The 144179-nt window shown below is 41.8% G+C and overlaps 2 protein-coding genes across 3 annotated transcripts in view; one reads left to right on the plus strand and one right to left on the minus strand.

Annotated features, from left to right (window-relative positions):
* The window catches only part of SLC22A1 (solute carrier family 22 member 1), a 58253-nt gene extending 56166 nt beyond the window's left edge, over window positions 1-2087 (plus strand). For both annotated transcript variants that reach the window (XM_032166010.1, XM_032166021.2), the window contains one exon: window positions 1885-2087. In XM_032166010.1, coding sequence (XP_032021901.1) covers window positions 1885-1951 — 67 coding nt within the window. In that variant the 3' untranslated portion in view covers window positions 1952-2087. The remainder of the gene's footprint in view (window positions 1-1884) is intronic.
* A 50720-nt stretch (window positions 2088-52807) lies between these two features.
* SLC22A2 (solute carrier family 22 member 2) lies at window positions 52808-98813 on the minus strand. The gene is made up of 11 exons (XM_032161926.2): window positions 98400-98813; window positions 96684-96787; window positions 90628-90782; window positions 89298-89466; window positions 87269-87383; window positions 85513-85619; window positions 83341-83555; window positions 82060-82168; window positions 81247-81359; window positions 64131-64230; window positions 52808-53350 (listed from the first exon to the last, which is right to left on the minus strand). The coding sequence occupies exons 1-11, from the start codon at window positions 98811-98813 to the stop codon at window positions 53284-53286; spliced, it is 1668 nt and encodes a 555-aa protein (XP_032017817.1). The 3' UTR covers window positions 52808-53283.
* Window positions 98814-144179: the final 45366 nt, after the last annotated feature.

Genomic DNA, 144179 nt, shown 5'->3' on the forward strand with positions numbered 1-144179 from the left:
TGAATAGAGAGAGAAAAGTCTATGCGGTCCTACGACTTACGTTTGAACCTAGGTCACCTGACTCAGTAGGCCATGTGACTTTGGGAGTGTCATTGAACCCTATGGAGCTTTATTTTTCATTTAATTTCCATGCCTGAAAAATAGTCACAATAACACTTAATTTACAGAGTTTCTATAAAGATCCAATCAGATTAAGTGGGTGACGGTGACTAATCTATTGCCTGGCACATAGTAGGTGTTTAATAGAGCTCAGATTTTCTCCATTCTTCTTGCAAATTGTGCTATTTCCCCAGTGATCCTCAAAACTAAGTGTGCAGAAGAAGCACAAAAGGAACATGCTAAAATGCTAAATTCCTTGGCCTTCTTGGTTTTTGGTTTAGAATGTGAATGATGCAACTCAGGAATCTGTTTGAATAATCTCTGCCAACAATGCACATGCAGATAGGCACTCTGTACACTTCACTTGGGGAAATTCTAGATTTCTCAGTACTGATAAGGGCAAAACACTATTTTAACAGTAAATACATTTTCTAGTTGCTGATGATTTCCTTCTTTTTGATCCCAAATGGTGTGTTATCTGGTTTAAAGATGTTTCATTCTAGTTTGTTAACAGCCACTTGGTTGTCTTTTTTTTCTCTTTTTTGACTTGGAGTTTCCCTCTTGTTGCCCCGGCTGGAATGCAATGGCACTACCTTGGCTCACCACAAACTCCGTCTCCCAGGTTCAAGTGATTCTCCTGCCTCAGCCTCCTGAGTAGCTGGGATTACAGGCGCATGCCACCATGCCCGGCTAATTTATTATTTTTAGGAGAGACAGGTTTTCTCCATGTTGGTCAGGCTGGTCTCGAACTCCTGACCTCAGGAGATCTGCCCATCTCAGCCTCCCAAAGTGTTGGGATTACAGGCGTGAGCCACCACGCCTGGCCCGGTAGTCTTTTAAGATGTTCTGCTTAATCCCTTCACTCCCTCATCCTAATCATTCCCGCCCTGCCAGGGGAGGCGGGTGCTGCTGCCAAGAGCCCTGAACCCGCTGTGCATCCTTGGTTCTTGACGATACTCTTCACACGTTATAATAATTGTTTATTTCATTGTCTGTCTTCTCTACTATACCAATTCCATAAATAGTAGCCACAGTCTATGGCCAGAGTGATCATGTTGATTACTCCTTCTTCCCCACTTGCAAGAGGAGAATGTCAGGAACGGAAGTGACTGTAACTCTAGCTAAGCTTCACTGCGTGTGTGTCAGCCTCCCTGAAAGCTCATGTGCATTTCACCGAATCCTCCCAAAACATTGGGAGGCAGCTTCTATGGTTACCAGACCCATTCCACAGATGAAGGAGATAGTGACATGTATCCCCAAAGTCACCGGATTCAAAATGAGTTAGCCAGGAACGTGATCAACCTTCCACTTCAGGGCTTGTCTGACTCTTTCTGGAAAGGGCCAGATAGTAAATATTTCAGGCTTTGGGGCCCTGTGGTCTCTCTTGCCACTACCCAGTTCTGCCCCTGCATTGGAAAAGTAGCTACAGGCAATGCGTGAAGGAATGATTGTGTCTGGATTCCAGTAAAATGCTATTTATGGATGTTGAAATTTGAATTTCATGTAATTTTTTAAGTGTCTTGAAATATTTTCATTTTTTCCAACTATTTAAAATGTAAAAACCATTTGTAGCTCACAAGTTGTACAAAAGCAGGCTATAAGCTCGATTGGGGCCACAGGCTGTAGTTTGCTGTGCCCTTTTCTTCTTTGTTGTTTGCCATCCTTACTTTCTCTTTGTCTTGACACTTATTCATTTCTGTGTACAACTTTGCAACAGTTTTATCATCAACAAACTGATTGCTTATTTATTTATTTTAACTCCAACTTTTAATTTTGTTGTTACAGAAAAGCAAAGTCCAAAGAAAACACAATTTACCTTGAGGTCCAAACCTCAGAACCTTCGGGCACCTGAGAGAGATGCTTTGCGGCGATTTAGTGTTGGAGGGATGAAGATGGAGTTATCCTCTGCAGAAATTCGTAGACGCCTTCACTTCTCTGTATTCTTCCTCATACTTGCCTACCCTCAAATTAATATCAGTCCTAAAGAATGGTTTGCGTGGGCTTTGTCTTGTTTTGTTTTCTTTCTTTTAAGTTCTCCAAAGCCTTGGCTATCTTCCACCTGTGCATTTGATCTAGGGAAAGCTGTTGGTGCTATTGGTATTGGGTACTTAATTATCTAAAGGATTTGAAGATCAGTGGAATTTAAATATTGCTATAAAAGAGGGCTGTGTAATTGGATTCCTAGAATAAGTATTCTAGAAAGAATTTTCTAGAAAGAAAATTGGTTTGATTCACTCTCTGAAAGAAAATGCCTTTGCATTTGTATGTATCTATATTGGTGAAAACCTTTCAACATGTAGATTGCTTGGAGAGTACAATCTGCCTTCCATATCTGTGGGTTCCACATCTGTGGATTCAACCCACTGCAAACTGAAAATATTTGGGTAGCTGGGGTTGGTGGCTCATGCCTGTGATCCCAACACTTTGGGAGGCTGAGGGAGGAGGATTGCTTGAGCCCAGGAGTTTTCGACCAGCGTGGGCAACAGCGAGAGCCTGTGTCTACAAAAAAGGGAAAAAAGTTAGCTGGATGTGGTGGCACACACCTGTAGTCCCAGCTATTAGGTTAGGCAGAGGTGGGAGGCTCACTTGAGCCCAGAAATTCAAGGCTGCAGTGAGCCATGATTATGCCATTGCACACCAGCCTGGGCGACAGAACAGGAGCCTTTCTCAAAAAAAAAAAAAAAAAAAAAAAAAAAAAAAAAAAAAAAAAAAAAAAAATTGTGCAGAAAAGATGGTTGCATCTGCATTGAATGTATACATACTTATTTTTTGTCATTATTCCCTAAGCAATACAGTATAACAACTACTTACATAGGATTTACATTATATTAGGTATTATAGTTAATCTAGAGATGATTTAAAGCATAAGGGAGGATGCATGTAGGTTATATGCAAAAATGACATCATTTTATGTGAGGGACTTGAACATTCTCAGATTTTGGTGTCCATGGGGGTCCTGGAACCAATCCTCACAGATACCGAGGGGCAACTGTACTGGTTTTTAGTATGGAAACTGCCTGCAGACCACGTCCTTGTGACATTTACGTACACGTGATAGACTAAAACATGCTCCTCATTCAAACACCAAAAGCCCCATGGCCATTTTAGGGAAGATGTCTCTGCCCCCTTGTTCCAGGAATATTTTATTCTATCTGACTCTTGGCTTTGGCACTCAAAACATTGCATTGTAATTGTGTGACTTTGTTCTTACCTCAGGCTCGTACTCCAGCAGGCAGTGGAAAACGTAATCTTCTTAATTCAAAGTAAGCTCAGTGACTTCAGGGTTTTTCTCCCCTTCATACATTCATGTAAATTTCATGAATTGCAGGTTGTTCCCCTCCTCTGGTGTCCCTAGAGCAGGGCACATAGGTCCCACATGCAGGAGATGGGGTACCACGAGGAACACAGATCCTCCCTTTAAGGGCACTTCTGGACACTGCCCGCAGCCCGTCAGCTGGACCTCATGGCCAGAATATCTGGAGAAGTGGGTGGCTTCAGGCCCTTCCTAGAGTTGGGTTGCTTTACTGTGGAAGTAGGTGAAAGGAGATGGGAGGTGGCCAAGTGTGTCTGCTCTGGTTGGAGGGGTGGATGACCTTGAGGGTCTGAAGTAGGGACCTGCTTGGTTGCCATAGGTGGCCATGACGCCGCCCACCTGGGGCCCCTGAGCAGGTGGACCTGAGACAGCTCAGAGATTCCTTGTGCCATGGGGGTAGGGGGAGCAGCATGATGTGATTTAGGGCTTGTCATGGCTGGTGATATGGTTTGGCTGCGTCCCCACCCAAATCTCATCTTGAATTGTAGCTCCCATAATTTCCACGTGTCATGGGAGGAACCCAATTGGAGGTAACTGAATCATGGGGGTGGGTCTTTCCTGTGCTGTTCTCTTGATAGTGAATAAGTCTCACGAGATCTGATGGTTTTATAAAGAGGAATTTCCCTGCACAAGTTTTCTCTTCCCTGCCACCACGTAAGACGTGCCTTGCTCCTCCTTGCTCTTTTGCCATAATCATGAGGACTCTGCAGCCATGTGGAACTGTGAGTCCATTCAACCTCTTTCCTTTGTAATTACCCAGTCTCGGGTGTGTCTTTATTAGCAGTGTGAGAATGAGTGAATACAGCTGGGATGAAGGTTCCACCCACAGCTGGGGCATGGACCGTATAGCTTATAGCTGGGACCATGTGGGGAGAAAGACACCCTGGAAAGGCTGGTGTGGGCACAGGCTGCCCAAGGAGGGACACTGCCTGCAGATCCATGGCATGAAGGAAGCCTCCTGGGACCTATGTGCCCTGCTCTGGGGACACCAGAGGAGGGGAACAACCTGCAATTCATGAAATTTACATGAATGTATGAAGGGGAGAAAAACCCTGAAGTCACTGAGCTTACTTTGAATTAAGAAGATTACGTTTTCCACTGCCTACTGGAGTACGAGCCTGAGGTAAGAACAAAGTCACACAATTACAAGGTCATGTTCCTTGTACAATTAACTTTTGTAGCCTTAGAATTTATGGGGTTGTGCCATCTGCATTGGTCTGCAGCTTGCTTTTTCAAGTTAACTTCTTTCCACTTCAGCATACAGAGGTCTGACTGGTTTGAGCAGCTGCACAGCAATGTTTTGAGTGCCATCATTGATTGAACCATTTCTGCTTTCTGTTCCTAGAGTGTGGTCCCCTTCATGTGAATGTCAATGATGGGGTTGTTAGTTGGTTCTCCCGCCTCATTCTGTTTGTCATACCCCCCCCTTAGTGGTCCACCTCTCCTTGGGGGCAGCCAGTGGGAGCAGTTAGGGCAGCAGGCTGTCCCCTGTCTAATCACCCAGGCCCTCTGCACCGCCTGGCCCAGACCCTCCTGCCTGCAGCCCAGCAGGATGGGCAGATCAGTTTGGATTCCTGTGTGTCTTGGGTGCTTATGGCGCTTGGCCCACCACACAGAGCAGGTAAGGCGCTGTTCTGTGGGTTCCCGGACTCCCCCGTGCTTCGTCATCCTCTTGCACATCCTCTTGCGCCTTCCTCTTTTTTGTTTTTGTAAATGTCAAAGCTGTAGACTCTGTGTGCAAAACATATTTTTCTTGCTGAACCAAATCCTGTTTGCCTCATCTTACATATTCATTTTGTTCTATTTCTGTATATATAGAACAAAATGTGTATTACATTTTATTTTTATAAATATGTTTTAATGTATTTATAAATATATTTTATAAATGTATTTATTTATGTATTTGTTACATAAAATACATAAATACATTTATACATAAAATACATAAATACATTTAATGCATAAAATACATAAATAAATATGTATTTATTACATAAAACACATAAATACATTTATGTATTTATTAATGTAATACATTTATTATGTATAAATGTATTTATAAATGTATAATAATGTATTTAATAATGTACATAATATATTTATAAATACATTTATTTACATATATTACATTTTATATTGCTTACGACACGGCTTACAAAATGATCTCAAACTTGCAGGGCTATATTTGAAATTTTTCAATAGGTACATTTCCTAAACATATCACTTAAGCATTTTGCCCTGACTCAATTAAATAACTCTCATCTCTAATAGGCACTATCCTTAGTCCTCAAATGCAAGAGCAACGTTTTTACCTTCCAGCGCTTGAGAAGTGTACAGAGGAGGGGACCCTTACTGTCTCCAGTGCTGCAGTCCCCTTGGGGCGGGGGTGGCTGACAAAATAGATCTCAGGGGCACTAGATGGCCTTGGTGCACAAAAGAGATCACGACAGCCAAATGGACTCCCAAAAATGTACTGCCTGTTTCTGTGGCTCTCACACAGACCCTGGCTGGTGACACCAGATGGATTCTTTGCTAGTCCCAGGAGGGTAAAATGGGGACCCTATGAGCTAAAGAGCAGCCGAGAGGAGACGTGAGTAATCCATGACCCCATGTTCCATCCTCTTCAAAGCAGATTCTAACATTGTTTAAGGCTAGCCCTGGACAAAAAGGCTGAACTATTCAGAACATCATGTGTGGGCATTCAGTTACCCTAGTTTAGGAGACACACTTTCAGTTTTCATCTATCCCTCAAGGGACCCTCTGACTGTGACTAGAATTTCCACCCAGTCTCGGGTGGCCTGCAATATATCAGCACACCCTTCGTTTCCCAACTGCTCTCTTTCTTTTCCAAGCACAGCGTGCATTTCCTTTCTAGCCCTAAACACTGGCTGCTCATAAAACCAACCCCTGCCACTTATTGTCTAGCTCAGAGGTCCAGACCTCTCTCAACTGTTCCAAGAATGCTCAGCTTTTATCAGCTCACAGTCCCAGACATGGGCATTATTAATAACATTCACAATTGCTCTTTGTGACAAAGAGCTCTTTAAACATTGGATAGTTTACCCGTGGGAGGCAAGGCTTTTGTGGCCTCATTTTCATCACTCTTAATTTAAACTTTTAGCTAAATGTCTTGAAAATATTTGTAATTTCACCCCGATTCAGTAATCATAGACACTGGTTTGTTTAACCGTCTATTTGTTGGACATGTACCACAGCAATTGAGATGATTGTCCAGTTTATGGGCGCCCAGATAGACCCCGTTCCAGTTCAGGACATAGAGAGGAGGCCGCCTTTTGCTTCTGGCTGTGGCCCCCCAGGGTCCCTGGGGTTCATCTAAGCCTCACTAAAGGAGCTGTCAAACTTTACCTCTCTCCTCAAACCCAAGTATTAAACTCCTCCCACTCATGTATTCATTTAGGCCTTTATTTAGAAAACACTCATTGAGTATCTGTTATGTGCCAGGCACTGTCTTAGATAATGAGGATTCAACAGTAAATTAAAAACAAAAGCAAAACCAAAAAACCTCCACCCTCAGAGAAGTTACTTTCTAGTGGGGGAAAACAGACCAAAGCAAAATAAGAAAATGATATATTATTAAATCTTTAGAAAGGATCAGGCCTTGTGGATAAGAATAAAAGAGCAGAGTTCAGCAGTTCCAGTTGGCAAAAGCTGGGAAGGAAGAAATGATGAAGTTTGAGCAAAGATGTCCAATGGGTGGTGGGAGATGGCTTTGGGGCTTGAGCTCATGTCTGGAGAGGGAGAAACATCAGCATTTGATGGATACGGAAGACAGGAGAATGGATGAGCAGTCTGGAATGAGGAAAGATGGCGTTCAGAACAAAACCCAAGACGGAGGACAGAATAGAGACTTCATAATAAAGGCTTGGGAAACTGCTGAAAACAAATGGTAGCATGGGATATAAGTCAGCCAATGATCTTCATTTCGCTGCTATTTGGGCAAAACCCTGTGCTCTCTGGCTCATTCTGACTTAAAATCTAGCAGAAAATGTGATGGGCACTTAGAAGGAAATCCCAATCTATTCAGCAATTTAGTGACTACAACGTACCAGGCAGCTGGAGGCTTCGTTCTGCCCTATGTAATTTGCAAAATGGTCTTGGGTCCTGTCTGTGTTCTGGAGGGGATGAGGAGCAGGGTGCCTATGTTTTGGTTCTCATATTTATAAAATGGGGAGGGATTTTCCACCTTACATCCAAGGAGGAAAATCTACTGGAAGAATTATACTAGCTTCCATTTATTTACCATCTCATTTTCTTATGTGTGTTCTAAACATATACACAGTTTAAGCAATATTCTGATAGAAACTTATTTTTGTCTTTAAAATTGCTGTCCCATTCCCATACATGTCAGCAGCTGGCCACAGTGGCATCCCTGCACCCTCGAATAGTTAAGTTGCTCACGGTCATTGTCTTGCTTAAATATTTTTAAATTGCTGGATGATATCCTTTTTCTAAAATTTTTATTTTTAGAGACAAAGTCTCACTATGTCTTTCACCCAGGCTGGAGTACAGTGGTGCAGTCATAACTCACCACAGCCTCAAATACCTGGGCTCAAACGATCCCCTCATCTCAGCATCCTAGGAGCTAGGACTACAGGCATGCACCACCATGCCTGAGTAGTTTTAGAAAACATTGTTTTTTGTTTTTTTTTTTTTTGTAGAAACAGAATCTCCCTATGTTGTGCAGGCTGGTCTCAAACTCCTGGCCTCAAGCAGTCCTCCCACCTTGGCTTCCCAAAGTGCTGGGATTACAGAGATGAGCCAGTATGCCTTGCCTACTCTCCTTTTTTTATTAAGAAGGAAAAATTAAGATTTATAAAGCTTTGGATAATATTATAATGTAGAGATGTGGTTTGGTGGGAGGAAATAAAGCATGGTACAACAAAGTTAACCAAAAGGATCTTTTATGTAAGGGAATTAAATAGTAGAGAAGAAAAGTTGATAGTTCACTAGGGAAATTTATTTTTACATGAGAACATGATACCCAAGGACTTAGTAAAATCAGTCTAATGGGAAACTCTACACGTGCTATGACTTTGAAGGCTTCCCTGGTCCCCTCAGTGGCTGGGGCTGCCTCTGATATGGGGCCGCTGTGGCTGGTCCTAAAGACAAGAAAAATGCAAAGTTCAAGAAGGTCAGGGAAATGTTTTTGCCAAAGAGCAAGGACTCTTGGAGATGTCTAGGGTAGTGGCAAAACACAAAGATGCCTAAATATGGATGGTGCCCAATGCCAAGCAGAGACAATTTCAACATCCTGATGACAGTGGTTAAAGTCAAGCAGAACAAGTTGAGCCTATAAACAAGTCCATGATAATACTCAGATGGAACAAATAGCAAGCACACCAAGGAAAAAGCACATGAGTTTCCAATAAAGTTTACAAGCTATTCAATTAGTTCAACAAAACTGATGTAAGCCCTCCACTTAAGGCTAAACACCAAAGTTAATAATCATAAATAAGAAGCAGATGTAGCAAGGAAATAATTAAAGCATGCTTAAAATATATGATGTCTATGGTTTGATCAGTTTAAATTATAATATTTTGGCCATCCAGTATCGTAGTGACTTAGAAACCAAGGTCAAATCTTTCAGAGGCTCAATCCAAATTGAAGATGATACATTTGGAATTGAGAATGTAGACCTGCTTTGCCCCAATGGGAATAAATGACCTGCAGGGTCGGAGGCTGGCAGCTAGAGGCCGTGAGGCATTCCCCTCGCTGTGGCTCTCAAGGCTCAGATTCAGCTACTGGCCAACAAGCCATGGAGTTATGCCTTGGGCAGAAACAGCCACAGAACTGTTCATCACTTTCAAAGATAAAAAGAATTAAAATGGTATCTTAAAACATTTTAGTTTAGACTGGGCACAGTGGCTTACACCTGTAATCCCAGCCCTTTGGGAGGCTGAGGCGGGTGGATCACCTGAGGTCAGGAGTTCGAGAGCAGCCTGACCAACGTGGTGAAACCCTGTCTCTACCAAAAATACAAAAATTAGCTGGGTGTGGTGGTGGGTGCCTGTAATCCCAACTACTTGGGAGGCCGAGGCAGAAGAATTGCTTGAACCCGGGAGGCAAAGGTTACAGTGAGCCAAGATCAGGCCATTGCACTCCAGCCTGGGTGAGAGAGTGAGACTCCATCTAAAAAAAACAAAAAACAAAAAACAAAAAATAACAAAACAAATCTCTTTAATTTATACTGAAAAGTCTGAATTACAAGACAGTTCCTCCTACCTTAGCTGTCATACTCCTAACGGTAATTACAGTCAGTCAACTCTTCAAATGGTACTTTAAATTCCAGGCCAGAACTGTAAGATTCAGAAATTCCCACAGCCCCAGGATCCCTCCCAATCTGTCCCCTGCTCAGGGAGGGTGAGGTCAGGTGATGACCCAACCTGTGCAGACCTGATAAAGCCACCAGGAAGGGACCTGGGGGCCGACCACTGAGGAGGTCAAAATGGTCACCATCAAATTGGAAAACAGTAATCAGATGTATGCACTTAAAACAATAAGTATTTGGGGTTTTTTAAAACAAAATTTGAGGGAATTATTTGACGCTGATTTACTGATTAGAGTTAGCCAAAAAGGCTACTGAAATGATAAAAACCCTCTGGCCATGGGAGGCTGAATGGGGGAAGAGGTGTGGGGTGGGAGGCTGATCGGGGAAGAGGTGTGGGGTGGGTGGCTGATCGGGGAAGAGGTGTGGGGTGGGTGGCTGATCGGGGAAGAGGTGTGGGGTGGGAGGCTGAGCGGGGAAGAGGTGTGGGGTGGGAGGCTGAGTGGGGAAGAGGTGTGGGGTGGGTGGCTGAGTGGGGAAGAGGTGTGGGGTGGGTGGCTGAGTGGGGAAGAGGTGTGGGGTGGGTGGCTGATCGGGGAAGAGGTGTGGGGTGGGTGGCTGATCCGGGAAGAGGTGTGGAGGAGGCAACAGTGTTCCTGGACCAAACTGAGGGTGGGGCTGCTTATTCTCGCAGCTCAGTAACGAGATGCAGACGAACCGGGAAAGAAGAGAATTTACTTCTGTAACCGGGTACAGGGAGAAGGGTGGGAAAATATCACCAGACTGACTCAAAATTACAATGTTTTCCAGAGCTTATAGACCTTCTGAGCTATATGTCTATGTATAAGTGTACACTCTTCTAAAGACGTCAGTGATTAACGTTTTCTAATCTCTAAAGTCTGAGTCCTGAAGACCTTCCTCTGGAGCCTCAGTAAATTTACTTAGTCTAGATGGGTCCAAGTGCTAGGGTGATTACCCTTATCTTGCCTCCTGCTAAATCATGGAGGTTTGGGGAATTCCTTTAGACCCCAATAAAACTTGTTTGTGGATGTCTGGGGAATTCCATCAGACCCCAGTTAAACTCATTTAATCCTAAACGGGTCCTGTTAAGAATTCCTTAAAAAAAAAAAAAAAAAAAAGAATTCCTTTGTTATCTTGTCATGCTTCAAGGCTCAGGAAAAGCCTAGGCAAAACTCTTGGTGGGCTTTTGCTACATATCAGCCTTTGTATAAGGCCACAGCCTCTATCAGCTTTTAATATTTAACTTAACCACTCAGTCAGTGCTCAAACAATTGTCATGGAGGTCTGCCTGTTCAGCTGTTATTGAGACTTAGCCTGCCACAAAAGGAAGAGGTATCTATAACTAAACCAAGGGCATGAAGAAATAGTGTCTGGGGATTTGGGAAATATAACTTGTGATCCACAGTCATTTAAAATGGGGAGGTTCTAGAGACTTCCTTTTCCAGGGTGGTCCCAGGGATCAGCTGCTCTTGACATGACTGGTGGTGTTCAAAGCTCAAGACACAGCCCACTGCATCCCTACCACATGGTCTCTGATTCTGCAGAGTCCAAACCAAAGGCTGCTCTCTTTGTATGAGAAAAACATGTTTAAGACAAATGAGCCTGGGGCTCATACCTCTACCCCAAATGCCAATATGCATGAATGGCCCTTGAAACCTTGTTCCTATGCTGGGTTTGTTCTAAAGAACAGTTGTGCAATATCTGACTACTACTATTCAAGGAAAAGGATAGGTCATTCCAACATTTGGTGCAGAAACCCTGGTTAATTTGGTTAAAGGAGCATGTCTTCTGCCAGTGAGAGCCACTGTGTAAAGGATGCAGAGACTCGAATTAATGATCAGTTAAAGAAAATGGTGCACTGGGTAATTTTCAAAATTCAACAAGGCAAATGTAGTTGGTGAATTAATGACCCATTTAAGACTAATGAACGATGATCTTCTGATAGCAATGGTAAAAAATGCTCTTACCTGGGTATTCTTGGATAATTAAAAATTAACCATCATTGTGGGGCTACACAGCCAACCATTATCTGCCCCTACCAACTTTTATTTTGTCTTGGGTAGAGTCCACATAAAGGAAAACTATGGCTCAAGAAATTCCTTACCTGTTTCCATTAATTGATGCACCCATCATCCAACCATCCACCATGAACTCAGTTGGTAGTTGTTAATTGACCATCTATTATGTGCCAGGCACAGTTCTAGGTGTTGGGCTTTCAGTTAGAGAACAACAAAGGCATGATCTCTTGCCTTCATTGAATTTATATTCTAGTTGGGGGAGATACACTAAAGACATTAAGAGATGATCAAAATACTTTCAGAAGGAGATAAAGTCAGTCAGGATGATAGGATGCAGGAAGACTTGAATAGATGCCTGGGGCTAATTTAGTTTAAGTATTTGTGGAACTATTTTTTCTTTTTTCTTGAATAGAGAGTATTAATACATGTTTACCATGGCTCCTGAATGAGTGATCCCCTTTTTCTATTGAAGAAGGATTAATACTATGTAATTTCATTGATTTGAAGTTCTTTTCTTAGGGACCTTTCTGGATCCTGGCTACCTGACTTCAAACTATACTACAAGGCTACAGTAACTAAAACAGCATGGTACTGGTACCACAACAGAGACATAGATCAATGGAACAGAACAGAGCCCTCAGAAATAATGCTGCATATCTACAACTATCTGATCTTTGACAAACCTGAAAAAACAAGAAATGGAGAAAGGATTCCCTATTTAATAAATGGTGCTGGGAAAACTGGCTAGCCATATGTAGAAAGCTGAAACTGGATCCCTTCCTTACACCTTATACAAAAATTAATTCAAGATGAATTAAAGACTTACATGTTAGACCTAAAACCATAAAAACCCTAGAAGAAAACCTAGGCAATACCATTCAGGACATAGGCATGGGCAAGGACTTCATGTCTAAAACACCAAAAGCAATGGCAACAAAAGCCAAAATTGACAAATGGGATCTAATTAAACTAAAGAGCTTCTGCACAGCAAAAGAAACTACCATCAGAGTGAACAGGCAACCTACAGAATGGGAGAAAATTTTCACAACCTACTCATCTGACAAAGGGCTAATACCCAGAATCTACAATGAACTCAAACAAATTTACAAGAAAAAAACAAACAACCCCATCAAAAAGTGGGCGAAGGACATGAACAGACACTTCTCAAAAGAAGACATTTATGCAGCCAAAAAACACATGAAAAAATGCTCATCATCACTGGCCATCAGAGAAATGCAAATCAAAACCACAATGAGATACCATCTCACACCAGTTAGAATGGCGATCATTAAAAAGTCAGGAAACAACAGGTGCTGGAGAGGATGTGGAGAAATAGGAACACTTTTACACTGTTGGTGGGACTGTAAACTAGTTCAACCATTGTGGAAGTCAGTGTGGCGATTCCTCAGGGATCTAGAACTAGAAATACCTTTGACCCAGCCATCCCATTACTGGGTATATACCCAAAGGACTATAAATCATGCTGCTATAAAGACACATGCACACGTATGTTTATTGCGGCACTATTCACAATAGCAAAGACTTGGAACCAACCCAAATGTCCAACAACGATAGACTGGATTAAGAAAATGTGGTACATACACACCATGGAATACTATGCAACCATAAAAAGTGATGAGTTCATGTCCTTTGTAGGGACATGGATGATACTGGAAATCATCATTCTCAGTAAGCTATCGCAAGGACAAAAAACCAAACACTGCATGTTCTCACTCATAGGTGGGAATTGAACAATGAGAACTCATGGACACAGGAAGGGGAACATCACACTCTGGGGACTGTTGTGGGGTGGGGGGAGGGGGGAGGGACAGCATTAGGAGATATACCTATGCTAAATGACGAGTTAATGGGTGCAGCAAACCAACATGGCACATGGATACATATGTAACAAACCTACACATTGTGCACGTGTACCCTAAAACCTAAAGTATAATAAAAAAAAAATACCCCTCCCAAACCTACTTAGGGAGAAGTTTATGTCTTAGTTTAAGTCCTGTTCTTGTTCAGTAAACTCTACTGACATTAAACCCTAGCAAGGCTGTGAATAAATTTCTTCATCAAGTTACAATTTCTGTTTCCTTAACCTTCAGTTGCTGGAATGGAATGGTCCCCAAATTCATAAATTTTAACCCTAGGCCATGGGCACAATATTTTATTTTTCTGCTTCTAATAGGAACAGCAGCTGAGGGCCCTAGCTCTGCTCAAAGGCTTGAAATTTCCCAAGCAGAAGCTGAAAGAAATGCAAGTGGTACAGAGATATTGTCTGGGCGTTGCATTTTATCAGGAAAAAAGAGTGGGTGGAATCCGCTAACCAGTATCAGACTATCAATGCCAGGAAATTTCCATTTCATTGTGAGCAAGAGAATCAGAGCAGTCTGGTCCAGAGACGAGTAGCAAATGCAATTTGCAGCAAGTGCCAAAACACGGGGCAAAGAGAAACTAGAGCAAATCTAAACTTTTCTATTATCCAGATGTCTGTGCCCCGAAGATCTGAAGTGTGACTCACACATTCTGTGTGTGTGTGACTGTGGCAGTGACCTTGTCTATGGGTCTTCTACAAAATCATACTTATGCGTCATTGAGAAAACCATCTCATCTCCTAATTCTGAAAAAGTGTAGATTTTGTCTACAAAAAAAATGAAGAATCAGAGAAAATTAACCAACCATTAAAACCATTTTAGGAGTTCAATACAAAATGACAAACCTGAGATATCACAGAGTGATATGAATTCCCCCTATGAAAAATGGGAACATTTTTGAAAATCTCTATGCATGCTCTTTCCAAGATTCTAGAAGACAATGAAGTCACAGAAAGGGAAGCATTTGTTAATACGTATATTGCTTTTAGAAAAAAAAAACATAGTCACAGAAAGGGAAGCATTTGTTAATACATATATTGCTTTTAGAAAAAACAACAACTGGAAAAGCAACAGAAGCAACCATGAGTAGATTGAATATTATGGAAATCAAATTTGGGAATTAGAAGATAAGCTTGAGAAATTCTGCTAGAATGCAGAGAAAAGAGACAAATGAATATGATGAGTAAAAAGATAAAGCACAAAGAAAGCAGACACAGTAGATGCCATGTGCATATGCAGAGGGGTGAAGTTCGAAATTAACTCCCATTTTTTTGCTCCTGTGCTCGAGGCTTCACCTGAGTTCCACAAAAGCAGAGGGGAATTTGATCAGGGAAGGAATCCCAGGGATGCCAGGAGTGTGGGAAGAGAGAGGGAGTGGAGCTGACAGGAGGATGCATTATTTTGGTGATCTCCAGGGACATCTGATCAAGTCCCAAGACCACGTATGTATGTATGTATGTATGTATGTATGTATGTATGTATTTATTTATTTATTTTTGAGACAGTCTCACTCTGTTACCCAGGCTGGAGTGTAGTGGCTTACTGCAACCTCCACCTCCTGGGTTCAAGTGATTCTCCTGTCTCGGCCTCCTGAGTAGCTGGAATTACAGGTGCCTGCCACCACACCAGGCCTGACCACGTAGTTTAATCATACCAAAGTTATTCCTCAAGCTTGGGAGAGCCTGGAGCACCACCTAAACATTGGAGTATTCCATCAATACTCTCCAATTTACATGAAAATATTCTGGTAGAATTATTTAAATGTGAAATATAAAACCATTTGAAATACTAGAATATGATAGGGGTCAACATTTATGTATTTTTATTCAAGCAAGACTTTCTAAACATAATACCAATTAAGAAACCACAAAGGAAAACAAGTATAGATTTGTTCACTTAAAATTAAAAAAAAATTTTCTCTATGAAAAATACCAAATAAAAAACTAAAGAGCGAATGACCAATTCCAAGAAACAATTTGAAAAAGGCTCTGACCTGTTAGTCAAGAAAAATAGAATATCCCAGAAGGAAAATGGGCAAAGAACAAAAATAATCACTTCATAATATAAAGAAAATTAGTAATAAACATGAAAACATGTCCAACCTTACTCCTCAAAGAAATTCAGATAAAATGGCCAGGAGATATTATTTTTTGTGTGTGTGCGTGTGTTGTGTATGTGCATGTGTGAGACAGAGAGAGAGAGAGAGAGAAAGACATGAAGGGAGAGGGAGAGGGAGGGAGGGAAGGAGAGAGAGAGAGACATGAAGGAGAGGGAGAGGGAGGGAAGGAGAGAGAGAGAGAGAGAGTGCTGTGTGTGTGTGGCAATGAAGACATGAAAAAGCCACACTCTGGCATTGTGTTGGTGAAATTAATTTGTAACACATTTTGAAGGACAAGCTGATGTTTATAGCCAAAGTCTTAAAATGTTCCAGCACATAGTAAACAGAAAAAAAAAACTCCCTGATTTTCACAATACCCATACTCTTTTTTTTTTTTGAGATGGAGTCTCACTCTGTCGCCCAGGCTGGAGTGCAGTGGCGTGATCTCGGCTAACTGCAAGCTCCGCCTCCTGGGTTCACGCCATTCTCCTCCCTCAGCCTCCCGAGTAGCTGGGACCACAGTCGCCCGCCACCTCGCCCGGCTAATTTTTTGTATTTTTTTTTTAGTAGAGACAGGGTTTCACCGTGTTAGCCATGTTGGTCTCAATCTCCTGACCTCGTGATCCGCCCACCTCAGCCTCCCAAAGTGCTGGGATTACAGGCGTGAGCCACCACGCCCGGCCAATACCCATACTCTTAACCACTTCTTCCTGCTGCCTCAGAAAATGATTGCAAGTAAAAATGTAAAGTAACTGCCCTAAAGACAGTTCAGTTTTTCCCTCCATCCTCCTCTCTCCCTGTCTTTTCCCTTTACTTTCTACTCTCCTCCTCACCACAGCACAATGACCGACTTTGTTCCGTTTAAGAATCCTGTTTAATGAATTTATGGGACTCTATTTAACTAAGGACACTGTATTTTGTACTGCTGTTACCAACTCTTGCCTCTTATGGAATACTCTAGAGAGAATCACTCCACTAGTCTTAGTTAGCAGAGCTCCTTAGAGCCAAATTTAAAAGCAGGGGATGCGGGGGGCAGGGGTCTCCTTTTTTTTTTTTTTGGAGTTTCCCTTGGTCCTCTCATCAAGTTAATTACTATTCTGAGGATACTTCACATTGAACAGTTATTCTCTTGTACCTAGAACAGAGGAAATCTTTATTTTGAAATGTGAGCTGAGATAATGCTGTGTCAGTGTCTGACCTTGGGCGGCTCATTTCCCAATTAGGAAAACTGGAGATAGCCAGGCATGGCTTTGGAGGAGTCCCCTGAAAGCACCGTAGCTGGTCTCCCTTGAATATCCAGGCACAGACATTTCCCTGGCCTCCTGACTTGGTCTGTTTGGGCTGGTACAACAAAATACCTTGGACTGGGCAATTTATAAATTATTATAAACAGAAAGTTATTGCTCAGAGTTCCAGAGGTTGGGAAGTCCAAGATCAAGGTGCCGGCAGATTTGTTTCCTGGCGAGGGCTCTCTGCTTCACAGATGGCACCTTTTTGCTGCGTCCTCACATGGTGGAAGAGCAAAGAGGAACTGACAGGCTCCCCCAGGCCTCTTTTATAAGGGCACTAATCCAATCATGAAGGGTTTGCCCTCATGACCAAATTATCCTCAAAGGCCCTACTTTTTAATACCATCACCTTAGGGGTTAGGTTTTAACCCATGAATTTTGGAAGGATACAAACATTCAGACCACAGCACCTCCTAACAAGCCATGGCTAAAAGAAAAAAGCTGCCTACCCTCTTGGCTGTGAGAACACATTTTTGTGCATTTTGTACTGACCCATGTTATTAAGGGCCCTACACAGAAAGCCTGGGGCAGTGGGTGGAGTGTTGAGACCCTGACATGCCCAGTTAAGTCCTGATGTGAGGACCCCAGCTAGGGAACATGGGGACTTGGAAAATACTTCTTGAATGGCAGCAGCCTTCAAGACAAGAGTCAGCCAACATCATAGTTAGATCTCAAGGTTGATGCCCAGAGTCTAAATGGTTTTTGTACACGGGCAGTTGTAAAACACACATTTACACAATAATCACCGTAAAACAAAATTAGAACAGGGCTGCTTGTGGCTCTTGATAGTACAAATTGGAAACTGGAGAAAAACTGTGACTTATCTAAAAACATTTTTGTAAAAGCCGTTGCCTTTTCTGGAGTGTGTCTCTTGATGATACAGAATAAGTCTATACAAGGTCTATGACTATTACATGAAAAACACTACCACAGACACACACACAAAAATCTGTCAAGTTAATTGGAACCTTTTTGTATTGGTGGTGGTGGGAATGTAAAATGTTGCAGCTACCGTGGAAAACAGTATGGTGGTTCCTCAAAAACTTAAAAATAGAATGACCATATGATCCAGTAATTCCACTTCTAAGCACATACCCTAAAGAATTGAAAGCAAGGTCTCAAAGAGATATTTGTACACGTATGTTCATAGGAGCATTATTCACAATAGCCAAGAGATGCAAGCAACCCGGCTGACCATTGCCAGATGAATACATGAACAAAATGTGATGTATACATACAATGGAGTGTTATTCAGCATTAAAAAGGAAGACAATCTGACACATACCACAGCACGGATGAACCTTACTAAGTGAAATGAAATGTGTGACTCGAGACAAATGAAATAAGCCAGTCACCAAAAGATAAATATGGTGTGATTCCACTTATATGAGGTACCCAGAGTAGTCAAAGTCATAGAGAAAGGGTAGAACGGTGGTTGCCAGGGGCTGGCGGAAGGGGAGAATGGAGAGCTATTGCTTCTGGGTATAGAGTTTCCATTTTGCAAGATAAAGAGTCCTGGAGAGAATGGTGGTGATCATTGCACAACAATATGAATGTATTTAATACTACTGAACTGTACACTTAAACATGATTAAGATGCTAAATATCTTGTGTGTACTTTATCACAATAAAAATATATCAAGCTAAATGCCCCACAGTGCTGTGGTGAGTTATTTCTGTGCATGGCAAGATAGTCTCAAGTAACAGATAAAGTTAGGTTATCCCTCACATATTTGACTTCCATCTGGTTAATTCCCATTTATCCTGCAGATCTCAGTGGAAACATTGCTTTCTTCAGGAAGTCCTCCTTGGCTCCCAGCCTAGGCCAGGTCTCCCTGTAACATTCACTTCTCCTTCTGGGCTGCCGTTTCTTAAGTGCATTCTTTGTGTCAGTCGTTGCTCTAGGTGAGTATGTTCAATTCATCATGATAACCAGAACTGTAACTTCTTGCTTAATGCTTTCTCTTCTGCTACAACATGAATTCTGTGATCCAGGAAAAGAATCTGCCTTGTTCTATGCTGTGTCTCCATGTCCAGTACAGTACTTGCACCCAGTAGACCCTTAATGAGTATTGGTCAAATAAACACTACTGTGAATGTCAATAAAATGTCTACTTTTGCTTGTCTCCCTGTAGATTTTAATACTGCTTTTCTCTTATGCATTGAGATTGGCAGAGGTTTTTTTGTAAGATCTATAGATAATATCGAGAATAGCAGTTTTAAAACCAGAAACTCTTAAAAATATTAATGGCAAATCTCATTTAGTCATTCTTGGTAGCTGCCAGAATCCCAAACATGCACTTCTAGTAGGTTCTCATGTCTTTGGGGACTGTCTCTGCTGTATTTCTTCTAGGCTTCTAAGGACTTAACTAAATAGAAGATGGCTATAAATGTCCTTCCTGATGTTTTTATACAATATCCTTTACTTTTCAAGAACAGAAAACGCTTGAACTTTGGATCATGTAGTAGCCCAAGGTAGGTCGTCTTGATTTAGATTGATTCCCAAAAGGTTCCCAGAAAGTTTGGGGTTCACCCAAAGTCTATAGGCCAAGGAGTATTTGAGTTTCTCCCTCTGCCTTTTTTTTTTTTTTTTCACTGTACTCTTAAAGCTGTTTCATATGATCCCATTTTAATGACAGCTTCCTCAATACTCTAGACTGGGCCTGCAATACATTAAGCATTTCAGGGAGTTTACATTATTGTAGCGTTAATCCCAGAATCAAGTTGATTACTACTCTGTCAGAATCAGCTGCCAGAATATTTATTACTTTAGTTAATCGAAGCTGGCCATTCAAAACTTTGTTGGTGAATGCTTGCTTTTTTTTTCTCTTTTTTTTTTTTGAGACAGAGTCTCGCTCTGTCGCCCAGGTTGGAGTGCAGTGGTGCGATCTCGGCTCACTGCAAGCTCCGCCTCCAGCATTCACACCATTCTCCTGCCTCAGCCTCCCAAGTAGCTGGGACTACAGGCGCCCACCACCACGCCCAGCTAATTTTTTGTATTTTTAGGAGAGACAGCGTTTCACTGCGTTAGCCAGGATGGTCTCAATCTCCTGACCTCGTGATCTGCCTGCCTTGGCCTCCGAAAGTGCTGGGATTACAGCTGTGAGCCACTGAGCCTGACCGAATGCTTGCTTTTTTTGTAGTTTCTGAGGTTAGCAGAAAGCTTGGTATGTTGTTTAATCTTATTGATGTAGTTAGGTTGCAACATAAGCAATGAGAGTTGCTTTCCATTCTAAATACTGGAACTTTTCTATTTTAAACATATGTCAACGGAAGTAAATGTGTTATTGTAAATCACATTTTCAAAAAATTACTACCAGATTGTTAGTGTTATCATCTACTTTGAATGAATAAAAACATAAAGTCCATTTCATCTGCTTGCTTTCCAATTTTTAAGATTACTTATTGGGTCAACAGAATTAACACTGTTTTCTAACACATCAAAAGAGGATGAATCTTCAATAACCAAAGAAAGCTCAAGTACATACTGATGTGTTTCTTCTTTTAGGTAAACATTTATTAAGTTACTATAGCTCCTTTGCTCTCTTCGAATAGGAACTTGCAGGATATTTCCTTGATTACTAACTTGCTTGATTAGTAATTAAATTGTACTTTATTCTCATTAGGGAAATACATTTTCCTTCAATGAAATGGAATGGTATATACTTGCTACTATTACTAGATCAAATATGGCCAAGAAAGACCCGGAATTATGTATAAATACAATGACACATAAGCTTCAAAGTGTATAGCCTGAAGAATGATGCTACAGGGATTTAAAATTCCAACTGGTGAATTGTAATAGAAGTATAAATTTTGTAAATGAAATAGATATTGAATTAAAAAACCTCTTTCTTTTAAATGGGTTATATTTTTCTGGCATAGATAAATGATATACAGGAAGACTTCCGCTTCTGACAGCATGGAATAGAGAATTAGAAAAAGGACCACCAAATTTACTCAAAGTAAGAAAAATGGAGAAAAAGAGCAGAAAATAATGAAATACAAAAAAAGAAAAGATAATTTCAAGGAAGCCAAACCTAGCTCTTTGAAAAGAGAAACCTCTTAATGAAATAGACAAACCTCTGGTGAAACTGATCAAGAAACAATGAGAGAAGGCATGAATAGACAATATCAAAATAGAAAAGGGGCATAAGTACAGATCTGGGAGGTATTTATTTTTTCTTTTTAAATAGCCAAGTTCAAGAGCAAATATCTGGGAGATATTAAAAAGCTAAGACAAAAGTATCCACAACTTTCTGCCTGTGCATTAGAAAACTTAATGAAATGAACTAATTCCTAGAAATGCTAAAGTACCAAAATTCATTCAAGAAATAGGAAGCCTAGATCATACTACAGCAATAAAATAAAATGATTGAGTGGTTAAATGCTTCACCACAAGAAAACATCAGCTAGATGACTTTGAAGGCAAGCCCCACTAAACTTTCAGGGAGCAGATTTTTCAATCCTTTGCTAACACTTGTCTTGATTTCTGTGTTAATCCAAGTCCTCTAAGAAGCAAATGCCAAAACAGAATTAAAAGTGCAATAATTTTATTGGGCAAAATTCCTGTGATATAAAATGGTATGGAGCTGGGAAGAACTGTCAGAAAGGAAAGGAGAGGAAGAGAGGGGGCACAGAGGCATCCTAGACTCCTGGGCAGTCAAGGAGAGGTTTGGCAGAGTTGGAAGGCAGATGAATCACTCAGGAATGGACCGTCTGAGTCTCCCTGCAAGCTCAGTCATCATCTGGGGGCAGCCCAAGGGAAGCAAGGCCTTGGGCACACACAGCAATGGCACTCAGGGCTCGCCTTGGCTCTGGGTTAGTTTTGCTTCTTCTCGGTGATCTGTGTATACTCATAGCAGCCTCAATTCTAAAACCAGGACTGGATGAGAAAGGAAACATAGAAGCCATTCCTATTTATTAATATAGATTAAAAAATCCTAAACACATACTAGGAAACTACATCCAACAATAAATAAAAATGATAATGCTATGACCAAGTCAGGTTTGTCATAGAAACTCAACAGTAGTTTAACGTTAATCTATAAACATAATTAACTACACTAGCAGGTCAAATGAAGAAAAACTCTTAGCAAATGAGAAACATAAGGTATTTTCTTAACCTGATAAAGTGGCTGGTTAACAATCTACAGCAATTATAATTTTTAACGATGAAATGTTACAATTATTCCCTTTAAAATTAGGGCTAATGCAACGATGGTACACTCAATAAGGCTTCAACACTGTGCTGAAGTTCCTAGCTAGTATAGTTGGAGAAATACTGGAAAAGAAGAAGCAGTACTATCATTATTAATATATAACATAATAGTTTGTGTAGAAAATAAAAAAGAATCTACAAAGTGTCAGGAATAATAAGACAAGCACACAAAAGTAAATTGCCTTGCTCTGTGCCAGCAGCAACGACAAGAAAAACATAGTTTCATAAATATATCAGTTAAAACAGTAACAACAAATAAAAGATAGCTAACATTAAATCTAAGATTTGCAACACTTGTAAGAAGGAAATTTTTAAACTTTACTGAAAGATATTAGAGAAGATTTAATTCAATGTGTAAACATATGATGCTCTTGAATAGGAAGATTTAACTTTACAAAGATGTTAATTCTCTCCATATTGATTTAGAGGTTTAAAACAATTCCAATAAAAATCCCAACTAGGTTTTGAGTTTCTAGGGGAATCTGAAAAATTAATATGTAAGAGCAAAGGCCTAAGAATAGCTAATACACAGAAGAAGGAGGAGGAGAAGGAAAGAGGAGGAGGAGGAAGAAAGAGGAAGAGAAAGAAAAAGTATACTTGCTCTGGCAGATATAAAGACGTGATAAGGATACAGGTATTGACAGAGTCATGTTGATGCAGGGATTGAAAGTCAAAACAGGAAAGAGCTCAAAAACAGATGACATCTATTTCTATGGAAACGGAATTTAAGACAGAGAAAGAATAACAAATTACTGGGTAAAGAAGAGACAGTTTTCTTGCCATACACAACAGTGAAATCCTGAGAAATTAACAACTTGAGTTTGAAAGGCAAATCTTTGAGACTTTTAGAGGCTTATGCATATGCAGGCTCTGTGTAGTAAAGGATTTCTTAAACAAGATATTACCCATGCAAATCTAAAAGATAAATTTAGCTGTGTTAAACTTAAGAATTTCCTTTCATCTAAGGACATTAGAAAGATAGTAAAAGACATGTTGCCAACTGAAAGAATATATTTGCAACATTTATAACTGATAAAAATATTATCCAGAATATATAAAGAAGAAACTAGAGCAATACATGATTTTATTTTTTTCTTTTTTGACGGAGTCTCGCTCTGTCGCCCAGGCTGGAGTGCGGTGGTGTGATCTTGGCTTGCTGCAACCTCCGCCTCCTGGGTTCAAGAAATTCTTCCTGCCTCACCCGCCCCCCAAGTAGCTTGGATTACATGCTCCTGCCACCATACCCAGCTAATTTTTTTATTTTTTAGTAGAGACAGGGTTACGCTATGTTGGCCAGGCTGGTCTTGAATGCCTGACCTCAGATGATCCACCCACCTCGACCTCCCAAAATGCTGGGATTACAGGCGTGAGCCACTGTGCTCAGCCAGTGAGCAATACATGGTTTGAGATGCCAGGCACTCATCCTCCACACCAGAAAGGATAAAGCCCATGAAAGAGAGCTAAGGTTTGACTGGAGGTCGAAGGGAGAGTGCTGGAGTGTAGTGTGGAGTGGACAGACACTTCTGAAGCCTTGTCTCCCCTTCCCAGATTAGGCTGGCATGGAGTCTGGAAGGACTTCCAAATGTGGGGAAAGGAAAGCAGAAGATCCCAACCAGCCCCCATTGCCATTGCAAACACTAATAGCTTTTACTACAGAAGAATCCCATAGTCCTTGCAAGCCCTGAGCCCAGTTTGGAGAGCTGCCAGGAACTCACACCATTGCATGGCTCCAGATTAGAAGTGCAAAGTGTGCACTCCCCACCTCCCACCCACTCCCTGTGAAGCTACTTTAGCCTGGCACCACCTCTTGAGTGCATTCTACTCTGGCAGCCAGCAGCCACTGGACTTTTCTAGCCCTGAGTCTTTGTCTTCATTCCACCAAGCCCATACAGGTGGCTGAACACCACAACTCCAGCTGTGCAGATCCTGGGCCTAGGATCAGCTGTGAGTCTAGTCCTGCACAGCAGGGAAACTAATCTCTGTGACCTCCACTTCCAGCAAGAGAAACAGTCTGGCAGTCCCCCCAAGGCAAACTTGCCCTGGAGCCAGTCAAACTTCTATGTGCCTTCCCCCAAGCAGGCAAGGTCCTCAAGCCACTAAGCAGCTGGCATGTCCCCAGGCTGGTAGGGTGTCTACATGCCCATACCCAGAGCCTGAGAAATAGCACAGGTATTTCGTGGCCTGCCCAAAGGCGCTGTGCCCACAAGCAGGGCCTGGGTAACAGTCTTGTAGGTTGCCCCTGGCAGACACATCCCCAGGCAGAGACACCCCCAGGCCAATTGAGCAGGCTGGTACCTGTGTTCTGGTCCTGAGAAACATCTTCATGGGCCATACCTGGTAGACACCTCCAGGCTGGCTGTGAAACCACATGCCTGTGCCCCCAGCCAGAATAACATCACTGTGGCCCCAACCCCAGCAAGCTGACCCAAGTTAGCTGACACACTGTGTACGTGCACATGCCCACAACCTGAGAAACAGCCCAATGAGCCCACACCTGGCAAAGTTAAACTGCCAACACAAATGGTCATAGCCTAGGCCACTGAGACACTCATAAACATCACTGATATGGATTATAGCTGAAGAAAATACATATAAACAACACTATTGTGTCCACCTAGAACCAAAGCCAATGCACTCCACCAAATTGACATCCCAAGACCTACCCATATGAATAAGTCTTTTTCTACAAATGCACTCCGTAAAATTGGAAGAGATGAATTTTCCACCAGATGCATAGACATCAATGTAGGCATACATCAAACATGAAAAAGCAAAGAAACATGCCACCTCCAAAAGAACAAAATAATTCTCCAGTAACAGACCCTAATCATAAGGAGATATACAAAATTCCAGAAATAAAATTCAAGATAAGAATCTTAAGGAAACACAGTGAGATACAAGTGAACACAGACAATTCTAAAAAACTAGGAAAACAATTCATTATTTAAAAGAGAAGTTTAACAAAGACACAGAAATAATAACAAAGAACCAAACAGAAATTCTAGAGCCAAAAGAACACAGTGAATGAATTAAGAAATACAATCAAGAGCTTCAACAACACATTAGGCCAAGCAGAATTAAGAATTTCTGAACTTCAAAACAGGCTTTAAAAAATATCACAGGCAGACAAAAAATAATAAAAAGTAAAAAGGAATGAAGAAAATCCATGGGATTTATGGGACACCAGTAGGTAAACAGATATTCACCTTACAGTGTTACAGAAGAAGAGATTGGAAAAGGTATATAACACATATTTAATAAAATAATAACTGAAAAATTACCAAGTCTTGAGAGAGAGATGGACATCCAGATTCAGGATGCCCAAAGAACCCTGAACAGATTCAACCCAAACAGGTCCTCTCCAAGGAACACTATATTCAAATTGGTAAAATGTAGAGACATAGAAAGAATTCTAAAAAGAGCAAAAGTGTCAAATTATATATAAGGAAATAACATTAGACTAACAGTGGATTTCTTGGCAGAAACCTTACAGGCCAGGAAAGGATGGGATGATATATTCAAAATACTGAATGGAAAGAAAAAAACCTGCCAACTTAGAATATTATACCCAGCAAAGCTATTCTTCAGAAATGAAGGATAAATAATATCTTTCAAAACAAATAAAAACTAAAGGGATTCTTCACCACTAGACTAACCTTACAAGAAATGCTCAAGGGAGTCTTACATCTGGAAGTGGAAAATTGTTAACTACCATTATAAAAACATGCAAAACTATAAAACTCACTGGTACAGCCAATAAACAAAGGAGAAAGAAAAAAAGGGATTAAAACCTTATCACTACCGAAAACTGCTCAACCACAAAAATAAGCAGAAAGAGAAGAAGGAACAAAAGGTGTACAAACAATCAGAAAAAATTTGATAAAATGACAGGAGCAAGTCCTTGTGTATCAATAGTAACCTTGACTATAAATAGATTAAATTTTCCATTTAAGAGTTATAGACTGGCTGAATGCTTTAAAAAAAACAAAAACAACAAAAAAAGACAAGACCCAAGTCTCTGCTGCCTACAAGAAACTCACCTTATCTGTAAAGACACACATAAACTAAAAGTGAAGGAATTGAAAAAGATATTTCACACAAACAGAAACCAAAATCAAGCAGTAATAGCTATATTTATGTCAGACAAAACCAACTTCAAGTCAAAAGCTGGAAAATGAAATAATTAAGTATATTAATAATAAAAGAATCAATTCAGCAAAAGAATATAACAATTATAAGTATATATGCACCCAACATGAAGCACCTAGATATATACAACAAATATTAGAGCAAAAGGGAGAGATAAAGCTCAATACAATAATAGTTGACAACTTCAGCACCTCACTCTCAGCACACATTCTTTTCATCAGCACATGGAAAATTTTGCAGGATTCACCATATGTTAGGACACAAAACAAGTCTCAAAAAGTTTTTAAAAGGCTGGGCGCGGTGGCTTACGCTTGTAATCCCAGCACTTTGGGAGGCCGAGGTGGGCGGATCATGAGGTCAGGAGATCGAGACCACGGTGAAACCCTGTCTCTACTAAAAATACAAAAAAATTAGCCGGGCGTAGTGGCAGGCGCCTGTAGTCCCAGCTACTCGGAGAGGCTGAGGCAGGAGAATGGTGTGAACCTGGGAGGCGGAGCTTGCAGTGAGCCGAGATTGCACCATTGCACTCCAGCCTGGGCGACAGAGCGAGACTCCATCTCAAAAAAAAAAAAAAAAATTTTTAAAAATCAAAATTATATCAAGTATCTTATCAGACTACAATAGAATAAAACTAGAAATCAATACAAAGAAAAACATTCAAAACTGTATAAATGCCTGGAAATTAAAAAAAAAATGCTCCTAAAAAAAAATGCTCCTGAATGACCAATAGGTGAAGAAAGAAATTAATAATGAAATTAAAAATCCCTTGAAACAAATGAAAACAGAAACACAACATAAAAAATTCTATAGCACACAGCAAAAGCAGTATTAAGAGGCAAGTTTATAGCAATAAATGCCTACATTTAAAAATTAGAAAGATTTCAAATAACTTAAAGATGCCTCTCAAGGAATAAGAAAAGGAAGAACAAATCAAACTCAAAATCGGTAGAAGGAAAGAAATAATAAAGATCAAAGTAGAAATAAACAACATTGAGACTAAAAAAATACAAAAGATCAATGAATAAAAAGTTTTTTTTTAAAGTTAAACAAGATTGATAAATCATTATCTGAACTAAGGAAAAAAGAGAGAAAACTCAACTAAATAAAATTAGAAACAAGAAAGGGGAATACAAAAGATCATTAGAGACGAGTATGAACAACTACGTGCCAACACATTTGAAAACCTAGAGGAAATGAATAAATTCCTAGAAGCAAACAACCTACCAAGACTGAACCAAGAATAAATAGAAAACCTGAACACAGCAATAACAAGTAACAAGATTAAATAAAAAGTCTCCCAATAAAACAAGTCTAGGACCAGATGGCTTCACCACTGAATTCTGCCCAACATTTAAAGAAGAATTAATACCAATTCTTCTCAAACTATTCTTAAAAATTGAAAAGAAAAGAACACTTTCTAACTTATTCTATGAGGCCAGCCTACTCCTGATACCAAAATCAGACAAAGACATTACATAAAAAGGAAAATACAGGCCAATATCCCTGATGAACATAGATGTAAAAATCATTAAAAAAAATACTAGCAAACTGAATCCAACAGTACATCAGAAAGATAATACACCATGAACAAATGGGATTTATCCCAAGAATGCAAGGATGGTTTAACATACACGAATCAATAAATGTGATAAATCACATCAACAGAATGAAGGACAAAACCCACGTGATCACCTCAATGGATGCAAAAAAGGCATTTGATAATATTTAACATCGCTTCATGATAAAAACTCTCAATAAATTTGGTATAGAAGGAAAGTTCCTGAACACAACAAAGGCCCTACATGACAAACCCATAGCAAACACCATACTGAATGGGGGAATGCTGAAAGCTTTTCCTCTAGGAACTGGAACAAGGCAAGCATGGCCACAATCACAACTCTTTGTCTTTTTCTTTTTTTTTTTTTTTTCTTGAGACAGAGTCTCACTCTGTCACCCAGGCTGGAATGCAGTGGTGTGATTTTGGCTCACTGCAATCTCCACCTCCCAGGTTCAAGTGATTCTCATGTCTCAGTGTCCCGAGTAGCTGGGATTACAGGGGTGCACCACCACACCTGGCTAATTTTTTTTATTTTTAGTAGAGACAGTGTTTTGCTATGTTGGCCAGGCTGGTCTTGAACTCCTGGCCCCAAGCCACCTTCCTGCCTTGGCCTCCCAAAGTCCTGGTATCACAGCATGAGTCACTGCATCTGGCCTGTTTTTCTTTTTACTTTTTCACCTTTATTTTCACAGGTGTTGATACAACCCTTTCAACATAGTACGGGAAGTCCTAGCCAGAGCAATTGGTCAAGAGAAAGAAATAAAGATCATCTAAATTGTAAGAGAGGAAGTCAAATTGTCTCTGCTTGCAGGTGACAGATCTTATGTATATAAAAACCTGAAAACTCTACCAAAACCTCTTAGAACTAATAAATCAATTCAGTAAAGTTGCAAGATACAAAATCAACATACAAAACTCAGTAGTGTTTCTCTACACTAATTACAAACTAGCTGAAAAAGAAATCAAGATAGCAATCCCATTTACTATAGCTATAAAAAATAAAACACCTGGAAATAAATCTAACCAAGGAGGTGAAAGATCTCTACAAGGAAACCTGTAACACTGATGAAAGAAGATGAAAAGGTTACAAATGGAAAGATATCCCATACTCATAGATAGAAATAATTAATAGCATTAACATGATCATATGACCCAAAGCCACCTAAAGATCCAATAAAATCCCCACCAAATTACCAATGAAATTCTTTACAGAAAGAAAAAAAAACTATCTTAAAATTTGTGTGGAACTCAAAAGACCCCAAATAGCCAAAGCAATTCTAAGCAAAAAGAACAAAGCTAGAGGCATCACCCTGCCAGACCTCAAAATATGCTACAAAGCTGTAGTATGTTTAATGAAAACAGCACAGTAGTGGCATAAAAACAGACACAAAGGCCAATGGAACGGAATAGAGGATCCAGAAATTAATTCATGGGTCTATAGACAATGATTTTTGACAAAGTTGCCAAGAATACACAATGGTGTAAAGACAGTTTCTTCAATAAATGGCGCTGGGAAAACTGGATATCCATATGCAGAAGAATGAAACTAGACTCCTGCCTCTCACCCTATATAAAAATCGACTCAAAATGCTTAAGGACATAAATATGACACCCAAAAGTACAAAACTACTAGAAGAAAACATAGGGGAAACATTTCAGGATACTGGTCTGGGAAACAATTTTATAAATACAACCTCAAAAACACAGCAACAAAAGCAAAATAAACAAATTGGATTATAACAAACCAAATGGCTTGTGTACAGCAAAGGAAACAATCAACAGAGTGAAAAGACAATCTACAGAATGGGACAAAGTATTTATAAACTATTCACCTGACAGGGGATTACATCCAGAATATAAAAGGAATTTAAATAACTTAACAGCAAAAAATGCCCAATCTGATTCGAAAATGGGCAAATGATCTGTGCAGATATTTCTCAAAACAAAGACATATAAATGGCCTATAAATATAAGAAAAAATGCTCAGCATCATTTAATCATTAGGGAAATGAAAATCAAAATCACAATGAGGTATACTTCATCCCAGTTAGAATAGCTATTATCAAAAAGATGAAAACAAAAACAAAACAAACAAAAAACAAATACTGGTGAGGATGTGGAGAAAAGGGAATGCTTTATTTTTATTTTATTTTTATTTTTATTTATTTATTTATTTTATTTATTTATTTTTTTTTTGAGGCAGTCTTGCTCTGTCACCCAGGCTTGAGTGCAGTGATTCAATCTTGGCTCACTGCAACCTCCGCCTCCTGGGTTCAGGAGATTCTCCTGCCTCAGCCTCCTGAGTAGCTGGGACTACAGGTGCATGCCACCATGCCTGGCTAATTTTTTGTGTTTTTAGTAGAGATGGGGTTTCACCATGTTAGCCAGAATGGTCTTGATCTCCTGACCTCGTGATCCACCCACCTTGGCATCCCAAAGTGCTGGGATTACAGGCATGAGCCACTGCACCCGGCCAAGGGAATTCTTATACACTGTTGGTGGGAATGTAAACTAGTACAGCTACTATGAAGAACAGTATGGAAATATTTCACAAAACTGCAGATAAAACTACAATATGATTCAGCAATCCCACAACTGGTCATTTATCCAAAGGATAGGAAATTGGTATATCAGCGACATCTGCCACCACCACCCTCCCCACTGCCCATGTTTATTGCAGCACTATTAGCAATAGCCAAGATATAGAATCTACCTGGATGTCTATCATCAGACGAATGGATAAACAAAATGTGATAAATATACACCATGGAATACTATTCAGTCATCAAAAATGAAATCTTGTCATTCATGGCAATATGAACAGAACTGGGGGACATTATGTTAAGTGAAATAAGCCAGGTATAGAAAGTTAAATACTATAAGTTCTCACTCATCTGTGCAAGCTAAACATTGATCTCATAGACGTAAAAAGTAGAACAGAGGCTACTAGAGGCTGGGAAGGGTGGGGGGAAGAGAGGGTTAGGGAGAGATTTGTTAGATGGCACAAACTTACAGCTAGGTAGGAGGAATAGGTTCTAGTGTTCTATACCACTATAGGATGAATATAATTAACAATAATGCATAGTTTCAAATAGCTGGAAGTAGGGTATTGAATGTTCCCAACACAAAGAAATGATGAACGTTTGAGATGATGGACATGATGATTACCCTAATCAGATCACTATACATTATGTGTTTCAAAACATCACTATGTATGCCATAAATATGTACAGTTACTATATGTCAATTAAAAAATTAAAATTAAAAAAGGAAGAAACTAAAATCCCGATGAAAAAACTGCCAAAACACTTAAGCAAGCATTTCACAGAAAAGAGAATACAAATGGCAAATATGCATGTGAAAAGATGCTTAACCTCCTTACTAATCAAGGACATGAAAATTAAGGCCACAATGAGATTAAAAATGTTATATTCACTAATTGGTAAAAAGTAAGAAATATGAAAACACAAAATTGGTATAATAATACCAAATATTAATGAAGATGTAAATTGATAGGACATTTTTGATGCTGCAGATGGGAGTGTAAATTGATACACTTTAAAAAATAATTGAGAATTCGATTGTAATTGTGAACATTCCCACATCTTATGATTAAGTAAATTCTAAATGTGTGCTGTATAGAAATTTGTATACAAGCCCTGGGACATCACAAGAATGTTTAGAATTGCATTGTTTGTTCCATATGAACTTTAAAGTAGTTTTTTCCAATTCTGTGAAGAAAGTCATTGGTAGCTTGATGGGGATGGCATTGAATCTATAAATTACCTTGGGCAGTATGGCCATTTTCACGACATTGATTCTTCCAACCCATGAGCATGGAATGTTCTTCCATTTGTTTGTATCCTCTTTTATTTCATTGAGCAGTGGTTTGTAGTTCTCCTTGAAGAGGTCCTTCACATCCCTTGTAAGTTGGATTCCTAGGTATTTTATTCTCTTTGAAGCAATTGTAAATGGGAGTTCACTCATGATTTGGCTCTCTGTTTGTCTGTGATTGGTGTACAAGAATGCTTGTGATTTTTGTACATTGATTTTGTATCCGGAGACTTTGCTGAAGTTGCTAATCAGCTTAAGGAGATTTTGGGCTGAGACAATGGGGTTTTCTAGATATACAATCATGTCATCTGCAAACAGGGACAATTTGACTTCCTCTTTTCCTAATTGAATACCCTTTATTTCCTTCTCCTGCCTCATTGCCCTGGCCAGAACTTCCAGCACTATGTTGAATAGGAGTGGTGAGAGAGGGCATCCCAGTCTTGTGCCAGTTTTCCGAGGGAATGCTTCCAGTTTTTGCCCATTCAGTATGATATTGGCTGTGGGTTTGTCATAGATAGCTCTTATTACTTTGAGATACGTCCCATCAATACCTAATTTATTGAGAGTTTTTAGCATGAAGCGTTGTTGAATCGCCAAGTCAATCCTAAGCCAAAAGAACAAAGCTGGAGGCATCATGCTACCTGACTTCAAACTATACTACAAGGCTACAGTAACCAAAACAGCATGGTACTGGTACCACAACAGAGACATAGATCAATGGAACAGAACAGAGCCCTCAGAAATAATGCCACATATCTACAACTATCTGATCTTTGACAAACCTGACAAAAACAAGAAATGGGGAAAGGATTCCCTATTTAATAAATGGTGCTGGGAAAACTGGCTAGCCATATGTAGAAAGCTGAAACTGGATCCCTTCCTTATACCTTATACAAAAATTAATTCAAGATGGATTAAAGACTTACATGTTAGACCTAAAACCATTAAAATCCTACAAGAAAACCTAGGCAATACCATTCAGGACATAGGCGTGGGCAAGGACTTCATGTCTAAAACACCAAACGCAATGGCAACAAAAGCCAAAATTGACAAATGGGATCCAATTAAACTAAAGAGCTTCTGCACAGCAAAAGAAATTACCATCAGAGTGAACAGGCAACCTACAGAATGGGAGAAAATTTTTGCAAGCTACTCATCTGACAAAGGGCTAATATTCAGAATCTACAAGGAACTCAAACAAATTTACAAGAAAAAAACAAACAATCCCTTCAAAAAGTGGGCAAAGGACATGAACAGACACTTCTCAAAAGAAGACATTTATGCAGCCAAAAAACACATGAAAAAATGCTCATCATCACTGGCCATCAGAGAAATGCAAACCAAAACCACAATGAGATACCATCTCACACCAGTTAGAATGGCCATCATTAAAAAGTCAGGAAACAACAGGTGCTGGAGAGGATATGGAGAAATAGGAACACTTTTACACTGTTGGTGGGACTGTAAACTAGTTCAACCATTGTGGAAATCAGTGTGGCAATTCCTCAGGGATCTAGAACTAGAAATACCATTTGACCCAGCCATCCTATTACTGGGTATATACCCAAAGGACTATAAATCATGCTGCTATAAAGACACATGCACACGTATGTTTATTGCGGCACTATTCACAATAGCAAAGACTTGGAACCAACCCAAATGTTCAACAACGATAGACTGGATTAAGAAAATGTGGCACATATACACCATGGAATACTATGCAGCCATAAAAAATGATGAGTTCATGTCCTTTGTAGGGACATGGATGAAACTGGAAAACATCATTCTCAGTAAACTATCGCAAGGACAAAAAACCAAACACCGCATGTTCTCACTCATAGGTGGGAATTGAACAATGAGAACTCATGGACACAGGAAGGGGAACAACACATTCTGGGGACTGTTGTGGGGTGGGGGGAGGGGGGAGGGATAGCATTAGGAGATATACCTAATGCTAAATGACGAGTTAATGGGTGCAGCAAAACAACATGGCACATGGATACATATGTAACAAACCTGCACATTGTGCACGTGTACCCTAAAACCTAAAGTATAATAATAAAAAATAAAAAAATAAAAAAAAAGAATTGCATTGTTTGTAAAGCCCGCAAGCTGAAAACAACCTGAATTTCAATCAGTAGGAGAGTGGACATATAAATTGTACTAAAAAGAATCACATGCTGGTTTCACAGTGAAACTTCCTGTGGTCGTGTAATGAGTAACTAGTGCTCTCTGCAACAATGCATATGAAACACAGACAGTGTTTGGCCTCAGGAGCAGGACTGGAGCTGGTGGATAACATTGTGGCCTCTCACTATCATTATTTAAATAGACAATTCAGGATGTGTTCTGTCTGTTTCTCGTGGTAGAATTCCCTCACTAGTGACCATGATGAATGCCCTTCAAGAGTTTCTCTCCTTTCCCTCTCACTTTCCCTGCGCTCTCACTCCTGGTTCCTGGGGTTACTTCCTAAATAAACCACGTTTGCCCCATAATAGTGAGTAAAAAGGCACTTCAGAGAAGCCTATAGAACAACATATTATTTTTATAAATTTCAAAAACGTGTTTATTTAGCAGCAGAATGGGAAGAACCATTGACATATACAACAACATACATGACAAATCTCAAAATAATTATGCTGAGTGATAAGAAAGTCTGACTGGTTTCATTTCATTTTCCAGAAAATGCAAATTAGTTTACACTGAAATAAAGCTGATCAGTGGTTTCCTGAGGGGGACAATGGAGAGGTGTGAGTGGGATTATCAAGGGGCATTCAGAAGCTTTTGGGGATGATGGATATAAATTCATTATCTCGATTATGGTGATGATTTTACAAGTATGTAAACACACCAGAACTTATCAAAGAGTATACTTTAAATAGGTATATTGAATTATGTGAATTATACCTTACTAAAGCGTTTAAAAAGCTAAGTAAAACTAAAATATATTTCACTTAGAGATACATGTGCATGTGCATGCTTGTGTGTGTGTGTGTGCAATAAAAATAAAAAGCAAGGACATAATACAGACAAAACTGGAACAGTGTTCCCTTTGGTGTGGTGAGGGGGCTGGGTAAGGGATGAGTTAAGGAAGAAAAGATTTATTGGTGGCCTATGTGTCACATATATGCTTTTGTATGCATCAAATGCCACCTAACACATATTTTGAACAAATATACACTCTAAAGAAAATTGGGAAAATGTAAAAATTATAAAGAAGAAAACTAGAAATTACCCCTACCTGAAATCTTACCTCTATTTCCATTTTAACCATTTTGGATGAAACTGTTTCCAAGATGTCTTATACTTTTTCTTGCTTTTTGAAAGAGTACTTTAAATGTACTTATTAGTCTGTTCTTGCCCTGCTATAAAGAAATATCTGAGACTCGGTAATTTATAAAGAAAATAAATTTAATTGGCTCACAGTTCTGCAGGCTATACAGGAAGCATAGCAGCATCTGCTTCTGGGGAGGCCTCAGGGAGCGTACACTCAGGGGGAAGGTGAAGGGGAAGTGGGCATGTCACATGGCAAAAGTAAGAGCAAGAGAGTGAGGTGGGGAGGTGCCACACACTTTTAAATGACAGATCTCACGAGAACTCACTCACTAAGGCAAGGACAGCACCAAGTGGATGGCGCTAAACCACTCATGAGAAATCCGCCCCCATGGCACAATCATCTCCCACCAGGCCCCACCTCTGACAGGGGAGGTTACATTTCAACATGAGATTTGCAGGGTACACACCTCCAAACTATGTCAGTACTTGAACCTATTTTTATGTTTTCTGATTATTTTCGGTACCAAAGTTACTGTATCGTGCTCTGCGATACTGATGATCTCAGGACCTGTAGACCTCCAGATGTTTGATCCTATATGAAATGTCCCAAAGCTGCCGAGCATTTACGGTTAGTTTCCAGTTTGTTTGTTTTCTGTTAGATTGTTATGGAATCATTCTCATCACTAGACTTGTCTTAAATTCCTCGTTTGACCTCTTGCCCCACATCTATTCACATCATTTTTTTTTCCTTCCTAGGTCTGTTTCTCTTTATTTGCTTCTCTCCACCCACCCCACCTCCTGTTGCCCCTCATTCCCTCCGCACCTCTCTTCCCACAGTGCCAAGGCTGTGCAGTCCTGGCGTGCCTCCCTCCTTTCTGCCTTCTGTTCCCCACCTCCAGCATGCACCCTGTCCCTCAGCCACAAGGGTGTTCCCCCAAACCTGTCTTGGCGACATTCTCCAGTGCTACTACCTCTGTAGGGAACATGCTTTCTCCTACCTTTCCTGTCTGCCTGGAAAATCTTGTTGATTTCTAGAATTGCAGCTAAATGTCAGCTCCTCAAGGAAATGTGTACCAACTCAGCAGGCAGGACTGAGCTCTGACTCTGAGATCCCAAGGCTCTTTCTTCCTGTTCCCAGGGCACATCGATGGTACTGCCCAATTCCTTGCCTCTATCCCCCCTGTGAAAACAAAACCCTGTCCGTCTTGCTTATCTTGTTGCGGTGCCTAGTGCAATGCTGGGGTTACTAGTCCACCATCAAGGATTACTGAACAGAAAAGACCAACACCAACTCTTGCCATTGTGCTGTGGTTGTAGTCTGATGTTCTAGTGACATTGCTCACACAGTGCAGTTCTGGTTACAGCAGTGTAATTTGTTGTGTCAGAATTGTGGTCTCACGAGATTGTGTGCCCCAGAAGGTCAACAGCTGTGCTTCACAGCTCCTGGTGTCTCTGAGCCTGACATAAAAATAGTTACTGGACATCTGTTTTTTGGGCAAATAGCTTATGATATTCCTGGAGACGTGAGATGGCTTAGAAAATGGGCAAGAAAATATGAATATGGAATTTTTCAGAATTCTTCTTACCAAGATCTAAAGATAATAGGCATTTTAAACATCTGCAGCAGGCCAGGTGCGGTGGCTCACGCTTGTAATCCCAGCACTTTGGGAGGCCGAGGCGGGCGGATCACCAGGTCAGGAGATCGAGACCACGGTGAAACCCCGTCTCTACTAAAAATACAAAAAAAAAATTAGCCGGGCGTAGTGGCGGGCGCCTGTAGTCCCAGCTACTCGGAGAGGCTGAGGCAGGAGAATGGCGGGAACCCGGGAGGCGGAGCTTGCAGTGAGCCGAGATCACGCCACTGCACTCCAGCTGGGTGACAGAGCGAGACTCCGTCTCAAAAAAAAAAAAAAAAAAGAAAAAACATCTGCAGCAATTTTCCAGTGAGAAATGGTGTTCACAGGAAACCCTCAGGACAGCTAAATGGCAATGTCTGGAGATGGGAAGAGAGTTCAGGGCTCAAGGCATTGGTGTGAGAATCATAGCGGGTACCTAGTGTGGAGAGTCACAGCTTTTTAGGAGCCTCTGGGCACACAAGTGCTTCAAATGATTTAAGGCCCCCGGGCTCTCTGGACCATAACTCCTGGTTTCATAACATGGCTAGGTTAGTTTCCAGGATAGCGCCTCTACTCCCACGCTGCACTCTGTGGCAGCGTCCTCAGATTCCGGTTGGTGGTGCCTGTGTCTTTTGATGAGAAGCTCAGGGGAGACTGCTTGGTGTCACAGGAAAAGGGCTATGGACTAGCCAGGAAGGTGGGCTGTGGACTAGGTGGGAAGAGGATAGAGTTGCCTGGGAACAGGGGAACCTGGGAGATGGACGCCTCAGTTTTGTCAGGACCAGTCCTTGTGGAAGGAGTGGCCTTGTATGCTCTGTGACTGAGGAAAAGCATTAATGGCACAAGATTTATTATATTCTAGACTAGCCAGGGAAGGTATAGAATGAGGCAACATTGATGTCACAGAAACCTGAAAATTCCAGCAGCTGGAGAGGGAATGGACAAGGACAGCCTCTTATTCCACATCTTCCTGCCTCAAAGAATTGTTGTCAAAGACATCAGAATGTCAACTTGAGCCCAAGACCGATTTGTCTGATGATATAAAGTGGAGTCAAACTGTTTTGGAAAAGATGTCTTTGCCAAGTCACTTTTGATTCCAGAACTTAATGGAGGGCACTCAGGCTGACGTGAGTCCTTGTTTCTGAATCCTTGCTAATCATGGATCTTGTGTTAAGATTTGCCAAACAGAGAAAGAGAAGAGAGTTTTATTCTTGGGGTTTCATGAGGGTGGTGTTTTATATATGTGGTTCTCTTCAGAGAGGCTCACGTGAGGGAAATAAAAACAATTGTATGTTTTGTTTAAAATATCAGCATTGGGCTTAGGAGAAGCTCACAAAACCAGATTCTACTTAGTCATCTGGCAGGACCACCCCTCCCTCTGCAAAATCAGCTGACCAGCCCACACCTCCTGCTAGGAGGTCACATTCTAGCATGCTCAGCCACCCACATCTACCAGTTGAGTTACAGGCTGACCAAGAGTAGGTTGGATTTCTTCCCAGATGTGTTTTATTTTCTCATGAAACTTGGTATTGAAATTGCCCAACTTTACTACTTATGTAACCTGATGAAATATGAATGTGAAAATGAGTTACTTTTTTATTGTATTTAATGTAAATTAAATGCTTTCTTAATATTCAATAAATGTTAATCACTAAAAATATCATTTAATTAAATGTGAGTGAATCAAATGTAAAAAAAAAAGTGCTATAAAATCTGGAATTTGGGATTCAGAATGTTGCAGAATGTTTTTAGTTCTAGCTCTACTTTAAAGAAACCAAAATTGCAAATCATAAACAATACATTATGAATGTGGTATATGCGAGAAAGAGCACATGGAACTCTTACCAGAGGACCCACATTTAAAGAAAAAATCCATGTCCTTCATCAAAGACAAATAAATATGCCTTTTAGAAAATTTTAGGTTAAATTCAAATAATATTGTTTTTGATAAATGGACATTGGATCCGAGGGATTCTCCTGAGCTAGTCCTGAGTAGTCTGTTGACCTTCCATTTGTATCACCTCCAAGATCTCAAGAGCAAGAGGGCTGCTGGGAATTCCACACTCTGAACACACCCCAAGCCCTGGGACCTAGGGAGATGGGCAGCACAGCCTTATCACAGGGATATAGGGAGGGACCTCCTGGGTCACATTCATAGAGTGCTGAGCACTGCCCACATTCCAGGAATGTTCACTTTTATTTTTCTTTCTAAATTGCCACCTGGCTACTTGCCTGCATAGGTGTTTAATTCCAAAAGAAATGCAGGTTTTAGAACGTCAAATGCACTGCCTTCTCTGTTCACATTTTTTTTTTTTTTTTATTATTCCAATGTTTCTTCAGGTTATAGAGTTGGAATATTACCTGGGAGTTGGCAAACTTTCTCTGTAAAGGACCAGATAGTAAATATTTTAAGGTTTGTGGGCCAGAGAGTCTCTCTGGCAATAACTCAGCTCTACAGCTGATTGATTTCAATCTACAGTAGATTGAAAGCAGCCATAGACAATACATATATGAATGGGTGTGGCTGGGTGCCATTAAAACTTTATTTAAAAAACAGGTGGTGGACTGGATTTGGCCTGTGGACTTAGTTTGCCTGCTTCTACGTCTACAGCAAGAGTTCTTAACTGGGTGAGGAATCAATAAAGTCTGTGAACATTTGTATAAGTTTTGGCTATGTATTTTTCTGGGGAGAGGAACTATATTTTTTTCAGATTTCAAAGATACCATAATGGATAACTTTAAGTCACATTGCTATAGAGAAATGGTCTCTTCTGGGATTTCATAGTTTTTTTTTTTTAGAAATACTGCATGGTTAGTCATTTATTTTTTTAAATTTTATTTTGAAATAATTATGGGTTTATAGGAAGTTGCAGAGATAGTACAGAGGGGTCCTGGTTATCCTTTGCCTAGGTTCCTGGTGGTTACAGCTTCTTTAATTATAGTACAATATGAAAACCAGGAAACTGTCATTTGTGCAATATGTATATAGTATATAGTTCTATATTATTTTAGCACGTGTAGATTTATGTAACTACTACCATAATCAGCCACCAATCTGTTTTCCATCTAAAAAAATGACCTTTCGAGATTGGCTTTTATCACTCGGCATAATGCCCTTGAGATCCAGTCTAGTTGTGTGTGTGTTGTTTTTCTTGATAAGTACTATTGCTTGGCATGGATATACAACACTTTGTTAAACCATTCACCTACAGAGGGACATTTTGGTTGTTTTTAACTATTACAAATAAAGCTGTCGTGAACAATTGTGTATAGGATTTTGTGTGGACATTTGTTTACTGGGATAAATGCTCAGGAGTGCAACTGGTGGGTCATATGATAAGTGCATATTTGGTTTTTTTAAGAAACTACCAAATTATTTTCCAGAGTTAATAATTTATGTTTTAAAGTGACTTGAACATATGACATGAACGCGCACGTGAAAGCATAATAATGCAAGAATTACAGGAAAATCTAAAATGTCTCCTTGCCCACTGCCCAGTCCCAGACGCCCTCTTCATAGGCCACCAGTGAGTGTGCATCCTCTTTCCCATACTGTTGTTCTAAAGCCTGGCTTTGCCCTTCATCTTGGAGGTCTTTCTGTGGAGCATTTATAAAGCTTTTTCATTCCTCTTTAACTGAGGAGTGGATAGGCCATTATGTAAGCATTCCTCATATTTATGAACTTTGGTTATTTCTAATCGTTGCTGTCATCCATAAATGATGCAATGAATATCTCTGAAATGCCTCTGTGTGTACTATTGTGTTTTTCTAAGATAGATACATAGGAGTAAATTGTTGGGTCACAGACATGCCCATTTGTAATATTGATGAACACTGCCAAATTGCCTTCTTAAAGGAATGTATCAATCGATACTCCTACCAGCAATTAGGAAAGTTTACTTACACACTTGTCCACACCCAATATTTTCCATTTTATTAATTTAAAAAATTAATCTGATGAATGAAAACTATTTCTTTGTTATTTTAATTTGTATTTTTCTGATTAGCAATGAGGATACAAGATCTTTTTCATAACTTAAGTGACCATTTTATGTTATCTGCTCTAAATATTTGTATTCTTGGATCTTTTTTCCCTTACTGTCTTTTTCTTATTGATTTTTAGTAGCTCCTTATTTCTATTAGACAGAAGTCCTTTGGATATTTTTTATATGCAGAAAATGTTTTTCCAAATCTGTCACTCATCTATTAACTTTGTTTCTGGTCTGTATGATGGTGCATGTGTGTTACTCACCTAGCTTCACTTAACTTAGTCTTGTTTTGTGTAGCCAAATGGATCAATCTTTTGTTTTAAGTCTCCTGGATTTTGTTCTTACCTAAGAAGCCCTTCCTCATTATAAATTATGAAAACATTCCCTTACATCTTTTTTTTTTTTTTTGAGATGGAGTCTTGCTCTGTCGCCGAGGCTGGAGTGCAATGGTGCAATCTCAGCTCACTGCAAGCTCTGCCTCCCAGGTTCACGCCATTCTCCTGCCTCAGCCTCCCGAGCAGCTGGGACTACAGGTGCCTGCCACCACGCCCGGCTAATTTTTTGTATTTTTAGTAGAGATGTATTTTCACCATATTGGATAGGCTGGTCTCGATCTCCTGACCTCGTGATCTGCCTGCCTCGGCCTCTCAAAGTGCTCAGATTACAGGCGTGAGCCACCGTGCCCAGTCCCCTTACATCTTTTCTAAAGTTGTTGATCTGCAAACTACTGGAACTAGTGGCCAATGGTTCAGCTAGCACATTAAATCTAGAATCTTGCATTAGCGAACTCATATCAATAAATTTGACTTGCTCCAACATTATGTTCACCCTCCTGGGTCTAGCATCATTGCAATTTATTTCTAAATTTCCCCCCTGACTTCTGCCAATGTAAGTTAAAAAATCTTGAAATTCTTTTCATATTTAAGCTATATCTTTCCTAGACTGCAATCTTTTGACTTCTCTTGAGATGCATGTGGGAATCTACTCTAGACATATCTAGGGGCAATAATGGGTGGAGGAGGTCTTAAGGAGTACTGGCATTCCCTCTCAAGGCAGCTACCTCAGATGAGATGATTACAAGTGTTCAAGCAAGGGAAGTTTGTTTTTCTCAAAAAGGAAAAGAGAGGTTGCATCTTTTGGCAAAAGAGGTTCAGGGGGTTTGGGGTGTATTAGTCTGTTCTCACACTGTTAAAAAGACATACCTGAGTCTGGGTAATTTATAAAGGAAAGAGGTTTAATGTACTCACAGCTCTACATGGCTGGGGAGGCCTCATAATCATGGTGGAAGGAAAGGAGAAGCAAAGGCACATCTTACATGGCAGTAGGCAAGAGAGCTTGTGCTTGGGAACTCCCATTTATAAAACCATTAGATTTCATGAGACTTATTCACTACCAGGAGAACAGTGTGGGGGAAACCGCCCCCATGATTCAATTATCTCCACCTGGCCCCACCTTGACACATGGGGATTATTACAATTCGAGGTGAGATTGGGGTGGGGACACCAAGGCCAAAACATGTCATTCCACCTTTGGTCCCTCCCAACATGTCCCCACATTTAAAAACCAATCATGCCTTCCCAATAGTCCCCCAAAGTCTTAACTCATTGCAGCATTAACTCAAAAGTCCACAGTCCAAAGTCTTACCTGAGAAAAGGCAAGTCCCTTGCTCCTATGAGCCTGTATAATCAAAAGCAAGTTAGTCACTTCCTAGATACAAGGGAGTACAGGCATTGGGTAAATACACCCATTCCAAATGAGAGAAATCGGCCAAAACAAAGAGGATACAAGCCCCATGCAAGTCCAAAATCCAATGGAGAAGTCAAGGCTTAAAGCTCTGAAATAATTTCCATTGACTCCATGTCTCACTTTCAGATCATGCTGATACAAGGGGTGGGCTCCTATGGCCTTGAGAAGCTCCACCCCTGTGGCTTTGCAGGTTACAGCGCCCCCCGCCCCCCCCACTCCCTCCTGCTTTCATGGGCTGGTGTTGAGTGTCTGCAGCTTTTCCAGGCACACAGTGCAAGCTGTTAGTGGATCTACTATTCTGGGGTCTGGAAGATGGTGGCCCTCCTCTCACAGCTCCACTAGGCAGTGCCCCAGTTGGTACTCTGTGTGGTGGCTGCAACTCCACATTCCCCTTCCGCACTGCCCTAGCAAAGATTCTCCATGAGGGCCCACCCTTGTAGCAACTTCTATCTGGACCTCCAGGCATTTCCATACACCCTCTGAAATCGAGGCGGAGGTTCCCAAACCTCAATTCTTGACTTCTGGGCACCTGCAGGCTCAACACCAAATGGAAGCTGCCAAGGATTGGGGCTTGCACCCTCTGAAGCCACACCCTGAGCTGTATCTTGGCCTCTTTTAGCCATTGCTGGAGTGGCTGGCACACAGGCCACAAAGTCCCTAAGCTGCACAGAGCAGGGGGGCCCTGGGCCTGACCCATGAAACCATTTTTTCCTCCTACTGCTCCAGGCCTTTGATGGGAGGGGCTGCCACAGAGGTTTCTGACATGCCCTAGAGACGTTGTCCCCTTTGTCTTGGGGATTGACATTTGGCTCCTAGCTACTTATGCAAATTTCCACAGTGGCTTGGATTTCTCCTCGAAAAGGAAGTTTTTCTTTTCTATTGTATCATCAGACTGCAAATTTTCCTAACTTTTATGCTCTCCTTCCCTTTTAAACATAAGTTCCAATTCCAAGCCATATATTTGTGAATAAATAAAACTGACTGCTTTTAGTAGCACCCAAGTCAACTTTTGAATGCTTTGCTGCTTAGAAATTTCTTCCACCTGATGCCCTGAATCTTCTCTCTCAAGCTCAAAGTTCCACAAATCTCTATGGCAGGGGCAAAATGCCACCAGTCTCTTTGCTAAAGCATAACAAGAGTCACCTCTGCTCCAGTTCTCAACAAGTTCCTCATTTCCATCTGAGACCACCTAAGCCTGGACTTCATTGTTCATGTCACTATCAGCCATTCAACAAGTATCTAGGAAGTTCCAAACTGTCCCACATCTTCCTGTCTTCTTCTGAGCTCTCCAAACTGTTCCAACCTCTGCCTGTTACCTAGTTACAAAGTCACTTTCACATTTTCAGGTATCTCTACAGCAGCACCCCACTACCTGGTAAGGACTGATCTCTGATTTTTTAAAAAATATTGACCAAATTCCTATCTAAGGGGCCAGGGCAGTCATGCCCTACATATCATAAATTCTCATCAGATAGGTTTTATTTAACCCTATATATCATGACTTACTTTCCAACCTGACTCTGGCATAACATTACAAGACAAGGAATAAAACAAAAATATTTTACCCCAAAACATGTTTCTTTGCATATTTTGAAATAGTCCTGCAAAGCTGTTCTTTGTGGGGGAAAATTTGCGTCTGTAAAGAATCTCTATTAACATAGCTAGATCTTTGTCTTCCAGACCATCCCAATCCTAAAGAGATTAACTAAGATCTGAATAGGAAATATTTGTCATCTATTGTCTCTAAGGGCAGCCACTATAAGACTTCAAAAGAACTTTGGTCTCCACAATCTTTATCTTTTTTTTTCCTTAAATTATACTTTAAGTTCTAGGGTACATGTGCACAATGTGCACGTTTGATACATAGGTATATATGTGCCTTGTTGGTTTGCTGCACCCATTAACTCGTCATTTACACTGGGTATTTCTCCTAAAGCTATCCCTCCCTCAGCCTCCCACCCCACGACAGGCCCTGGTGTGTGTTCTTTCCTCCCTGTGTCCAAGTGTCCTCATTGTTCAATTCCCACCTATGAGTGAGAACATGCTGTATTTGGTTTTCTGTCCTTGTGATTGTTTGCTCAGAATGATAGTTTCCAGCTTCATCCATGTCCCTGCAATGGATATGAACTCATCCTTTTTTGTGGCTGCATAGTTTCCATGGTGTATATGTGCCACATTTTCTTATTCCAGTCTATCATTGATGGACATTTGGGTTGGTTCCAAGTCTTTGCTATTGTGAATAGTGCTGCAATAAACATACGTGTGCATGTGTCTTTATAGTAGCAAGATTTACAATCCTTGGGGTATGATCGCTGGGTCAAATGGTATTTCCAGTTCTAGATCATTGAGGAATTACCACACTGTCTTCCACAATGGTTCAACTAATTTACACTCTCACCAACAGTGCAAAAGCATTCCTATTTCTCCACATCCTCTTCAGCATCTGCTGTTTCCTGTCTTTTAATGATTGCCATTCTAACTTGTGTGAGATGGTATCTCACTGCGGTTTTGATTTGCATTTCTCTGACGACCAGTGTTGATGAGCATTTTTTAATTTGTCTGTTGGCTGCATAAATGTCCTCTTTTGAGAAGTGTCTGTCCATATCCTTTCCCACTTTTTTGATGGTGTTGTTTTTTTCTTGCAAATTTGTTTGAGTTCTTTGTAGATTCTGGATATTAGCCCTTTGTCAGATGGGTAGACTGCAAAAGTTTTCTCCCATTCTGTAGGTTGCCTGTTCACTCTGATGGTCGTTTCTTTTGCTGTGCAGAAGCTCTTTAATTAGATCCCATTTGTCAATTTTGGCTTTTGTTGCTATTGCTTTTAGTGTTTTAGTCATGAAGTCCTTGCCCATGCCTATGTCCTGAACGGTATTACCTAGGTTTTCTTCGAGGGTTTTTATGGCTTCAGGTCTAACATTCAAGTCTTTAATCCATCTTGAATTAATTTTTGTATAAGGGGTAAGGAAGGGATCCAGTTTCAGCTTTCTACATATGGCTAGCCAGTTTTCCCAGCACCATTTATTAAGTAGGGAATCCTTTCCCCATTTCTTGTTTTTGTCAGGTTTGTCAAAGATCAGATGGTTGTAGATATGTGGTGTTATTTCTGAGGCCTCTGTTCTGTTCCATTGGTCTATGTATCTGTTTTGGTACCAGTACCATGCTGTTTTGGTTACTGTAGCCTTGTAGTATAGTTTGAAGTCAGGTAGCGTGATGTCTCCAGCTTTGTTCTTTTGGCTTAGGATTGTCTCAGCAATGCGGGCTTTTTTTGGTTCCATATGAACTTTAAAGTAGTTTTTGCCAATTCTGTGAAGAAAGTCATTGGTAGCTTGATGGGGATGGCGTTGAATCTATAAATTACCTTGGGCAGTATGGCCATTTTCACAATATTGATTCTTCCTATCCATAAGCATGGAATGTTCTTCCATTTGTTTGTATCCTCTTTTATTTCATTGAGCAGTGGTGTGTAGTTCTCCTTGAAGAGATCCTTCACATCCCTTGTAAGTTGTATTCCTAAGTATTTTATTCTGTTCGTAGCAATTGTGAATGGGAGTTCACTCATGATTTGGCTCTGTTTGTCTGTAGATGGTGTATAGGAATGCTTGTGATTTTTGCACATTGATTTTGTATCCTGAGACTTTGCTGAAGTTGCTTATCAGCTTAAGGAGATTTTGGGTTGAGATGATGGGGTTTTCTAAATATACAATCATGTCATCTGCAAACAGGGAAAATTTGACTTCCTCTTTTCCTAATTGAATAGCCTTTATTTCTTTCTCTTGCCTGATTGCCCCAGCCAGAACTTTCAACACTAAGTTGAATAGGAGTGGTGAGAGAGGGCATCCCTGTCTTGTGCCAATTTTCAAAGAGAATGCTTCCAGTTTTTGCCCATTCAGTATGATATTGGTTGTGGGTATGTGATAAATAGCTCTTACTATTTTGAGATACGTTGCATCAATACCTAGATTATTGAGAGTTTTTAGCATGAAGGGCTGTTGAATTTTCTCAAATGCCTTTTCCGCATCTATTGAGATAATCATGTGGTTTTTGTCTTTGGTTGTGTTTATGTGATGGATTACATTTATTGATTTGGATATGTTTAACCAGACTTGCATCCCAGGGATGAAGCCACCTTGATCATGCTGGGTAAGCTTTTTGATGTGCTGCTGGATTCGGTTTGCCAGTATTTTATTGAGGATTTTTGCATCAATGTTCATCAGGGATATTGGTCTAAAATTCTCTTTTTTTGCTGTGTCTCTGCCAGTCTTTGGTATCAGGATGATGCTGGCCTCATAAAATGAGTTAGGGAGGATTCCTTCTTTTTCTATTGATCAGAATAGTTTCAGAAGGAATGGTATCAGCTCCTCTTTGTACCTCTGGTAGAATTCAGCTGTGAATCCGTCTGGTCCTGGACTTTTTTTGATTGGTAGAGTATTAATTATTGCCTCAATTTCAGAGCCTGCTATTGGTCTATTCAGAGATTCCACTTCTTCCTGGTTTAGTCTTGTGAGGGTGTATGTGTCCAGGAATTCATCCATTTCTTCTAGATTTTCTAGTTTATTTGCATAGAGGAGTTTATAGTATTATGTGATGGTAGTTTGTATTTCTGTGGGATCAGTGGTGATATACCCTTTATCATTTCTTATTGCATCTATTTGATTCTTCTCTCTTTTCTTCTTCATTAGTCTTGCTAGCAATCTATCAATTTTGTTGATCTTTTCAAAAAACCAGCTCCTGGATTCATTGATTTTTTGAAGGGTTTTTTTTGTGTCTCTGTCTCCTTCAGTTCTGCTCTGATTTTAGTTATTTCTTGCCTTCTGCTAGCTTTTGAATTTGTTTGCTCTTGCTTCTCTAGTTCTTTTAATTGTGATGTTAGGGTCTCAATTTTAGATCTTTCCTGCTTTCTTTTGTGGCATTTAGTGCTATAAATTTCCCTCTACACACTGCTTTAAATGTGTCCCAGAGATTCTGGTATGTTGTGTTTTTGTTCTCATTGGTTTCAAAGAACATCTTTATTTCTGCCTTCATTTCGTTGATTACCCAGTAGTCATTCAGGAGCAGGTTGTTCAGTTTCCATGTAGTTGTATGGTTTTGAGCGAGTTTCTTAATCCTGAGTTCTAATTTGATTGCATTGTTGTCTGAGAGACAGTTTGTTGTGATTTCTGTTCTTCTACATTTGCTAAGGAGTGTTTTACTTCTAACTATGTGGTCAATTTTGGAATAAGTGCAATGTGGGGCTGAGAAGAATGTATATTCTGTTGATTTGGGGTGGAGAGTTCTGTAGATGTCTATTAGGTCCGCTTGGTGCAGAGCTGAGCTCACGTCCTGGATATCCTTGTTAACCTTCTGTCTCGTTTATCTGTCTAATATTGACAGTGGGGTGTTAAAGTCTCCCATTATTATTGTGTGGGAGTCTAAGTCTCTTTTTAGGTCTCTAAGGACTTGCTTTATGAATCTGGTTGCTCCTGTATTGGATGCATATATATTTAGGATAGTTAGCTCTTCTTTTTGAATTGATCCCTTTACCATTATGTAATGACCTTCTTTGTCTCTTTTGATCTTTGTTGGTTTAAGGTCTGTTTTATCACAGACTAGGATTGCAACTCCTGTTTTTTTTGTTTGTTTGTTTTCCATTTGCTTGGTAGCTCTTCCTCCATCCCTTTATTTCAAGCCTATGTGCATCTTTGCACATGAGATGGGTCTCCTGAATACAGCACACCGATGGGTCTTGACTCTATCCAATTTGCCAGTCTGTGTCTTTTAATTGGGGCATTTAGCCTATTTACATTTAAGGTTAATATTGTTATGTGTGAATTTGATCCTGTTATTATATTTGCTGATTATTTTGCCTGTTAATTGATGCAGTTTCTTCCTAGCACCAATGATCTTTACAATTTGGCATGTTTTTGCAGTGGTTGGTACTGGTTTTTTCTTTCCATGTTTAGTGCTTCCTTCAGGAGCTCTTGTAAGGCAGGCCTGGTGGTGACAGAATCTCTCAGCATTTGCTTGTCTGTAAAGGATTTTATTTCTTCACTTATGAAGCTTAGTTTGGCTGGATATGAAATTCTGGGTTGAAAATTCTTTTCTTTAAGAATGTTGAATATCAGCCCCCACTCTCTTCTGGCTTGTAGAGTTTCTGCCGAGAGATCAGCTGTTAATCTGATGGGCTTCCCTTTGTGGGTAACCTGACCTTTCTCACTGGCTGCCCTTAACATTTTTTCCTTCATTTCAACCTTGGTGAATCTGACAATTATGTGTCTTGGGGTTGCTCTTCTCGAGGAATATCTTTGTGATGTTCTCTGTATTTCCTGAATTTGAATGTTGGCCTGTCTTGCTAAGTTGGGGAAGTTCTCCTGGATAATATCCTGAAAAGTGTTTTCCAATTTGGTTTCATTCTCCCTGTCACTTTCGGGTACACCAATCAATCATAGATTTGGTCTTTTCACAAAGTCCCATATTTCTTGGAGGCTTTGTTCATTTCTTTTTACTGTTTTTTTCTCTAAACTTCTCTTCTTGCTTTATTTCATTAATTTGATCTTCAATCACTGATACCATTTCTTCCACTTGAGCGAATCAGCTACTGTAGCTTGTGCATGCATCGTGTAGTTCTCATGCCATGGTTTTCAGCTCCATTAGGTCATTTAAGGTCTTCTCTACACTGTTTATTCTAGTTAGCCATTCATCTTTTTTCAAGGTTTTTAGCTTCCCTGCGATGGGTTCAAACATCCTCCTTTAGTTCAGAGAAGTTTGTTATTACCGACCTTCTGAAGCCTACTTCTGTCAACTCATTAAAGTCAGTCTCTGTCCAGCTTTGTTCCACTGCTGGTGAGGAGTTGTGATCCTTTGCAGGAGAAGAGGTACTCTGGTTTTTAAATTTTTTGGCTTTTCTGCTCTGGTTTCTCCCCATCTTTGTGGTTTTATCTACCTTTGGTCTTTGATGTTGGTGACCTACAGATGGGGTTTCAGTGTGGATGTACTTTTTGTTGATGTTGATGCTATTACTTTATGTTTGTTAGTTCTCCTTCTAACAGTCAGGTCCCTCAGCTGCAGGTCTGCTGGAGTTTTCTGGAGGTCCACTCTAGACCTGTTTGCCTGGGTATCACCAGTGGAGGCTGCAGAACAGCAAATATTGCAGAACAGCAAATATTGCTGCCTGATCCTTCCTCTGGAAGCTTTGTCCCAGAGGGGCACCTGCCTGTATGAGGTGTCAGTCAGCTTCTACTGGGAGGTGTCTCTAAGTTAGGCTACATGGGGGTCAGGGACCCACTTAAGGAGGCTGTCTGTCCATTTCCAGAGCTCAAAAACTGTGTTGGGAGTACCACTGCTCTCTTCAGAGCTGTCAGACAGGGACATTTAAGTCTGCAGAAGTTTCTGCTGCCTTTTGTTCAGCTATGCCCTGCCCCTGGAGGTGGAGTCTATAGAGGCAGTAAGCCTTGCAGCACTGCAGTGGGCTCTGCCCCGTTTGAGCTTTCTGGCAACTTTGTTTACCTACTCAAGCCTCAGCAATGGTGGATGCCCCTCCTCCTGCTGGGCTGCCGCCTCGTAGGTCAATTTCAGACTGTGCACTGGCAGTGAGCAAGGCTCTGTGGGCATGGGACCCACCAAGCCAGGCATGGGATATAATCTCCTGTTGTGCCGTTTGCTAAGACCATTGGAAAAGTGCAGTATTTGAGCGGGAGTGTCCCGTTTTTCCAGGTACAGTCTGTCATGGCTTCCCTTGGCTAGGAAAGGGAAATCCCCCAACCTCTTGCACTTCCTGGGTGAGGCAACACCCCGCCCTGCTTCAGCTTGCCCTCCATGGGCTGCACCCACTGTCCAACCAGTCCCAATGAGGTGAACCAGGTACCTCAGTTGGAAATGCAGAAATCACCCATCTTCTGCGTTGATCACGCTGGGAGCTGCAGACTGGAGCTATTCCTATTTGGTCATCTTGGAGCGGACCTCCACAATCTTTATCTTAACCTGAACATTCCCTTTCTGTCATTTCCAGACCTTTAGGCAAACCCAACCAATTGTCCACTAGAAAATGTTTAACTTCACCTATAGGCTGGAAGCCGCCACCATGCCCTCCTCACTTTGAGTTGTCCTGCCTTTCTGGATCAAACCAATGTATTTCTTAAATGCATTTGATTGATGCCTCATGCCTCTCTAAAATGTATAAAACCAAGCTGTGCCCCGAGCACCTTGGGCACATGTTCTCAGGACCTCCTGAGGGCTGTGTCATGAGCCATGGTCACTCATATTTGGCTCAGAATAAATCTCTTTAAATATTTTATAGAGTTTGACACTTTTCTTTGACGCTGATACCAATTTATTGTATTATTCTGTTCTCATGATACTAATAAAGACATACCCCAGACTGGGTAATTTATAAAGGAAAAAGGTTTGGCTCACAGTTCCACATGGCTGGGGAGGCCTCACAATTGTGGTGGAAGGCAAAGGAGGAGCAAAGGCACGTCTTACATGACAGGAGGCAAGAGGAAGTCCTGGCATGTAAAGGGGAATTCCCTATTATGAAATCATCAGATGTCATGAGACTTATTCACTATCACAAGAACAGCACAAGAAAAACCTGCCCCCATGATTCAATTACGTTGCATTTGGTACCTCCCATGACAGATGGGAATTACTACAATTCAAGGTGAGATTTGGGTGGGGACACAGAGCCTAACTATATCATGGGGGTTCAAGATCTTCAGATTCATTTGAGTTCAGTCAGTGTCTCCATTCCAGTTCTGAGATTCCCTCCTTCCTACCCATTTTGTAATTTTTGTTTAAGAGACCTGATGATGGTATGAATTCAGCCTATGGTGCAATTCTACAGCCTATAATATCAATGTTTCTCTTCTCTCTTGCTCCTTCCTTCCCATCTCTCGCCAGTGTGACCCACTGGTAGAGCCGTATAGGAAGCCAGGTGGTGAGGGTCTGAGAAATGTCATTTTCAGGTTTCAACAGTTGATGCCACAGAAGAGAGTGTGGGAGAATATGCACGCCTGCTTTCTCAGGAAGCTATTGGAAGTTATGCTTCTTTAAAATGTGACAAAAATCAAGGAGATGGCATCTAGGAGACAGGAGACAAAAGAAACACTCAGGAAGGTGGGGAAAGAGAGCCCAGGGCAGCAGCTCTGCTGCAGACCTAGAGATCCACCAGGCCAAAGTGGAGCAGGAGGGCTGGGGGCTCCATGTGGGAGGTCTCTTAGAACAAAAAAAGAGAAGAGAAACCAATGTGTGGTGTATTTGAATACATTGAGGGGAGAGCTATTATTCTGTCAGACAGCTTGGAGGAAAATTAATATGAATATGTAGAAAACAAAGCAATAAAAACCAGTGTTCAGGAAAAGCAAGATACTGTAAAAGAAAGGAAGCATAATCATAGTACACGAAATGACTCAGTGTTAATAGCCATAATGACATGAAAGTTCAGTATTTAATAAAAATGTGACAAAGTTTAAAGGGAACAGAAAAGCTGTGTGTTGGGATGAAGTGAGAGATGGAGTTACATCTTTATCTTTTATATTAAAAAGTAAATAGATAATATTTAAACTGAAAAATCAAGAAATGTCAATATAAAGAAGTTATTTATATATAGAGAGATGAATCTCAGGGGGAAAATACACCTAAAATAGTTGAAAATTTTCTCTGAGAAATTAGTAGAGGTGAAAAGGGCAAGGAATTTTGTTTTTCATTATAAACCTTATGATATTTAGCTTTTAAAAATGTATTTATAATATTACTTTTATAAAATATTAACATGTATTTTAAAATCCACAAATTTTTTTTTTTTTTTTTTTTTTTTTGAGACAGAGTCTTGCTCTGTCGCCCAGGCTGGAGTGCAGTGGCGCAATCTCGGCTCACTGCAAGCTCTGCCTCCCGGGGTTCACGCCATTCTCCTGCCTCAGCCTCTCCGAGTAGCTGGGACTATAGGCGCCCACCACCACACCCGGCTAATTTTTTTTGTATTTTTAGTAGAGATGGGGTTTCACCATGGTCTTGATCTCCTGACCTCATGATCCGCCCACCTCGGCCTCCCAAAGTGCTGGAAAATCCACAAATTTTGAGACATTTTTACCAGACTAAAAAATGATCATCAATGGTTTTATAATGCTAATATTTTTTATTGAACCCTTCTCAAGGTCTTTTGAAGAAAATACACATTCATGCTTACCCAGTCTAAATATGGAAGGACCTCATGATTACTTAAGTTGTATTCCTGATTCTTTTATTTGAGATTCACTTTAATTCTAACCTAGATAATAATCAATGTATTTTTTAAAATGCCATAATGCTAAATGACGAGTTAATGGGTGCAGCAAAACAACATGGCACATGGATACATATGCAACAAACCTGCACATTGTACACATGTACCCTAAAACCTAAAGTATAATAAAAAAAAAAAAAAGGTCTTCACCTATGTTACTGAAAGGCCTATCTAAAGTTCTTGACATACATTCTGGACAACTTTATATTGTTTTGGGTGCTTTATTTCTTTAAGAAAATAGATGATCCTCTCCCAACTTTACTGTTTTTCATACTTTTTTCTATTTTGTTTCCCTGGTCCACAGTTCCCCTATGTATTCTCGTTAGATGGCATTGTAGAGAAAATAATCAAATTTTTAAAAATACAAAAATGGAAAAAAAAACCCTCCAGAAAACCAATGTCCAATGTCCTAGGAATGCTGAGAATAAAGTGAACTGGAAGAACTTGGCAGGATCTGGTCCCATAGGTATTTTTCTACAGTGTACAATAGACTCCACTGGCTGTAGACCTAGGTTGATAGGGCTCAGGGGTAAGTTTGGTTGAGTTGTATGGGCTTTGTGATGAGTGCAGGGATTTCTGCTTTTGGTCTTGCTGCCATCAAAGCTAGGTCCTGACAGCAGCAACGGTCTCTCTTCCTAGTTCAATGGAATGTCTAGTTTCTGAACTTGGAGGTAAATCATGTTTTCTTTATTTTTTCTTGGTCTGCAATAAGAAATAAAAATGGAGAGGGGAGAAAGAAATTATGAGGAGGCTGAAAACCAAAATAAAGTGGGTAATAAATAAGAGGAACAACAAAAGATTATAAACTTTGTTCAGGATTAGTCTTGCAATGTGTTCTGAGTGGTGGTTCTCACAAAGAAAATGGACAGAACTTGTTGATAACTCATGTCGACAGAGTTATTTCTAAAATTACCTTATTGAATTGGAACTGGCCTAAATAAGTTCCTTTTTTAGGGTGTTCACCTTTCTCTGTAATAGAGAATGTGGGTAAACTCTAAACTTAATCTTATATCAGTTAATGATGAAGATTGCAAAATCTAGACATTGTTATCACTAGTTATGCAAATAGAATTTGAAAAATTATTTTTTCAAAGTGTATTTACTTTTCAACAGCTTGATAAATGAAGAATGCAATTAAAACATTTGTTCAAATTGCAAGTTTTCTCAATGATCTTGTCTTCATGAATGCCAGGACATTGCTGATATTCATCCTAGAAATGCTGCTTTCTCCATTTTGTTGTTCCCAGCCATGCCTTTTGGACCTGTTCCTGTTTATAGCAATATTGAATCAGTTGTGGGCTGCTCCTAGCCACCCAGCATCTCACAGAATTTCCCCCACCTGGAGTTGGTTAGTCTTGTCTCATTTTCTGGACCAATCCGATCTGAGACGAGGGATGGCAGAAGCTTACCCAAGTCACCCTATGGTTTTGGAATTATCTAAAGCTCCAGATGGGGAGGTACAATCAAGTCAGTTGAGCTTCTCTGGTCTCTCTGGCAAGAACAATAACAACAACTACAGCGGCAGAAATAACAACAGTAGAAATAGCAGCAATAGAAGCAGCAGCAGGAACAACAAAAGCAACAACAGCAGCAAGAGTAGTAGCAATAGTAGCAACAGCAGCAACAACAGTAATAACAGCAGCAACTATAATAGCAACAGTAGAAGTATCAGCAACAACAGCAGCAGTAACAACAACAAAAGCAACAGCAACAACAATAGTAATAGCAGCAGCAACAGTAACAGTAGCAGCAACAGATATGGCAACAGTAATACCATCAGCAGCAACAGCAATAGCAACAATAGCAGCCTCAGTAGTAACAGCAATAGCAACAGTAGCAACATGAACAACAGCAGCAGCAACAATAGTATCAGTAATAGCAATAGTAACAGTAACAGCATCATCAGCAGCAGCAGCAACAGCAACAGCAGCAGCAGCAACAATAACAAAAGCAACAGAAACAGTAACAACAAAAGCAACAATAGCAACAACAGCAGAAACAATTTTAGCAATAGCAGCAACAATAGCAACAGAATCAACAGCATCACAATTAAGAGCAACAACAGCAGCAACAATAGCCACAGAAATAGCAAAAGCAGCAGTAGCAACAACAGAAGTCACAGCAATAACAGCAGCAGCAGCAACAGAAGTAGCAGTAGTAATAGCAGCAACAGCAGCAGCAGCAGCAGTAGCAGCAATCATTACCATAGTAGCAACAATAGTAGCAGCAACACCAGCAGCAGTAGTAGCAGCAATAGCAACAGTAATAGTAGCAGCGACAGCAATAGCAACAGTAGCAGCATCAGCAACAACAACAGCAACAATAGCAGCAGTAACAACAGCAACAGCAACAATAATAGCAGCAGCAACAGCAACAGTAGCAGCAGCAGCAACAACAGCAACAATAACAAAAGCAACAATAGCAACAGTATCAGCAACAGCAACAGCAATAGCAACAAAAGCATCAGCAACAGCAATAGCATCACAATGGACAACAGCAACAATAGCCACAGCAATAGCAACAGCAGCAGTAGCAACAGAAATAACAGTAATAGCAGTAGCAGCAGCAATCATTACCATAGTAGCAACAACAGTAGCAGCAACACCAGCAGCAGTAGTAGCAGCAATAGCAACAGTAATAGTAGCAGCAACAGCAATAGCAACAGTAGCAGCATCAGCAACAACAGCAACAATAGCAGCAGTAACAACAGCAACAGCAGCAGCAACAATAATAGCAGTAGCAGCAACAGCAACAGTAGCAGCAGCAGCAACAACAGCAACAATAACAAAAGCAACAATAGCAACAGTATCAGCAACAGCAACAGCAATAGCAACAGAAGCATCAGCAACAGCAATAGCATCAAAATTAACAACAGCAACAATAGCCACAGCAACAGCAACAGCAGCAGTAGCAACAGTAATAGCAGTAGCAGCAGCAGCAGCAATCATTACCATAGTAGCAACAACAGTAGCAGCAACACCAGCAGCAGTAGTAGCAGCAATAGCAACAGTAATAGTAGCAGCGACAGCAATAGCAACAGTAGCAGCATCAGCAACAACAACAGCAAAAATAGCAGCAGTAACAACAGCAACAGCAGCAGCAACAATAATAGCAGTAGCAGCAACAGCAACAGTAGCAGCAACAGCAACAGTAGCAGCAGCAGCAACAACAGCAACAATAATAAAAGCAACAATAGCAACAGTATCAGCAACAGCAACAGCAATAGCAACAGAAGCATCCACAACAGCAATAGCATCACAATTAACAACAGCAACAATAGCCACAGCAACGGCAACAGCAGCAGTAGCAACAGAAATCGCAGTAATAACAGCAGCAGCAGCAGCAGCAATAATTACAATAGCAGTAATAGCAGCAACAACAGAAGTAAGAGCAGCAACAACAATAAAAGCAACAATAACAACAGCAATAGCAGCAGCAATCATAACAGCAACAGCAGCAGCAGCAACAACAGCAGTAACAATAGCAGCATGACAACATCAGCAACAGTAGCAGCAACAACAGTGTCAGCAACAGTAGCAGCAGTGACAGCAATAGCAACAGCATCATAGTCAACAATGGCAATAACAACAGAAGCAGCAGCAACAACAAAAGCAACAATAGCAGCAATAGTAGCAGCAACCACAACAGTAACAGTAGCAGCAACATCAGCAGTAGCAACAACAGCAGCTGCAGTAGCAATAGTGGTAACAACAGCAGCAGCAGCAATGACAACAGCATTAACAACAGCAACAATTTCAGCAACAGCAACAGCATCATAGTCAACAACAGCAATAATAATAGAAACAGCAACAATAGCAGTAGCAGCAACAACAGCAGCAGCAACATCAATGTCAGCAACAGTGGCAGCAGCAACAATAACAAAAGCAACAACAGCAGCAATAGCAGCAACAACAACAAGAGGAGCAAAAGTAGCTACAACAATAACAAAAGCAACAGCAGCAACAACAGCAGCAGCAATAATTATAACAGTAGCAACAACAGCAACGTCAGCAAAAGCAGCAACAGCAATAGCAGAAGCAGCAACAACATCAGCAACAGCAGCAGCAGCAAGAGCAGCAACAACGGTAGCTGTAACAATAACAATAGTGAACAGCAACAGCAGCAACAAAAACAACAACCACAGCAAAAGCATCAGCAACAGCAACAAAGCAGCAACAACAGTAGCTGCAACAATAACAAAAGCAACGAGAGCAGCAACAGCAGTGACAAAAACAACAACAGCAATAGTAACAGCAGCAACAGTAACAGTAGCAGCAATAGCAGCAACCACAACACTAACAGAGGCAACAACAGTAACAGCAGCAGTAGCAGTAGTAGCAACAACAGCAGCAGCAATAACAATGGAAGTATCAGCAACAACAATAGCAACAACATCACAGTCAACAACAGCAACAGCAGCAACAATAGCCACAGCAATAGCAACAGAAGCAATAACAGCAGCAGCAACAACAGCAGTAGGAACACCAGCAGTAACAACAGCAGCAGCAACATCAGCAACCACAGCAGCAACAACAGTAGCAGCAGTACCAACAGCAGCAATAATTATAACAGCAGCAGAAACAACAGTAACAACAGTAGAAATAAGTACAATAGCAATAACAACGGTAATAGCAATAGCAAAAACAATAGCAGCAGTAACAATAACAACAGCAATAGCAGCAACAACAGCAACAATAAAAATGACAATAGCAGCAGCAACAACAGCAGCAGCAGCAACATCAGCCACCGGTGAGTGACTACTAACTAAATACCAAGCACTGTGATGGGTGCTTCATTGCATTGTCCCATGCATGAGCCCAACCCTCTGATGGTGAGACAAGTTCATGGGCCACAAAATCTAGCTGCCAGGATTGAAACTTTGGCTTTGTTGCTTATTGGCTGTGTGGTTTTGAGCAAGTCCTTTACTTTCTCTGGCCTGTTTTTTTTTTTCCAGTTGTCAGTGAGGTTAATAATAATAACACCTATTTCATAGGGTTGCTGCAAGGATTCAATGAGGGAATACGGGCATACCTCAGAGATATTGGGGATTCAGTTCCAGACCACCACAATAAAGTAAATTTTACCATAAAGTGAGTCATACATTTGTGTTGGTTTCCCAGGTCATATAAAAGTTATAGTTACACTATACTGTAGTCTATTAAATGTGCAATATTATGTCTAAGAAAACAATGTAATTTTAAAACTCTTTATTTTTTAAAAATGCTAACAATCATCTGAAGCTTCAATTAGTGGTAATCTTGCTGGTGGAGGCTCTTGCCTCTATGTTGCTGGCTGCTGACTGATCAAGACAGTGGTTGCTGAAGGTTGAAGTGGCTGTTGAAACTTCTTAAAACAAGAATCTGAAGTTTTCAATGTTGATGGACTCTTCCCTTCATGAAAGATTTCTCTGTAGCATGCAATGCTATTTCATAGCATTTTACCCGCAGTAGAGCTTCTTTAAAAATTGGAGTCAATCCTCTCAAACCCTGATGCTGCTTTGTCAACTAAGTTTATGTAATATCCTAAATCCTTTGTTGTCGTTTCAACAATGTTCACAGGATCTCCACCAGGAGTAGATTCCATCTCAAGAAACCACTTTCTAAGCTCAGCTGTAAGAAGCAACTCCTCATCTGTTCAAGTTTTATCACGAGGTTGAAGCAACTGAGTCACGTCTTCGGGCTCTACTTCTAATTCTAGTTCTCTTGCTATTTCTATCATATCTGCAGACACTTTTTATGCTGAAGTCTTGAGCTCTTCGAAATTATCCATGAGGGCTCTAATCAACATCTTCAAAACTCCCGTTAATGTTCATATTTTGACCTCCTCCAATGATTCACAAATGTTCTTAGTGGCACCTACAATGGTGAAACCTTTCCAGAAGGTTTTCAATGTACTTTGCCTAGAACAATTAGAGGAATTACCATCTATGGTAGCTATAGCCTTATAAAGTATATTTCTTAAATAATAATACTTGAATGTCAAAACTACTCCTTGATCCATGGGCTGCAGAATGGATGCTGTGTTAGCAGGCATTAAAACAACATTAATCTTTGGGTGCATCTCCATCAGAGCTCTTGGGTGACCAGGTGTATGTATTGTCCATGAGCAGTAATCTTTTGAAAACGATCTTCTTTTCTAAGCAGTAGGCCTAAACAGCAGGCTTAAAATATTCAATAAACCATGCTATAAACAGATGTACTGTTATCTGTACACAGGCTTTGTTATTCCATGAGCACAAGCAGAGTAGATTTAGTATAATTCTTGTGGACCCTAGGGTTTTAATGGTAAATGAACACTGGCTTCACCTTCTAGTCACCAGTTGCATTCACTCTTCACAAGAGAGTCCACCTGTCCTTTGAGCTTTGAAACCAGGCGTTGATTTTTTCCTCTCTCACCTTGAAAGTCCTAAATGGCATCTTCTTCCAATAAAAGGCTGTTGTGTCTAGATTGAAAATCTGTTGTTTAGTGTGACCCCCTTCATCAATGATCTTTGTTAGATCTGGATAACTTGCTGCAGCTTCTACATCAGCACTTGCTGCTTCACCTTGCACTTTTATGTTATGGAGATGGCTTCTTTCCTTAAGCCTTATGAACCAACCTTACTGACTTTGGATTTTTCTTCTGCTACTTCTTCACCTGTCTCAGCCTTCATATAATTTAAGAGAGTTAGGGCCTTGCTCTGGATTAGGCTTTGGCTTAAGGGAATGTTGTGACTGGTTTGATCTTTTTTTTTTTTTTGAGACAGAGTCTTGCTCTTTCACCCAGGCGGTACTGCAGTGGCCTATCTCGGCTCACTACAAGCTCCGCCTCCCGGGTTCACACCATTCTCCTGCCTCAGCCTCCCAAGTAGCTGGGACTACAGGCGCCTGCCACCATGCTCGGCTAATTTTTTGTATTTTTAGTAGAGACGGGGTTTCACTGTGTTAGCCAGGGTGGTCTCGATCTCCTGACCTCGTGATCCACCCACCTCGGCCTCCCAAAGTGCTGGGATCACAGGCGTGAGCCACCGTGCCCGGCCGACTGGTTTGATCTTCTATCCAGACCAGTCAAGCTTTCTCCATATCATCAGTAAGGCTGTTTCATTTTCTCATTTGTGTGTTCACTGGAGTAGCGTTTTTAAACGTCCTTCAAGAACTTTTCCTGTGCATTCTCAACTTGGCTAACCGGTGCAAGAGGCCTCGCTTTCGGCTTATGCTGGCTTTCAACATGACTTCCTCACTGAGCTTAATCATTTCTGCCTTTTGCTTTAAAGTTGAGACTTGCAACTCTTCCTTTCATTTAACACCTAGAGGGCATTGTAGAGCTATTAATTGGCCTAATTTCAATATGGTTGTGTCTTGGGCAATAGGAAGGCCCAAGGGGAGGGAGAGAGATGGGGGAACGCTCAGTGTGTGGGACAGTCAGATCACACACATTTATCAATTAAGTTTGCTGTTTTACACAGACATGGTTTGTGGTGCCCTAAAACAATTACAATAGTAGTATCAAAGATTACTGACTGCAGATCACTATCACAGATATGATAATAATGGAAAAGTTTGAAATATTGTGAGAATTACCAAAACATGCCACAGTGACATGAAGTGAGCACTTGCTGTTGGAAAAATGCTGCAAATAAACTTGCTTAATGTAGGGTTGCTGTATACCTTCAATCTGTTAAAAAACGCAATATCTGCAAAGCACAATAAAACGAAGTGCAATAAAAGAAGGTGCATGGGAAGGCCATGGAAAGCACTGAGTAGCGCTCTTAGAAAATGTTAGCTATTGTTATCCTCATTTTACAGCAAGGAAAACCAGCTTAAGAAGTGAGATAAATGGCAGGGCGTGGTGGCTCACACCTGTAATCCCAGCAATTTGGGAGGCCAAGGTGGGCGGATAACTTGAGCTCCACAGTTTGAGACCGTCCTGGGCAACATGGCAAAACCTGTCTCTACTAAAAAAATACAAAAAATTAGCTGGGCGTGGTGGCACATGCCTGTAGTCATAGCTACTTGGGAAGCTTAGGTGGGAGAATGACCTGAGCCCAGGAGGTTGAGGCTGCAATGAGCTGAGATTGAGCCACTGCACTCCAGCCAGTGTAACTGGTGGGAGACCCTGTCTCAAAAATAGAGAGACAAAAAAAGTGAGAAGTGAGATAAAGAATAGGGTATAAGTCCATACAGGCTATATTTGTAACTATGACAGGTTTAGTGCCGTTAGGAACCAAATGACTTGGTTGGTGAGGGAGGGACTCTTGCCCTGCCCTGTTTCTGCTGGCTCTCCTCAGCACATGTGACACTGTTCTTGAAGTCAGTTTTCAGTGCCAGCTGTGGTCTGCCCTCCTGCTCCCAGACATCCCTGCCTCCTGCAGGCCACACCTCCCACCCCTCCCTCTGTAGGCACACTGTTCTCTGGCTCTGTCTCAGCCCTCACCACTCCCGCTCTTCTGCAATTCTCCAAGTCTTACACATACCTCTCAGTGCGTGGTGAACTGGGTTATGTAATACAGAAATAAGAACAGTGCAAATCTTCATAGGAGTATTTGTAGATCACATAAATGGAAAGAATATAAAATAAAAACAGGAATGGTCTTTTGAAATATCGCTTTAGCCTGCTTCGACTCAGCCTGATGAAAATGAACAACTCTGACAAGCATAGGTATGTGTGTGTCACTGAGCCACACTTCTCCACCTTACAACAACAACTCGGAATGTATTTTAAAATTTGATTTCCAATAAACAGTCTAGGCTTATATCTTCCTGTTTTATAGAACAGCTACAAAAGCTTCTATGAATAATAGCAGTGGCTCATAGACGTTAATTAATTAGTGTCAGGCACTTTATTGACACTTGGTGAGTGTCAGTTGGAAAGCACTGGGTGAGAGCACTTAGTAAATGTTAGCTATTGTTATCCTCATTTTACAGAAAGGAAAACAGGCTTAAGAAGTGAGATAAGGTATTAGGTATAAGTTCACAGGTTATATTTGTAACTAGGACAGGTTTAGTGCCCTTAGGAACCATAACAATTTAATTAGGAACCAATTGACACTTAATTAGTGTCAGGCACTTTACACATATTTTCTTCTTTAATCCAGTGAGTAGGTACTGTTGTCCCCATTTACAGATGAGGAAACTGAGGCTTTGAGGCATTAAGGAGCCACACACATGGGAAATGTGACAGCAGGGCTCAGGTTCTACAGGTCTTGCTCTTCACCACATATATTACTGCCTGCCTGGCACTGGTGCTGGCTAGAGAAAGAAACTTCAATTAGGGATGCCGTAGAACGAACTTCAGCATTTATTCCACAAATAATTGGTAAGCTCCCTCCTGCTCTGTGTGTGCCAGGCACTGTGCTGAGTTCCAGCGATACAACAGTAAACAGGATTTAGACTGTCTTTGACGGGAGGTGCCCATGTGTGTGGGAAGCTGCATGGGGAGAGGGGTACGGGGTTGGAGATGGTTGGTTTAGATGAAAGGTCTCCAACTCAAATGTCTGCATGCACCAGGCAATGTACCAAAGATAGTAGGAAACAGTGGGGACTGGGGCCTCCTGCAGAGGGCGTGCCCTTGAGAAAGCCAAGCCATCATTCAGCTCCTACAAATTGCCAACAAGAGGAAATATCTTCTCAGTGTTACCAAATCTTCTGCTTTTTTAAAACAGATCCTGGAAATCCAGTTTATGTGGAATTTCCCACTTTAAAAAAATACTGTGTAGGCCAAAGAGTGCACTGGAGAACTTGGTGGCCTGCAGGCTGCGAGTGTGTGACCTCTGGCCGGATTCAAAGGCCTCTTCCAACTCCAAGACTCAAGTTCTAGGAAAAGCCTCAGACCACTGTGATTTACCAGCATTTTGCCCAAGTACTGAGAATGTTAAACATGAAGGTTTGGTAAAATGAATAAAAATCAGTTGTTTGTGGTATCAACAGGCCAAAAGTGGAGTAGGAAGAAAATAAATAAAAATATCTAAACATACTGTATAAACAAACTCGTGGGGAGAGTGTCAGATAGGTTTGTCTTTATCTAGAATTTTTTTTTATGTACTGTTTGAATGGGTTCATATGGTCCAAAATTCAAAATTACAAAAAGGTAAGCATTGAAGTCTCCCTTCTACCTGTATCTCACAGTCACTCAATTCCATAGACAACCAGTGTTATGGTTCTTGTACATTTTTCCAGAGATACAAGTATTTATGTATATGTCTTTCACTATTTTTACACAAATGATAGACTATATACCTTTCTATGTTTTGCTTTTTCCCCCATTAGCAATGTATCTTGGAGAACTTTCCTTGTCAGTGTATGTGAAGCAGCCTCATTCTTTTTAATGGCTGTATAATTTTACAGAACGGCATATCATTTATTTAACTGGTGTTCTAATTCATGGTCATTTAGGTTGTTACCAAACGCTTGTTATAAAAAATTGCCTTAATGACTACTCCTGTACATATGTCACTTTGTACATGTAAACTTCTGGAGGTGTAGAGTTACTAGGTTAAAGGATACACATGTTTATAATTTTTATTTAATTTACTTTTAGTTTTTTGAGACAGAGTCTTGCTTTGTCACCCAGACTGGAGTGCAGTGGCACGATCTCAGCTCACTGCAACCTCTGCCTCGCAGGTTCAAGCAATTCTCCTGCCTCAGCCTCCCCAGTGGCTGGGATTACAGGCACGTACCACCACATCCAGCTAATTTTTTTGTATTTTTTTAGTAGAGACGGGGTTTACCATGTTAGCCAGGATGATCTCGATCTCCTGACCTTGTGATCCGCCCGCCTCGGCATCCCAAAAGTGCTGGGACTAGAGGCATGAGCTACCGCACCCAGCCCATGTTTGTAATTTTTATGCTACTATTGCACTGTCCATCATAGAAGCATCTAACTCCTACCAGCAACACAGGAGACTGCATTTCTCCCCGTTCTTCCCCAACATAGTGTGTTACCAAGTAATTTTATTTTTGACAATCCAAGTAGTTATTAGTGCAGTGTTAATTTGAACTTCTCTTACTATGAAGGAAGTTGAGCATATTTTCATGTATCTAAGAGTTGTTTTTATTTCCCTTTCACTGAATTATTTGCTCAAATCTGTTGCTTATTTTTTTTTCTATTGAGTGGTTGCTCTTATGGATTTGTTAGGAAAATTAGCCCAATATAGAGTAGTAAATATTTTCTTCAAGTTTATAATTTTATTTTTAGCTTATGGTAGTTGTTTAATGCAGAATATTTTATTTTTATGAAAGCAAACATGTTGACCTTTCTTCTATGGATTCTGGATTTTTGGGTCATATTTAGAAAGACCTTCTCCACATCAAAGTTTAAAGAAATTCTCGTATAGTGTCTTTGTAATTTTACTAATTTTTTTTAATGCTTTCAAGTCTTTGATTTAGTTTGAATTTATCTCAGTGTATGGTGTGAAGTATGAAGTCAATTTAATTCTTTCCAAATGGCTACAGGGTTGTCTTAAAACCTTTATAGAACAATTCATTTAGAACTTTCAACTGCCTACCTTTGCATATTTTCAGCTTCCTCGATGGTCTCAGGCAAAGCCTTCCCTTTAGTTTCTGGAAGCAACAGCACCAGACCTCCAGCAACCAAGCCAAGCACGCCTGAAAGCCAAACAGACGAAAATCACATTAAGAACTGAAAAACTCAAGGACTATAATTAGAGTTTCCCTTATTTTTGTTTAAAACATTTTTTTTGGTGTTTTTCTATACTTATTTACAGATTCCTTTGCTATCTCTGACTGCTGTATTTTCCATTATAAGTATTATACCAGTTCTAAACTCCTTTGAATTACTATTCCTAATAGGGAAATGAAATACTTAACATTTTGAGTCAAGGTTATTCTAGGGTAGAGGACATTGCCACCATATTAAGATACTTTGGAGTTAGAAAATAACTCTGCAAAAAATTAACTGTAAGAAAAGGAGGACCATAACCCTGCCAGTTTAAATCACTTAGTAAAGAAAATAAGTCAGAAACTTGGATCATTTCTAGCAAATAAAAGTAATGAATTATGTATTTATTACTATGTAAGAGCACTAAAAGGTATAGCCAGGATTTTAGTTTAAATTCAGGTGTTCCTTAAATTCCTGTTATTCCTTTTTTTCTTTGTCTCTAGCTATAATCTTTAATAATAAACACTTACATGTTTTTGTTTCTTCAGATTCTGATTAAAGTTTTGATCTTTTAAAGTTGTATTTATATGTGTTTCACAATAATAGAATATAGAAAATAGGATGTAAGTTCTTCACTAGTTTTGAGGTCTCAAAACACTACATGCTGGTCTCTATTTTTACACCCTCAGAAAATGGCTGAAATAGAAGCTGCGGGGCACAGAACCCAAGCTCTGAGGGCCTGGACTCCAACTCTAGCCCCTCACATACTGGTCTCAAGGCCTTGGGAAGTTCTGTTATCTTTCTGATGCTCCAGACATTCCTATATAAATTGGGATAACATACTGTCAAATCAAGTTTAGCCTACAGCTGCCTCCTTACATATTTTAAGTTTGGCCTAAAGATTTCTCTATACATTGTGAACTATAATCTAGATGGAATGGTAAACACACTATAGCCTACTCTTGTGCCAATTAAAACCACCTTTGCAAAATTATGACTGAGACAGTGAAAGAGATCTAACTTAATCGACTTCATCTTGCTTCTAACCTCCAAGCTGTCCTTGTCATTCTTGGGTATAGGCTGAACTAACTTTGGGCGAAACTTAGTTTATAGATTAAAACAAAGATGACAACAGCCAAAGGAGACCTCTTTGTTGCCTGGGGACTAGGTTGCCTTTGTAGGACTAACATTAGCCACAACATAAGAAATTATGGTTTAGGAGTCATGCAGTTTGAGTCTACAAGATTCTGACCCTTTCTAAACTGCTGCTAAAATCAGTGCTTGGGTATTTTGCAGACCCTGCACTCGATGGATCAGCTGACACTACCCAAATTGATAAACTGGCTTATCTGATCTTGTGGCCCCCAGCAAGAACTGACTCAGCACAAGAAGACAGCTTTGACTCCCTATGATTTCATCCCTGACCAATCAGCACTGCCAGCTCACTGGCTTCCCCCACCCACAAAGTTATCCTTAAAAACTTTGCTCCCCGAATGCTCAGGAGACTGATTTGAGTAATAATAAAACTCCAGTCTCCCACACAGCCGGCCCTGTGTGAATTACTCATTCTCTATTGCAATTCCCCTGTCTTGAGAAATTGGCTCTGTCTAGGCAGCAGGCATGGTGAACCCCTTGGGTGGTTACAAAATCACCAAGTTTTAGCCAGTCAAATGCGGCCAACTGTTGAAACCATGTTCAAATAAGGCAAATGCCAAGCTGTAACCAATCCCATTATTTCTGTACCTCACTTCCGATTTCTGTACGTGGCTTTCCTTTTTCTTCCCCTAAATCTTCTTTCACCCTGTGGTTGTGTTGGAATCTCTGAGCCTACTCTGGCTCAGGAGGCAGCCTGATTCTCGAATCATTCTTTGCTTAATTAAACTCTTGTAAATTTAATTCAGCAGAAGTTTTTCTTTAACAATACCACCTCACAAATGTAAACTAAAAATAAAAGTTGGAGATCCCCAACTGATTGAATTGAACTGGAAAACTTCAAGGTTTTTCACCCCCACCCCTTCCCATTCAAGCCTTGATGGAGAGGGGTGGGGGTCAGACATATCTCATCATGCCCTCTCCCTTTTGGAGTTCAAGCACTACTCACCAGTGTTAACATTAAAACACATCTTAAGACTGACACAACAGACTCTTTGTAGCAATAAGATAGCAAATTCCAACCTGACCATAGAATAATATCACATGACAAAAAAACTAAAATATTTTACCCCAAAATATATTTCTTTGCCCTATTTTGAAATGGCCTGGCAAAGCCATCTTTTGTGGAGAGAATTTGCATCTGTAAAGAATCTCTATTAACATAACTAGATCTTTCCCTTTCTAGACCCTCCCAATCCTGAAGAGATTAACTGAGAGTCTAGCACCTTTTAAAGGTCTATATAGGAAACATTTGCCATTGATTGTCTCAAAGGGTACCTATGAGACTTCATCTACATAATAAGAGCCTTGGTTTCCACAACCACTTATCTTAACTCAGGCACTCTTTTCTATTGATTCTGGATCTTCAGATAATAACTTAACTCTTTCAAGCAATTGCCAATCAGAAAATCTTTGAATCCACCTATGACCTGGAAGCCCCTGCATTGTGTTGTCTTGCTTTTCTGGACCAAACCAATGGATACCTTGCATGTATTGATGGATGTCTTTTGTCTGCTTAATATGTATAAAACCAAGCTGTACTCCAACCACCTTGGACACATGTTCTCAGGACCTCTTGAGACTGTGCCTTAGACAAGTCACTCATATTTGGTTGAATATGGTCACTCATATTTGGCTCAGAATAAACTCTTTAAATATTTTACAGAATTTAGCTTTCTTTCCTCGACATGTCAGAGGCTTTTGAAACACAACAACTTTATCTTGAATAGGGACTGGGTAAAATAAGGCTGAGACTTACAGGGTTGCATTCCCAGACAGTTAGGCACTCTAAGTCACAGGATAAGATAGGAGTTCAGCACAAGATACAGCTCATAAAGACCTTGCTGGTCAAACAGTCTGCAGTAAAGCTGGCTATAACCCACCAAAACCAAGATGGCAATGAGAGGGACCTCTGGTTGTCTTCATTGCTACCCTCCCACCAGTGCCATGACAGTTTACAAATGCCATGGCAACATCAGGAAGTTACCCTATATGGTCAAAAAAGGGGAAACTCATTAATAATCCACCTTTTGTTTAGCATATAATCAAGAAATAACTATAAAAATGGGCAACTAGGAGCCCTCAGGGCTGCTCTGCCTGTGGAGTAGCCATTCTTTATTCCGTGACTTCCTTAACAAAGTTGCTTTCACATTATTCTATGGACTTGCCCTGAATTCTTTCTTGTGTGAGATCCAAGAACCCTCTCTTGGGGTCTGGATCAGGACCCCTTTCCAACAACATCTTTCTGGTGAACCCTGAAGGGAGGATACTGAGGAGACCTCCCCCCACCAGCCCAAAGGACACAGACTGCAGCACTGATGAATTAACTTTGGGTAAGTGCTGGCGTACCCAGGTAAAGGACGTGATTGGGTTAGAGGCCCAACTTAGGGGAGTTAGAGGCTCTTCGAAGACAGAGAGGGTTAAAAGTCACTCTTAATAAAAGGCAAAGACCCTTGACTGAACTTGGGTTTGAGGACTAACTTAGGAAGGTTAGAGTCCTTCCTAAGACTGAGGGGATTAGAGGTCCCTCTCAGTAAAGTCCCTCTCAGCTAAGAACCAGTTTGGCACTATGGGATGTTAACCGCTATTTTCTTTGAATTAATTTCCCTTACACTCTGCTGATGTCTACGGGTGACAGGATTAGGCATATACAGGATCATAGAACATGGGTAGTAATTGTCAGGCCTCTGAGCCCAAGCTGAGCCATCATATCCCCTGTGACCTGCACGTATACATCCAGATGGCCTGAAGTAACTGAAGAATCACAAAAAAGTGAAAATGGTCTGTTCCTGACTTAACTGATGACATTACCTTATGAAATTCCTTCTCCTGGCTCATCCTGGCTCAAAAGCTCCCCCGCTGAGCTCCTTGTGTCTCCCACCCCTGCCTGCCAGAGAGCAACCCCCTTTGACTGTAATTTTCCATTACCTACCCAAATCCTATAAAACAGCCCCACCCCTATCTCCCTTCGCTGACTGTCTTTTCAGACTCAGCCTGCCTGCAACCAGGTGAAATAAACAGCCATGTTGCTCACACAAAGCCTGTTTGGTGGTCTCTTCACACGGACACCAGTGAAATTTGATTCCGTGACTTGGATCGGGGGACCTCTCTTGGGAGATCAGTCCCCTGTCCTCCTGCTGTTTGCTCTGTGAGAAAGATCCACCTACGACCTCTGGTCCTCAGACTAACCAGCCCAAGGAACATCTCACCAATTTTAAATTGGGTAAGTGGCCTCTCTTTACTCTCTTCTCCAACCTCTCTCACTATCCCTCAACCTCTTTCTCCTTTCAATCTTGGCGCCACACTTCAATCTCTCCCTTCTCTTAATTTCAGTTCCTTTCCTTTTCTGGTAGAGACAGAGATGACACATTTTATCTGTGGACCCAAAACTCCGGCATCGGTCACGGACTTGGGAAGACAGTCATCCCTGGGTGTTTAATCATGTGGGGATGCCTGCCTGATTATTCATCCACATTTCATTGGTGTCTGATCACCGCGGGGACACTTGCCTTGGTCATTCACCCACATTCCTTGGTGGCAAGTCAATTGCGGGGATGCCTGCTTTGGCTGCTCACCCAACCCCTTCTCTCCATGTCCCCACCCCTTCTCCACTTTCCTGGGGGCAAGCACCTCCCACCCCTTTTCCACTTTTCTGGGGGGCAAGCACCCCTGACTCCTTCTCTCTGTGTCTCTACTCTCTCTTTTCTCTGGGCTTGCCTCCTTCATTATGGGCAGATTTCCACCTTCCATTCCTCCTTCTTCTCTCTTAGCCTGCATTCTCAAAAACTTAAAACCTCTTCAACTCTCGCCTGATCTAAAATCTAAGCATCTTATTTTCTTCTGCAATACCACTTGACCCCAGTACAAATTTGACAGTGGTTCCAAATAGCCAGAAAATGGCACTTTTGATTTTTCCATCCTACAAAATCTAGATAATTGTCATAAAATGGGCAAACGGTCTGAGGTGCCTGACGTCCAGGCATTCTTTTACACATTGGTCCCTCACTAGTCTCTGTTCCCAATGCAACTCGTCCCAAATCTTGCTTCTTTCCCTCCCACATGTCCCCTCAGTCCCAACCCCAAGCGTCAATGAGTCTTTCCAAACTTCCTTTTCTACAGACCCATCTGACCTCTCCCCTCCTCCCCAGGCTACTCCTTGCCAGGCTGAGCTAGGTCCCAATTCTTCCTCAGCCTCCACTCTCCGACCCTATGATCCTTTTTTCACCTCCTCTCCTCACACCAGCTCCACCTTACAGTTTCATTCCACAACTAGCCCTCCCCCACCTGCCCAGCAATTTCCTCTTAAAAAGGTGGCTGGAGCTAAAGGCGTAGTCAAGGTTAATGTTCCTTTTTCTTTATCTGACCTCTCCCAAATCAGTTAGCATTTAGGCTCTTTTTCATCAAATATAAAAACCTAGCCCAGTCCATGGCCCTTTTGACAGCAACCCTTAGACTCTTTACAGCCCTAGACCCTGAACGGTCAGAAGGCTATCTCATTCTAAATATGCATTTTATTACCCAGTCAGCTCCTGACATTAGAATAAAGCTCCAAAAATTAAATTCCGGCCCTCAAACCCCACAACAGGACTTAATTAACCTCGCCTTCAAGGTGTACAATAATAGAGTAGAGGCAGCCAAGTAGCAATGTATTTCTGAATTGCAATTCCTTGCCTCCACTGTGAGACAAACCCCAGCCACATCTCCAGCACACAACAACTCCAAATGCCTGAACTGCAGCTGCCAGGGGTTCCTCCAGAACCTCCTCCCCCAGGAGCTTGCTACAAGTGCCAGAAATCTGGCCACTGGGCCAAGGAATGCCTGCAGCCTGGGATTCCTCCTAAGCCATGCCCCATCTGTGCAGGACCCCACTGGAAATTGGGCTGTTCAACTTGCCCCACAGCCACTCTCAGGGCCCCTAAAGCTCTAGCCCAAGGCTCTCCGACTGACTCCTCACCAGATCTGCTCAGCTTAGCAGCTGAAGACTGATGCTGACCGATCACCTCAGAAGTCCCCTGGACCATCACAGACACTGAGCTTTGGGTAGCTCTTACAGTGGAGGGTAAGTCCGTCCCCTTCTTAATCAATACAGAGGCTACCTACTCCACATTACCTTCTTTTCAAGGGACTGTTTCCCTTGCTTCCATAACTGTTGTGGGTATTGATGGCCAAGCTTCAAAACTCCTTAAAATTCCCTCACTCTGGTGCCAACTTGGACAACATTCTTTTATGCACTCTTTATTCAGTTATCCCCACCTGGCCAGTTCCCTTATTAGGCCGAGACATTTTAACCAAATTATCTGCTTCCCTGACTATTCCTGGACTACAGCCACATCTCATTGCTACCCTTCTTCCCAACCCAAAGCCTCCTTTGCGTCTTCCTCTTGTATCCCCCCACCTTAACCCACAAATATGGAATACCTCTACTCCCTCTCTGGCAACCGATCACATGCCCATTACTATCCCATTAAAACCTAATCACCCTTACCCTGCTCAATGCCAATATCTCATTCTGCAGCATGCTTTAAAAGGATTAAAGCCTATTATCACTTGCCTGCTACAGCATGGGCTTCTAAAACCTATAAACTCTGCTTACAATTCCCCCATTTTACCTCTCCTAAAACCAGACAAGCCTTACAGGTTAGTTCAGGATCTGCGTCTTATCAACCAAATTGTTTTGCCTATCCACCCCGAGGTGCCAAACCCATATACTCTCCTATCCTTAATACCTCCCTCCACAACCCATTATTCTGTTCTAGATAAACCTAGCTGACCCCATAAATCCTAAATCCTTTCCCCACTCCCCTTTCCATTCCTTAAAAAACAGCCCTAAAAGCTGCTCCCACGCTGGCTCTCCCTAACTCATCACTCCCTTTTCATTACATACAGCTGAAGGGCAGGGCTGTGCGGTCGGAATTCTTATACAAGGACAGGGGCTGCGCCCTGTAGCCCTTTTATCCAAACAACTTGACCTTACCATTTTAGCCTAACCCTCATGTCTGCGTGCAGTGGCTACCACTGTGTTAATGCTTTTAGAGGCCCTCAAAATCACAAACTATGCTCAACTCACTCTCTACAGTTCTCGTAACTTCCAAAATCTATTTTCTTCCTCTCACCTGGCTCCTTCAGCTATACTCACTGTTTGTTGAGTCTCCCACAATTACCACTGTTCCTGCTTCAATCTGGCCTCCCACATTATTCCGGATACCACACCTGACTCCCATGACTGTATCTCTCTGATCCACCTGACATTCACCCCATTTCCCCGTATTTCCTTCTTTCCTGTTCCTCACCCTGATCACACTTGGTTTATTGATGGCAGTTCCATCAGGCTTAATCACCACACACCAGCAAAGGCAGGCTATGGTATAGTATCTTCCACATCTATCATTGAGGCTACTGCTCTGCCCCCTCCACTATCTCTCAGCAAGCCAAACTCATTGCCTTAACTTGGGCCCTCACTCTTGCAAAGGGGCTACAAATCAATATTAATACTGACTCTAAATATGCCTTTGATATCCTGCACCACCATGCTGTTATATGGGCAGAAAGAAATTTCCTCACTATGCCAGGGTCCTCCATCATTAATGCCTCTTTAAAAAAAACGCTTCTCAAAGCTGCTTTACTTCCAAAGGAAGCTGGAGTCATTCACTGCAAAGGCCATCAAAAGGCACCAGATCCCATCGCTCAGGATAATGCTTACGCTCATAAGGCAGCTAAAAAAGCAGCCATCAAAAGGCATCAGATCCCTTCGCTCAGGACAGTGCTTATGCTGATAAGGTAGCTAAAAAAGCAGCTAGCGTTCCAACTTCTATCCCTCATGGCAGTTTCTCTCCTTCTCATCTGGCCACTCCCACCTACTCCCCCACTGAAACTTCCACCTATCAATCTTTTCCCACACAAGGCAAATGGTTCTTGGACCAAGGATCTCCTTCCAGCCTCACAGGCCCATTCTATTCTGTCATCATTTCATAGTCTCTTCCATGTAGGTTACAAGCCCTAGCCCATCTCTTAAAACCTCTCATTTTCTTTCCATTGTGGAAATCTATCCTTAAGGAAATCACTTCTCAGTGTTCCATCTGCTACTCTACTACTCCTCAGGAATTTCTCAGGCCCCCTCCCTTCTCTACACATCAAGCTCAGGGATTTGCCCCTGCCCAGGACTGGCAAATTAACTTCACTCACATGCGCCGAGTCAGGAAACTAAAATATCTCTTGGCTGGGTAGACACTTTCACTGGATGGGTAGAGGCCTTTCCCACAGGGTCTGAGAAGGCCACCGCGATCATTTCTTCCCTTCTGTCAGACATAATTCTTTGGTTTGGCCTTCCCACCTCTATAGAGTCTGATAATGGACCGGCCTTTATTAGTCAAATCACTCAAGCAGTTTCTCAGGCTCTTGGTATTCAGTGGAAACTTCATACCCCTTATCATCCTCAGTCTTCAGGAAAGGTAAAACGGACTAATGGTCTTTTAAAAACACACCTCACCAAGCTCAGGCTCCAACTTTAAAAAAGGACTCTGTCAAGAATAGAGCCCAAAAACTCACCAACCAAACAAGTACTTACACTGAACCCCCCTTGGACACTCTCCAATTGGATGTCCTGGGTCCTCCCAATTCTTAGTCCTTTAATACCTATTTTTCTCCTTCTTTTATTTGGACCTTGTGTCTTCTGTTTAGTTTCTCAATTCATAGAAAACTGCACCCAGGCCATCACCAATCATTCTATATGACAAATGCTCCCTCTAACAACCTTACCACAAAATCTTCCTTCAGCTTAATCTCTCCCACTCTAGGTTCCCATGCTGCCCCTAATTCCACTCAAACCAGCCCTGAGAAACATCGCCCATCATCTCTCCATACCACCCCCCAAAATTTTCCCACCCCAACACTTTACCAATATTTCGTTTTTCATTATTTTTCTTATTAATGTAAGAAGACAGGAATGTCAGGCCTCTGAGCCCAAGCTAAGCCATCATATCCCCTGTGACCTGCACGTATACACCCAGATGGCCTGAAGTAACTGAAGAATCACAAAAGAAGTGAAAATGGCCTGTTCCTGACTTAACTGATGACATTACCTTGTGCAATTCCTTCTCCTGGCTCATCCTGGCTCAAAAGCTCACTGAGGACCTTGTGACTCCCGCCGCTGCCTGCCAGAGAACTACCCCCTTTGACTGTAATTTTCCTTTGCCTACGCAAATCCTATAAAATGGCCCCACCCCATCTCCCTTTGCTGACTCTTTTTGGATTCAGCCCGCCTTCACCCAGGTGAAATAAACAGCCTTGTTACTCACACAAAGCTTGTTTGGTGGTCTCGTCACATGGACACGAGTGAAAGTTATTTCTTCCTAATGGGGACACTTGAGAGCTGATAGGACTGCTGGAAAAGATCCCTTCGCTACCGACAAGTGGTCACCTGAACAGTGTTGCTGTAATGGGTGGGTCTTCTTCTGGCCTCCCTGAGCACCTCTCCTTCCCCACCCTGCCACAGGAGGAGCTGCCCCTGCCGCCCCACCAGGCAATGTTTTTCTCCCTTTCTCTCCTTTCTCTTTTCTATTTTCTCTGTTACTCAGGGTAACCGTCTGCTCTTTCACTGTGCCCAGAGACCACATGTTGAAAAATGTCCTTGGGAGCTTGAACTTGTAACCACACAGCAGTTCTTTGTCTTGGTTTCCACCATCCAACAGATAGGAATTTGGGGGTTCATGTCATACTTATCCCTAAAAATTATCTTGAACAGTTAAAAGCCTTGGCAAGCTCAGAATTGGCTGCTCTAAAATCCTTCTGGGAAGAACAATGGAAACTAGCCAATGCTGTAGCTCAATAGCTAAGGCTTCACCATTTTACAATGGTGGCCCAGGGTTCAATCCTGGCTTAGGGAATGAATATTTTCTGGTTTAAAATCTGTATAACCTTTACCACTGGTTAATTCTCTTCCTCTCCACAAACCATCTTGAACTTTCCTTTCTCTGAGCACAAAAATATTGGCTGTTTGGCATGGCTAGAGTCAGGTAATAAGATATTTAAAAGGATTTGAGTGCTATGGTTAAAAGTCAATTTGTTCAACCTCTAACAGCCTGGAACTCCATGGGAAAAACAGAGGAGACATCACAGACCCCCTTTTGGAAAAACCTCTGTTTTCCTCCTAAAGCCCGAGGAATTAAAGTGGATAGATCCCTCTCAAAATCTAAGGCTCTGTTTTGTTTTTCATTTCATTATCTGATGTTTTTGACTTGGAGGGTATCAGAAATTACTACACATTATGAGACAACTTTGATGTGTGACTAGGTAGGAAATATAGTTTTGGGGATAGCTAATGGCAGTTATGGGGAGATCCTCAGCTCTTTGCAAGTTTACATCAGACAAGCATGCTCTTGGCCACCTAGAAGTTATGAAAATGTCCCATTCCCCACTGAGAGATAAGATTCCTATAGGAAATGGGCTGATTTCCTCTTTTTGGGATAGAGGATATGGTATAAAAATGAGACTCTTAATTTCGGGGAATCTGTTTTTGCCTTTCAGCTGTGCCTGCTTAATAGGCCCTAGAAGCTGCATACTTTGAAGAGAAACTTAAAGTAGCAAATGAAAAATCTTACAAGTGCTGACTCCTCTTCTGTCTGTGAATTTATATGTGCTGTGTGTATGATATGAAAGAGTTTTGATTAACACATTTAAAAATAATAAGAGCTTAAGTCAAATATTCTTGGCAGAAAAGTTAAAAATGTAATGCTTTTTAGTTCATGTGACTTAAGTAATCTTTGGGAAATAAAAACAGTTGTACATGCTGGGTGTGTAAAAAAAGTGAAATGTAGTTTTGGTAAAAGATTATAAGAAGTCATAGAAATATGGCTTTTTCTGCCTAGATTAAAGGGTTAAAGGATTGTTTAAAGTTAAATAAGATAAAGCTGAAGGTTTCAACAAGTTGTGGAAGATTTGTGAAAAATTAATCATGTAAAAGAAATTCTGTGTGTGAATATATTGGCTAAAGTTAAAGGGTATCATTCAGTTTTTCCATAAATTGAACATTAGAATAAAAGCACAATAGGTTTTTCTTAGAGCACTGATCTGCTCTTTAATAAAAAGTTTGTAAAGAGTTATAAAAGGTTTATGAGAATCCTACCTTATGGTCAAACATTAAAATTGGGTAGATATGTCTATGAAGGTTTAACATTAATAGTACACTAATGTAAAAGTGAAATTTGACTTATGTAGTATAAAAGTCATACAGGAAGCATTGTCAAATATAAAATGGTGTTTGGCTGTCTTTGGGCTCTATTTATATAAATATATTAATGGTATGTGTTCCAAAATTATGTGAAACTCCTATAATTCTGATGGGACTTAGTGTACATTATCAGTAATAATTGTAATTGCTATGTTAAATTAATGTGTGCCACAGAAGTAACATATTTCTTTGTCAATTGTGTTTTTGACTGTGGCTGCCCTAAGACTTAACCATCCACAGACAATTGTTGTCTTGTGTTGATCCTCTTCAAAAGGTGGTTTTATAATCAACTATAGGACTTTAACAGGTATTCTTGAATGCAGGTTTCTGATAACTTTGGAAATTGTGAGAATAGAGGAATAGAGGAAAATACTTTCAGGACTTTCATGGAGAGGTGAAATGTTCATGTATATCAAACAAAGCAGGAGTTAACTGCATGGACTGAACTAATAAAAGACCAGAGTAATCTTTTTTAACTTTTTGCTTAAAACGTTGCTGATCCTTTGTTTTGTTTTTCAGAGTCAAGGAAACTTTTCTTTTGAGCTATTAATATTTACAGCTTGTAGAAATTAAGTCAAGTATATTCCTGTGAAAAATTTGGAGCACATTTGTTTCTCTCTACCTGATTTCTCCAGAATTTGAAAATTATCTGTGAGTACTCTTAACTTATGGCAATATAGTTATTTGCATAAGTGCAATAAGAATCTGTTTTCTTTTGCAACAGGACACAGTTGGAGAAACTGGTTATTTTTACCAAGGCTTTGGCTGGAATGTTGTGCTTTCCTTTAAGAAATCAAACTTAACTTGTAGAGCCAATAAAAGCCCCCTGGGAAAACTGACATCATACCTTGTCTACATAGTCCCTGTACAGGGCTCCTGACCTGTGGTAAGTAAAAAATGTCACTTTTTGACAGACCCAGGAGCCCAAGTTGTCTGGGGATCTCAAGAGGAGAGGAATTCACTCAACTTATTGGTATTAGAGGGTACAAACCCATGGCTGGGCTTGGCTTTGAAAAAAAAAGTCTTATCTGAGATTCCTTTTATGGAACAAAGTTTTGTCAAAGCCAATTTAAAAAGCCTATGTGAAAAATAATTATTTTTGCTGCACTTTATACAAATAATCAGGCCAAGTACAATAAAGCAAATCAGTCCTACCATGATTTGTCTTTAGTAAAAATGGGAAACTAGAGAGAAAAAAATGTGTTTCAAGAACAATGGTATACCTGTTATTATATTCTAGTCTCATCAGTTGTTTTAAGCTTTTTTTCCTGCGCTTTAGACTGACCCTGCTTATTCCAACCAATGATTCCTGCAGCTCAGAAGAAATAAGAGGGATGGGTAATATAAAAATCTGGATCAATATTCTAATTCTGGGCACATTGGAATCAGGTAGTGACCCCATATCAGCATGGTTTCAACAATCGCCAGGTTCATGGAAAGTCTTCTAATTTAGTTTGCTTGGGATAATTTTGCTTATTTTTCTTTACTGTTGTGGAATATATTGCCGTTGTACTCTTTGTATAGGAATACACAAAGGGTTGTGCAGGATAAGCTTACCAAATGTTTTCTTAAATTAAACTCTTATTAATCTTTCAGATATCACTTTTTGTCAGAACTCAGAGTTATGAATGGCCCTCACCATACTGATGCTTTCTGACTGAACTCCTCTCTACCCTGAATACAAGAGACCCTAATAGTTAATCAGAAATATCATCACCCTTAATCAGCATGAAAAATTTACAGAAGATGGATCTTCATCTCTCTGCAACCATTAAGATTAAGAGTTCTCTTACAAAAGGGAATGGGGAAATCTCAGAGGTGTTTGAACCAGAGCAACTTTATCTTGAAGAGGGGCTGGGTAAAATAAGGCTCAGAGTTAACAGGGCTGCATTCCCAGACAGTTAGGCATTCTAAGTCACAGGATGAGATAGGAAGTTGGCACAAGATACAGGTCATAAAGACCTTGCTGATCAAACAGGCTGCAATAAAGAAGCTGGCTACAACCCACCAAAACCAAGATGGTGATGAGAGTGACCTCTGGTTGTCCTCACTGCTGCACTCCCACCAGTGCCATGACAGTTTACAAATGCCATGGCAACATCAGGAAGTTACCCTATATGGTCTAAAAAGGGGAAACTGATGAATAATCTACCCTTTGTTTATCAGATAATTAAGAAATAACCATAAAAATGGGCAACAAGCAGCCCTCAGGGCTGCCCTGCCTATGGAGCAGCCATTCTTTATTCCTTTACTTTCTTAATAAACTTGCTTTCACATCAGTCTGTGAACTCGCCCTGAATTCCTTCTTGTGTGAGATCCAAGAACCCTCCCTTGGGGTCTGGATTGGGACCCCTTTCTGGTGACAGAGACAAGCTTGTTATGAGGCTGAAATGAATTAATATTGTCAAAGGCTTAGAATAGTGCCTGGCACATGGTATACACAATGGAAGTGCCTACTAAATAATTAACCTCTCAAAATCTCTCCAAGCCTCCCAAGATCCACTTGGTTATTGTATTGTAACTAATGCAAACCGGAAACACATTCAGCTGGCATCTGAATCTCTGAAGTGAGTGAATCATGATGAATACAACTGATTAATAAAATTGCCATTCATTTGGCATTTTATATTTGCAAAGACAGGCCTAGTTAACCAGAATAATCCTTATTGATTTTTCCAGTGCTCTTTCAGCCAGGATTTTCCAATGTGTTGACTTTAAGTCTTCTTTGATTATCATTTTATGTCTATTTCAAGACCACAATTAGCATACCATTATTGTGTGGAAAAGAAAGGGAAAGAAGTTAAAATGAAAAACTATTAAGTTTTCTTTCCACTAGCTACTCATACTAAAGGTTGGTGAGGGAAGAATATGAAATTACATTCAAGAATAAAATTGGAATTGTCTTTGAGTTTACTTTAAATATTGAAGTGTAGTTATAATCCTTTATCTTTCCTGCAGGAAGGTGTCAGGCAGGAGCAAGGGTCAATAAAGTACTATTTGTTAAATAGTACTTAGAGAAACATGAAGTTGTCAAAGGTGTTTGAACCAGAGTGACTCCATCTTGGATAGGGGCTGGGTAGAATGGGGCTGAGACCTACTGGGCTGCATTCCCAAGAGGTTAGGCATTCTTAGTCACAGGATGATAGGAGGTCAGCAAAAGACACAGGTCACAAAGACCTTGGTGATAAAATAGGAAGTGGTAAAGAAGCCGGCCCAAACCCACCAAAACCAAGATGGCGATGGAAGTGACCTCTGGTCATCCTCACTACTCATTATACACGAATTATAATGCATTAGCATGTTAAAAGACACTCCCACCAGCACCATGACAGTTTACAGATGCCAGATGCCATGGTAATGTCCAGAAGTCACCCTATATAGTCTGAAAAGGGGAGGAACCCTCAGTTCCAGGAACTGCCCATCCCTTTCCTAGAAAACTCATGAATAATCCACTCCTTGTTTAGCATATAATCTAGAAGTAACTATAAGTTACTCAGCTGAGCAGCCCATGCTGCTGTTCTGCCTATGGAGTAGCCATTCTTTATTGCTTTACTTTCTTAATAAACTTGCTTTCATTTTACTCTATGGATTGACCTCGAATTCTTTCTTGTGCAAGATCCAAGAACCCCCTCTTGGGGTCTGGGTCAGGACCCCTTTCCAGTAATGAAGTAACTATCTGCTATCCAGAAATGTCCTGCTGACCCATTAGTCACCCACTGTCCGCCTAAGGGTGATCTTAGGCCAAGATTGAGTGATCTCTAACTTCCTCCATGGCAGGAAGGAGGACAGAGGGTTTGATGGGTACCTCCTCACGATGAAAAGAGGGTTCTGAGGACAGGTTCCTTAGCCAGTGTTGGGCGAGAAAGAAATAGGGGTCACATATGTCTCAGGAGTGGCACCAGCTACTCTGTGGCCAAGTTATCTCAGGATAAAGGGCTTGTGCTCTGTCAGCTTTGGCCGTCTTATTGCTATTAAACTGGATCATGGAGGAATTCATTGGATCTGTTTTGCAGGTAAGTTCTATCGGTGGTTTAGAACTTTTGCTGGGCAGATCTAGAGCAGTGGAAAATTTCCCCCTCACAAATTCCGTGAGAAGAAAGGGAAGAAAAGGAATGAGCAGGGTAGCTGTGCGGGGCATTGCGCAGCCTTAGGAGTGAAGTGGTGGGAGCTTCCCCTGATAACCGAAATGAGTGACTAAGGAAAATGTTCCAATCAGTCGAGGTTTATTAAGTCAGCTTTAGGACATGTCCCTGAAAAACAATGAGCCACAGACACATCTGTGGCTGTTTTTACAAAGAGGCTTTCAGGAAGTTGGTATTTATACATTTCCTTAAAGTAGGGAGGCAGGTAGGGAGAGGGGCAGGTAGGCCATAAAGGGATGGTTCCATTCTTGTGAGACTTTAACTAGTGCCCAGTTAAGTTTACATTTTACATATGACAAGGTGAATATTTGAAGAGAAAATGGGAGTAAAAAAAGAATCAATTATGCAGGCCTCTCTGAGTAGGTGGAGGAATGACTGATCTTGTCTTTATTCTGTATAGTGGGAAATAAGCTTGCAATCAACATTATCAGTGTGGAATCAGCAGACTTTAGTTTTAGAAACTAAGCTTACATTGTAGACCTAAAACTCTTGTCTACGGGAGGCCAGCAAAGAATTTACTTATGAATGATCTGCAGGGGCGGTCCTTTGTAGATAACTGAGGCATGAGGTATAATGCTTGTAACAGCTATTCATCTGGAAGAGGGTGTTGCATGACTCAGCCTCCAGGCTTAGTCTTCCCTTTTGCATAAGGATTTTGGGGGTCCTGAGATTTTTAAATTTCCTTTCCCTTTACACCCTCATATACATCTGAGAGTGAAATCTCTTCTTCTTCTCGTCCCCTAAAGTGAGTGCTATATGCCCATGGGAAAGAGTATCACATATTCAAATTAAAAGCAGCTCAGAATAGGTGTCAAAGGAGCCTGAAATGGGTGCATTGAGGTGTTCCAGTTAACCAGAGAAGGCTCAGTGCTGGTGTGTTCCTGCTGGCAGTAGCAGAAGGGCAGTGCTGGGTGACGCTCCTGAACTCTAATCGCTCCAGGTGCATCGACACAGGTGCTCCATTATGCTGATGCATTTTCTTAATGTGGGTCTTTATTTCCTCTGGGTTTTGAAATTGCCTTTTGCAAAATTTTAACCCCCTTCTTTGAAGTAAGAAGTAAAAAGCCTTTGTGTTTTACCACCTCTGGGCATGGAGAAGTTAAGTCTTTGACAGAGACCTCAGAAAGGGTGGAAATCAGCAGAGAGAGAGTTACGGGCCTGCTGCTAGGAAACTTCCTTCCTTCTCATTCTTCTCTTCAATGTTCTGCCTCTATGGCAGGAGTCCCATACTTGAGTATTAGTAGTGACTAAAAATATTATGAATACTGAACCAGTATTATTGATTAGTATTACTACTACTACTAATATTACTAATCACTAGGCACGTCCAGGAAGAACACCAGCCACAGACACATCATTACTACTACGAGTAGAAATTAGCAGTTACTAATAGGCATGACACCTGTTTCGAATGAAGTAGAAGAGAAGTGAAGGTCCCTAGAAAAGTAAGTTTTCATTTAAAGACATCTATAAAGATTTCTTACCAAAAACCATCAGCGGGAGCTCAAGCCAGATGTCAGTGAGCCGGTAGACCAGGAATGGCGTGATGATGCCACCGATGTCACACATCGAGGAACAGATGTGGACGCCAAGATTCCTAGAATGCAGGAAACTGATTTAACTTGTTAACTTATCACAATGCTGTAGTTATCTCCCACCCACCCCTGAATAAACACTTCCTCAAATCATTAAAATGTTCAAGAGCTGTAGTGTACACTGCTCAGGTGATGGGTGCACCAAAATCTCAGAAATCACCACTGAAGAACTTATTCATATAACCATATACCACCTGTTTCCCAAAAACCTATTGAAATAAGAAAAAAAAACAAAAATAAAATGTTCAAGAGTTTAAAAAAACATTCACGTTATTCTCAATGCACAATATTATATATATATATACATAATTCCATTCATATTCTGTCATTCTTGTTTTGTATAAACTTTAAGATTTTTTTTAATGATGGGAGGAGCAATTGTTTCTTTTTACTTCCATCACCTGGCTTCCCTAAGCTGTTTCTATGGACCTGTTTGTGCCGTTCCACAACAATCTCCCCTGTAGCCATTGGGTAATCCCTGTCTTGCAATTCAATTTTCTGTTCTCACCATGGCCTCTGTATTTTACCCCAGCCTGTAAGTGTGAGAGGTGAACTGCTGGGCCTGGCTGGACCTTTACGTGTTCTCACCTTCCCTTACACTGTGTTTTGAAGGTAAAACATCCTTTGTCTGCACTTGTGGTGGTTCCAGCCAATGAACAAATGTCTCACCCACCCTCTTCATTCTAAGGAAAATGCACTCACCTAATGAATGTGGGGTACAGCTCAGCATTGACCAGGCAGACCATCTCATAGGCCATTGTGATCCCCATTCTTCCCAAGCATGAGATAATAATTTTTAGCCATTGTAGATCTAAGAGGGAAAAGCACAGTACTTATCCACACGCAGGTGATTCCTCATCTTCAGACAGTGCTCCAGAGTGGGACTGGAAGGAGAAATTCCCCATCCCAGAATGGGACAAGAAAGAAAAATGACTTCTTCTATAGGCTCATGTTAATGTCAGAAGATTCTCACGTTTGTTCATCTTAACCTCAGACACAATGCTAATTCTCTCTTTTTTAAAAAAGACATTTTTTTTAAGAGCAGTTTTAGGTTCATAGAAAAATGGAGAGGAAGGTACAGAGATTTTCCACATAACCTCTGCCCCCACACATGCATTCCCCCCACCACCGCCCATCATCGACATTCTCCACAGAGTGGTATGTTTGTTACTTGATGAACCTTCAGTGGCAACGATAATCACCCCAAATCCATAGTTGGCATTAGGGTTCACTCTTGGTGGTATACCTCCTGGGGGTTTGGACAAATGCATAATGACCTGTATCCACTATTTTAGTGTCATATGGAATAATTTCACCGCCCTAAAAATCCTCTGTGTTCTCTTAACTTTAGACCTCAGTTGTTAATGACAATGGAGTTATACCAGTTTCTAAAGCTGGGCCAACTTTAGTCTATAGAAGTCAAAGAAAGAGCAAAATATGGGCACATTTAAACAACTGCTAATCACAAAAGGATTCAAACGAAGCTCCATATTGCTAAAAGGATTCTCTTATACAGGTATTTGTTCCCTTTCGTTGAGAAAGCATTTTAAAAGGAAAAAAAGGAACTGAATAGTTGTTTATGGATGGCATTTACTTACATTTTTCTCATTTATTCTGCAGGTTGATGCAGGGAGGTCAAGAGAGTCCCCTAATTAACACCCAGGAAGGGCTGGAGTGAGACCTTGACCTGGGCCTGCTTTACCCCAAGGCCCATGCTCTCTGCTCCAGGTCATCTTGATGGCCTGTAGCATGGGGCTCTAAAGTCTCTCTTGTTACATCACATCAAGGAACAATTGGGTGCAATTTTTCCTAACGGGAGGCTGGCCATATGAATTTGCTCAGAAGGGTCCCAGATACTGCCCTCCAATTTGTTTTTCCAAATTGATTTGGATGACAAATTACATGGTTTTCCTATCAGTGGGCCATGACACTCCCTTTCTCCAGGGTCTTGGAGATAAGACTCCAAATTTGCCTGAAACTTACCACCAGGGATAAAAACTGAGGCCAGACAGGCTGCCCCTGCAACCATATTTGATGCAGCCCAAGGGTAACGGCGGCCGATGCGGTCGATGGTGAGGATGATCATGAAGGCAGCTGGGAATTCAACCAGGGCAGAGTAGAAGAAATCCAGGTAGATATTGTCCCCTGCAAGGCCCATGTGCATGATGAGGCCCTGGTAGAGCACAGAGCCCGTGAACCTGAGCAAAGAGGAGAGTTCAGGTCAAGTCAAGCACCAAACGCAGGGCACCAAAAAAGAGAGGCTTCTGGAAAAATAATGTGGATTGTAGGTCACCTTTCCCTGTGATCATCTCCTTGCTAGTCCCCCATCCCACTGCTTTTATAATCTCTGATCCACTTCAGTGGCTGGCTATGGCTGGGTAGTTTCCAAGAACCAGGACAAGGGAAGAAATTGGAATAGTTCAAAATAATTAGAAATTGCAATAATGCTTCCTGGACAAATTGAAAGCCAAGAAGAATGTCTTAATGGAATGATTTATTTCATTTTTTATTTTATTTATTTTTTGAGACAGAGTCACTCTGTTGCCCAGGCTGGAATGCAGTGGTGCGATCTCGGCTCACCGCAAACTCTGCCTTTCAGATTCAAGTTATTCCCCTGCCTCAGCCTCCCAAGTAGTTGGGATTACAGACGTGCACCACCTGCTAATTTTTGTACTTTTAGTAGACATGGGGTTTCACCATGTTAGCCCGGCTGGTCTTGAACTCCTGGCTTCATGTGATCTGCCTGCCTCGGCCTCCAAAAAATGCTGGGATTACAGGTGTGAGCCACTGTGCCTGGCCAATGGAATGATTTATTTATTAATACTATATCAAGTTATTAGTGGTTGTGAATTATTTCTCTCTTTGGGATTGAAAGAACTGACTACTTAATTCAAATTTTAGGGAACCAGAAGACCAAGTGAGTACAGCCTCCCTTCTTTTTTTTTTTTTTGAGATGGAGTCTCGCTCTGTTGCTCAGGCTGGAGTGCAGAGGCGCGATCTTGGCTCACTGCAAATTCTGCCTCCTAGGTTCACGCCATTCTCCTGCCTCAGCCTCCTGAGCAGCTGGGACTACAGGCGCCTGCCACCACACCCGGCTATTTTTTTGTATTTTTAGTAGAGACAGGGTTTCACCGTGTTATCCAGGATGGTCTCGATCTCCTGACCTCATGATCCACCCGCCTCGGCCTCCCAAAGTGCTGGGATTACAGGCGTGAGCCACTGCACCCGGCCCTTAGCCTCCCTTCTTGATGACTTCTCTTCTGGCCTGTTACGAACAACATTTGGACAATGCTTCTAGTTTATTAGCTAAACATGGTCATTATATGTAATGGAAAATATGAGGATAATCAACAAAAGTCACGATTACTCAGAAAAGGAAAGAAGGATAATGAGGCCAATTTTCAAAGCTGCCTCTCCTGTGCACTATTGTAAAGGTTGCTAAATTAATTCCTGATGAGCTTTGCTTTTGTCAGTGATTGTAAATCTCCATTTGCCTGGGTGGAGATCCAATGTGCCCTGAAAAGATGCATTCCCCACTACAGAAAGCATGGCTTGAAGCTCTGAGAGCAGCCTGTAGATAGCAAATACAATAAAGATCAAGTCACTGGGCTGTGAAGCCACTTGAATTATTCTTGTTCAGAAATTTTTTTTTTCTCCAGGTAGAAAAGAAAAAAGGAAAGAAAAGGCAGTCCCCCCACAACCCTGTTTTTTTTTGTTGTTGTTGTTTTGGATTTTTGCCAGCTCTGTACTACAATAGAGATCTAATTCATCATCAATTAAGTTATACCAATAGTTCTCTATTTGGGCTATGCATTAGAATCACCTGGAGTATTAAAAAACAATTGGTTTCCAAGCCCTACCTTAGAACAATTAAATCAGTATTTCTGGGGGTTTCAGCTTTGGTATTTTGTAAGCTCCCAGGTGATTCCAATGTGAAACCGAGGTTGCCATTGCCTTGATCTGTGCTTAGGGACTACACCGATCTTAATATTTGCCCAAGAAAAACACGATCAGGAAAACCTACCAGACAACCCACATTGCTGCCCACCGTCAGCACTAATACTGGGATGAGGTCATGTTTTCTTCCCTTCCTTACTATGGATGACTATGATTAAAAGAATTTGGAGGCATTTCAAAGTGAAAAATATTCCTTACCAGTTGTACATCAATATCACAGTATGTTTCCTTATCTGAGGAGTTCTGACCAAGTCAAGAAATGAAGGGCTCAATTTCTTGCCAGTTTCCTCTTCAAGTCTCAGGCGCTAAGAAAAGGAATAGAAAGGACAGCTTTGTATATTTAATGCTAGTGTCCCTGGGTCACACAGGGAATAACAATAATTCCTTACCCATCCTGAGCACCCATCTCATGCCCAGCACTAGAGCAAGCACTTTCCATACTGTGTCTCATTTCATCTATTTTTTTTTTTTTTGAGACGGAATCTTTCTCTGTCACCCAGGCTTGAGTGTAGTGGCGCAATCTCGGCTCACTGCAACCTCCACCTCCTGGATTCAAGCAGTCCTCTGCCTCAGCCTCCCGAGTAGCTGGGATTACAGGCATGCACCACAATGCCCAGCTTTTTTTTTTTTTTTTTCCCCGAGACAGAGTCTTGCTCTATTGCCCAGGCTGGAGTGCAGTGGTGCGATCTCGGCTCGCTGCAACCTCTGCCTCCTGGGTTCAAACTATTTTTCTGCCTCAGCCTCCTGAGTAGCTGAGATTACAGGCACCTGCCACCACGCCCAGCTAATTTTTGTATTTTTAGTAGAGACGGGGTTTCACCATGTTGGCCAGGCTGGTCTCGAACTCCTGACCTAGTGATCCACCCACCTTGGCCCCTTAAAGTGCTGGGATTACAGGCATGAGCCACTGAGCCCAACCAATTTTTGTATTTTTAGTAGAGATGGGGTTTTGCCATGTTGGCCAGGCTGGTCTCGAGCTCCCAACCTCAGGTGATCTACCTGCCTCCACCTCCCAAAGTGATGGCATCACAGGCATGAGCCACCACACCTGGCCTATTTTCGAATAAGCTTAATTTTCTCTTTTCTACCCCCTGTGGAGTGAAAAGGTTTGAGGTCAACGTGGTGAGATCTACTAAAGGCAAACAGTAAACACAGGTAACGAACACCTCTGTAACTGGATTCTGTTTAAGAAGGCAGGGTATTGCTTAAAAGCTTTTCAGCCTGGTGCAGTGGCTCATGCCTGTAATCCCAGCACTTTGGGAGGCCGAGGTTGGTGGATCACCTGAGGTCAGGAGTTCGAGACCAGCCTAGCCAACATGGCGAAACTCTGTCTCTACTAAAAATACAAAAATTAGCTTGGCGTGATGGCGCTCATCTGTAATTCTGGCTACTAGGGAGGGTGAGGCAGGAGAATCGCTTGAACCTGGGAAGTGGAGGTTGCAGTGAGCCAAGATCGCACCACTGCACTCCAACCTGGGCGACAAAGCAAGACTCCATCTCAAAAAAAAAAAAAAAAAAAAAAGAAACTTTTTGGACAATTTCTATCCAAAGTGTTTACAATTCTAAGAAATCATGTGTGTTTAAAGAACTGCTTTACTGATCTAAGAATCTGACCTGAGGATGGTGAATATGCAGATGATGAGGGTGCTGGGCACCTGGGCATAGGAGACATAGGAGAAGGCTTAAGTTGCACAAGACAGAAGCTCCTCACCTGACCATTAAATGATTTCTGGTTCTCTTTTAGTTTGATGGTTTCCACCTGTTTGAAATATTCTCCCACGGAACCACAAATCTTAGTACATAAAATTATCTGTTGCATTCGGCTACAGGTAAGCCAAAATGCAAGGGGGTGGGTGTTTCCATGGTTCCCCGCTGAGATCACTGGCATGCAGGAATCTTACCAGAGCCTCCCTTTTCTCTGTCCCCTGATTTGATGCTTAAGGCCCTGGCTCACCTGAAGGGAGGCAGGTAGAGATTTTCCATTTTTCTTTGCGATGTGCTTAATGATTCTCATGGCTTCAGCATTCTTATTCTGGGAGATCAGCCACCTGGGAGACTCAGGTATGCACCTAGGGTACAAGGTGAGTGGAAGGCAAATCTTACTGAATCCTCCTTACCCCATCCCCCATTTTTTTATAATCAGATTTCTCTGAGGATGTTAATACAGTTGGATCTCCAAAGAAAATAACCCTCGTGTAGGGGGATATGTGGTTCTTTCCTCCCTCAAATGCTAAATCCCTCCTCAGGGATTTCTAAGCAGAAACACAGGAAGCAAACTGCAAACAGGGTGCGGCTGAACATCCAGCTCCTGCTGCAAGGAGGAGAGGCAGGTCCCTCAGGGTGGCCCTGGGCTTTGCAAAGTCCTGAGAACTGGCAGAGGGGTCAAGGACTGGACGCTGGAGTATAAACCACTGTGGGGGTGGGGAGCAAGTATGTATATGTGTTATGCTCAATTTCCCAAAGGAATGAGATAAGCATTTGAGGTCAGAGGGTGAGGTAACTGAAAAGCCAGACTTCATAGTTTGAGCTTGATGTGGCAGGGCTCGGGGAGCTCTTGCAAGTTTTTGAGCAAGACTAGAACTATTGACTCTGTGTCCGGAGGGAACTCTGAGCAGCGGGGTTCAGGGTGAATGAGTTCAGGGTGGAGGTTCAGCGGGAGGAGAAACTGGAGAAAGGAGGTGATAGGGCTGCTGCTGTGGCAGTTATGGTATAAATGTAGGAAGGCCCCAGTTGGGATCATCACTCTGGGAGAGAAGTTGCTCTGAGAGGCAGGGCTTAAAAGGAATTTGGAATGGATGCTTTTGTGGAAGTGTAATGGAGAGAGCAGGAAGGGTCACTCTCAGGGCATAATGGACTGAATGTTTCTGTCCCCGCTGAAGCACATGCACTGATGCCCTCACCCCCAGTGTGCAATTTGGAGTTGGGGCCTGTGGGAGGTAATTAAGTTTAGCTGAGGTCTGGAGAGTGGGGCCCCCAGATGTCCTTATAAGAAGAGGAAGAGAGACTAGAGTGTTATTTTTTCTTCACCATGTGAGGGCCCACAAGTGGGATGTCTGCAAGCCAAGAAGTGGGCTCCCATCAGGAACAAATCTGCCAGCACCTGGATCTTAGACTTCCCAGCCTCCAGAACTATGGGAAATATGTTTTTAAGTACCCGGTCCATGGTATTTTGTCACTGCAGTCTGAGCTGGTAAAACACAGAGTTTTATTGGCTTTTGGATAAGAAACAGGCTTCCGGGAAAGAGTTGAGATGTTTAATTCTTAGGCAAGACAGCCATGGGAAGAACAAGTGGGTAAATCCAGGAGAAACTAAATAAATGGGTTGTGGCATGGGAGAGAGATTTGGTCTGATAATCCAGTATCCCCTTTGCTTTATTTCAGATAATCTCACATTAGGGGTTTCTAATAGTTTCTGGTATTTCCCATGTGTTTCTCTTGGGCAGGGATGACAAATATATTTTACTTGCCTTGGTAACTCTGATTGATTGGTATGGTCTGTCTGGAGTGTCGTGTTGGCCTTCTCTGTGATGAAGAACACTGTGATTCACTGGGGATGTCTGCCTTGGGCATGAGTATTGGGAAATGGTGACACAAGTGCCATACTCTGCTTTCTCCACCCTAAAGTTTCCTCTGATTGGGGAGAGAATAGTAATAATGATATTTTCAGTCTCTTCACAGGGCCTACCGCCCAAATTGTACCACAGCTGCTAGAAGCTAATTTAAACACCAAATAAATAATGTGGAAATGTAAGATCCAGGTCATAAAAACTTTAAGCCCAAAGAGAAAGGACATTTGATTTACAGAGGGAGAAGTGAAGCTTTTGGTTTTTATTCCTGAAACATGGAATTGGGCTCTTTGTGAAATGGGTCTGGAGAGTGAAAGCAATCTCAGAACCAGAAAGATAGTGTGCATTAAGGAAGGTAGACCTTTTAGCAAAATAAAATACTTTGATTTATTTCCTTTTTATTCCAAATGGACTTACCAGTAATAGAGCAAGAAGAGGAAGTTGGGCAGAGTAACTGTGAACTGCAACCACCTCCAGTGAGGAAGTGCGTAAGCCACCCCAGCTAGCACCAGCAGCCCAACTGTATAGGCAATTTGGTAACAAATCCCCACTGTTCTCCGATAGCTCCGCCCAACAAATTCTGTAACTGCAGAGAGAATTCAAATGGTTAATGCAATTCAATACAATAATGAGGTGGCTGTCCAGCTATCAGGAAACTAGAACGCCAACCTCAAAAATATAGACAGATTCTAGAATATTCTATACAACTCAATATTTTTAAGTGTTTTTTTGGTTTTTATTTTGTTATAACTATTGCTGTTTTACTAATTAATAAATCTTATAGTCCCATTGTAGATGGGATGAAAGGCCTGCCAACATAAGCAAACACATTTGATTTATAGTTTTCATGATGCAATCGTATTTCAGATACATGCAAGATTTTGACCTAGAGTAGTAACTCAAGACCTGAACAAATGAATCAAACATTAAATTTAGACCATAGATGATTTTTATGTAAATGAACACCTGAGTATAACTTGTTCTCTTACATGGGTTTAACATTTATCTCGCAAGTCCTATTTGTTTACTTGTATAAATGGCTTGGTAACTTAGCAGAGGGCTGGAATCAGCTAGTGCTGGCTGGCAGGAACTGGTTTTACATGCTGGAGAAATTTACAAGCTGGTGGTTCAACCCATTGGTATCAGCCATAGTGAGAATATTGCTATAAAGATGCTATGCTGTTAGAAGTCAAATATTCTCTTACAGTATACGGAACTTAACTATAACTCTGGCTACTAAGGAATAGGATGTAAGTTATATTCCTGGTCCTAAAAATGGCTGGCTGAGTAACCTGGGTTGACTACAGTACTTGTGTTTTCAGTTTCCTTGTGTGCAAGTTGAGGATAATTGTAGGTTACTAGAATAGATTTTTGCAAAGTACTAAAGTCCTTTATAAATCTACTATATCTCTCATCATTGAATCTTCTTTATGAATAGGTCTGGTAGGATGGATTTTCTTTCCACACAATACTCCAGGGTACAGAAAACAAAAATTCCAAAAAAGTTATATAAGAATCTGGGTGGCATTATGTTTACCCTTGTTTCTGCCTTCATTTTTTTAGTTTATAAGGAGGAATGCTGAATGAGTTGGTATGCTTTTAGAAATTCTTTTGATACAGAAATAAAAAAATCTCTCAATATTGTCTTGAAGCTGTGTCTCTTTTTCTGCATGCCACCCCCCCCACCTGACTCTATCTTGGCAGCGAGGTTGCTTTTTCTCACAGCTGCAAGCACAAATGTTCTTACTCAGGATGTAGCCTATTAACCAGCTTGCTTTGCTGACCAGTCCTTGGATTAAGCGAAAAATTAACATCCATGTATAGGTTGGGGAAACGGCCATGAGAACTCCAGCTGCAGCATTTATGAGGACTGTAGTTAGGAGGCAGAGCTTACGGCCAAACCTGCAGGAAGAAAAACAAAGAGAGGGAATGGAATTAATTTTGATTTGTGAAGATTGTAGAAAATGCATGGAAGTTATGGAAATCTAAACAAAGTTAGAGGTTAACTTTAAATTTTGTAAATCCAGGAGGCACAGACTGATAGCCACAAACGGAATCTGTGACTCCAGGTCCAGGTAGCACTTTTCATCAGCACACTATGTGTAAGTTTTCAGCATGATAAGCCCCATTCACTCCAGGGTTCAAGTACTTTCTCAGTCCCACACTATGGCAGGTATTCAGGGAAAGAGTAATTCATCCCCAGGCCATCCCGTGCTGAATACCCTATGGTCCTATCTGGGTCTTACATCACCATGTGAGCTGCGGCCTTTGCACTAACAGTTTCAACCAATTATCCACCCAAGAATGTTTTCACTTTGAAAACAAAATTCAATGTTCAGTATATACCCCCTTTCTTTTTCAACAGTGGTTTTAGGCTTTGTGAAAATTGTCTTTGGTGCCACACGTTACTATCCTATGGGGGCCTGTGTTTGGAGCACCCTGGGAAGACAGCTTCTACACATCAGATTTGGGAGACTTAGGTTTATTCAGTTTAGGGATTTGGAAAGTTGTCCCAGTACACAGAATAGAGGAAAACAATTGGCAACCTGGGTTTAATCATGACCTTCCTACTTACTATGATGTTGGGCAACCTATTCAACCATATTCAATGTCTTCATCTGGAAAAGACCCATCTGACCCAGCTGAAAAGAGGATTAAGTGAGATATTACAGGTAAGGAGCTTGGCACATAGCCTGCCTTGGACCCTTTCCTTCCTTTTTTCCTTCTGTTTGCAAACCTGGCTCAGCTCAGAGAGTTGACCTCAGGCCCAATACTGTTATTTTCACCACATCCTGGTTTTCTTGTAAAAGACATCCTAATCCACTTAGTGGATATTTAAAAAAATTCTTCATAGAAAACGATGTTTATTTAATCTTCGTTTTTCCACTTCAATTGGAAGGATGGCTTTTTGTTATCAGGATTGCTCCTTTTAATGGTGGGTAAACATTGTTTAATTGATGATTTATTATTATGCAATTATATTCTTGTGAAGGTGTCAAATAATCCACATTATTAATAATTATTTTGGAGTAGTAACATTTTAAATATGAAATTTAAAGGTTAAGCAGTCACATTGGTAATTAGTATTAACTAGTAAATTTCTTAAGTCTTAAAACTCTGTTTTGACCATATAATTTCATTTTTTAAAAGTTTTTACCTTTAGTTCTGGGGTACATGTGCAGGATGTGCAGGTTTGTCACATAGGTAAATGTGTGCCATGGTGGTTTGCTGTACCTATCAACCCATCACCTAGGTGACTAAGTAATTTCTTAATTCTCAGTCAATGGCTCCCCACTGTAAATATACAACCTCTTGGCCTCTAATTCAAAGCCTTCCAAAGTCATAGCTCAACTTAATTTTTTAGCATTTCTTCCCACATTTTCCTACCCAAACCCCTTCCTTTACCCTCAAAGAGTACATAATCTATAAACATTGACTCAAATGGTGCTTCTTCAACTTCCAAAACTGCTTCAGGCACACAATAGAACACCACAGTAGTGCCCCATGTAGATGGACAAAATCTTTTGGGTGATGAGAGGGAATATTCATCATTTGAAACTCAGAGCAAGAAAATCAAATCCATGATGTGGAAAAGCTTCACTGGAGACATGTTCCACATAGGGAAGCAATGCTACTTAAAACAATAATAAGGCATGGCTAGAATAAATTTGGGGAATCTGGGATAGAGGTCTGAGACTCCTCCTACCCCTCAGCAGGGCTATTTAAATGGTTAAATGAAAAACAGAAGAAACAGGAGAGGAGGGTGGACTCCCCATACTGCTGGCTTGGTAAGTCTTTTAGCTCCTTGTGACTCAGAATGTGGCTGAGGACTATTAGCATGGGCTTGGAACAGCATCACCTGGGAGCTGGTTAGAAATACAGAATTTCAGGCCCACCCAGATCTGCTGGATCAGAATCTGAATTTTAGCAAGATCCCCGGGAGATTTATATGCAACTTAGCATTTGGGAAGCAGTGCTTTAATTTCATGGAGCTTCAGTTTCTTCATCCACTGTAAATTATGGATAATGAAATCTACTTTAAAAGGCTCTTGTGATCCTAAATGAAATATAACAAATGAGGATGCCCAGTAAAGTGACGAGCACACAGTAATCAGTGGTGAACGTGTTTTGGAAGATCCCATATAGTTGGGTAAGTTTGACTGCAACCCACTGGGACTTTAGTTCGGCTTTTGATGCAGGACAGGCAAGCACCAAAATTGGGGCTTAGCCCAGGAGGGTTCTTGGCTTTGCCCAGGAAAGAATTCAAGGGCAAGCTGGTGTTGTTAAATAGCCATTTTTATTGAAGCTGCAATGTATAGCAGCAGCACCTCTGCTCCTTGTGGAGGAGGGATATTCCATGGGCAGTGTGCCTGGAATAGCAGCTCAGAGGATGCTGTTCTGTACTCATATTTATTTTTAATTATATGCAAATTAATTTAAATTATAAATTTGATTGTATACAACCCACTTTTAATTATATGCAAATTGAGGGGTGGCTTATGCAGAAATTTCTAGGAAAAGGGTGGTAATTTCTGGGTTGTAGAGTCATTGCCATTAAAAGGGCGTAGTGATTGCCATGTTGCCATGGCAATAGTAAACTAACATGGTGCACTGGTGGGCATGTCTTATGGAAAGCTGCTCCTGCCTGGGACCTGTTTTAGCTAGTCCTCAATTTGGTCTGGTGTCCAAGCCCTGCCTCCAGAGTCAAGTCCCTCCTCCTAGCTCACTTTGATCTAGTTCCATTGCAACATATAAAAGTAGGGTGATGGCTCTTTAAGAGCTAATGATCAGACTTACAGAAAATTTGCAAGCTAATTGTTAGCATAACCATTATTAAAAATTAAATTATATACATTTACAACTAAATTATATTGAAAACAAGTGTAATATGCAAAACATCACTTTCCAATGATTTTACTATATTTGGCCATCTGTGCTTGTGAGGTTATTTACATCTACTGTATCTGCATGGTGGAAATGCTGTGTAATGGTGCACATTTCTAGCCAACTCTGTGCTCTGTGATGTCATTTTTGTAGGCTGAAGTGGACCACAGTGGGTATATTTACACCAGAGAAATCAATAAGCACTACAAACTAGGGCTTTCCCTCCCAGAGAACTAGTTGTTAAGCATTTATAAGCATGACACACTAAATATAGCACTTATGGCCAGGTGCAGTGGCTCATGCCTGTAATCCCAGCACTTTGGGAGGTCAAGGAGGGCAGATCACCTAAGATCAGGAGTTCGAGATCAACCCGGCCAACATGGCGAAACCCTGTCTCTACTAAAAATATAAAAATTAGCTGGGCATGGTGGCGGGTGCCTGTAGTCCCAGCTACTCAGAAGGCTGAGGCAGGAGAATCGCTTGAACCCAGGAGGCAGAGGTTGCAGTGAGCCAAGATTGCACCACTGCACTCCAGCCTGGGTGATAGAGTGAGACCCTGTCTCAAAAAATTAAAAAAAATAAAAATATATCATACTTATAATTACTGCTCATTAGAATAAAAACAACCCTGGAATTGGTGAGGAATTGCTTTTTTGTCTCAGGTGATACTCAAAATCATTGATTAGGAAGTTATGGGTATATTCTTGGGTCCACTCAGTCTTATTTACAATCTTTTCATAATGCCTTACTTTTTAAAATTAGTTATTCATGGAAGACAATGCATTTTATTTAACGTTGGCTTAATCTGTGACTACATTGTGGATCCATGACATTCTTGTCCCATTATATAAAATCTGAAAATTGTAGGCATTAACTATACAAAAAACAAATTGCTTTCTCATTTCTTTAGGCTAGGCTTCTCACTCCTGCATGCAGGCACAGAACAGAAGAAGGGCAATGACCAGCCAAGCTTCAGATGGTGTAAGAAAAAGAAGTCGAGGCATGGAGACAGCCTTTAGGGGAAGAGTAATGAGTACTTAATGACTACGTACCTTGACAGAGGGGATTTCAACAATAGGAACAAAATAATGAGATCATCTAAGAAGGTGGATAATTGACCGGGGCTTATAACACAGGAATGCACTGTCAGTAGGGATTTATAACCAATCTCCTACTTGTTGAGTGGGATGCGAATAATTAACTAATTTCTTAACCCACGGAGCAAGGGTTAAAGATTGAGTCACCTGTTTACTCATAGCCTGTCAGGGAGTGAGTGTTAGCACCTCTACCTGATGGTGGAGGAGGGAGTGCAGAGAGAGTGAATGCCTGCGGTGCCAGAGCTGCCCAGGGGTGCGAGGTGGACTCTGGACCTCCCCTTGTTAATGTGTCTCTCGTGACTTAATGGGTCATCTTTAAAGAATCATCCTCAATTCTGCAGTAATAAAAATAAAAACAAATGACCTTCCCTTTCACCTTGCAAGCCTCCCGCAGAAAGCCCCAGGAAGAACCTTGTCAGGGCAGTTGAGGAGACAATTAATAACCATGGGTGATGGATGAGGTGCACGTGGCCTATGCCTCCACTTTTATCCCTCTTCCCTTCTGCTGCCAGTTGGGCCCCAGGCCCCTGTGAAGTGCATATGCCTTGGGGGTGTGATATATTAAGCCATCATTATTCATCTTTAACACATTTGCAAGTTTTAATTCAGCCTAAAAATATAATATAATCAGAGAAAATATTCTACTTGCATTTAACATTATACTCACAGGTTTGGATTATATCACAGACGTAGTTGGGGATGGCATGGAGGGCAACAAACATAAAATGCATTGACTTTACCATTTATTTCAGTTATATATTTATATTTTACATGTAAATTCATAATTAGATATTTATATCTAGATAAAATTATATGTTTGTGTATTATATATAATAATCTATAGTTATGTATCACTATCTCACTAGGTGATTGCTGATTAAGGGGAATACTATTATCCACAATGTTGAACACAGTTGCCTGGCCACAGAAAACACTCAGTAAACAGTGTTATGAATATTAAATAATTAGCCCTGATGGCCAAGTTATCTAAAGTGCTCATCAACTATGAAGCAAACTTTTTGGTTCCTTTTCCTTTTGAGGACTTCTAAATATGTCTCATTGGTCATCAAGAGAGCAAAGCTGCGTGTTGTAAGAAACTTGCAGCACAGTGAGTGTGGGATTCCAAAATGCTGGATAAGTAAGAGATATAGCAATAGCTTGATTCGTACAAACACTGACTACTAGCTTGCTGAAGACACAGACTCATCAGAGAGGCCTCTCATCATCTCTCCAGGGACAATGACGTTGTAGAGGTGGACATTTACCCCTCTTGTTGTAGACAGACCCTGTTTCCCTTTCTTTAAGTTATGGGTTCCACACATATAGTCACATATGGCCCCAGGAACCCAATTCAGGACTCTTGCAATCCCACGGGTATTAGGGAGATTCTACGTCGGGCCTGGTGCTGGGGCCTCCCAGCATATGCGAGGCAAGCGGAGGATAGGATTGAGCTCAGAGGCCCTGAAGGCTGATGGCCAGGTGGATGGTGATGAGGCCAAAAAATGAATTGGGAATTACAAAAGGGATGAGATCATGTTACTCTCCCTTCCGACTTGAAGCTTCTGCATAGCCCACGTGGAAGACTTGCTGTGTAATGTTGAAACATCTGTCTATGACCCCAGAGAATTTGAAAATAAAGACATTGGTCATGGTTATCCAAGCAGCCGAAGAAATTTAAGATTGTAAAAACACCAGCATGAAGGCCAGGAGATTGTGGTCTGTGTGCTTGGGAAAGGATGGGATTCAAGCAGGGGCAGGTACATCCAAGTGTTCTCCAAACCTTTGGGATTGTTTAAATTCCACCACAGGTGATTCAACCTACCTGTCTGCTATGTAGCCGATACTCATAGAGCCAATAAAGAATCCTACATTCACTGATGACTGGAATAGGTCCAACATCCAGGAGTTGGCACATACCAGGTTAAACTGCCAGCAGGGGAGATGGGTTCCAAGTTGGGAGAGAAAGGAAATGAAATCCCGTTAGAATCCTGTTGGACATAACTCAGCTAGGGTACTCATTAAATATTCCTTGAATTGAACTGGGTAGTTAAGTGGCAATAAGCCATTGTTTCTTGATCACGCCAATTTTCTTCTTCTTGCTCTCTCTTTGTTTTTTGTGAGACAGGGTCTTGCTCTGTCACCCAGGCTGGAGTACAGTGGTGATCATGGCTCACGGCAGCCTCGACCTCCTGGGGTCATGCAATCCTCACACCTCGGCCTCCCAAAATGCTGGCATTATAGGCGTGAGCCACTATGCCCACCCTCAGTTTTCTTTACACAACCAGAAGGCTTGCTCTTCCATCCGGCAATTTGTCATTAACCTAAAACTATAGCATTGGCTAAATCAGCAGAAACTGGGTAATTACTTATAGAAAAATTTATTTTTTCCTTTCTGATTTCAATGCACATGCAGATAGGTGTGTGGACGTGATACAATGCAGGCACCAGGAGGTTGGGCCATTTAGCATCTCCCTGCTGTCTGTTTAATAAAAGGGGATTAGGAGTGACTGCTGAAGGCTGCTGCATTTGCTCTTATTTGGAATAAGAGGAGGTGGTCGGGTGGAGCAGGTGCTGGATCAGGTCAGGAGACCCATCTTTTAGGGCTAACCCTGCTAAGTCACTCACTGTGTGGCCTGGGAAAAACCTCTTCTCTGCTTGGGGCCTCAGTTTCCTCCTCTCTGTAGGAAGGAATGCGATTGGCCATGCGAGAGAACCTCGGAGAGTTTGTGGTGTGAAGCCCGTGAGCTGCCACATTTCCTGTAACTATCCGACCACTTTAGACCCTTCAAATTAGACTCTACCTACTGTTCATACAGAATATCTTCCTATTGTCCAAGCAGTCATTTTAAATTAAACTAGACAACTGGCTCTCTCAGTATTTTCAGGATAACTTAATTCCCCTATTTTGCTTTGCTATCAATAAAAGCAAGATCCATTTTTTGTCTTTTTTTTTCTATTATACTTATTGGAATGAGGCTTCACAAATAGCTTTTGATGTCATCTGTAGTTTTTAACAAAATAATAGTGCTATAGCGTGATCTCCAGCCCCAAATGATTTTATATGAACACTTTGAGGAAATTAAAGAGAAAAAATAGGCATCGAGAGAAAAACACATCCTATCACATAGACACAGTTCAGGTGAGTTCCCCAGGCTTTCAGGTGTGTGTGGGCATCTGTGTGATGGAGGAATAGAGGGGGAGGTAAGGCTTCCAGAAAAAGAGGAGGATCCACAATATTCCCTATCTTGGCAACATTTCCAGGAGTCCTAATATGCTTTGGCCTGTTTCTTATTGCTGGGACATGCACAAACTAGAATCATTATTGTCAGCATCCGAAGACGTTTTAACTAATCCAGTTATTCTCCAGACAAATTAGAAGCTGCATGTTTTCATTTGGAAACTAGGATTTTGTAAGATACATGCGGGCCAAAGAGCATGTCCAGGCAGGGTTTATAAGAGCCAGGCCTTCCCTGGTTGCTTTCTTGAGAAAATCTCCACCATTTGCTTCTCCATCTGAGCCCTGAGCTCACCCTCTTACCTCGGTGACGATGGAGGAGCCAGGCGTCTGGTACACCCAGCCGTCCTGGCAGGGGCCCAGTGGCAGGCGGCTCCTGTCGGTGTCCAGGCTGGCCAGGGGGTCCACGCAGCCGAAGGCGCTCTGGTTCCAGTCCACCTCGTAGCGCCTACACTGTCTTGGGGAGGCCTCGCCCCCAGGTCCTGGGCCCGGCACCGTGTAGTTCAGTTCCTCTGCGGGACTCCAGCCGCAGCGCAGACTCAGCTCGGCCACTCCGGGGCTCCGGCAGCGGTGGTCAGGGGTGAAGCCCAGGAAGACGATGCCCACGTAGATGGGCGTGAAGGCAGCCGAGAGCAGAGCCAAGAGGAAAAACATTTGCTTCTGGAAAAAGTGAAACTCCCCTCCATGCTCCAGGACATCGTCCACGGTGGTGGGCATGATCCTGCAGGCAGGCGGGCCCGAGGCTGCCCGACCTGCCCGGAGCGAGGCTGAGAGCGGCTGCAGCCAGCTCAGCACAAACCCTGGCCAGAAGTCAAAGAGGGGAGTTTACCTCTGCAAGTGACCAGCCTTCAGGGCAGGCCTTTCCTTGGTCCAGCTGACTTCAAAGGTGCACCCCTCCAGCGGGGGTGCGTGTCCTTCTGCACTTCCCAAATGCCCTGAGCTCACTCCCAGGATGCCTGTCGTGTTTATTGTAACAGGTTCTCCACAGGCTTGTCGGTGCCGCACGCCAGCAGCACAAACAACCCGCCCTCTGTGTCCCACCGCAGGGAATCTCAGTGCTGGCCCATATCACAGCCCAGTAATCTTCCCGTAGTGCCCCGAGCAGCCAGGCGCTTAATGTACTCCTATCTCGTGCGCACCGCCAGCTTTTCTTCAAGGCGCTATGGAGAAAACACACGTGTTTGGCCACAAGGCCCAGCGTGATGTGAACCAGGATCTGGGTCAGAACCCTGGTCCAGATTCCAAGTGGGTTGCAAGCCTGACTGCTGGGCTCATTCTCCAACCAACAACAAGAGCCGTCGGGATGCATGCTGGGGCTGCTTGTTTTGATGTTGTCCAGATTTTATAACTCTGCTTTTTAAAAGTGTTTGCTCCAATCTGGTATTCCTGCGTTTCAACCCTGAAGTGTCCTTGCCCTTAACCCATCTGGAGAGAAAGAGTGAAGTGTTCACGTCGCAGACAGGTCAAGTGTAAATGCAGGCAGGTGTGTCTAAGCCACTATCTTTGTGTCCTGGATTTTTCTGTCCAGGTCTGTTGGGGCTCAGAAATCCATGCCCCAAGGTGAAGGCCTCAGAAGCAAAGTCTCTCTCTCTGACCTTCTCCTGCTGTCCCGTCTCTTCTCTCATCCATCATTCTCCCCCAGGGCAAGCCATGGAAGTGAGAATCCTTCTTCCCCAAAGCAGCTCGTGGAAACCAGACTCTTTTCTCCCCAAAGCCAGCCAGAAAGCCTAGAAATAGCACTGTAACTTCCCTGCTGCCTTTCTGTGTAACAGTGGGCCATAAAGAAATCCAGACCCGCATTCCAGAGGAGTCCTGTCCCTGGTGCCTGGAGGAAGGAGTGCTGCACAGAGAGGCCAAGACGGATCTGAAGAGACAGGGCTTGCTGGGATTTCCCCTCAGCCTGCGCACATGAGCTGCTGCCCTTTATGTCCAGCCACAGTTCTGTACTGCCGTCCGGTTTTCCCTCTATCTGTGGGTCTTCATTCTGAAGGCTCCTGTGTCATGTAAAACTGTGACCAAATAAATTTGTCATGCTTTTCTCTTGTTAACCTGTCTTTTGTTATAGGGGTGTTGGCCATGAGCCTTAGGATAAGGAAGAAAGGGATCACCCCTTTCTGCTCTCACACATCAGGGGCGTCTCTTCAGGATGATGTTGTTGCATCTAAATGCAAGACAAACAGGAAATTTGTCTTTCCTGGTGGACAAAGGATCCTTAATACATCGTGATCCTGCCAAGCAGAGAAGGTGGCCTGCTGACATATCTGCAAACTAAATACCAGAAAGTTAACCCAATCTTCCTCCTTCTCCTTCTTTTTTCTATTGAATAGTCAGTGGGTGTAATAGCGTAGTCTAAAAGGAGCGACCCATGGGGTCTTTCTCCTTGCTGCAGCTGCAGGCTTCTTATTTTCTTAAAAAAGGAAAAAGCAGGGTGCCGGCAAGGACATCCATTGACCTCCACTGCGGCTGTGTTGGGCACACAGAGGCACTCTGCTTCATGGTGCCCTGGGCTGCTGCCAGCTCCGTTTGCTCTGAGCTGAATGAGGGGGCTCAGTTCTGTTTAGGGACTTCCCATTCACAGCCAGCATCGTGAGTGCATGAGCCGGAAGCCCAGGCTGCTCTGTCTGCACCTGTTCCCCGTCAAAGAGCTGTAGGAGGGCGAGTTAAAGAGTTAAAAAGTGACAGAAGTTGTCAAACTTTACTCCACCACAGGGGACCAGAGATGCTCCTGACTGCCTCTTACAAGAAATTTGCAGACACGTGCACTTGGGTTTGACTCACTTGACATGGCAAAACATCAGATATTCACGTCATGAGCGAGGGGCATGAGGTAAGGGCCAGAAGAGCTTTGCTGGCCAATGGGAAACAATATTGAAATTCGCTACAAATTACTCAGAGGGAACAATCAGATAAGGAGAAGTTCAGACCTCAGGTTGCTTACAGCAATGCGTTTACACAGTCATTAACATTGTTCTATGGATGCACAAGTCACAGCACAGCTGCCATAAAATCAATCCCATTAGGTGACAGGCCCTACAGAGAAGCCACATGGGCAGTGAGCAACTCAGGGAAAGAAACCACAGAGAGGAGGGGTAGACACCCTACGGTTTGAGTCCAGGTATCTTGGGAAATTGTCACTTCTTTTATGGGGGTGTTTACATATTCAGAAGCACGACTGGAGTGTAATCTGATCATTTAATCCATATAACCTGGTAATATATTAATTAATGTCAGAAGTATTTCTCAACCTCTTATCAGGTTTCTCTGCAATGTAAATAAATATTGCCCCAGTGTACCACCCTCTCTGCAGCACCGAGGAAGGCCAGTTGTGCCCAGACTAACCTTCTCGGCCCCCTGCACAAGAAGACAAGGGGGCAGTTAGGGTGGGAAGTTAGAATGGATGAGTCCTACCTACCCCATGGCAAGCCAGGCATCAGGTACTTAGAAGATGACAGGGCAGAAGCAGTGAGACCCATCAGCAATGGAACTTAGGCTTTTGGGTCATTTGTTAAGCAGGATGATTTTAGAAATCAATATCTGGTCTATTGAGGTCAATGCAACCTGCTTGGCTAAGGTGACGTCTACCTGAGACAAAAATGATAGAAATAGATTGTCTCACAGTGATAGGTGCCATCTGTCCTCTATGCAGCTACGATGGAAAGGCAGTGGGAGCAAAGGGGAGGGTCAGCAGAGCAGCAGAGCCCGGACTGTAGCCCAGCCTGGCCCTAATGTGTCCGTGTCGCCCGGGCAAGTTCTAATACCTCTTGTAACAGGGCCAGTATCCCTAAGTCAGAGAGCTGACCGATGAGATCGCATAGGACTATTACTGAGCACAGTGGCTTCAATAGCTGGAAGTTATTCACCGAGACACTTTCACCCTCTCTCTTGCCCCTTGTTTTCTTCCTCGGTGCATCCCATCCATCCATCACATGCCTTGGTCTCCTTCCTCAACTTCCTGCTGCCCACTTGCATCACTGCAGGGTGGGCTGGGTGTAGGGCTCCTGGCCAGGCACAGTGGCAGGTGATTTGCACTGACCCAGACTTCTGGATCACAGAGCCTCCCGGAGGGAAGGCAGCTTAGAGGACAGCAGACAGCACCATCTGACACTTCAATTCCTCAACACCTGTCCCAAGTAGTTACACAGAAATGCTTTCAGTATTGGCTGAACCCAGGCTGTTGTTGGACTTTACAGATTGCTGGAAAGATCTTCCTCATAGCACGACAGGATTCATCTTCCAGAACTTTCCACACATTTGGACACTCTTCTCCCTTTTGGGGTCAGGTAGATTAAGTTAAAACCTTCCTACACAGAACTTTGGATATTTGAAGCTTCCGTTTACCTCCAACTCTTGTCTTTTCAGAGTAAATGTTCCCAGCTCCCCACATAGTGAACATGCTCTTCTCACCACCACCAGGGACAGCTCTGAGCTCTGTTTTGGTTTATCTCTTGCCTCCAGGAGAGGAGTCTGGGGCCTGGCACATCACTTGGGTGGGTCACCCGGGTGTGCTGTAGACCCAGCAGTTATCTCCTCCTGCAGAGCTGGGGCTAACATCCCTCAGTGAGTTCAGTGTGCAGAAGGCAACTCTAAACCACTTCTATTGCCATCCTGCTGAGCGAGGCTTCCGGGAGGGCTGACTAGAACTCTCCTTGGGCTTTCTTTATCAGTGTCGTTCTGATTTTATTCATTTACCTTTATTGGTTCTATTTTCCCTACAAAATGATAGCTCTGTGCTGATATCCTTTGAGGCAGGAAATTGGAATTAGCCTGGTGATGACAGGAGGAGGCATCCGTTGGGGGAGGAGGGGGCATGAGGGTGGCTAACTCGCCCCTCCCGTGGTTCCCTCTCCACTTTCCTCTTATACTCCCAGCCTTCACACCAAGACTGTAGCTCTAGAAATCACAAAAGGACTGGACCCTGTTCTTTAAAAGGCAAAGCACGAGTCTAACACAAAACCACAGAGAGGACCCAGCAGACTTCACGGGTGTAATTTTGAAGAGCTCTAGGGAATCATTTTGTAAAAGACCCAGTTAAGTAAGTACTAAGTTTTCTTCTTCTCAGATATTCATTTTTAAAGGCTGTATTATTACTGTATGTAAAATTAAGTGTAAAGTATTTGGTTCAGCCCTGGGCTTCCAAGTTAGTGGTGGGGTTTAGGACATGCCACCCCAAAATTCAGAACCCTGGCATTTGAGAAAATAGGCAGAGGCAGAAAGATCTCTCACGTTCCCTGTTCTTCTCCCCTGAAGCAGGTCAGTCATAGGACCTGCATTTGAGACATGCCCTGTTAATACCTGGAGGAAAGAAACATCCGTATCTCTGAAGACACAAGGACACAGAGAAGAGTCTGAACAAACACCCCTTGCTAAGTTTCCCCTGGTTTATTGCCATTAGATCACAGCCTGTTTGTGCAATCACACTTCCCCACACTGTCCACTCTTCACCAACCTAAGCTTAAAAATATTCAGATTTCCCTGTTTCTTTGGGCCTTCTCTTCTGAAGGCTTTGGTGTCTTGTAAAATATGGGTAAATGTATATGATTTTCTTTTGTTAATCTGTCTCGTGTTAGTAGGGGCCACAGCTGTGCACCTAGAAAGCTGTTTTCTCCTTCCTCTCCCATGAGGTTAAGCGTGCAGCTGGGATGTGCTGCAGGACCAGGGCCAGGTGTGGGCCTCATGCCTATCATCCCAGTGCTTTGGGAGGCCAAGGTGGGAGGATCCCTTCAGCCCAGTAGTTCAAGACCAGCCTGGGCAACATAGTGAGACCCTATTCCTAAAAAAAAATAAAAATAAAAATAAAAATAAAAAAATAAAAACATGCCACAGGACCACTGCTCAGAGCTCTTGGGTCTGGCAACCCTGGACCTTCACATGGTTTTGTTTGCCAAAGCAAAGTCCTTATTAATATCCAAATACAGTTTGAGTTTTCTTGGGCATTTATCCTCTCCAGAAACCCAGGAGTGTGTCAACTTCTTGGTTGCATTGCTTTCTTCAAAGAGAGAGTAAATCCGGTAGAGATAGAAAGGATGTCCTTTACGTATCCCACAGCGGCCTCATGGAGAACGATAAGAGAACAATCATTAAAACTTTCATTGCCATAATTTTCTGCTTTTGTTTTTTAAAAGTTTGGGTTAGCAACGAATTTCCTCCTTGACCAGGTGACTATTTCCTAAGACTGTTTATCCAGAGCATTAAGGAAAACAGAGCATACCACCCTCCCACCATAGATGATAAGGGGATTCAACACAGGTGCATGTGCTAGAGTTAAGGGAACATACTATGTTAACATGAATCTAAACTGACTTAAAAAATAGATGTCTGAAGCAAGTCTTTTAATTCACAGCAAGGCTGTGGCTCACCGCTGGAAGTGTAACTGTTGTAATCTGGCTAGAGAGGAAAGTCCATTACATTTTAATTTTTTTATGACTTCATTCAGCCTGGAGCAGGGTGAAGAGGATAAAAGAGAGGGTTGTCTTCTTAGAAAAATTGCTGATTTCAGATCAGCAGAAGGAAATCGACACCAAGAGCCTGGGACATTCTGTTGGGAAAAAAAAAAAAAGATAGCTGAGACTATTGGCTATGGTGACAGGAACAAGGGGCCATCTGAAAATACTCCCATTGGCCTAAAGTGGGGGAATTTGGATATAAAAAAAAAAATTAACCGCCAACAGGCTGGGAGTGGTGGCTCATACCTGTAATCCCAGCACTTTGGGAGGCTGAGACAGGTGGATTGCTTGAGGCCAGGAGTTTGAGACCAGCCTGGCCAACCTGCTGAAACCGCATCTGTACTGAAAAATAAATATAAAAATTAGCCAGGCATGGTGGCACGTGCCTGTAGTCCCAGTTACTTGGGAGGCTGAGGTGGGAGAACTGTTTGAATCCAGGAGGTGGAGGTTGCAGTGAGCCAAGATTGCGCCACTGCACTCTAGCCTGGGTGACAGAGTGAGACTCTGTCAAAAACAAAAAAACAAACAAACAAACAAAAGGCAAAAAAAATTAAGTGCAACGGATTGAAATACAGGAAGTATATTTTAAAAACCTGTATGAGTTCATAATGATGTTTTTAAAATCCCACGAAATAGTCTCAGCATTGATCTGCAATAGATATTAAGTTTATTAAATGAAATGCTGATGAGAAATTTCATATTGGAGGGGTCAGGCTGACACCATCACTAAAAGTGGAAAAACTTGACATTATGGGCTGCGTGTTGTAATGCAGTCAGTTACAACACACAGCATACAACCTAAAACATAAACCTGAATGCACTCAAGCCTCTAAATCTGTCAGTTTACAGCATGTGTTGGGGATAAAGTAACAAGTTAAATGACAATAGAAGGAAGCAATCGGACAAATGCAGGATTCAGGACATTCTACCAATGACCTGGGTTCTCCAAGGAATCCATGAGACTTCGGAGATGTAAAACCAGACCCAATGAGTGGACTGTGTTTGGATATAACTGTGAAAAAAGGATCTTTCAAACCATTTGAATGTGGACTGGATATTAAATGATATTAAAGAATTATTTGTAATTTTATTAGGTCTGGTCATTGTGGCCATGCTTTAAAAAAGGAGGCCTAATTAATTAGAATACATCATACTGAAGTATTTATGGGTGACATGGCACATTGCCTGCTATTTTATTTAAAATAGTTTTTTATTAATAAAAGTGAATGCAGATGGAGAAAACAAGAGTGGCAAAATTAAAGCTACAAAATTGTAGTCACTGCGACAAAGGACATTACACGTGAACCATCTCAGGCCTTCTGATCCTTGTGCCTCTGGTGGCATTCTCGGTCAGCTTTCAATGGCTATCTTACTTTATTCGTTTCAAAAGACCTTCCTAAATCCATCCACTTGTACTTTTAGTTTTTTACTGCTTCATTTTTCCTACTGTACAAGTTGGTGTCAACGAAGTGGGATTTGCTAGAGTGACCATGGCTCTGGGAAACATGTGGTTTGGGAAGAGAAAGGATAAAAGGGTGAGGGGTGAGGAACCTTTGATTCCTTGGTGGCCACGTGCTCAGCCACGTGTGGAGCCACAGTTGTGCCGTGCTCAGTTACTAAAAGTGAAAGTTATCAGTGGTACTGAGAGATGGCTCCAACTCCCTGGGAGCTGGTTCACTGGATGTGTAAGGAAATGCAAACTAGGGTGAAACGTTCAATTCCTTGGTTATTGTTATATGCAACAGCTGAAATGAAACTAAAAGGCGGTGCTGGCTCAGACCCTGATGCTAGACGAAGCTCAGATTTCAGTGGATCTGAGCTTCAGCCACTGGCCTGAAAGCCACCCTCAAGGGAAAATTTATGCAGGAACAACGGAAAGTATCTCTAAGATCTCTGGTCACCAGAAGGTAGTCCATGTGGGGAGAGGGCCAAACCAGAAGACTACTGAAACCAGAGGCGTAGTGTGAAGGAATTGTTCATTTTGTAGATCAGTATCATCAGCTTCCTCCTGAGGAGTCTTTAGTAAAAATGGATTATGACAGCAACGAATTTAGGATGAATGTCTTTGGTTTGGAATGCTGCAGAGTGGAAGAGCGTGTTTGGGTTCATGCAGTACCCACAGCTTGCTATGGAACAATCACAGGTGGCTCTAAGTGATCAGACACACAGAAGGTTATTCTCAAGGGAACAGCCAGCCTGGTGGACTGGTGACAGTCACTGTAAGGTTTGTTTACCCTGAGAAGAGGGACTATTGTCTCCTCCTATGACTGAAGTGGAGCACCCCAGATGAAGCGGCTGACATGCTTTGCGTGCAAGCTATGTGGGACTGTCTTTTTGATGACTGTGATATTCACCTGCTAAACATGCCTGTTACTGATGTAAAGCAATATATATATATATAATAGAGAGAGAGAGAGATGGAGTCTCACTCTGTCGCCCAGGCTGGAATACAGTGGCATGATCTTGGCTCACTGCAACCTCCGCCTCCCGGGTTCAAGCAATTCTCATGCCTCAGCCTACTGACTAGCTGGGATTACAGGCGCCTGCTGCCACATCCAACTAATTTTTGTATTTTTAGTAGAGACAGGGTTTCACCATGCTGGCCAGGCTGGTCTTGAACTCCTGATCTCAGGTGATCCACCCGCCTTAGCCTTCCAAAGTGCTGGGATTACAGGCACGAGCCACCGCGCCCTGCCGTAAAGCAGTATTAATTGGGCATGCTAAATGGGAACCAGTGAGACGTCTGAGCCCAGAGGGGAGAGTTGAAGCTGGAGTGTTGGTAGGGCCAGATTCTCACTGTGTTAGGTCTGTGTGGTGTGTGCACTGGAGCTTACATCAAAGCCTGTGAGCACCTCCCAGCTACAACTACTGGGACTTTGGACTGGATAATTCTCATTTAAGGGGCATTTACTAACTTGGTCTCAGACATTAGTGGAAACTACTCTTATGACTGAAGGACATAAAATGATCTTAAAACATGAAATGCCCCTGCTGACTTGGGTGATATCAGAGAAATGCTCTAATGGGAATGGCAGTACCCTAGAAGAGTCCTGTAATAAAATGGAAGTGGTTTATACAGGATCATGCTGCCTAGGGAATACAAGGAGGCGATATGAGCAGGGAGCCCATTTGCCTCTAGGACTGAATCTGGAGCTACGTGAGGAGCTTCTGGATTCTATCGTCAGTTGAACAGAGCCCTGTCAACCTCTCCCAACTGACCGACCAAGAGTTGCTTGGTTTGTGGGTGGCAGTTCCAAGGTGAACAGACACACAGTCCTGTTGGAAGGGCTACTTTGATCAAAGCAGGTTAAAACAAATCAACTTGGCGGGCTGAAATGCATGCTGTTACCTAACAGTGATGGAAGAACTGAAGGGTTGTAGAAGCTCCTGTGTTTAGAGTTTTATTGACTTTCGGGCAGCGACCAGTGGCCTGGCCATACACTCAGCAAGAGAGCCATGGAAACATGGCTATTAAAAAGACTCCCCCATGGAGCACAGCCCTGTGGAAATCTGAGGGTGCATTAAAGTAAAACAAGCCAATGCTCATCAGAACTCCCTTCCAGATTCCAAAGGTGACTGGAGTCAACAAGCAGTTATCTCTGTGTCCTCCCCTGAAGTGGCCAGCTGGGTCCATGAAATAAGTGGGTAGCTGCAGCAGTGCAGAGACGGGCTGAATCTAGACATGTTCTGTATAGACACTGACTCTGGTCTGGGCTTTGCTTACCCAGTGGAAGATGCAAATGCTCACCGTGCCATTCAAAAGCCAGAACAGAAGATATTGCACCAATTTGGATGGCTCAGTCACATTTCTTTAGACCAAGGAACACACTTTATAGCCTGTAATGTCCAATAATGGGCAGAGCGAGTCTCCTCAGGGTAATAGTTTGATAGAAAAGTAGAACAGGCAATTCAAACATTAGTTGTCCTAAATGGGGGGAGATGAAGACACAAAGGGCTGGCTTGCACATCTTCACAAGTGTAGTGCACACTCACCATGAGTGGGGCTAAAGGTGTGTTCCCCCAATGCTTTCCACCGTTTCCTGGTGGATCTGGGATAGAGGGGTGGGAGGATGCCGGTATGACTATGCAGTTCTTGCCAAGGGAGAAGTACACAGGTATAACGACTGCAATTTTTTTTCCTTCCCTCTCCACATCACATTAACTTTTTTTCCTCTACCTGATGCAGGGGTCATAGGCCCAGGGCTGCAATTATAAGTACTGACAGCAGGGATGATTCCTAGGCAGGAAACTGTCACTATGTTTTTAAAACTTGTGTCAGAATTCCCAAGGGCCTGATGGGGATGGATTGTGCCTTCACCCCATCTGGCAAACTGGGGCTAACACGGAATGAAGCTATCTTATTTGGTGGTAAGTACAGCCCACTGCTTTGTATCCTGTCTGAATGGAGTGGACCCAGGGGGAGGCACTTGCTAGACCAGTAATGCTCCCAGCAATCTAGACCAGAACAGTGGCTGATCCGAGTGTCCCTTCCAAGGGTGGAAACATTTGGGTCTAAACAAAGAGAAGGAGAAATCATAGCTGAGGGTAAAGGGGTCAATAAAAGGCTCCTGTAATGAGGGAGGTCTCATATTATAGTAACACTGAAAATGCTTCAGAGCAAGAGATATCATTGCCTCTTAGCTCAATTATCCCAGATGCCCAGAAGGGTAAAGCTATGTGTTTGCGGAGGCCACTCCTGCTTTTGAATCCCTACAGGGCAGGGTGGAAGCCTGCAAATCTGAGTAGCCCCACCCTGGGAGACATTTCCATAAGATATGATGATGGACTGACTAACTATTAATGAATGAATGGGATTCTAGTCATGTGACAGTATCTTTCGAGTTGTATATCATTTTGCTGTAAGAGATCTGTGGCCAGAGACAGCGGGTGGATTGTGATACTGTACTATAATAAGAGATATCTATTGGTCTCTGCCCCCAGTTCCTGGCGCAGACCTCCTAAAACCCTTGTAATTTCCTGAGCAATAGGGATGCTAGATGCATCTTTTGTTCCGATGTTTGGTCTTTGACTCTGGTTCCTGACACAAAACTCCTCACCCCCGGAATTTCCTGGGTGACAGGAGTGTCTTTTGTTCTAATGGAGCCATTCCTGGTGGAATCCTGCACGGGGGCTGGTCGCCAGAAAGACCAAGCCATCTCCTCTGGGAAGAGAAGAGGGGCTGGAAATGGAGTTAATAATCGATGACACATATGTGATGAAGCTGCCATAAAAATCCCTGAACTGCAGGGTGTGGAGAGCTTCTGGGTTGGTGGACATGGGGGAGTGCCTGGAGGGAGGGAAGGTTCCCTCTGTGCCCCTTCCCCATGCCCTACCCTGTGTATCTCTCCATCTGGTGCTCATCTGTATCCTTTACAATGTCCTTGATATTAGCAGTAAACTGGTAAATATAAGTCAACTGTTCCCCGGAGTTCCATGGGATGCTTTAGCAAATGAATCAAACCTGAGGCGGGAGTCGTGGGAACTCCTGATTTATAGCTGATCCATTGGAAGTTCTGGAGGCCCAGCCTTGCAATTGGCATCACACGGGCAGTTTTGTGGGACTGGGCCCTTAACCTGTGGATGGCAACTCCCAGTAGATACTGTCAGAATTGATGTGTGGGGAAAAACCCGGACATCTGGTCACAGAAGTGTTCTGTGCTGTGCTGAGAGCATACGAGGGGAAATCAGTTTGCTTGTGTTTTCCTGCCACGTAACAGAGCCTCTTCTGGGAGAACCTGGGATTCTCTTCTTTCAAGCCTGATGGACACGAAGGACTTCATCTCCCTGGGTCCTTCCTTCTACACAGGATTTTCTGTTTGAAGGCTTTCTGTTTGAAGAAATCACCATGGAAAAAAAGGACAGAAGGTTACTGTTGGGTTCCCCCAAAATATATGTTGAAGTCCTAACCCCCAGCACCTCAGATGTGACCCTGTTTGGAGACAGGGCTGTTACAGATGTAATTACTTGAGGTCCTGCTGGGGTAGGTGGGCCACTGGTCCGATGTGCCTGGTGTCCTTACAAGAAGAGGAGAAGAGACGTATGCACATGGCCGTGGAGACGCAGGCAGAGGCTGGAGTACTGCAGCTGTGAGCTAGGGAACACCAGGGATCCACGTCTACCCCAGGAGCTGGGAGAGGCAAGGAAGCATTCTCCCTTACAGATTTCAGAGGCGGCATGGCCCTGCTGACACCTTGGTATCAGACTTCTGGCCTCTAGAACCATAGGAGAATAAATTTCTGTTGGCTCCAGCCACCCAGTTTGCGGTCCTTTGTCACGGCAGCCCTAGAAGCCAACACAACTATGGCAGGGGGTTCCAGAATCTAGTAGTAATTCTGTGATGTGCTTCACGGCAAGGCAGGGAGCATCTTTGCTGATCGGCTTCTCGCCAAAACCTCCGGGCCCTCATAGTCTCACTCCTGTATTCCTAGGGACAAAGCCTGCTATAGTCTGAATGTTGGAGTCCCCACCAAATGCATATGTTGGAAACTGATGCCCAATGTGATAGTATTAAGAGGTGAGGCCTCTGGGAAGTGATTAAGTCACAAGGACCCCACCCTCGTAAATGGGATTAGCGCCCTCATAAAGAGACTTGAGTGAGCTTCCTTGCCCTTGCTGCCATGTGAGGAGGCAGCAACAGGACACCATCTATGAAACCCTCATAAGACCCTTAATCTGTTGGCACCTTGACCTTGCACTTTTGAGCCTTCTGAACTGTGAGCATTTCTGTTGTTTATGAATTGCCCAGTTTAAGGTATTTTGTTACAGCAGCTCAAACGGATTAAGACAGAGCCCAGCCGAGCACCCCCTCCTTGGCTCGCTCTGCTCCTTCCTTTTGCTGCCTCTCCCCTCATTAAGGAGCGGGAAGGGAGAAACGAGGGATAAACAAGCACGGTGATGGATTGGTCCTAGACTGACACGGATGATGTATGCATCAGAGATTTCCTGGGCCTTGCTCTGACTTTGGTCTTCCAGCAGTGCGCAGGCCCGCTCTGCCCCGCTCTGCCCCGCTCTGCCCTGCTCTGCCCCGCTGGCCTCAGCCTTCCTCTTTCATCATTGTTCACCTCACTCCCATCCACCTTCTTCCCTTGTTCCCAAACCTATCCTGATGAGAAATTTGAATTCTGTTTTAAGGAAAGACCTTCCAATGCAGTGTGGAGTGAGGGCCATTCCCACATATATACACACTCCATACTCGTTTGAAGCGATTTTGTGAATTACAAAACCACAGTAATTTTCAGGAGTAGTGGCATGTCTTAGCAGGAAATGTTGAATGGAATCACAAAAACTCGAGAATAAGAACAATAAAACGATGGGATGTGCTGACATTTTTGAAAGCCCTAAAATAATTTGGTGCCCATAGTGGGAAACTTGTCGTACTTATTTACATAGTATGGAAGGCTATTTGACAAAAAAATCAAATGCGGTATAGGAATAGTAACTCATTATAAATTGGGGACAATAAAGCCAAATTCCACTGGATTTTAGTTATACAAATGATTCTCTAGTCCCTAAATTAGGGATATAAAAGTCCATAGGCAGCTTTGGGGCTGAAAGAGGTTCAGCAAGCATCTTGCTGTATAATGGCGCAAGTCCCGACCCAGAAAAGAACCTGTGCTTTGTCCCAGATGGGCTATAACTTGCTCTGTGACTACCATCATGTGTGTTCTGGCAGAGATTCATAGGCAGGCAGAGGAGTGGGGAAGCTTCATAGCAGAAAAGGGAAGGTGTCAGGTGTGTGCTGACTGGAGGCTGCTGGCCGGGGAAGCTAGAAGGAAGTGGGCTATCCAGAGGTGGTGCATCCATCCTCTGCAGTTGGTTAGGGCACTTAGTTCACTCTCTCCAGTTGGGGCTGATTGCAGAGTTCTAACTTTATATGTGGTCTGGCCACTGTCCATGTGTATATTCAGTCTCTCCCAAGCTAGTTATCTGGTAAGTGACCAATAAGCTTTAGTTACTCAATACAAAGAAACCAAACCAGCATTAGATGGGGAGAGAGTTCCATCTAGAGCTCTAACACTGTGATGGTGGAAGCAGTCCCAAAGAATGATAGCCTGTGATACTGTGCTTGGGGATGTGGTCTTCCGGTCTCAGCAGTCCCAAAAAATGATAGCCTGTGATACCGTGCTTGGGGATGTGGTCTTCCGGTCTCAGCAGTCCCAAAGAATGATAGCCTGTGATACCATGCTTGGGGGTGTGGTCTTCCGGTCTCATCAGAAAAAGTACAGAGCTCAGAGCAGAATCACATGGAAGCAGCTCTCTCCTAGACTCTCCTAGATGTTAGGTCTCTGAGATCATAGTCATGCAGTCAGCAATCAAACCTACCTGGTTAATTAGAGAAACACAGCCCCATTGATGTAAGAGAGAAGTCTGGTAAGCCTTCTTATGGAAACTTCTTTACCTATTTTCCCTTCAAATATTGTTTCTGCTCCATTCTCTCAACTTTCTCTCAACTGGAATCTTTCCATAAATAAGTTGGAGCTGTTCATTCTTTTCTCCATTTCTTTTCACTTTTTGTCTATATTTTCTATCTCTTTAGTTCTCTGGGTCAAAGTCTATTTTGTGTTCTCAGATGTAGTTTCGGCTCACTAGTTTTCCCTTCTGTTGTGTTTGGCTTACAGTCTAACTTGTCTGTGGCATTTTACTTTAATGGCTGAATTTGTACTTATGGTGTTTTTTCAATCTCCTTGTTCTTTTTAAATGTAATTTTGTATTCTTGTATTACACATTAAATACTTCCTTTATATACTCAAACTTTGAAAACAGACCCACTGAAAATATTTTTCACATTCCCTTATTTTTGTGTTCCTGGGAGTGAGTTACCCCCAACTCTTAGCTTTATTTGGGAAACTCAGTTTCAGCTTCTCATCACATACAGGCTTGAGGCCACAAATTCTGTTTCTCCTTGAGTACTAAACTCCAGTGCCAAGGGATTCACTGCACCCCATGGGCTCAAATCATGTTGAAACTCAAGAGCCACCTCTCTGATTTCAGTTTCCTTCTATGACTCTGTGACTCTAGCACCTTTCTTGCTTTTGAGCTCTCTTTCCCACAACAGTTCTATTCAGCATTTCTCTGTGGGAGGAGCAGCCAGGTCTGCTCAGTGTCACATGTTAACCAGTGTCGATAAACATTTGTAATGCACCTACTGTATGCCCACTGGGGCTAGGCACTGAGGATACAGAAATAAAAAAGGCATGGGCTTTTCCCTCAAGAAACTTATAGTCCAAAGGACCAGACAGCAAATGAACCAACATTTATAATAAAATACAAGATGTGCGATGGTACAAGTATTGCAGGTTTTATGGAAGTCCCAAGGAGGGGCATCTGACTCAGGCTTAAGGGGAGGTAAGGGGAAGTCAGCAAAGAAAATGCATGTTCTTCTAAACAAAGATCTTATTGGAACAAATGAATGAGAAAGGGCATTTTTGTGGGGAAAGCATTTTGGCTTTATTTTCTTTTTAAATCTGTGTGTGGGCCCCAAACCCACAATCGTACACAGACATCCTTGCCTCCCTACTTCTCATAGTGTGAGGCTTTCGTGACTTACTTGTTTCCTTTCAGCACCAAAGGTATTATCTGATGAATCATTTATTCAGCAAACATCATGCAAAATAAAAATCATTTATTCAGCAAACATCATGCAAAGTTATTAAGGTCGCTTCCCAAAAGGTTAATTTTACTGCTTGGATATAGGTTATAACCTGGAAGACTTTGAATCATTGCCAACTGCCATTGTAAATATTTATGAGAAGTTTGTTCCCAATGTCTTAGGAAGCTTTATTCTGTTGTTTTTGTTTTCCTGTATACACTAACACGGATAAAGAAATATCCATGTTATGTGCCATCCGCATATTTTTGGTAAGGTATAAAAATTAGGCTGGGCATGGTAGGTCATGCCTGGGCAACACGGTGAGACCCTGTCTCTACAAAAATAAAAAAAAAAATTAGCCGGGCATGGTGGCTCACATCTGTAGTCCCAACTATTCGGGAGACTGAGGTGGGAGGATTGCTTGACCCCAGGAAGTCGAGGCTGCAGTGAGCTCTTGACTGCACCATTGCACTCCAGCCTGGGTGACAGAGTGAGACCCTGTCCCAAAAAATAAAATAAAATAACAAAATGAAATAAAAATTTTTTTATATTGAGGATAAAGGATCTGGAATGAAAGAAATATACTGAAATATCTATAGGACCATAAGATGTTTAAGGAGGATGTTACCTTGTTGAAAATGAGGTAAATCTAGGTGAAACCAGGGTTTCTTACCCTCAGTATGATTGAAATTTTGGGTCAGGTAATTCTTGGTTGTTGAGGGGTTTTTCTGTGCATTGTGGGATGTTGGGCAGCGTCTCTGGTCTCTACTGACTAGGTGCCCATAGTCACGACATGCTGCATGTCCCCAGATGAGAACTACTGGTCCGGATTCTTTATTATAGAGCTAAGAAATGAAGGCTCAGAAAGGGAGGGTGATATGGCTTGGACAGCCAGTGAGAATCAGAATTTGGACTAGCACCTCTGGGTTGCTGACTTTATAAGGCTCTTCTCACAAAAATGAACTGCAACAAAACCTGCTGGCTAATATTAGCCTCTCAATCCCATTTGCATCAGAGCCCTGGGCTCAGACCCTCAGAATAATGTAGCTTCTATTGAAAAACTCAAATTTGGCAAGCTTGTCCTGTTTGAGTTGTCTCCAATTCACTTAAGAACCAGCATTTTTGTGAAGTTTCAATGACAGTCATTGAGTTGATTCTGAGTGACCAAAATGTTCCTTCCACACTCACACTTTCTTTTTGAACAAGTGTCTGTTTCTCTTTCCGTCTGCTTGTGAAAAACAAATCCTTTGAGCCAGTCCCAGAGGATTATTTTATACTTGATCATTTTCCATGGTACTAATGATTGAGTGACTGCATGCTTGCCAAACAGTAAATAAATCCGTACATAGCTTTTGTTCATTTGATAATTGGGTATAATATATGCAAAGTTAAAGTTCACTTCATGAAAACATCCGGTTTTATTTGAGGTCTTTTCTTCTGGTCAGTGAACCCAAAGGCCTAGGGAAAAAAATCAATTCACATGTTTGAAACACTGTGGTCCTGCCATTTGCCTCTCATTCATCATGTTGACAAACAAGTGTAAGGAAAAACAGAGGGTGAATGAGACCAGGCTCCAGAATGTTCGTCCTCAGGGAGTGTACCGTTGCGGGCGCAGCCCTCTCTGGTTGGCAAGAGGCTCCCTCACCTCCAGGTTGCCCAGGGTCATTTGGCAGGCCTGTGTTGGATTCTGACACTTTGCAGAGCTGTTGTCACCGAGACCAGCGGCTTGTGGTTGGGAAAGACCACCGGAGCCAGCAAGTGGTCAGTGACATTCAAGCTAAGCTCAATTTATGTCAGTATGTCGGTGACGAAATTCACAACTCGATTCTCCCTCAGCGCTGCCGAGTGTCTGACGGGACAAATCCTTCCAACGGCCACAGCAGGTGCTTCTTCTAGCCCTGTGTTGCAATGACCTGCAGCTCCCGGGGATCACTCAGGAACGCCGCTGACGCCATCAGGAGGCTCAACACCCTCACCCGCTTACGCTACAACCAGCAAAAGCAAACCCTGCAGCTGCCTGCCAGCCGGGAAGAAGGACTGTGTTTCCATGTTGCGAGTCTCAGCATTGCAGCCAGATGATGAATTTGCTGCTGGCTTTGTGCGAAACCGAGAAATATCCAGCGTCCAACTGAGGGCCGGGGTGGCAACAAAATCAAGCAGATGAATTAAAGAAATATGGCCTGGTCAGGATGCCTGGAGGCCTCAGAGTTCTGATCTTTCTTCTGAGTTACTGCATCTTCTGAACTGCTCCCAGGATGGTGTTTGTGATAAGTTGGTTTGCCCAGTAAAACTGTCACCCAGTGAAGGCAAACCCTACCTCCTGTCCTTTCTCGTGCAGTGGTGTGGAGCGTGGTGGGGAATAAAGGGCATTTGACAGCAAGTCAAAAACTTTGGATTTCATTCGTGGCTGTGACACTTTTAGGAGTTGGAGTCAGTGGCTCAGTGTTGGGGGAGGTCTCATTTCTCTCCAACTCCATAGGGCTGTGAGAGCACCCACAGCTTTGATTTCCACGTCCAAGCTCATCCCAGCACTTTCTCCTCAGAATCTGGCTAACACTTCAAGTCACTCACTAGCTTCCAGAACTATGGTTAGCTCAGACTCAGTTGTAGCTTCCCCAAACTGTCATCCTACTGTTTTTATCTTACGGTTGAAGGAACTGAATCCCAAGCAGCCCGAGCAACCCATTCAGAATCCCACCACGGATTTCCTCACTCCTCTTCCGCACCACAGAGCCTTCCCATTTTTACATGTCTTTTCTATTAAGACAAAACCAAAAACTCATAATTAAGGCAGTAGTGTAGAAACCTGAAAGATATTTTGTTATAAAAGATTCATTGTGAACCAGGATTTAGAAAATGCAAACCCTTGGGTAAAATGAAATGTTTTCAGGAGACTCACCAGCAGGATCCCTGGCCCCAATTCTGAGAATGTGACCATTAAGGACAAGAGGCCTGACTGGTCACCCCGGGCCAGGCCATCTCTCTGACAGTCTGGGATTCTCCCTGCATGCCCCAGATCCATCCTAATGATGCAGCTCAGGTGCTGAGAGCAACTGATCAGATGTTGGCAGGGTCTTCTAAATCCATAGGCAGCCAAGCAGCCACTCTACTTTGCCCGGCAGAGCTGCAGCAGGCACCTGCAGACACCACCCAAGAGACATTTCTGCAGTGGCTGAAATGTCCGGAATCTGTACTCCTGGAGCAGCGGCGAGTGGGCACAGGTGGCTATGGAGACTTAAAATGGGGCTAGTGCAAGTGGGAAACTGCATTTGCAATTTTATGTCATTCTAACCAGTTTAAAGTTTATGCAGCCACATGTGGTTAGCGACTGAGGCGTTGGACAACACAGTTAGAAAAGTCCCTCACCTGGGCACTGCCAGCTGCAGGCACATTCCTAACCTAAGACATCCTGCTTGTTCCTCTGGGTGTGGGGGCTGCCGTCTCAGTGTCTGCTCACCCATGTGGACACACCTGCCTTTGCCAGCGCATCTCACCCACCCCTTCCACACACACACACACATGCACCCAATTCACCTTAACTTTGTGAGTGTCCAAGTCTTTTCTTGGCCTCACCTGCAGTCTTGATGCCCCAGGTAGAAATCTTTGCATGTTGAGGGAGGGGCCCGTGGGCAGCAAACTGCCTTCTCCTCCTTACTCCGCGATCGTCAGGGATTCACCCCTGCCACTCTTCTCCCCCTGACCTCAGCGAGAGCACCGTTCAGCAGTTTGCCTAACTGAGAATCCACAGCTCCCCTGCCCTCTCTGGCTCCCTGCCTCGGAAGCAATGTTCTCGCATCTTCCTCCACACAGGCAGCTGCTGGCATCTCCACAGCTCCCTCTCTCCGCGGCTGAAGTCAGGACCCACAGATGGTGCCGCTTATTTTCCTCCGCAGCTCTGTTTACCGCATTTACAGGGGTGGCAGAAGCCAGCGCGAATGAATATTAAATTACCTAAGGCAGAACTTCTCAAAATACACTCCTCAAAACACGTGGTTTTTTGTTTTGTTTTGTTTTGTTTTTTTACCCCACAAACTGGGTCCATTTTAGCTTCAGTGAAAACCACACTCTCACCTTCCTTTCTGTGAATTACCAGGAAAGAGTCCAATTTTACTTTTTTTTTTTTTTTCTGTCAAACATTTTCTTCCTAAACTTTTTGGCTGCTACCTGTTTTCAAGCAGATGGCTAATCCGGTAGCAAATGAACTGGGTTTTTCTTAGGCTTGACATATCTCTGTCAACAGCCTTTTACTTTTTTTTTAAATTAAGCCCAGATTTTTTTGCAAAACCAAGAAATACCCAGTGTCCAACTGAGGGCTAGGGTGGCAACAAAATCAAGCTGATGAATTAAAGAAATATGGCCTGGTCAGGATGCCTGGAGGCCTCGGAGTTCTGATCTTTCTTCTGAGTTACTGCATCTTCTGGACTGCTCCCAGGATGGTGTTTGTGATAAGTTGGTTTGCCCAGTAAAACTGTCACCCAATGAAGGCAAGCCCTACCTCCTGTCCTTTCTCATGCAGTGGTGTGGAGCGTGGTAGGGAAGAAAGGGCATTCGACAGCAAGTCGAAAACTCTGGATTTCATTCGTGGCTCTTACACTCCTTTTTGAAAGGAGTTTTGAAGCAAACTTGCAAGCGGTTACACCTGAACTCTCAGTTCAGAGCAATTCCATTCTTCCAGTTGCTTGGGCCAAAAACTTCTATATCAGTCTTGACTCGTATTTCTCTCATACACATATGCAGTCTGTCAGCTCCACCTCCACCAAATATGGAAAGCTGGATGCCGTTCCTACCTCCCCTGCCAACCCCCTGGTCCAAGCGACCATGGCCTCGCAGCTGGGTGAATGCAAAAGACCCTTCTCTGATCTCCTTGTATCTCCCTTGAGCTTTTAAAATCTATTTCCCACCCAGCAGCCAAAGAACCCCATTCCTCTTCTGTGGTTCTCCTCCTCACTCAGGAATAAGCCCTGCATGATCTAGAGCCCTTTCCCGGCCTCTCCCTGCACATGCATCCTACCCTCATTGCCCCTTCCCCCTTCCCCCTTCCTCACCCCTCCCCCGCCTCTTTCCTGTTGTCCAGCACACGCTGCTCCACCTCCGTGGGCACTTGCTGTTTCCTCTGCCAGAACACTTTGTTCTCAGTATCTTCAGAACCCAATCCCTCACTTCCTCCATATTCTGGCCTTCCTAAACATTTTATCTGAAGTTCCAGCATCCTCTTGCCCCAACACATAATACAGACACACATTCCTGGCTTTAGTGTTCCTTGCTAACATTTCGCTCTTGAAAGCATATCTTACGCAGTTACTCTGTTTATTTTGAATCTCCCACGTAAGAACGTAGATTCCTGAGGGCAGGGATTTGGTTTTTTGTTCACTGCTGTGACCTCATTGTCCAGAGGAGTGTCTAGCCCTCAGTAGGCACTCGGGAAAAGTTAAGTGACTTCATAAAGGCGTCTTTTCCACAGCAGTACCCACATGCTGTATTGTGGTGTCAACACTGGCTCACTTTGAAATGACTGCCCTGTAATGTAGAGACAACCCAACCCTCAACACAGTCACTGCCCGACTCTTCAAAAGTCCTATAACCATTGAGGTAGGTTATTAAACTTAGCATCATAGGATTTTTAAAAAAACAGCAACAACGATTTTTGAGGTATAACTGGTGTACAATAAACTGCATACCATCTAAGTGTAAAGTTTGATAAACATTGATGTGTATGCATCATTACCACATGAAATATAATGAATATGCCCATTATCTCCTCCAATTTCCTCATGCCCTTTGTAATTCCTTCCTCTTGCCCCATACCCTTTTCTACACAACTACTAATCTGTTCTCTGTCACTATAGATTCGCTTGCATTTTCTAGAGTTGTAAGTAGATGAAATCATACATTACGTACTTTTCTCCTAGCTTCATTCGCTCAGCATGGTTATTTTGAGAATCATCGATGTCATTCTGTGCATCAGAAGCCATTTCTTTTTACTGCTCAGTACCATTCCACATTTCTCCACTCATCTGTTGATAGGCATTTGGGTTAGTTCCAGTTTGGAGCTATTACTAATCAAGCTGCTATAAACATTAGCGTACAAGTTTTTGCATGGTCATCTGCTTTCATTTCTTTGTGTAAATACTTGGGAGTGAAAATGGTTGAGTCATATGATGGGTACATGTTTAGCTTTTAAAGAAACCGCCAAACTGTTTTTAAAAATGGTCATACCATTTTGCGCTCCTGCCAATAGTGAATGAGGGTTCCTGTTCCTCCACATCCTTGCCAACACTTGGTATGGTCGGTCTCTTTAATTTTAGTCATTCAGGTGGCTATGTAGTAGTCTCTCGTTGTGCTTTTTATTTGCATTTCTCTAACAACTTTTTTAAGGTATAATTGCCATGTATTAAATTGCACATGATTACAACATACAATTTAATCTCATACAACTTTTTGTTTACTTGCCATCCATATCTCTTCTTTCATAAAGTGTGTGTTCAAATTTTTTATCCATCTTTTATTGTTCATTTTTTATTGTTGAGTTTGGAAAGTTCTATGTATATTCTGGATGCAAGTCCTTTATCAGCTATATAATTTTTGGTATTTTCTTCCAATCTGTGTTTTATCTTCTCATTCCTCTAAAAGCATCTTTTAAGAATCAAAAATGCTTATTTTTAATAAAGTCCAATTTATCAATTTGTTCTTTTATGGATGGTGACTTTGATGTCATAATAAGGAATATTTGCTTACCCCAAGATTGTAAAGATTTCTCTTATGATTTCTACTGTAAGTTTTATAGTATTCAGTTTTGGTCATGTATATATTTATATTCTGCATGACGTACATACATTAAATTTATGACTCATTTTGAGCTAATTTTTATATCTGATGTGAGGTATGTATAAAATTAACTTTTTGGCATATGAGAATATCCTAGTTTTTAGCAGTATTTGTTGAAAAGGCTATGCTTTCTCCACTGAAATGCCTTTGCACTTTTGTCCAAATTATTTGTCCATATACATGGATCTATTTCAGGACTCTGTTTTCTTGCATTGATCTATTTGGCTATCTTTATACTAATACCATACTGATTTGATTACTGTAGCTTTACAATAACTCTTGAAACAAAGCTGTGATGGCACTCCAACAAAGTCGTTTTGTCTAAGTCCTTTGCATTTCTTTTTTTTTTTTTTTTTTTTTTTTTTTTGAGACAGAGTCTCACTCTGTTGCCCAGGCTAGAGTGCAGTGGTGTGATCTAGGCTCACTGGGGAAAATTACTTTTCCCTTTCCAGTCTATATATTTTTTCTTTTTCTTGCCTGAGTGAACTGTATAAAATCTCCAGTACAATTTTAAATAGAAATGGAGAGAGTGAATGTTTTGTTCTGTTACCAATCTTAAAGGAAAACAATTAGTTTTTCACCATTAATTATAATGATAACTGTAGGTTATTCATAGATCCTTATTATCAGATTGAGGAAGTTCTAATCTTAGTTTGCTGAGAGTTTTTTTAAAATCACAAATAGATGTTGGATTTTGTTGAATGATTTTCTGCATCTATCAAGATTATCATATGGCTTTTTTATTTTAAATTGTTAACATGATAAGTTTTATTAATTTTTAAGTATTAAATGAACCATGCACTCCTTGAAGAAATCCCACTTGGTTGTGATGTATTTTCTGTTTGAAAATTTTTTTGATTTAGTTATTAATATTTTGTTATTAATAGAATTTTTGCATCTATGTTCAAAAGGAACATTGGTCTATAGTTTTCTTTTCTTGTAATGTCATTGTATGATTTTGGTGTTAAGGCAGTGTTAGTCTCATAGAATAGTTTGGGAAGTACTCCTTCCTCTTCAAGTTCCTGGAAAGGTTTATGCAGAATTGAAATTATTTCTTTTTAAAATAATTGGTAGAATTCATCAATGAAGACATGTGAACCTGGGATTTTCCCGTTGAAGAGATTTTAACTACAAATTCAATTTAATAGATACAAGGTTATTCAGGTTATCTGTTTCTTCTTAAGTGAGTTTTGGTTGTATGTGTCTTTTAAAAAAATTATCCATTTCATTTAAGTTGTTGAATTTATAGGCAGGAAGTTGTTCATATCTTCTTCTTATCTTTTTATTATCTGTAGGCTCTTGTGATATCACTTCTCTCATTGCTGATATTGGTAATTTGTGCCTTCTCAATTTTTTTTCCTGATTGTTCTTGCTACAGGTTTATCAATTTTATTGATCTTCTTTAAGAAACAGTTTTTTGTTTTATTGATTGTTTTTAATGTTTTCTATTTCATTGAGTTGTACTCTGATTTTTCTTTTTTTCCCCTTTTTTCTGCTTACTTTGGGTTTAACTTTCTCTTTTTTTCTAGTTTTAAAAGGTGAGATCTGAGATTATTGATTTGAGATCCTTTCTACTTTCAACTATAGCCATTTGGTGCTCCCAATTTCCTTCTAGGTACAGATTTAGTGTTATTCCATATAATTTGGGGTTTTATGTTGTAATTTTTATGCAATTCAAAATATTTTCTAATTTCTCTTTGCTTTCTTCATTGATTCATGGGTTATGTAGAACTGTGTTCTTTACTTTTCAGCTATTTGAAGATTTTTAAGTGATTTTTCTGTTATTGATTTATAATTTAATGGTCAGAAAACATACTTGGTATGAATTAAAGCATTTTAAATTTGTTGAGAATTATTTTATGGTCCAGAATATGACTATCTTGGTAAATATGATATATGCATTTGAAAGGCATGTGTATTCTGCTGTTGTTGGATGGGGAATTCAATAAATTCACAATTAGGTCATTTGGTTGGTATTGTTGTTCATGTCTTCTATAACCTTTAGTTTCGGTCTACTTGTTTTATCAATTATTGAGAGAGTGGCATTTAAATCTCTGACTATAATTGCAGATTTCTTTATGTCTTTGTTTCTGCTTTCACATATGTAAGTTTTTGCCTCATGGTTTCTGAAGTTCTGTTGTTAGGTACATAAACTTTTATGATTGTAATACCACTTGATGAATTAACCCTTATCTTAGTGAAGTAAATTTTTTAAACTGTGTGATATTATTTGCTCTATATTTGTCTTTGCTTGATATTAATATCCACTTCAAATTTCTTTTGATTAGTGTTAGCATGTCATATCTTTTTCCATCCTTTTCATTTTAACCTGCTTGTTTCTTTGTATTTAAAGTACATATCTTATAAACGGCATTTAAATCAGTTTTGCTTTATTTATACACTCTGACAATCTTTGCCTTTTTAGTTTATTAGCTTTATTTAGATCGTGTACATTTAATGTAATTATTTATATAGTTAAAGTCTACCATTCTGGTATTTGTTTTCTATTTGTTTTGCCTGTTTTTTTCCTTTTTCCTTATGTTCTTTCTTCTTTTGAATTAATTTTTTTAATGCCTAATTTAATCTCCTTTGTTGACTTATTAGATAAAGTCTTTTGCTATTTTAGTGGCTTCTTTAGGGCTTATAGTTACATACTTCAAATGGTATATGACTTTCATATAGTACAGGCATGTATAATAGTGGAACTCTGTATTTTCTTCTCTCAGGTTTTATGGTATGTTGAAACACATTTTACTTACACCACAGAAATCTATAAAATCCATAATGACTTACTTTTAAAAAATGTTTTAAAAATGAAGACCTTGTTGTTAAAAAAGAAATTATTTTTGCCCTTAAAAGGTCAATTATGTTTAAAAAGATTTTAAAAATAAGAAAAAAACTTACATATTTGCCAATATCATACCATTTCTGACGTGCTTCATTCCTTCATATAAATCACTAGTTCTCAACTGGGTATAATTTTGCCCCTCAGGGGACATTTGGCAATGTCTGGACACCTGTAGTTTTTATTGTTGTCATAACTGAGGAAGGTTACCCCTGGCATTTAGAGGGTAGAGGCCAGTGATGCTGATAAACATTCTATAGTACACAGGATAGTCCCCACAACAAAAATTATCCAGCCCCGAATATCAACAGTGCCAAGGTTGAAAATCACTGGTATAAATCCATATTTCCATTTAGTTTCAGTTTATGCTGAAAGAGCTTCTTTTTAACATTTCTTATAACGCAGCTCTGCTGCTGATGAATTCTTTAAACTTGCTGAGCATTTAGAATTTTTATTTTTATTTTGCCTTCATTTTTGAAAGTATTTTACTGAATATAGAATTTATTATTGACAGTTTTTTTCTTTTAGCACTTAAAGATGTTTCATCATGACCTCCTCACTTGCATTGTTTCCAAAAAGAAATCTGCTGTCATCCTTATTCTTTGTTCCTTTTTATCTATTATCTATTATGTCTTGTTTTTTGGCACCTTTTCAGATTCATTAGTGGTTTGTGCAATTTAATTATGAAGTGCTTTGGTGTGATTTTTAAATGTTTCTTGTGCTCAGGGTTAGATGTGCATCTTGGATCTGTGAGTTTATACTTTTTTTAAACCAAATTTGGAAAAATTTCATCTGTTTTTAAAAATAGTTTTCCTGTTGTTCCCCTCTTCACTCTTCTTTAGGGACTCAGGTGCAAAATATACATGTATTTGGCCATTTGAAGGTGTCCCACAGTTTGATGATGATTTTGTTATTTTGTTTTTTTTTTTGAGACGGAGTCTTGCTCTGTCCCCCAGGCTGGAGTGCAGTGGCGCAATCTCAGCTCACTGCAAGCTCTGCTTCCCGGGTTCACGCCATTCTCCTGCCTCAGCCTCCTGAGTAGCTGGGACTACAGGCGCCCGCCAACACGCCCGGCTAATTTTTTGTATTTTTAGTAGAGACGGGGTTTCACCGTGTTTAAAGTTCTTTTTTTCTTCAAATTAATTTTGAATAGTTTCTATTGCTGTATTTTCAGTCAACTGATCTTTTCTTCTGTAATGTCTAAGTAGCTATTAATTCATATCTGGTATATTTTTCATCTAACAGTTTATAGTTTTTTTCTCTAGAAGTTTCATTTGGATCTACTTAACTTCTTGAACAACTAGAATACAGTTATATAGTTATAATAACTGTTTTATGTCTTTATCTGCTAATTCAAACATTTGTATCAGTTCTGGATCAGTTTTGATTGGTTGAGTTTTCTCCTCATTGTAGACACTTTCCTGTTTCTTTGCATGCTTGGTGAATTTTACTTTGGTGCTGAGTAGTTTTATATATCTATGGATATTATTGAGCTTTGTTCTAGAAGGCAGTCAAATTACTTGGAAAAATTTGATCCTTTTGGGTCTTGCTTTAAAGAAACTTTACTTGGAACAGAGCAGTGCTTCGTCACAAGCTAACTATTCCACATTACTGAGAAAAGACTACTTTGAGTGCCCTATCTAATGACACCTTAATCCTGGTGCTTTTCTCTCTCAGTGGTGGGAAGAGGCTCTTTATCTGGTCATGGTACTCTTCTCTAATCCTCTATGACACTTCCTTCCCTAGCCTCACACAGTTTCCTTATGTGCATGTGCTTATCAACACTCTGCTAAATTCTTTAGGGGCATGTTCCACGAATCTCAGGAATCCTCTCTCCATGCAACTCTCTTCCTCTCTGGCACTTTAATCTGCAAACTCTAGGCAGCTTGGTCTCCCAGAGTCTCAGCTGTATTTACTTACAGGGTTCTCTTTCCCTAGGGAGTTCACTGGGTGCCACCTGAATCCGCTTTTCCTCCACCATGGACTGGAAACTTTCTCATGGCAGTAAGCCGGAGTGATCACAGGGCTCATCTTGTTTATTTCCCGTCTCTCAGGATTACTGTCCTTTACTGCCCAATGTCCAGTGTCTTGAAAACTACTGTGATATATTTTGTTTGGTTTTTATTATTTTTTCAGACAGGAGGATAAGTCTGGTCTCTGTTATTCCATCTTGATCAGAAGCAGAAGTTGTAATTGGATGAGTTTTTGGTTCCTTCTAACAAACATGTATGCACGTTGCTATGCTTTTACATTGCATATGTACAATGGACATTTTCTCTAAGTAAAATCGATGCTTGTTTTTATATTGGAAATGAGCAGATGACTAATTCATGGGTTTTGTTTGTTAGGTAAATCATACCTGCCAGGTACTGAAGATGCTAGAGAATTCCTGCACTTGTTTATCTACCTATCAGAAATGCGCATTCACAGATCTCTTTTCCCATCAAGAGAGTGTATCTCCTTTTCAGTGGGATTCTTCTTTGCTCCTATCAAGGTTCCTCTTGGAATTTAGTTAAGCTTACTCCTTAAAATTCCAGCTTTTCCTTCCCTCAGAATTTTACAGACTGACTTCTCCTTAAGGGACCATCTCACACTTCTTTTCCAGTGTTAAAAATCTAAGCTTAAAGTAATACAACTTCTAAAAAAAAACATACTTAGCACAATGAGGTCCTGAGGCACGGAAATATTTAGACATTTTAAATAGATATTCAACAATGCTGTAAGTAATTGGTAGAATTTCCATACCGGGTCTCTTCCTATGTCACTAGTCCATGGGCACAAGAGGTCATGAAAGAGGAAAAGAAATAGGAAAACCTGCATCAACACAGAAACAGCCTGTTCTTTGCCAGAATGGAGAACAAGGCAAAGCTGGTACTTCTAGAGAGCTGAAAATTTGTGCCAATGATTTTTTTCCTAGCTTATTTTTGGCTTTTTGGTTTTAAGGAGTTTTGACCTACAAAGATGCTCAATATTTAAATAGACAGATATTTTTGTTTTATTTCTTCCATTGCTTTTATACTTTGGCATCCTCCTTACTGAGATGAGATAAAGTTTTCAAAAACATTGTATGGAATTATTTTCTATGTATCATTATTTAATTCATATGGAATTTATTAAGGGCATGAGATAAAAAATAATATTTTTTCCAAAAGGAAAGACAATTCTCTCAGATCATTACTTAAAAAAAATCCCCATTGATTTGTGATGCCACTTTGATAAAACATGTCCTATTGGCATATACTATGATTTGTTTATGGGTTCTCAATTCTGTTCTGTTTATTTTTCTGGCTCATCTTACTTCCCTATAATGCTAAGTGAAATTATTTAAACTTTAAAATACCTTTCCAAATCTGATAGAAAAAAATCTCCTGTAGAAAAAATTAATATAATTCCTATTCACCAACTATTCTTATTTATTCTGTTTTCCACATAAGCTTTATGTTAACTTTTTTAACTTAAAAAAAAAAATTTTCTTTGGGATTAAATGGTATACCTCAATTATTTAGAGGAGTATTGCTATTTTTATAGTACTTTAATCTTCCCAATCTTCCTATGCAGAAACACTTTGACTTCATTTCAATTTAAATTATTTTAATATTTCAATTTATGCAATTCAGTAAACACACGTCGTGTATGTATGTGTATCCTATGCATTTTAAAATAAGATTTTCTCAAGTTACTTGTTTTTTTCATGATTTACATTCATCTTTGCTGGTTGACAGCAAAAATATTAAGGCCCACACATTTTTTTGTCACATCACCTTAATAGTTTCCTGTAGTTTTCAGTTGATTTTATGTGGCTTTTTCTTTCACCAATAGATCACTCCACAATGTATGTTATCTTGGTTCAAGATTCCATTTAATAATACAAGGAAGTCTTATGAAATGATGGAGGGGGAGAGACCACTAAACCCAAACTTCCAAAATATAATATCCTCATTATATGATATATTTTGCTATAAAATCTTAGAATTCTTTAGAATTGAGTGGAAATTTAGTCATACCAAACCTAATTCTTTCATTTTCAGGGAACGAAATAGAGAACGTGACATGTAGCTCTTGTAATGTTAAATGTTGGGGGGTGAAAGAAACACTGGTGACCACATTATGGCAAGCAGTCATCAACATTCCAATATGTTATAGTCACATTACATTTTGTGACCTGTAATTTTCCCATAAGTCATTTCAGCATAGCCCCCTTTGTCTTAAATGGACATGCTGTATTTCAGAACAGAAGCAGAAGGGAAGGTTCCCCAGCTGTTGCTCTAAGCTGTTGTCTCAGCACATAGCACGCTAGCATGGAGCCACATGTTGCATTGGTCAAATCTCAAGGAGTGTCTGTAATGAGCCAATACAAACAGATGAAGCCTCTACATGGAAACTCTCTGCTCTAGAGTCACGTTTGGCTGGGATGCGGGGCCTGGAGGGTGTAACTCAGGGAACTCCACAGGAATAGGCCCGGCTGGGAACTTGTGTCCCTAAACCCACCAAAACTGCTATAACGAGCTCTGCAAGTGTATACTGTTTTTCGCTCTGAAAGGCAGGGCTGTTACCCAGATCCCCTGGAGGGAGCCAGATTTGCAAAATGTCTGATATGAGCCCAGAGATCAGCAACAGATAACATAGACCTTTCTCCCCATCTGCAACCAGTCGGAAATAACTTTGTCCCTGCTCACCTCAGCTTTGCTTCTGTTGTGGCTTAAAAGTCCTGTGAGAGTAACATCCTGGGATGAAAAACGCAGCTTGACTCCCTCAGGCTCCACTGCAGCTAAGTCCCCCAGATGGCTGAGGATCACTTATACAGAAGATGGGGGACTGAATCTCCGTCTTTTTCTTTTCTTTTTTTTTTTTTTTGAGACGGAGTTTCACTCTTGTTGCCCAGGCTGGAGTGCAATGGTGCGATCTCAGCTCACTGCAACCTCCTCCTCCTGGGTTCAAGTGATTTTCCTGCCTCAGCCTCCTGAGTAGCTGGGATTACAGGCTCCCGCCACTAAGCCAAGCTAATTTTTTGTATTTTTGGTAGAGACGGGGTTTCACCATGTTGGCCAGGCTGGTCTTGAAGTCCTTACCTTGTGATCTGCCCACCTTGGCCTCTCAAAGTGCTGAGCATGAGCCACCACGCCTGGCTGAATCTCCGTCTTTATAAAAAACATTCATGGCCGGGCGCAGTGGCTCATGCCTGTAATCCCAGCACTTTGGGAGGCCGAGGCGGGCGGATCACAAGGTCAGGAGATCGAGACCACCCTGGCTAAGATGATGAAACCCCGTCTCTACTAAAAAAAATACAAAAAATTAGCCAAGTGTGGTGGTGGGTGCCTGTAGTCCCAGCTACTCGGGAGGCTGAGCAGGAGAATGGTGTGAACCCGGCGGAGCTTGCGGTGAGCCAAGATCGCGCCACTGCACTCCAGCCCGGGTGACAGAGCAAGACTCTGTCTCAAACAAAACAAAACAAAACAAAAAAACTGAAAACATTCATAAACGTCTCCAACAAATACAGAGTGAACTCGTTATGTGCCTAAGATTCTGAGAGTTCCAAACTGAGAGTTCCAAAGGATGGGGAAGACCTGGTCTCAGACACCATGGAGCTCCATAGGCTAAGTATGGGTGAGGATATAGGGATAGGCTTCCACGTTCACTTACAGAATCTCTACTAGTCTCACCTGTAAGTGCTGAGTGCTAGATAGGTATATTAATAGAACACGTAGAATCATTTGAAGGGAGCATCTACATTATTGCAAATACAGTGATTCTTGTATATATCATCTGTGAAAGTTATGAAGGAGTAAAAATAAGGGAATACACCAGAACATCGCGGTTGGAATCTCTGTAATCTTTCTCCTCATCTGTAAGATGGAAGTTGCTGTATTTATAGATCACAGTGTTCATGCGATATTTATTGAGAAAATGTAGATATAAGATTTTTGTAAACAAAAAGTCCTCTACAAATACAGTTTTGGGTGGTGAGATTTATTAGAAATAGTTTTGTTCAAATTATTTTACCAGCCTACAGAGCATATGTAGGTAACTCCTACCAGGCTAAAAAACAAACAAACAAAACTGTGCGTGATCCCAAAAGAGAGCACATATTAGTTAGATAAACCATTGGTTTAAGGGTTTAGGGAAGACAGTGATTATTTTCATGGTTGATTGGCCTTGGTCACCGCATGGGTGCCAAGAGGCCCTGAAATGAGTTGTGTAAGGTAGGTTTAATCAGGAAGTTTTGTTGGAAGAGGTGGTTTTTGACCTGGCTTAAAGAAGGCAGTGCCAGGAGGAAGCCCAAGATGGCAGTGGGTTTATCCCTAAGAATTTAGGAACACAAGTTCTGCTTAAAGCTATACAGGCACGGTGTTTCCCAATGAAAACAGAGAACTCAGAGGGTGTTTTTCCATCACAACCAGCGTTCAGCCCTTCCTACTTAAAATTTTAAGACTTTGGAGACTTGTTTCATAGATTATCAGAGACCTGGCCTCAAGGGATTAAGGTCAAACATTGGTTCCTCATGTGGGCCGTTACACTGAATTGTTCCATAGCCACAGTCTCTACCTCTAAATGTATGTGGGTGTGTGTGTGTTTCTAGAAGCTTTAGCCAGAGTGTGGTGAAAAGGTCACTATTCTACATTACCAGGGAGGGGTATCCAAGTGGGGCACTGGCCTCACGTCTGCATACCAGTCAGGGATTTACTGAATGCCCATATTGCTTTTTTTTTTGTTCACCTGTTGCTAGACCATGGGGTGAAGGTCTCCAAGGACAGGGGCTGTGACATATTCATCGGTGTGTGCTCAGTTCCCAGCACTATGCCTAGAAGAGGGTGGTTTTCAGTAAAGGCATGAGTGAATAACTGAATAAACCTCTAGCATAAAAATAAATATAAGGTGTACGTTCTATCCATTATGAGCTGGTGAACACTGTCCCTCGCTTCATATTTTTATTTTTTACAGCTTTATTAAGATAGAAATGACAAATAAAAGTTGTATATATTTAAAGTGCACAACATGATGAGACACATATACATTGTGACATGATTACTAAAATCAAGCCAATTAACATCAATCACCTTACTTTTTTTTATTACACCTCACCTTTTATGGTGATAACACAAGATCTATCTTTAGCAAATTTTAAGTACACAGTACAGTATCTTTAACTATATTCTCCCTGCTGTAATAAGATCTCTAAAACTTATTCATGTTGCTTAACTGAAATGTTGTACTCTGAGGCCAACATGTCTCCAAATCCCCTCCCTCAGCCCCTGATAACAACCATTCCACTCTCTACTCCTATGAGTTAAACTTTTTTGGATTCTACATGTAGGTGAGATCATGCAGTATTTTTCTTTCTGTATGTGGCTTATTTCACTGGGCATAATGTCCTCCAGGCTCATCCATGTTGTCACAAATGGCAGGATCTCCTTCTTAAACGCTGAATAGTATTCCATTGTGTGTGTGTATGTGTACACCACATATTCTTCACATATTTATCTGTTGATGGATGCTTTAGGTTGATCCCATGTCTTGATTATTGTGAGTAATAGCTGCAAATTGCAGCAATGATCATGAGGGTGCAGATGTCTCTATGAGACACTGATTTCATTTCCTTTGAATGTGTACACAGAGGCAGGATTGCTGGATTAAGATAGCATTACAGGTAATACAGGTTAAGATGACATTGCATCTCTGGTCCAGGCAGTGAGGAGGTTCCCTGCCACTCTGTTACTTGGAGCGGGCTGAGAGAGGCAACCACACTCAACAGGGAGATTGATCTGGTCCAAAAGCCAGGATCCAAAACCCAGCTCTGGAGTGGAGTTGGGAAGTGATCCTGCTCCCCTGAGGGAGATTGAGTCGTTAACTCCACCTTGTGGTGGCTGCTGAGCCCTGGCCACCCTGACAGGATGCAGGGTGAAGGCTGGGAGGCTCGAGGCACCTGCTGCCCATGCCCAGCGTAAGGCCCCTCAGCATCTGCTTCAGGAGGAGGAGGACTCCCAGGGATGGTTGGGGGCTGAGTAAGGCCTGAGGAAACTCTCTGGTCTCCAAAAGCCAGGATCCAAGCCTCATAGAGCTGTATTCCCAGGATCCCACCCTCCAGAGCACAGTCACTAGAGAGGATGGGCTGCCTACCCTTGAAGCAGGACGAGGAAGAACAGCATGTAGAGGATGCCGGCAGAGTGGCTATCTGAACCTCCTCTGGATGGTCCAAACATGGAAGGGCAGCTAGGAGGTTTCCTCTCCTATCCCCATTTTCCCAGTGATGAGTGTGACATTCAGGGGAAAGTAGTGAAGGTGACCCAGCTCTTCTGGCTTCGAGCCAGCCCTCTCACCACTGCAATGCGAAAGCCATTTCTCACCTCCCATGTGCTCAGGGCTCTGCCATTGACTTGGCACTTCATGCATGAGCTAGGACCCATCTGGTCATCCAGTGAAAGCACAGCTGTCCCAGGACACAGGTAAGAAGCTGGACAGTTGAGTTGTGGGTGGCTCGATGAGGTCGCCCAGTGAATGAACAGTGGCGTGGGACCAGACCCAGCTCTGCGCACTTCGTGCCCCACCACGGTGGCTAAGCTTTCAGAATCAATTAGTGCTGCTGCTTTATGTCCTTGCCAACGTGTGTGTTCATACTTCTGGCAGTTGGTTTGAGGAATACCACAGCCAAAACCTGCTACAACGTGCTCTGCTTCAGAGAGCTTTGCTCCGTGGCTTCCTTCTGTCATCTTGAGTGAGTTGAGAAAAAGAAAGAGAGGATTTGAAGGTTTATTCGAGGCTGTTCTAGAGTCAGCAAAACACTTCCCATATTTCTGTGGGCATGGCCAGATGGGGAATTGAGATGCTGCAACACCAAACCCACAGTGGGCATTCCAAAGACAACACATATTGTTCTTATATAAATCAGGTGCAAAGATGGCAAATGTCTTCTTCATTTAGGTTGTGTTGAATTGTTCACTCACCTTGGCTATGTGGGACTTCGTTATAGGAGAAGACAATCCCAGCTGTAGGTAAAAGCAAAGGGTGTAGAAAAAGAAAAATATGTGTGGGCAGAGGATGAAATGGACTTGAAGAAGTCACAGAGTGAGCGAAGACAAATAAATAATAGGGGCAAGGGAGGGATATGAAAATTAGAGCTCACTGAGTGGTCAGATTTGTACTTTGCTTAACCCCAAAGGGGAAGAAGACGCTATGTGTTATTTCATAAACATCCTGCCATCGGAGAGCACCACCCAACCGGCATCATTTACCAGGACCGGGCCAATCTAAAATGAAACCACAGTCATTGTTGCTTTTGACTGAAATTAGAAAACCCCAGGAAACACACAACCCTATAAAAATATTTTTTTAAAGAGCAAGTCACCATGTCTCTCTCAAAAAGAAGTACAGACCAAGTCAGAACAGACGCATGCTGTGCCTGGGAATGGACAGCATGATCCGATCAGAGTCAAAGTACACACACACACACACACACACACACACACTCTTTCTCTCATGCACGTGAACACACATATATACACACATGTGCACACACACGTACACATATGCATACACATACACACACATGCACACACATATACACACATACACACATGCACATGCCCACACATATACACACATACACACATGCAAACAAGGCACACACACATACATGCATACATGCACATGCACAACACACATGCACACATCTATACATCCACGTGTACACACATACACAGATACACACATGCATGTACACCCACATACACATATCCACATGCACACACACACATATACACACATATCCACACACAGGTGCAGAAACATATACACACACACAGAAACACATATACACATGTGCATATACACACATACACACATATAAACACATATACACACATACACACATACATATCTAACCACATATATACATCACACACCCAAATATGCACACATACATACACATATTTTACACACATACACACATGCACATGCACATACACAAACACACATACATACACACATATACACACATACATACACACACACATACCCCCATACACATACACACAGACACATATATACATATGCAAACACGCACAACACACACATATACACACCCATATACTTACATATACACACACATATGTGAGCACACACACGCACATGCACACACATACCCATCTATGCACACATACACATACACACACACAGTTACAGCCTGGATTAATTGTGTCCCCTGAAAATTCCTATGTTGAAGTCCTAACCCCGAGTACCTCAGAATGTGGCTGTGTTTGGTGACAGGGCCTTTAAAGGGTGAAGTTAAAATGAGGCCTTAGGATGGGCCCAGATCCAATCTGACTGGCGTCCTTCTGAGGAAATTTGGCCGCACACGGAGACCAGGGATGCGCATGTGCAGAGAGAAGACCACGTGAGGACACAGCCGGAAGACGAGAAGACGGCTCGGTCTTCCTGTGGATGGGCGTTCCGTTGTTTCCAAAGTTTTGCTGCAATAACCATCCTTTGTGTGCCATTGTGTCCCGGAATATACTTTTATTTCTATGGGACAGATTTCCAGGAGTGGGATGGCAGGATCAAAAGTAAAGATTTTAATAATAACCGGCAATTCTGTGACCATCTCTAAGAAACTGTTTGTTTCTTTCCATTGGGAAACTGAGGCCCTGAGAAGCATCGAATTTCCATAGTAGCCAGGGAGCTTCAGCAGATTTTGGCGGGGCTCAGGGAACCGAGGTACATAAATCCAAAGATGACGGACCCTTCTCCAGGAGCCACTTCCCCCAGCAAAGCTTCCCTCTAAATCTTGTAGTTCCCTGTCAGGGAGCAGAGTGCACCCCGCCCCCGCCCCAGCTTTCAGAAGTCCTGGGCTCTGCCCTTCTCCTCTGGCTCCACACTCAGCTAACTCTATGCTGGGCATGGTGCTGGGCCCCGGGATGCGATCTGAAGGCACTCATCGCCTGCAGGGGACCATGACCAGCAAACTCAAGGTGGTTTTACAGCACATGCCAAGGGCTTGGGGAGATGCAAACAGGGAACCTCCGAGACGGAGGAAAGCGGGGGCAGCCAGGGCTTCCCAGGAGTGTGACATAGCACATCGTCGCTTTTCTGGAGGGGCAGGCAGGGGCCAGCCCAGCAAAGGAGTGGGCAGCATGTGTCTGACAGAGGAAGTGGGTGGGAGGAGGCGTGGCCCGTGCAGGAAACACAAAGTCCATACCCTCCCATCCAGGTGCCAGATGGGGTTGGGGGACTCGGCTACCCTCCACAATCTCACTCTGCCAGGCCCCAGCTCCTCACCCATCCCCCAGCGCAGCAGGTTCTGGCCAGCCTGTTGCTTTACTCCTGCACTCTCCTTACCTTTCTCTCTAGGAAAATCCATGTGTTGGCTCCCACCGTGTCTAGGATGCCTTCCCTGGATGCTGCCACTTATCCCTTGTCTCCCTCAAGCAGCCCAGTGCCTGGCGCTTTGTAGGTGTTCACCGAGTCCCTGCGGCACTTACCTCTGGAAATCCACATCTGGCATTTGATGCTATGCCGTGAAGAGTTTTAGGCTTGTTAGGGCATTGTCTTTTGCACTCACCAAGCCCCTTGCCATGCACACCATCGGGGCTCAGCCAGGTGCTGAGAGACACAAACAGCATCCTTCGGGTCTCTGTGGACATTGCAGCAACCTCATTTGCTGAGAATCGTTTACACCATGCTGAGGCTTTGTTGAGAATGTGGCTGCACAAGCAAAATCCTCCTTCCCCCAAAGTACAGTAATTCAGTTTCCAGCTTTCTCATACAAAGAGTGGGAAGATATTGAATAATATACCCACAGAAAGAGAAAAGGTTTTTTGTATGTTTTCTGTTCCCACCAGGGCACAAAACCATTAAATCTTGGCAGGCTGAGCTATCCCTACCTCTTGTGAACTTGTAAGGATTTCCCTTAGGTATTTGGCTCAGGGAGTTTTTAGGCAGATCTGGTGCACAGTTTAAACACACTTGGTAGAATCAGTACTGCTCCGAATAAGTGAGGAGTAAGGGATCTTAAGAAAGCCCATTGCTGGGGTCTCCCAGGTTCCGGAGCTTCCCTGGTGCTGTCTGGGCAGAGGCCAAGCTCCCAGCATCTCACCCATGTCGAGAACACAGTCTTCTGATCAGCCACCACCCTGCCTGTGATGGACACAGGCAGCTGAGACCCACTTATTCTGCTGAGACAGGATTACATGGGCATTCTTGAGTCTTGCCTTTTAAAGACATACCAAAATTGTCATTAAAGCTAATTTCTAAAGGCCCTTTTCTTTGGTTAATATTTTGCAGTCTAAACAAAAGTTGAGCTTTATCTCAAATTGAAAGAACTTAAGAAATCTATGTTTGCTGGAAGTAATAACATATTAAGGAATAGGATGTTTATGCTAAGAAAATGTTCACTTGGGGCACTGTGCTTTGAGATAATTGTACAGGCCTGCTCTGGAATTATTAGACATCTAGTCCTATTCTGTCCATAGGGCAGCCATTTGCAGCTGCAAAGTAACTTCAAAGGCCTCAGAAAGGGTCTACCTTAGAAAATAGACAGCTTGAAAGGCCTCCATCTATCCTGGGCAGAGGCTATTTCTAGAAAACGATTGCCCCTGATAGCCGATCTGTAAGAGAGCCCTTTATCTAAGAGGTGTCATCTGGTTGGATTCTGAAATCATCTAGTAGGGTTTAAGGTGGTGCATTAATCAGAGGAGTTTTTTCCAGGAACCACGACAAGAAGGCAGTGTGGCCAATATCACCAATACTGGCAGGAAGAGCCAGGTGCTGGGAACTGGTCCCTGCTCTTCTCTGAACAAGATTTGCAAATTCAGGCAAGTCACTTAGCCTCAAAGGCCTCTTCTAGTTAATGATCTCATTTATTTAACTTTTTGGAGATAGTTACAGAGTATTAGGTAGAGGAAAGCATTACTGGTGAGAAAAAAAGAAACATATATCCAGTATAGTCCACACTTTCTAACATGGGTTGGTCCCATTTTTCCCTGATTAATGGTATCAGGATATAATCACTTAGATTACAGTGCCTGGAAGAGGGTGGAATAATTCAGGAAAAGTTTATGAAATAGGCAAATCTTCACTTGAGTTTAGAGGGATGGAGGAGGAACCTGGCCTGGAAGGGGAAGAGTGTTCCTTCTTCTGGGAGGGAGAGGATTTACTTCTCTGGTGCCTTGAGGAAGTGGTGGCTGGAATGGAGAGTTGGTGCTAGAGTTTAGGCAAAAAAACAAAGGTTGAGAAACTAGAGTCATAGGAAAAAAATGTGTTAATTAATTTGCTGAACTAGATAATGCATGGGCTTACTAGAAATAAGAGCTGTGGATTCAGATAAGGAATCTGCTGATCAGTTCCAGCTGGTTGATGTATTAGTCTGTTCTCATGCTGCTAATAAAGATATACCAGAGACTGGGTAATTTATGAAGAAAAAAAAGAGGTTTAATGGACTCACAGTTCCACTTGGCTGGGGAGGCCTCACAATCATGGTGGAAGGCAAAGGAGGGGCAAAGGCATGTCTTACATGGTGGCAGGCAAGAGTGTGTACAGGGAAACAACCCTTTATAAAACCATCAGATATGAGACTTATTCACTATTACTAGAACAGCATGGGAAAAACCCACCCCCACGATTTAACTACCTCCCACCAGGCCCCTCCCACAACATGTGGGGATTATGGGAGCTACAATTCAAGATGCGATTTGGGTGAGGACACAGCCGAACCATATCATTCTGCCCCGCCCCTCCCAAATCTCATATCTTCGCATTTCAAAACTATCATGCCTTCCCAACAGTCCCCCAAAGTCTTAACTCATTTCAGCATTAGCTCAAAAGTTCACAGTCCAAAGTCTCATCTGAGACAAGGCAAGTCCCTTCCACTCATGAGCCTGTAAAATCAAAAGCAAGTTAGTTACTTCCTAGATACAATGGAATTACAGGCATTGAGTAAATACACCCATTCCAAATGGGAGAAACTGACCAAAACAAAGGAGCTACAGGCCCCATGCAAGTCTGAAATCTGATGGGGGTCATTAAACCTTAAAGTTCCAAAATCATCTCCTTTGACTCCATGTCTCTCATCCAGGTCAAACTGATGTAAAAGGGTATCTCCCACAGCGTTGGACAGCTCTGCCCTTGTGGCTTTGCAGGGTACAATCTCCCTCCCTGCTGCTTTCACAGCTGTCATTGAGTGTCTGTGGCTTTCCCAGGCACACAGTGCAAGCTGTTGGTGAATCTACCTTTCTGGGGTCTGGAGGACAGTGGCCCTCTTCTCATAGTTCCACTAGGCAGTGCCCTAGTGAGGACTCTGTGTGGAGGCTCCAACCTCACATTTCCTTTCTGCACTTTCCTAGCAGAGGTTCTCCATGAGGGCTCCACCCCTGCAACACACCTCTGCCTGGACATCCAGGCATTTCCATACGTCTTCCAAAATCCAGGTGGAGGTTCCCAAACCTCAATTCTTGTCTTCCACACACCCACAGGACCAACACCACGTGGAAGATGACAAAGTTTGGGGCTTGCACCCTCTGAAGCCATGGCCTGAGGTGTACCTTGGGCCCTTTTAGCCATGGCTGGAGTGGCTGGGAGGCAGTGCACCAAGTCCCAAGACTGCACATAGCAGCAGGGGTTTTCCCTCTTAGGCCTTTATGCCTGTAATGGGAGTGGATGCCATGAAGGTCTCTGACATGCCCTGGAGACATCTTCCCCATTGTCTTGGTGATTAACATTTGGCTCCTCATTACTTATGCACATTTCTGCAGTTGGCTTGATTTTTTTTTTTTTTTTAGATGGAGTTTTGCTTCTGTCACCCAGGCTGGAATGCAATGGCTGAGTGCAGCCTTCACCTCCCATGTTCAAGCATGGGATTACAGGCACCCATGACCATGCCTGGCTAATTTTTTAGTAGAGACGGTGTTTTGCCATGTTGGCCAGGCACTTAAATTTCTACCCAGAAAATGGGTTTTTCTTTTCTACAGCACCATCAGACTGCAAATTTTTCAAACTTTTATGCTCTGCTCCCTCTTGAATGCTTTGCTGCTTAGAAATTTCTTCTGACAGGTACCCTAAATCATCTCTCTCAAGTTCAAAGTTCCACAGATTTCTAGGGTGGGGCAAAATGCCACCAGTCTCTTTGTATAGCAAGAGCGACCTTTCCTTCAGTTTCCAAGTTTTTCCTCCCCATCTGAGACCACCTCAGCCTGGGCTTTATTTTCCATGTCACTATGAGCATTTTGGTCGAAGGCATTCAACAAGTCTCTAGGAAGTTCCGAACTTTCCCACATCTTCCTGTTTTCTTCTGAGCCCCCTAAACTTCCAAACTCTGCCTTTCACCCAGTTTCAAAATCGCTTCCAAATTTTCAGGTGTCTTTACAGCATTGTCCCACTCCTGGTACCAATTTACTATATTAGCCTGTCCTCACACTGCTAATAAAGACATACCTGAGACTATGTAATTTATAAAGAAAAAGAGGTTTAATGGACTCACATTTCCACATGGCTGGGGAGGCCACACAATCATGGTGGAAGGCAAAGGAAGAGCAAAGGCGCATCTTACATGGTGGCAGGCAAGAGAGGATGTGCAGGGGAACTGCCCTTTATAAAACCATCAGATCTCGTGAGACTTATCACTATCACGTGGACAGCACAGGAAAAACCTTTCCACATGATTCAATTACCTTTCCCAGGTCCCTCCCACGACACATAGGGATTATGGGAGCTACAATTCGAGATGAGATTTAGGTGGAGACACAGCCAAATCATGTCAGTTGGACTTCATGGACTAGGAAAATAAATTTTAAAAATAGAATGTTTGACACAGGGTTGCCAACAAGATACTCAAAAACAAAACAAATTAAAAAAATCAAGCCAAAGCAGCAATGACAAAAAAGTTATATGGCTGGGCATTGTGGCTTATGCCTGTAATCCCAGCACTTTGGGTGGCTGGAGCAGCGGTTTGCTTGAGGCTCAGAGTTCAAGACCAGCCTGGACAGTAAAGTGAGACACCCATCCAGAAAGAATGAACAAACGAAAAGAAGGAAGGAAGGAAGGAAGGAAGGAAGGAAGGAAGGAAGGAAGGAAGGAAGGAAGGAAGGAAAAAGAAAATTAGCCAGGCATGGTGGCATGTGTGTTGTCCCTACTTGGGAGGCTGAGGCAGGAATATCACCTAAGCCCAGGAGGTTGAGGCCGCAGTGAGCCAAGATTGCACTCCAGCCTGGGCAACTGAGCAAGACCCTCTCTGGAAAAAAAAAAAAAAACACGTGGATATCAGAAACAGTGGGAATCATCTGTGAATTTAGAATAGAAGAAATTTAACCTTATAAAAATGTAATGACATTGTTTTTACACTCCTCTCCCATTTTGACAGAAATGAGCAAATGCAGTCACAGACCAGCACCATGATCTAACTAACCCATTTTGCAGACAGGACGATGGAGCCCCTGGAGATAGAATCAAAATGTGCCTTGATGTTCATGGGTTCTTTAGTTTACAGTGCACTTTAGTGAGATCTCTGAAAATAGAAAGATGTGTCTTTTCTTTGCAAGGGGTCACTGAAGATAGGGAAGTGGTAACAAGGGATCTTTATTTTATACTTTCTTATTAGCTTTAGATCCTGAATTTATACTATAAGCTCTAGAAGCTTTAAAACTTGAATAGAATTAAAATTGTAGAATTATAAAACTAAGAAGGCAAACGAATCTGGTCTGTCCCCTCATTTAACAGAAGAGCCAACTGAACCCTGCGAAGATCATGATTTATATTGGTTCCTGACACACAGAGCCGGACACTCTGTGTCCCGTTTTATGGCCATTCATAAAACCCGGAAGTCATGTGCTGACCACCAAGGTTGAAGACTGGAATCACAATGATTAAGATCAATAATTGTAGAACTAAAGGTAGTGAAGCAAAGTACATCTGATTGGAATTTTTGATACAAATATTTGTAATAAGAACATGTTAAATAGAGGATAATTTAAAATTGGTTAACTCACACATTGATATCTGTGGAAGAATCTAAAGTAAACTTCCCAAATGCTTGTGTGCCGTGCTGACTTTCTAACTGGGCTCAGCTGAGGCTCTAGGAAGCCTGGACACTCCCAGGCTCGCCTGCCTGCTGTGTGTATTCCACTGGGGAGAGTGGGGGCGGGTGGGGTAACCAGGGTGACTCCACCAGATGCCAGGCTGGGTCTGTGCCCGCACACGGGGCCAGCCAGACAACATAGGAGCCTGTTCAGCTTCCCCAAGAACAAAACGCAGGATTGTTCCAGGGCTGCCCGACAGATAGGCAATAGTTACACTGGATGCTACTAAAGGAAATCCTGCCTTTAGATCAGGAATGCCGTAAAAAGATCAATCATGTCTCATGCCTGGGAAGTACCTTCTTAAACAGAACAGCATCACCTCTGTCTTATCATTTGTTCCCCACAATGATCCAATAAAGTTGGTGGGGGTGTGGAAGCTATCCAGAAGACAGAGTAACTCATTTCTGGGCCACCAGGCCAGTATTTGCCAGGAGCTCAACTAATGCTTGGATGAAGAAAGAAAGGATGGAAGGAAGGCGGGGGAGGGAAGTGAGGGTGCAGGTGGCATCTCTCTTTTACAGAGGAGAAAACAGGCTCAGGGAAAAAGTGATTTGTCCAATGTAACACAAGGGATTGATGGCAGGAATGTGTATGGCGGTGGAGGGCTTTGGGCTCCTGGCCCAGGTCTCTTGCTTCCCAGGACCCCTCCAGGGCCTCTCAGCTCTTTGCTAACAGGTGCATTTGAGTTACACTTTTTAAAAAAATCTTATTTTAATTGGCAAATACAAACTGTATATAATTATCATGTACAACATTCTGTTTTAACATATGTACACATTGTGGAATGGCTAAATCAAGCTGATTAACATATGCTTTCCCTCACAAACATCAATTGTTTGTGATGAGAACATTTAAAATCTCCTTTCTTAGCAATTTTCAAGAATACAATACAATGTTATTAATTGTAGTCGCCATGCTACGTAATAGATCTATTGACCTTATTCTTCCTGCCTAACAGAAATTTGTGCCCTTTGACCAACATCTCCTCTCCCCTAGCCCCTGGTAACTGCCATTGTACTCTCTGCTTCTATGAATTCGACTTTTTCAGGTTCCACATATAAATGAGATCACATAGTATTTGTCTTTCTGTGTCTGGCTTATTTCACTTCACATAATGTCCCCCAAGTTCATCCATGTTGTCTCAAATGACAGGATATCCTTCCTTTTTAAGGCTGGATAGTATTCAATTGTGTATATATACTACATTTTATTTATCCATTTATTTGTTGATGGACACAGGTTGATCCCATATCTTGATTACTGTGAAGAGTGGTACAATGAACATGGAAATGTAGGTATCTCTTCAACATACTCATTTCATTTCCTTTGGATATACACCCAGTAGTGGAATTGCTGGATCCTAAGTTATTTGTAATCCATACTGTTATCCATAATGGGTGTACAATTTACATTCCCACCAACTGTGGAAGGGTTCCCTTTTCTTTACATCCTTGCCAACACTTGTTATCTTTCACTTTTTTGGTAATAGCCGTCTAACAGGTGTGAGTTGATGCCTCATTGTGATTTTAATTTGCATTTTCCTGATGATTAGTGATGTAGAACATTTTTCATATACCAGTTGGTCATTTGTGTGCCTTCTTTTATGCAATCTTGTTTATCTATTTTTGCATTTTTTTCCTGTACTTTTGGGTCATATCAAAAAAATTATTGCCCAGGCCAATGTCAAGAAGTTTTTTTCTTGTTTTCTTCTAGTAGTTTTACAGCTTCAGGTCTTACATTTAGGTCCTTAATCCATTTTGATTTTATTTTTAATATGATGATGTTAGACGAGGATTTAATTTCATTCTTCTACATGTGGATATCCAGTGTTCCCAATACCATTTATTGAAGAAAGTGTATGTACTTGGCACCATTGTAAAAAACCAACTGACCGGACAGGCGCGGTGGCTCACGCCTATAATCCCAGCACTTTGGGAGGCTGAGGTGGGAGGATCAGGAAGATCAGGTCAGGAGATCGAGACCATCCTGGCTAATTCAGTGAAACCCCGCCTCTACTAAAAAATACAAAAAAAAATTAGCCGGGTGTGGTAGCGGGCACCTGTAGTCCCAGCTACTCAGAAGGCTGAGGCAGGAAAATGGCATGAACCCAGGAGGCAGGGCTTGCAGTGAGCCAAGATCACACCACTGCACTCCAGCCGGAGTGACAGAGCAAGACTGTCTCAGAAAAAAAAAAAAAAACTGACTAAGTCCATGGATTTATTTCTGTGCTTGCTATTCTGTTCCACTGGTCATTGTCTGTTTTTATGCCAGTATAATACTGTCTTGACTATTATAGCTTTATAGTATATTTTGAAGTCAGGTAGTATATAATGTCTCTGGCTTTTTTCCCCTCAATATTACTTTCGCTATTTGGGGTCTATTGCTTTCCATATGGATTTTAGGGTTTTTTTTCTATTTCTGTGAAAAATTTTACTGGAATTTTGATAGAAATTGCATCGAGTCAATAGATGGCTTTGGGTAGTATAAACATTTTAACTTTCAGGATAAAAATTCTTAACAAATTCAGTATAAATGAATGTACCTCAGTGCAATAAAGGTGACAAACCTTTATTTATTCATAAATTGATATTAACATTAATTATTCAAATCCATAAACATGAGATATCTTTCCATTTATTTGTGTTTTCTTCAACTTCTTTAATCAATGCTTTATAGTTTTCAGCATACAGATCTTTTACCTCCTTGGTTAAATTTAGTCCAATTATTTGGTAGCCATTTAAAATAGGATTGTTTTCTTGATTTATTTTTTGGTAGATTTTGGTAGAGTGTATAGAAAGGATAATGATTTTTGTATGTTGTGGATAGAAAACATATCCACAATATATGTTTTGTGGATAGAAAACATATCCACAATATATGTCTTGTGGATACAAAGTATATTGTGGATACAATACATACTGATTTTTATATGTTGTGGACACTGATTTTTGTATGTTTTGTATGTTGATTTTCTATTCTGCAACTTCACTGAATTTGTTTATTAGTGAAGAACAGTTTTTTGGTGGTGTCTTTAGGGTTTTCTATATACAAGAGTATGTCATCTGCAAACAGGAACAATTTAACTTCTTCCTTTCCAATTTGGATGCCTTTTATTTCTTTCACTTGCCTACTGGCTCTGGGTAAAACTTCTATTCCATAAAACTTCTATTATGTTGAATAGAAGTTGCAAGGGTGGGCATCCTTGTCTTATTCCTGATGCTAGAAGAAAATGCTTCAACTTTTCATTGTGGAATATGTTAACTGTGGGTTTGTCATAATAAAGATTTGTCATCTTTATTGTGTTAAGGTACATTTATTCATACC

Source organism: Hylobates moloch, unplaced genomic scaffold (genome assembly GCF_009828535.3).
Source record: "Hylobates moloch isolate HMO894 unplaced genomic scaffold, HMol_V3 SCAFFOLD_2, whole genome shotgun sequence".
Lineage (NCBI taxonomy): Eukaryota > Metazoa > Chordata > Mammalia > Primates > Hylobatidae > Hylobates > Hylobates moloch.

Bases quoted from the DNA above. Each gene is read 5' to 3' on its own strand.
- SLC22A2 (XM_032161926.2), bottom strand. From the start codon at position 98,813: ATGCCCACCACCGTGGACGATGTCCTGGAGCATGGAGGGGAGTTTCAC. The intron at 87,384-89,297 runs GTAAGTCCATTT...CTTGTACCCTAG, and splicing joins CTCTTCTTGCTCTATTACTG to GTGCATACCTGAGTCTCCCA. The intron at 85,620-87,268 runs GTGAGCCAGGGC...TCCTTTTCTTAG, and splicing joins CTCTACCTGCCTCCCTTCAG to CGCCTGAGACTTGAAGAGGA.